The sequence below is a fragment of the Colletotrichum fructicola genome, assembly GCF_000319635.2.
Source record: "Colletotrichum fructicola Nara gc5 chromosome Unknown KSG_Nara_v1_contig06, whole genome shotgun sequence".
NCBI lineage: Eukaryota > Fungi > Ascomycota > Sordariomycetes > Glomerellales > Glomerellaceae > Colletotrichum > Colletotrichum fructicola.
In genome coordinates, this window is record NW_027094056.1 from 1851911 (window position 1) to 1964800 (window position 112890).

At 52.1% G+C, this 112890-nt stretch overlaps 30 protein-coding genes across 30 annotated transcripts; 19 read left to right on the forward strand and 11 right to left on the reverse strand.

Annotated features, from left to right (window-relative positions):
• Window positions 1-362: 362 nt before the first annotated feature.
• On the forward strand, window positions 363-611 carry CGGC5_v010810 (uncharacterized protein; the record flags this gene model as incomplete). Its single annotated transcript, XM_032021276.1, has 1 exon — window positions 363-611. The coding sequence occupies one exon, from the start codon at window positions 363-365 to the stop codon at window positions 609-611; it is 249 nt and encodes an 82-aa protein (XP_031892589.1).
• Window positions 612-24090: 23479 nt separating this feature from the next.
• Window positions 24091-24435, forward strand: CGGC5_v010811 (uncharacterized protein; the record flags this gene model as incomplete). Its single annotated transcript, XM_032021265.1, has 1 exon — window positions 24091-24435. The coding sequence occupies one exon, from the start codon at window positions 24091-24093 to the stop codon at window positions 24433-24435; it is 345 nt and encodes a 114-aa protein (XP_031892590.1).
• Window positions 24436-26949: 2514 nt separating this feature from the next.
• SOX-1 (Sulfite oxidase) lies at window positions 26950-28709 on the forward strand (the record flags this gene model as incomplete). The annotated part of the gene is made up of 2 exons (XM_032021254.1): window positions 26950-27152; window positions 27230-28709. 2 exons carry the CDS (start codon window positions 26950-26952, stop codon window positions 28707-28709), a joined length of 1683 nt encoding a protein of 560 aa, XP_031892587.1.
• Window positions 28710-29792: 1083 nt separating this feature from the next.
• Window positions 29793-30734, forward strand: yfeX (putative deferrochelatase/peroxidase YfeX; the record flags this gene model as incomplete). The annotated part of the gene is made up of 1 exon (XM_032021243.1): window positions 29793-30734. The coding sequence occupies one exon, from the start codon at window positions 29793-29795 to the stop codon at window positions 30732-30734; it is 942 nt and encodes a 313-aa protein (XP_031892588.1).
• Window positions 30735-31401: 667 nt separating this feature from the next.
• On the forward strand, window positions 31402-32197 carry plyE-0 (putative pectate lyase E; the record flags this gene model as incomplete). The annotated part of the gene is made up of 2 exons (XM_032021231.1): window positions 31402-31735; window positions 31803-32197. The coding sequence occupies 2 exons, from the start codon at window positions 31402-31404 to the stop codon at window positions 32195-32197; spliced, it is 729 nt and encodes a 242-aa protein (XP_031892884.1).
• A 534-nt stretch (window positions 32198-32731) lies between these two features.
• CGGC5_v010815 (Uncharacterized protein) lies at window positions 32732-33732 on the reverse strand (the record flags this gene model as incomplete). Its single annotated transcript, XM_066152420.1, has 2 exons — window positions 32732-33405; window positions 33501-33732. 2 exons carry the CDS (start codon window positions 33730-33732, stop codon window positions 32732-32734), a joined length of 906 nt encoding a protein of 301 aa, XP_066008165.1.
• An 807-nt stretch (window positions 33733-34539) lies between these two features.
• PbP450-1-0 (Cytochrome P450 monooxygenase 1) lies at window positions 34540-36489 on the reverse strand (the record flags this gene model as incomplete). The annotated part of the gene is made up of 4 exons (XM_032021209.1): window positions 34540-34697; window positions 34954-35080; window positions 35161-36366; window positions 36448-36489. The coding sequence occupies 4 exons, from the start codon at window positions 36487-36489 to the stop codon at window positions 34540-34542; spliced, it is 1533 nt and encodes a 510-aa protein (XP_031892876.1).
• A 622-nt stretch (window positions 36490-37111) lies between these two features.
• On the forward strand, window positions 37112-38835 carry lolP1-0 (Cytochrome P450 monooxygenase lolP1; the record flags this gene model as incomplete). Its single annotated transcript, XM_032021198.1, has 4 exons — window positions 37112-37902; window positions 37965-38031; window positions 38106-38333; window positions 38395-38835. 4 exons carry the CDS (start codon window positions 37112-37114, stop codon window positions 38833-38835), a joined length of 1527 nt encoding a protein of 508 aa, XP_031892875.1.
• A 1769-nt stretch (window positions 38836-40604) lies between these two features.
• Window positions 40605-42938, forward strand: mlcE-1 (Efflux pump mlcE; the record flags this gene model as incomplete). The annotated part of the gene is made up of 7 exons (XM_032021187.1): window positions 40605-40829; window positions 40936-41012; window positions 41083-41134; window positions 41293-41563; window positions 41644-42147; window positions 42224-42660; window positions 42744-42938. 7 exons carry the CDS (start codon window positions 40605-40607, stop codon window positions 42936-42938), a joined length of 1761 nt encoding a protein of 586 aa, XP_031892878.1.
• A 1333-nt stretch (window positions 42939-44271) lies between these two features.
• ER (Trans-enoyl reductase) lies at window positions 44272-46039 on the forward strand (the record flags this gene model as incomplete). Its single annotated transcript, XM_032021176.2, has 4 exons — window positions 44272-44287; window positions 44350-44395; window positions 44837-45436; window positions 45514-46039. 4 exons carry the CDS (start codon window positions 44272-44274, stop codon window positions 46037-46039), a joined length of 1188 nt encoding a protein of 395 aa, XP_031892877.2.
• A 1037-nt stretch (window positions 46040-47076) lies between these two features.
• ccsA-2 (Polyketide synthase-nonribosomal peptide synthetase) lies at window positions 47077-59959 on the forward strand (the record flags this gene model as incomplete). Its single annotated transcript, XM_032021165.1, has 2 exons — window positions 47077-55217; window positions 55414-59959. 2 exons carry the CDS (start codon window positions 47077-47079, stop codon window positions 59957-59959), a joined length of 12687 nt encoding a protein of 4228 aa, XP_031892880.1.
• Window positions 59960-60218: 259 nt separating this feature from the next.
• CGGC5_v010821 (uncharacterized protein) lies at window positions 60219-60833 on the reverse strand (the record flags this gene model as incomplete). Its single annotated transcript, XM_032021154.1, has 2 exons — window positions 60219-60748; window positions 60827-60833. The coding sequence occupies 2 exons, from the start codon at window positions 60831-60833 to the stop codon at window positions 60219-60221; spliced, it is 537 nt and encodes a 178-aa protein (XP_031892879.1).
• A 2824-nt stretch (window positions 60834-63657) lies between these two features.
• Window positions 63658-64452, reverse strand: CGGC5_v010822 (uncharacterized protein; the record flags this gene model as incomplete). Its single annotated transcript, XM_032021143.1, has 3 exons — window positions 63658-63862; window positions 63941-63953; window positions 64014-64452. 3 exons carry the CDS (start codon window positions 64450-64452, stop codon window positions 63658-63660), a joined length of 657 nt encoding a protein of 218 aa, XP_031892882.1.
• A 1334-nt stretch (window positions 64453-65786) lies between these two features.
• On the forward strand, window positions 65787-66888 carry gloF (2-oxoglutarate-dependent dioxygenase gloF; the record flags this gene model as incomplete). The annotated part of the gene is made up of 3 exons (XM_032021132.1): window positions 65787-65951; window positions 66008-66169; window positions 66223-66888. The coding sequence occupies 3 exons, from the start codon at window positions 65787-65789 to the stop codon at window positions 66886-66888; spliced, it is 993 nt and encodes a 330-aa protein (XP_031892881.1).
• Window positions 66889-68494: 1606 nt separating this feature from the next.
• On the forward strand, window positions 68495-69944 carry SAT4-4 (Satratoxin biosynthesis SC1 cluster protein 4; the record flags this gene model as incomplete). Its single annotated transcript, XM_032021120.1, has 5 exons — window positions 68495-68623; window positions 68687-68834; window positions 68887-69556; window positions 69619-69785; window positions 69850-69944. 5 exons carry the CDS (start codon window positions 68495-68497, stop codon window positions 69942-69944), a joined length of 1209 nt encoding a protein of 402 aa, XP_031892616.1.
• A 1240-nt stretch (window positions 69945-71184) lies between these two features.
• Window positions 71185-73028, forward strand: CGGC5_v010825 (Arginine metabolism regulation protein II; the record flags this gene model as incomplete). Its single annotated transcript, XM_032021109.2, has 2 exons — window positions 71185-71922; window positions 71988-73028. The coding sequence occupies 2 exons, from the start codon at window positions 71185-71187 to the stop codon at window positions 73026-73028; spliced, it is 1779 nt and encodes a 592-aa protein (XP_031892340.2).
• A 230-nt stretch (window positions 73029-73258) lies between these two features.
• On the reverse strand, window positions 73259-74776 carry pyr5 (FAD-dependent monooxygenase pyr5; the record flags this gene model as incomplete). The annotated part of the gene is made up of 1 exon (XM_032021098.1): window positions 73259-74776. One exon carries the CDS (start codon window positions 74774-74776, stop codon window positions 73259-73261), a length of 1518 nt encoding a protein of 505 aa, XP_031892612.1.
• Window positions 74777-75843: 1067 nt separating this feature from the next.
• Window positions 75844-77594, reverse strand: aflN-0 (Cytochrome P450 monooxygenase aflN; the record flags this gene model as incomplete). Its single annotated transcript, XM_032021086.1, has 3 exons — window positions 75844-76864; window positions 76916-77406; window positions 77460-77594. The coding sequence occupies 3 exons, from the start codon at window positions 77592-77594 to the stop codon at window positions 75844-75846; spliced, it is 1647 nt and encodes a 548-aa protein (XP_031892613.1).
• Window positions 77595-78658: 1064 nt separating this feature from the next.
• On the forward strand, window positions 78659-80468 carry atnC-0 (MFS efflux pump atnC; the record flags this gene model as incomplete). The annotated part of the gene is made up of 6 exons (XM_032021075.2): window positions 78659-79022; window positions 79097-79210; window positions 79266-79624; window positions 79689-80082; window positions 80147-80367; window positions 80427-80468. The coding sequence occupies 6 exons, from the start codon at window positions 78659-78661 to the stop codon at window positions 80466-80468; spliced, it is 1494 nt and encodes a 497-aa protein (XP_031892614.2).
• Window positions 80469-81058: 590 nt separating this feature from the next.
• On the forward strand, window positions 81059-83491 carry CGGC5_v010829 (putative secreted glycosidase; the record flags this gene model as incomplete). Its single annotated transcript, XM_032021064.1, has 1 exon — window positions 81059-83491. One exon carries the CDS (start codon window positions 81059-81061, stop codon window positions 83489-83491), a length of 2433 nt encoding a protein of 810 aa, XP_031892615.1.
• A 272-nt stretch (window positions 83492-83763) lies between these two features.
• On the reverse strand, window positions 83764-87012 carry CGGC5_v010830 (uncharacterized protein; the record flags this gene model as incomplete). Its single annotated transcript, XM_032021053.1, has 3 exons — window positions 83764-85474; window positions 85526-86604; window positions 86683-87012. The coding sequence occupies 3 exons, from the start codon at window positions 87010-87012 to the stop codon at window positions 83764-83766; spliced, it is 3120 nt and encodes a 1039-aa protein (XP_031892608.1).
• A 613-nt stretch (window positions 87013-87625) lies between these two features.
• CGGC5_v010831 (uncharacterized protein) lies at window positions 87626-88558 on the forward strand (the record flags this gene model as incomplete). Its single annotated transcript, XM_066152421.1, has 3 exons — window positions 87626-87935; window positions 88004-88446; window positions 88556-88558. 3 exons carry the CDS (start codon window positions 87626-87628, stop codon window positions 88556-88558), a joined length of 756 nt encoding a protein of 251 aa, XP_066008191.1.
• A 548-nt stretch (window positions 88559-89106) lies between these two features.
• gutR (Transcription activator GutR) lies at window positions 89107-91854 on the forward strand (the record flags this gene model as incomplete). The annotated part of the gene is made up of 4 exons (XM_066152422.1): window positions 89107-89833; window positions 89912-90347; window positions 90409-91461; window positions 91539-91854. 4 exons carry the CDS (start codon window positions 89107-89109, stop codon window positions 91852-91854), a joined length of 2532 nt encoding a protein of 843 aa, XP_066008190.1.
• A 1391-nt stretch (window positions 91855-93245) lies between these two features.
• On the forward strand, window positions 93246-94407 carry aclN-1 (Aspirochlorine biosynthesis protein N; the record flags this gene model as incomplete). Its single annotated transcript, XM_032021007.1, has 5 exons — window positions 93246-93596; window positions 93658-93754; window positions 93822-93912; window positions 93985-94220; window positions 94271-94407. 5 exons carry the CDS (start codon window positions 93246-93248, stop codon window positions 94405-94407), a joined length of 912 nt encoding a protein of 303 aa, XP_031892304.1.
• Window positions 94408-95246: 839 nt separating this feature from the next.
• On the reverse strand, window positions 95247-97007 carry prlL-2 (MFS transporter prlL; the record flags this gene model as incomplete). Its single annotated transcript, XM_032020996.1, has 3 exons — window positions 95247-96482; window positions 96534-96684; window positions 96748-97007. 3 exons carry the CDS (start codon window positions 97005-97007, stop codon window positions 95247-95249), a joined length of 1647 nt encoding a protein of 548 aa, XP_031892303.1.
• An 888-nt stretch (window positions 97008-97895) lies between these two features.
• yxeK (putative monooxygenase YxeK) lies at window positions 97896-99218 on the forward strand (the record flags this gene model as incomplete). Its single annotated transcript, XM_032020985.1, has 1 exon — window positions 97896-99218. One exon carries the CDS (start codon window positions 97896-97898, stop codon window positions 99216-99218), a length of 1323 nt encoding a protein of 440 aa, XP_031892308.1.
• A 240-nt stretch (window positions 99219-99458) lies between these two features.
• On the reverse strand, window positions 99459-101465 carry ausC-0 (FAD-binding monooxygenase ausC; the record flags this gene model as incomplete). Its single annotated transcript, XM_032020974.1, has 1 exon — window positions 99459-101465. The coding sequence occupies one exon, from the start codon at window positions 101463-101465 to the stop codon at window positions 99459-99461; it is 2007 nt and encodes a 668-aa protein (XP_031892307.1).
• A 435-nt stretch (window positions 101466-101900) lies between these two features.
• Window positions 101901-104028, reverse strand: xptC-0 (Dehydrogenase xptC; the record flags this gene model as incomplete). The annotated part of the gene is made up of 4 exons (XM_032020963.1): window positions 101901-102724; window positions 102786-103235; window positions 103303-103713; window positions 103839-104028. The coding sequence occupies 4 exons, from the start codon at window positions 104026-104028 to the stop codon at window positions 101901-101903; spliced, it is 1875 nt and encodes a 624-aa protein (XP_031892306.1).
• Window positions 104029-104365: 337 nt separating this feature from the next.
• On the reverse strand, window positions 104366-106243 carry yisK (Uncharacterized protein; the record flags this gene model as incomplete). The annotated part of the gene is made up of 3 exons (XM_032020952.1): window positions 104366-105358; window positions 105409-105588; window positions 105644-106243. The coding sequence occupies 3 exons, from the start codon at window positions 106241-106243 to the stop codon at window positions 104366-104368; spliced, it is 1773 nt and encodes a 590-aa protein (XP_031892305.1).
• A 1269-nt stretch (window positions 106244-107512) lies between these two features.
• Window positions 107513-108872, forward strand: CGGC5_v010839 (uncharacterized protein; the record flags this gene model as incomplete). The annotated part of the gene is made up of 2 exons (XM_032020941.1): window positions 107513-107824; window positions 107889-108872. The coding sequence occupies 2 exons, from the start codon at window positions 107513-107515 to the stop codon at window positions 108870-108872; spliced, it is 1296 nt and encodes a 431-aa protein (XP_031892311.1).
• Window positions 108873-112890: the final 4018 nt, after the last annotated feature.

The window sequence follows — 112890 nt, forward strand, 5'->3', positions numbered from 1 at the left end:
CTGGGCAACACTCCTAAGACAGGCTATGCATCCCCAGGCGTAAACGGCTTCAATGATGTCCTTCATGGCACAGTATCAGTACAGCATTCAACCGGCTCTTTCAATTTCCCCGAGACATACTCAACTTTCGACCCTGTCGACGGATGGCTTCCAGTAGCCCCCTATGTCTGTGATACTATTTCAGATGCTACAGCACCGGTTAGCGCAACAGTAGATGCGTTACAATACTTCAACGCAGATGCAGATACACAATTGTCAGTGCTATCCAGCGGGGGGCGTCAGTGTGCTGCTCAGACTCCTTGAGGAAAAGGCCTGGTATCCCAATTGGATGCTGCGGGAGCAATGAGGCGGCCGTGAAGAACATGAGCGAAGATACGGCTGAGAACAGCATCACGGGCGAGGACAACATTACTGCCGAGGACGAAACCGGTAGCCAGACTAAGCGCGTCGCTGAAAAGAGCTCGATCGTGCAGCTCGACCCTACTTACACCGTCCTGTTGCCGTTGATCACTTCAGCTGGAAGGAAGCCCAAGACACTGACAATACGGCAAGCAGAGAGGGGCATTGACGGTGGCCCGATGCATTTTGACCAATACCGGGGCTTATTCTGAAAGTTGCTGGCCCTAACGCCGTCGAGGCACGCAACTCAAAATTATCTCCCGTTATGAGGATATACCTACCTAATACTATAATACTGTCTTTTCATGACTCAATCATACACAATCTTTACTCCCAGGGGCTCTAGCCTTCTATCTTTCGCTAGTTTACTGCTTCCTTTTTCAGAAACCTATCGAGATTATAGTCGAGACATAACCGACCTAGCAAACGCTTACATCAACCACTTACACCCCGGGACCAAGATGCAAGGCCACGTCGGCGTCCTTCTCTGCTCGCCCAACGTATTGATATCTGGTCTAAGTCAATCACCAGTGTTATATCCTGGTATGGACATCTGCCTCGACCTCGAATTTTCGAGCGCCTGGGTAGAGGACTGTGCCACTCGCCGCACAGTCTCTCAAACCCAACGAATCAGGGAGGAAGGGGGGTCCCTAACCCGAAGGCTTCGAGAACGCAGAGCGAGGCTGAGGCTGGGAAGGGCTAATTCGCGCTTGAAAGCTGGGTATCACTATCCGCCATTATAAATGGCTAGTGGCAGTAGCAGAGCACGTCGACCTTCAGGTCGAGAGGCATGCTACTGGTTCGGCGCCGAGGCCTACATCATGCGGCATTGCGGGCATCACCACTAGGGCAACAAGCAGAAGAGGGCACGTGGAGCAGACGGCCAGAAACGACTCGAGCTCTTCGCGGCGGAGATCGATCCCGAGGCCATTCAGGTCGCCCGCTACGTATTATTCCCAGCCCTCCGCGGCTGAGGACACCGTTACCGGTACCTCACGGACACCATCTTCGACCAGCCTCGCGACACCGCATACTGGTACGACTCAGACCTTTGAGGAAATATCTACCTTCGCGTAGATATGCGTGTTTGGCTCTGTTACTATTGTGTGGGCCCTCGTGCTCATGAAGTCTTATGCGAAATCGCTGCTCGAGATGATGCAAAGATTAGCTCCGCCGAGACAGCAACATTCGACCCGTTGCTGGAGGCATAATTACTAGACAAGCAGGAAAGTGTGTGATCTACCAGATGGCCTGAAAGGCGGCCTTTGGAGCAGACTAAAACTGTGTCCGTGTGAGGAGGAAGCCGGGGTTGAGTACCAGCTCGGTCGCAGATGGCGTTATGGGGGACCACTCTGGATCCTTCTCCATCTGGAGTCGACTTGTTGACCTACGAAGCAGTGATGTCACAAGGCGCTGTGCGTGATGCAATCGACTACCCTGGGCCCATGACGACTTGTAGTATGGTTGTCTTCGCTGGCGTCTTTGGTCAGGAGACCTTGCGATGCCTCATGTAGTGGCCTCGATCACTCAGTATGGGCGAGGAGCAACGGGCGACCAAAAGACGCGGGCTCTGCGTAGGCTGGAACGTCAAGTGCGTCGACTACGACCTGCTCCAGAAGCTGCTTCTGCTGGCCTTGCCAACTAGTAGAAGCATCGGCCCCCTAGCTGAGCAACACCACAGGCCTACAACTCTACGGGATGATCATCCACTTCCATTTCGGAAGCTTCCCAGTGTATTAGCCGCCCAATGTGTAAGCTCGCTCTTGCAGATGACGAGGGCGGATTGCACGCTCGTTGACGCCGTCAACCTCCTCTGAGTCTATCATCGGCGCGTCCGTTGGTGGGCTTCTGTGAGTGAAGGAGGAATAGACGTTTGCGTGGGCTTTATCGTCCACGCCTCCTCTCACAAAGTTGACAACCGCAGCATGAGGATGACCTGTTCCCTCTCTTTGAGATACGCTTGGACATGGCCACAATATACTCCTCGGCCACGACGGCCGTTGCCGCATTTTTTGGTGGCTCAATAGAGCTGCCCGCTTTACTTCAATTGGCCCCCAAGCTTCTCGACGTTTCCTGCGGCCCTCTCATGGGATGAACAGTCTAGTCTGGCTCGACCTGGCGTACGCACGTGGCAACGACAGAGACTACAAGATTGTAGGCAGCCGGCAACCCCAGACATTCATGTGGTGCAGGCTTCTAAGCAGGATAGACAACGCTACCTCGGCGATCATCTATCTCGGCGGCTTGGGACGGAATATCCACAGCTAGCTACACCACTCGTTCGGACTTGGGACATTTATTGCAATATCTCGGTTGAACAAGCGTTTGCGCAGAAGTTCCCATGACACACTGTCGCTCGTGCCTGTCCAGACGAAACGGCGGGTGCTTCATTTCGCTCAACCTCGCCAGGAGAGCAAACGCAGGCTGGGACTCCCAATCTGCCACCCAACGTTGGGCTGAGCCTCACCGCAAATATGCAGAAGGCCGCGTCTGCCAGGGTGGGAAAGATGTAGAAATGTCCTTCGTCTTTGTCAAACGCTTCCATGTCTGGTTGAAGCTCGTCACTCCATGGAAACTAGCCGCTTGTATCGTTTGGGGACGATTTTCATGATGACGAGATACTGAACCATCACAAGGTATCCGATGGCGGCTTACGCGATCTGCCATTGCCACTAGCTGAGGTAGAGCCAGTCGCTGAGGCTAGGGTGCGCCGGAAGCTTCCCGTATTCGGCTTCTCCAGCGGAGGAACTCGACGAGTCTGTCACCTACTTCAAATGGGTACCTGGGCCTTTCCCTCATGGTGGTGGTTTCACTGGTCACGACAATCCTCCAAATTCTCGTCTCGAGGAAGGGCAACCGGTTTTACCTCTCCTAGCCCCAGGTCGTCAGGGCCGCCATTAGAGATGTGTTCCAGCTCCGACAAAGCACGACAGATGCATTTGCCGAACCTTCTACAAAGCCCGTTAGGTTGTCTTCCGAGCTCTCAACTAGATGATGCTCTAAAGTAGCCTTCTGGAGGACATCACCTCATACCGGGCAGGCACAACAGTTTATTCAAAGGCTCAGCCACCTACTCGACTCCCTCAATGGCCGGCCATATTTACACTTAAAAGGCACTACAACTTTAGTGTCCGGCTGCTATAATGCAGTAAAACCTTCCGATGCAGCAAAGAGAAAATACCCCGGGCCTTAGAATACTTGAGGGAGCATACGTGGCGATGCTGATGCGCGGGCCCGCTGCTCCAGCAAGACGGACCAAAGCACGCCGGCCATGGGCGCGGCCACAGCCATGGCACTCGCATCGGCAGGCACTTGATAGGCGTTTGATATAGCTCTTGCTAAGTCTATCCCCATCAATAAGACCAGAGGAGCTGCCTCCTCCGAAGCTGCCCTGGATACCCTCGAGGCAACAGATACCCGTCACCGGTCGATCACGCCCCGAGACCAATTGCAGCCTTCCTAGACCTGGGGCCTTGCGGTAACACTCCAATCGCCCAGTCTAAGTCGTCCACAACGCTTCGAAGCCAACCCCTACCTGCCTCGATAGTATCATTATTGTTAGGAGCCGAACTGGACACGCCCCATCGCGCCTGTTCCTCCAGTTGGTGACTACATCTGCGTACCTCAGTCTCGGTATCAGTACCAACGACGACATGATGGAATTACTTGTCCAGAGAAACCAAGCCGTGTCTGGCTATGGCGGGGAAACCTTCTTCACTCCGTGCGATACCACCGACAAGACCGATACGAGCCACGCCCAAACAAGACAAGCTGCGCGGAGGTCATCATGACGCAGTATTGCGAGAACTGAACGGCTGTAGTCATGGTCTCTCGGGGCCCTTGTGCAAACAATTTCATTACCAATACGATGATGCATTTCGTGAAGTGGGTATCCCGGTCAGTCGTATGTTCAGGGTCGCCTCAAAGAAAGCCTACAACAACAGTAGAGACGACAGTGAAGATAACAGCGGCCGCAAACGATGGCGGCCAGATACAATGGCGGCCGACGATCAAGCTTTTTCAGTCGTTCGGGTTTGATTTGCTTTTCACTTAGCTATGCCATGCTCTGGTCCGGCGGTGGGCCCTGCTTCAGTGCGTCGCGGACACAGAGTCAACCAACCTGACGAGGTTTGCTCTGCAGTGAGCTTCAGGTTGCCTTTACCAATTCTCTCGCGCGCTACATCTCCTCGCCGCGTCGCTGGTTGTTTGCCTTCCGTGGGCACCATCACCACTACCCTGTAGGCTTCCCCCGAGCCCGTGTGTCTCGACATGATGAAGCCAGTTGATCTTCTCGGCAACCAGACCGTACACAGACAATCATGTACCTTATCTGGTTTATTCGCATCTCCATCGCTGCATTTACAGGCGAAGAGGGGGAGCCGAATCTTTTGGGCCGTGGTTGGGGCCAATGCAGTCTCGGCCGAATGCAAGCGCCCTTACTACGTTGTCCTTATGGGTAAAGTCTATGAACCCGACAAGCAAAATGGCCACGAAAGGAGCATCGAGACATGTTGAAGTCCTCTTCGTCTCAACGAATACTCAACACCGCATCTATGACGGCCACCGTTTCACAATCAGATCAAAAGACACCAATCTGCTTCCACGCCTGGAACTCCTGAGACTATGCCTTGGCTAACACCAAGCAACGAACTTTATTTCCGCCCCTGGGCCCTGGAGAGTTGCAACCGTCAATGGAAGAAGAGAGATGCTAGCTCTGGGCCGCCAATTACAGCCGCAATACGACTCCGGATTCTCTGCAATGTATTTGCAAATCTATGACGAGGCGTACGCGAAAGTCAAGGATCTAGGTGTCTGGGCTGGAATCATCCGGATTTCATTGTCCCCGACAGATTCCAGCTCCCATCTGCGGATTACTACAAGATAGAATCTGGATATTCCGCATAAGGAAATTCCACAACTTGAGGACCTGACGTATGGCGTATGGCTAAGCCCTAAGAAGAAAGAGGATGGTACTCCCGAAGATTGAATTGCGATCATCTGGACTTTCGACAACTTCGTGTCTCCGACTCCCCAACGTCTCAGCAAATTGGAAGCACAGTCATCTATAACGGCTTCGCTCTTGTTGTTCTTGTCTAATGTTGGATGATGACACTGTTTCACCGAGACGATGATGCAGTTGAGAGCTTCATAGCCATCATTCCTAGGAGAGCTCTGCATCAACTTTAGACGGCCGATTGTGCTTTCTTAGCGCCAGACCTCGCATGTCTTTAACTCTCAATAGAGCTGCCCCCAATTCTCACAAAAGCATTGGCCAGTCAGGTACACCCCAGGTTCCCGTCATGCATCTTTGATGCCTGGCTGTCTTGAAGACACCGACAGCAACCCTATGGGCTACGCACAACGTGATTACCTAGCCCGGCTGGGACTCGTCGTTGTTTCCGGCTCAGGGCTTTCACACAGGTGAAGACATCATGCGTGCACTTCCGCCATTGTGATGTGAAGTTCGGATGTGGTTCGCAGAAGCGCTGCTCGGATTCACGCCGAAGGTCTGCTGTTCTATGGATATACACCGCCTGTACACCGAGTCACCGACATCGAGAAAATAAATGACGATGGTCAAATCCGGCAACAAGGTCTAGGCTTTCTAATATTCCGATATGTCCAATCCGAAGGCAGCCATACGTCCACGCAATTATATTTGGCCTCCCCGGGAACCTCAAGCGGATTTCTCAAGAGCTTCATAGCTGCTGATGTGGGGGCTTTCTAGCCCATGGCTCACAAGGTGAGAGCCTGGGAATATCTTCTAGCCTCTGTGAAGGCTATTTTGCTGCTATCCACGGCATCGCTCCCCATGGCATCGCTTCGTCATTGGTTTGGCGGCTGGCTACGAGATGAAGACATCTCGCAGGGAGGCTGGTGTACCCGCCGGACATATGTGGGTATTCCAAATAACCTCCAGCAAACAACCAAGCCAACCCTGGTGCCTTCTGCAATCCACGGTTCTCATCTTCACAATAGGAAAGAAAGGCGAAGAGAGAATCTGCACAGAAGCCAAGAGGGATGCAGCGCAGACTGATTCTGATCGAGGACCAGGATTTAGGACTGCAAATGGCTTGTAATGTGGCTAACGGCCTGGCGTGGAGGCGTCACTGCGAAGAGAATGGAAGACAAACAAACCAATGGGAATCGGCCAATGCCCTCTTCACGAGAAGAGAAGCTAATATCCCACCTGGCTCTGTCTCGGGCGACGTATCTTTAGTCCCCGGGCCACAATGACTACCATCTCGGGACTCCAATGTTGTGCGTTGCATTCCCTGAGATCATGTTCCTGTGTGGTCCGCGAACGCCCCTGTCAACATGGTCGACATGAACAACACGCAAAGGCTTCCAGAGCCGCGTCCAAGGGACACCGTATAGAAGTGTCTGAGCTAGACGAACGACGGTACTTTCCCATTGGAGCCCTCAGTAGACCCTTCCAGTGTCATGCCGCAGAAGGCCTCGTTTGCAAAACGGAAGTTGGCGGCTAGTAAGCAGGAAGCAGAAAATGCGTCATTTGAAACGCAATCTTCGGCGTATATCAAAGACTTCTCGAGCCTTGTCGGAGCACGAGACACTTGAGGCCTGGACATGTTCCAGTACCATAAGGTCTGCCGCTGGCTCGGTGTCGATGGCATCTATCTCGCTGGCTCTGCATTGGCTGCGATGCTGCCCAGTTTGCTATTTCTGGGGTGTCTGCCTGCGGTGACATGGAAATGATGTCCAAAGACCGTAGGATGGAAGAAGCAAATATGCGGCTCTTTCTACGCCATCCCATCCCCAATTCCCCGAGTCCCACCTTCTGCGACTGCACTATGGCGGTGGCCTTTAACTCTCAAGACATATCTTCTCTGTATCATCCCGGGGGACTTTAGGGTAGAATACTGCATTTACCTTTCCATGCGCGCTGCGGCGTGTCAAATTCATCACGCGCCTATATCTCTGGGAAAAGTTCCCCAAATTTCCTAGGCTCCCTTGGTTCGCTATTGTCGGCCATACCGGTCTTTGCCGGGTCCCTTCCGGATACCAGAAGAAAACTCAATGGTTACGTCAAAAAATCCAAAACCACATGTACTGAAGGCTACAATATTGCTTAGCTCACTGGCCCGGCGGGGACACCGGCACAAATCAGAAGAAAGAATCTTGTTGATCGCCTGTCTCGAATACGGCGTCTTCATAGTTGCCCCCCCCCCCCCCCCCCCCCCCCCCCACCCAACCTAAAGTCCGTTACCTGGGGCGGTCTGGAAGCTCGTCTGCAGATGGGCAATGAGGTAATGGGCACAAGCGCCACCCGTACGGCGCCAACGTCACGTCAACCGCCGGCAACCTCACATCGCCCGCGAAGGGGATGCGGATCGACGCGGGCCACAGTAACAGCAATCTTATGCAGCTAAATGCGGACGCCCTGTGTCTGATACCAGGACGAACTGGCGATTGAACAGCAACATCACCCAGGGGTACGAAGAGGCGCAGATAGTTGAACAGAGGAGTAAGCGTCGCAGCGTAAACGATCGAGCCCACTCCTGTCCGCATATTCTACTGCGATTGCTTTGGGCTGCCTGCGCCAACAGAAATGTAATTGCGAGACTTCTGTTCTGCTCAGGACACGGAGGATAGGCCGCCAGGTGACCCGAATCTCAAGATGGCCAACCACACCAGTATAGCAGCGCAAGCGAAGAAGATCACTGGCATTGCGACAACCAAATTGGTATTCAGATCCAATGAAGAAGACCTGTATCCCGGAACAGCGTCTCTTGCAGTGACCTTGGTGCCCCCCTCTGCCGGTCATCCTTAGCCCGAGCCAAACAGCGTTCGCTTGATGGTTCACAGGGGTCTCGTCGCCACAGGCATCGATAGGTCGAGGGGAGGGGAGAGATGATGACTGGGGAAAACACGCAGCTGGAGCCGGGCACGGTGTGGAAACAGCCATGGACCAGACATGAATTACATTTCGAGTGGATTCGCGCCAAGCGTGCCGAGCGCGAGCGTCATTTGCATCACAAGTGACTTCAGCCCGTTGTTTGAAGACATTTATTGTGCCTTCGTCGGATATCCTCACGTCGTGTACATCGTCCTTTGACCCGTCGCAACAGTTCTCAACCACCCAGCGTCCGGCCAGCGTTCGAATATGGCGGGTGCCGTGAGTATTGTACGGCAGTCCCTCCCTGCTTCGATATGAACAACGCCAACAATTGACGCAATAACGAGCGCAACAGCGAAAGGGTCTCTGACCTCAGCCAACGAATCATAGATACATCTGTGTGCCATCTTCATTCTAGCCCTCCATCATACGGTTCTTGGGCTGCTTCAACGAGTCATTCTGCCCGTCTCTGACGCCGCGAGTAACGATGTCTTCATGAGTACAAATACTAATAATCCACTGAGATGTATATCTCCAACAGAACTCCCTCGAAAGCCTCCCCCGGGCCCCGATCGTCCTCGGCTATTTCTCGCCACTTGGTAGACTGACCATGAGGACAATCAGGTTGTTCCAAACGTCACATCCATCACCATTCATCCCGAGGAAGTAGTGCCAGCACTCTTCTTAGGTGGAGACTTTGCCGTAATTACATTGCGACTGTTCCAATTGGAAGGCTGCGCGGCTTCTTCATTTGGCTCCGTCCTCCCGAGATTGGGATTATCTTTTCCTCGACGATCATGCCAGGACCGCGTTTTGGAGGTGCTATCCTGAGTCGTCAAACCCGATGAGATAATCGATGGGAAGCAGAAGGGCTTGGGGATTGGAGAAGGGCGGCAGCCCAAGATCGTGGCTAATCCATGTGCGCCGCTCCCGGGAAGACATCGGGTCAACCGACGGAGTTGCCACACACGATACTTGGCGGCGCGCGTTTGGCCAAGATCATGATGAGATATGAGATGCTCACACATGCCCATGGAAACTGATTTGGAGACGCTACCCGAGAACGAGGTTCTTCAGGATCAAGTCATGTGAAGTGGCCAGGAGATATTGCCCCTCTAGACTCCGAGATCTTTGATGACAGGAGACTTCCTTGGGCCTGTTGGTTCCATATTACCAGTCTCAGTTCCCTAAATGGTTCTCTCGTGGCTCAAGCCCAATAAGAGATCATGATATTCTGCAACACGTCGCGACTGTCTCAGCCATCCCCCCGTTACTGTTTGAGAGACCGCGTATTATCGCACATAATGCCGGGTTGAGCGTAGCCATGTCTTCAAACCTCGGTGGATCCAGGTTGTGCCCTTGGCTGGATGTCACCTGCAGCAGATTCAGCCTCACGAGGACGAGCTCCCAGCCTCGTCGCTACGACTGTGTTCCACAAGTATCAGCAGAAGCGGAAAGGTCCCACAGGCAATACCTACCGCTTTCAGCTTAAATTCCTAGATGGCTGGATGAGCTTGGTGTGAAAGCTGTTGACAACGCGTTCATGGTCATATCAAGACCAGGCGCTGCGTCAGGAGGTGCGTCAAGCGGAGATCGCGGAGGCCATAAGGGAACTCAAAGGCCTCAACGCCCATCCTCCACAAACACTGCGCGAGGAGGTGCAGGGCGACAGTCAACATAAGGCTCTCCCAGTATTCATTCGTCCTCGGTCGTGGAGGTAACAGACTTGTGGCATGTCTCCCAGCACTCACACGTCGATGGTCTAACGAACGTTCATGAAGAATAAGGGCCTCGAGTGGAACCGCGCTACCGACAGTACCAGGTCGACCGTAGCGCGGAAACCAGAGATCAGATGCTGATGGATTTTCCGTGTCGAGGACCCCGCTTGGCGACTACAATAAGCCCAAGCTAGTCGCACATGAGCCCAGCGCTACAGCGCGAGTCTCGAACCAGGGTCCGTTCATGTCAGGTCGCCTATTGACAGGAGCATCGAGCAACCCAGCCTAGAGCTTCGAAATCCGCGTTCAACGAGCAAGAATCCATCAAGGGCTTTCGACAGCAGAGATCGATCCGATACAGGCTCTGTTGTTGGGAGAATGCCCATGACCCATTAAGACCGTCGAATAAAAAGAGGAGTTTCTTCTTTCCGAGGCCGTTGTCGAGGAGGTTTTCAGCAGATTCTTCGCCAATTTTTCGTCCGGAAATTACCCTACGGGTTTATGGTTGACACGCAACAATGAAGATGACTGAAATACCCCAAAGATAGCCGCCCTGACACGCATCTGAAGGATCAAGTCTGTGAACGGAAGCTCAAGACAGAGTTCACAATCAGACAACTCCGTCGAAGCCTTCGAGAAGACTCAGTTCCTGCAACTTAGGGTTGATCAATCTGAGGCCAAGGACAAAATCAAAACTACATTTACATTCACTTGCAATTCGTGGCGAACGATGAATGCCGAAGACACCGTTCTGGGGCCCGGGTTGAGGTTTACGTCTCTGGTAACCTTATGCGAGGGTCTTGCCGCCGGGCCCAATATCTTGATCCCATTACAACTGGTGGAAGTATCGAGAGTCGACCTGGAGACCACATCTTCCAGTCCTACCATGCGCCTCTTCTGATATGAGAGTTGCTGGAAATGTGTAATATTCGAGCGACCGGAAACCATTCCTAAGCTAGGGCCTGATTGAGTGTATCAAAGGCTGGCCAGCAATACATCTGCATCCTTACGGCCCCGGTTTTGGAGACCGGCCTTCAAGCGCGGGGATATTGGTGCGACCGAGATCCGGACTATGCCATTTTCGACTTTTACAGTTCAGCGATGCTAGACAGCAACCAAATAAGTTCGTTGTTTGTCGCCATTCTGTCGGAGAGATTGTCCGTCAAGATGACAGCCATGCTATGTCTATGGTCTTGTGGCTTATTCATGGATCTCATGTAAGATCGACGTCAAGTTTAGTATCAGACCGCAGGCACATTGCCACAGGTTATGTGGATCAGTCACCCATGTACTCACACTTTTGGATCGTCGCAAACTTCTCATCAACAATTCTTTACGCTTCCCTTACTCAGTAACAATTTATACTTCCGTCGCAGGCTTATTGAATTAGGCAGGATCGCAGGCTATTATTAACAATCCTTTGCGTGCGACTCCCTTAGTCATTACGTCTTCCGATTCCGTCGCGACGTCACCTCTGCTGGAGCAAATACGAAGAATTTTCACCCCCCGCCATCTCTACTCCTTCCTCACAGACCGCCGCCCCAACTCATCATTGTTTCACCTCCGGGGCCACTTTGAGCAACCGCTGGTTCGACCACAGGCTCCGCACGCTCACTGGCCGGCGTGGCTTGTTAGAAGACCCAGCACCGGTCTGTAGAAGGCGGTGTTGGGTCCCTCCTTCATTGTACCCGACAAATAGCTTGATACCGCAATACCGGCTGCCTACAAGCTGGTGGAAACCCGTGTGAGCAAAGGCCAAGCTACTAGATCTTGTTCATACTCTGGAGGCTGCCCTGGCGCAACAAGCTGGAAGTACACCGCCTTATATTCATTGACGCCCCCTTCATACAGGCAAGACGCTCAAGGGCAGAACCGAGTAGTCAATACCGACTATTGCAGTCCTGACTCTCAGAAAGATGATGTATGTTACTGCGGGGTTGACCTCTGAAATCCTACGGCTAGAAGCGCTCGCTATCGTAGAGTAGATCTCACGATATGCGAGGGGTCCGGAGAAGCCGCATGGCTCTGGACCTGCTACCCTCCACTGCCAAAAATGTCTCCTATCTAGTCTCCGACGTCGCCCATATCATGTTATGGGTGTTGCTGCCCACGCGACAGCTGGTACATCGGGGTTCTCCAACGACGGGTTGCGTCTGTCGTTGCTCCGCTGCTTGGCTGCTTGTTACTGCTCTGTTAACTACAGCCGAAGTTTCAGGTCCTCTCGACGGAACGGCTTGATGATGCTGGCCGGTGTTACGTGCGTAGGCCAACTATTGAGTTTAGTGCGTCGGTGAGGTCGTTCTAAGACTCGAGGTTCTCCCGCATTATACTCGGGCCCGAATTCCCTTGCCCCGCCATTAGTCTGCTGTGAAGCACGACTACAAATCCTGGGGCCCAATGAGCTTGTTTGGGGGTGAGCGTACGGTGAATCCTCTAACTCGGACTATTATTGCTACCGCATACGTTTGCGGGCTGGTCTGGGGCTGTTTGGATGGTCCGTGGTAGGGGATGGTAACTTTATAAGCCACTCCCCATCAATTCGGCAAAAGAAGAACCTAGCATTTCAATTTCCGCCCAGGATTCACCCGACAAACATAGGGCTTATTTTACGCCGCACTGTATACGCGCGCCGATATAAGAGTTTTGTGTCAATCAGTCGACACCGCCAAAGTCGTCGCCTCCAGTCCATCCAGCCAGGCAGAGAACCCCGTCAATCGAACTTCTACTGAGAACGAAAGAAAAGCCGACGCGGACCACGGACACCAACACCAGAATGCCTCTCGCAGAATGCCTCGCGCAGAGCGCAGCTCACAGCGATCAGGTTAAACCGATGGGTGATACAGCGAATACATTGGCAGCTTATTGACCGCGACTACAGTATTAGCGGCGTCCATCTCGACTGGCTCGATCTCGTATATAGCCTGATGGCAACCGATTTCATCTGGGACAAGAAGAAGAGATTTGGGGTTTATCTCTACAACGAGCCTGACTTGCCATCAGCCCAGCAAGAACCTCACCAGGCAGTCCTGGTCGCCCTTTTGGTCAGTTGGTGCACGGAGATATCATCTGCGGTATCGTCAAAACGTCTATGAGGCAACTCGTCTTCTCAAGTTCTCGCCAGAATTAGGCAGCTGCTCAAGGAGGAATTTGGCTGCGAATCATGGAATCAACCGACAATATTGGTTCAGTCTTTCTTGAGGCCATGGGTCTCAACAAAGACGAGTTTACTTCTTCACCGGACCCAGCCCACCGTTAGCTACAGAGCAGACTCTGTTGCCCCTCGTCGTGTGTCCAGCATGATATGCCACCCTTTGACGACTCGAGCGTTGGCATACAAGAGCCACCAGGGCTCCTGCTGCGTCAATGATGCTCTTCGCAACGGGAAAGGGGGTTGTAAGCGGCGTATCAGTCTGTGAGGTACGCCTGGCATGTAATCCTGCTGTCGGCGGTTTTTACACATTAGAAGCAACCCGAAGCTCGACAACTAGTCGATCATCGAACTGATGACTCTTTTTTCATCAAAACTACTCGAAGGCCGATCTCGTGATATACGTAATCGAGAGCGAGAAGCTTCCCCGCAGCGCGCGGGCTCAACTGCTGAGCCCGGAATCTCGATTCCACGTTGCGGAGCTACCGCAAGCCATCTCGCAGCTTCTCCCTCGTCACCCCTCGCCATGGTCGAGATGAAACCATCGGTAGAACCTATCGGCGCCCAATCCCGTGCTCGAACCGACGAGAATTGGACCTCTGGATTCCAGGGGACCTGCGGGAGACCACGCTGTGTGGGAAGAAATATGGCGGTGACTGAGCGTGTGGGTGGGATGCCATTGGTCCAGCAATTCGACGCGGGCTTGCATCTTCGTTGCCGACTTGGTTCAATAAGGACTCCTGGGGATGACAGGCTTACCGGAGTGCATCGACAAACAATCTTGCCTGTCAGTTGAAAGGGAATCACGCGCGGTTGCTTTCTTGCTGAGCTTGCGGAATGGCGGCTGGGGTTGATGCTGCATTCGCCTTGAGAGCCCCCAGGAAGTTGTGGGAAACCACAACAATTGTAAGCCCCACAGAGTTCGCGATAGCGCCTTAAGGCCAGGTTGACGATGAGTATGGGAGCGATTTTAAGCCCCACGGGGCGGTGACAGAGTAGGGGATCAAAAGACGGTAGGGATCTGCACTTTTTAAACCGGCAGAGTTAATTTAATACTAATCAGATTCCTGTAAAATAGGCCTAGAAGAGGGGGCGTGGCCCCGCCAAACCCGCCTTTCCTCGACCTCGGCGATGCTGAGGAGTCGGCTGAGGAGGGAGGCGCTGAAGACGCCGAGCAAGGCGCCGGAACCGCTGAGCTTGAGCCCGGAAGGGTGGAGAGTGACGCACTTTGGCAACGGTAAGTGCTATGGCGGTACCCCAGCTCCTTCCTTTGAAGCAAGCACACTGCTAATCCTCTCCAGGGCTGTAAATATAGCACAACCCCAACTGAAGGGAGTTCGCAAGAACGCTCGTCAAGCAACTGCCCTCAACGCTGGCAATTTACACCTGCTAAAGCAGGGGTTCGGCTACATCCTCCAGCATCGTATCCGATGTGTTGAGCTGACAGACAGTATTGGCTCAGTCTTCCTCGGGGCGTTGTAGAGACGCCCTTGCTGGGCCACCTGGCTGGTAATTGCGGCCCGGTCCACGACCTACTGGCCAGCATATCGTGGGAGGACGGACTCTGCTTTTTCGACCAGGTAGCTGTGATCAGAAGCCAGCGCCAGGGTGATCTGCCCAACCTGGAGTCAGAACGGTTCCGCAAGAACCTGTCTGTCAGGTAGGCCACGAAAGCTCGCCGTAAACTCCTTAACGTCCCTCGGGGCAAGGATGTGGCGACCTTCGTGTATAAAGATCAAATCTAGAGAGAACATCGCATTGCTCGCAGATCGAACATCGAGCCATCTCCCACGCCCTTCCTGTCCACTCTTATGCGAGGCCCCGGTACCCAAGCTAGCGCTGCGGCAGCTGGAGGTATGCCCTCGAGTCCGCCGGTACCACCCCGACTGTACTTCATCTGCCAGAGGTGCGACATACCTCGCTCTATGGCTCATCGTATCCTTTAAGACTCAATGCAGCAACTGATTGTGACAACTAGTCGGTCTTCCTAGTACAGCAGCATAGCGCCGGCTAGCAACTTCTGCGACTCAGGATGTGGACGTCATCAACTGTCCTCTTTCGGTCTTCGAGTATCGTCAGCGTAAGCGAAATGTCTTCTTGAAGCACGAATCCATACCACTAATCATACCGAGGGCTCTCAGTTCCTATCTGAATGCCTCCTGTCCTGCCGCAACTTCAACATGTTATCTATGTGCCCAGAATGGCACATAAATCTGCAAAGGGAATTTATTAGGTTTACCAACAGAGACAGTCAGCCGGGTAACTACGTTGATGCAAGTTGGGAGATTGTTGCTGAAACTTTGACCGTCGACCATTTCAGTAACTCAACAAGCTCAAGTCCGCCAAACCCTCTCCTTACACCACCTCAGTGCCCAGTATCATATGTGCAGCATCATGAGGTATGGTCAAAGACAAAGAATGCCAGAGACCCCAAGGGTCTAATATAGTCACTTGAGTGCCTTTCTCATCCACCTGATCTCTACCGCCGTTCAATGATGAAGGACTCGACGACTTCATCAGCTCTTTACTTGAGTGTCCAGTTAAAAAGGACCTCACCAGAAAACTACCCATTTTTCCTCCGCCTCTTGGCGTTTCAACAATAGTGCAAAAGCCGTGACCTCGGCAACGCAGGTGGGATCAACGGCGACGATGGCCGAGCGTGGAGATACGCCTGCGACTAGGCCGGGCCCTCGAGCGTCTCCCGAATGCGTTACCGCTGGCGTTGCTTTCGGTAACAATTGCACTTCCGAATCGATCTCGGGTAGGCAACATCAAGCAACCGGAGCACATCATCTCCTTCAGCGCGAGACTCAGCTTTTCTATGACCAGCCTTGCTGCCAGTCCTCGCGCGTGGACTGGGTCGCTCGCAGTGTGGCCCCCGGCCAGGATTCACGCTCTCCATCCGAGGAGCGCTCCTCGACTCTAGGGTTGGACTCTCCCATGGGCGTTTCTAAGGCCTTCCTGAATGCTTTCATCAGAGAGTCACGTACGGAGACTGTCACAAAGCGGACCGTGTAGCTTTCTCCGGTTTATCCGCTGTCTCCTCCAAGGCATGTTTCTGCTGGCGCTACTCATGTTGGCCAACGTATTCTTGATCCCAAGTAAACCAGATCCAATACGTCCAAACAGAGGCCTCCAGGATACACTGTTTTCACATGGCAACCTTAACTACCGCCGCATGAGCGGATTTGATACAAGCTGCTCATGAGCACGCTGCGTGGCAGTCTTTTTTTCCAACATAGTACGATGATGCCTATTGCTCGACGCCGCCACCGCAACAGCAGCACTATCCAATCCTCTCTGCCCTATTAGTAACAGCAGGCTCGCTAAAGTCGCTGAAAAACTTCCATGCTGTAAAAGGGCAACAGCATGCCTTGCTTTCAGACGAAACAACAGGACCCCATCATTCGGGCCCTAGCGGACGCTGAAGAAGTCCTATTTCAATATAGACCAATGAGGGGCCAAAGAAGGGGATAGGCCTGCCGACTATGGGACAATGGAGTGTTACGGTCAGCTATCCGACAGTAGGGTCTGCTAACAGAAGCTGGGGATTGACACGTTATAACAGTTCACTGAGGTCGTGGTCTGAGTCGTAGGTCGTAGGCTGATAGTAGATCGGTCGTCAGAGGCTAAGGTGATCAGTCTTAGGCTCAACAAGTAATTCGCAGTGAAGGTAAGCTGAGAGTATCCGTGAGGATGAATACTAAGTTGATTGCTGAAGAGCTATGGAAGTCTGACCATGAGCCAGGCTCAGGGTCATACTATATATATAAGTCTTATATGAACAGTTCTGCTTGTTCATGAGCGCTGTGCCCCTTGTCACTATGAGCGCTCATTCTAGAGTGGGATGAGCGCTCATTCTAGTCTCCACTGAGCGCTCATTGTGGGTCCCTTATCTATGCTCATTCCTTATCATCACGTGACCTGTACCATAGTTCTTCCGTTCCTGAGTGAGTCCCTGTTGTTCCCGTGATCCTGCATAGTACAAATGTCCTGTCCTAGCCGCCCGACGCCCGAGTGGGTCGGTTAACTGTTATCCATGCATAACGGGTCGTAACATGGAGATGCAATGGTTCGTGGATCTTGAATGAGATCCAGAGATGGGGCACATTTTGCTACCTCCCAATCTGGCTCAGCAAGGGCATTGGGACTCGCCGTCTCCGTCCAACGGGTTTTGTGCTTCTTTGTTTCTCTACCACATCCATTAGCATAACGACAACTCATCCTCTGCGTCAATTAACCCCGGGCCCCGAAGCAACTCTCGACGCCCCAATTGCCTCCTTCGGCAAACGTGTCAACGCTGCATCTCTTCTTCATGGGCATCGTGAATGAGACGAGGCAAATGCAGGAGACCGGATTGGATCCTTGGCTGCGCTCAGCATACTGTATGTGCTCGCTCGGATGAACTGACTTCGCATGTGGTTACTTCGGGATTGTACTTGTCTCATTGTCACCGGGTCGCATTTTCGCCGTGCCTCTCGTCGTCCTATTATCTCCTCACTTTCGTCAGGCTTTGTCACATGTTTATTTGCGCTTCTTTGCCATCGTCCGGATTCTACCAACATGCCCTTACGAGAAGATACACTGGGCCCGAACAACAAACTCGTGTCGCTGGTGGCCAGGAAGCTCTATGTAGACTCGGGCCCTCTCTGGTTCCAACAAGCCGCCGCGGAGCGTGACGCCCCTTAAGCTCGCTTGCTCAAGGATGCGATGGCTTACATCTTGCATAGACTGTGGGAAACTCGACTTTGACGACACGTCTGGCGTCTCGCGCCGCGGAAAGCTTCTGTCGTGGGGATCCTAGGCGTCTCGTTCTTAGGTCTGGCATTTGCTTCGGAGTAGGCCGGCGCTCTTAAGACCTCCCATGTGTTCGACACGATAGTCACGCCACGAAAGGAAGCACGAAGGGATGCGTCAATAGCAGGCAACGAGATCTATTGCGCACTCATCTGCTATTGCTTTCCCGTCACCACAACCGCTACTTGCGGTGTACCTATGCCCGCCTGCAACCAGCCTGGATGCAGTGACAACACCCAGCAGCAGTTGAAAAGAGGGGGCGAAGCTCGTTCATGGCCGGGCGTATGCGCCTTACCACAGATGAAGCTCTTCTTAGATGCTTGTCAATTGGCACACAGGTGGTCTTGGGATTGGCGGTAACGGAGACTTTGACTGGTTTTTCTCCACCGGGGGAGTATTATGACAGTGGGAACTTTGCCGCCCCCTGGTCGCAGTCGCGCAGGCAAACAAGATGATCAGCGATGACGCTGACCATTCGCCTTCACGGAGTTCACATGAGGTCGTTAGAAACCTGTGGATATTACGCAAGAAATTGCACCTTCGGTCCGCCGCCCCTCGGGGAAGCTGCGGAAGCCATTAGGCGTTCAGTAAAGCTGTTTGAGAACCAAACAAGCCATATATTCTGAGAAGCTACAGTTCCAAGAATCCCCGCTTATGTCACCACCTTACAAGGCAATTCGTCTACAACAACACTATTTCTATCGCATCAACGATCCACATAACATCTACTTCTTCGTAGAAGAACTGTACTGCGCGTGACAGCATTCATGTGAATAAAGTGTTCCTCGACCCGGGCCCGTTGGAACATCCTGGCCGCCGTGGATCCGAAAGAAACAATCAAGGCTCAGGCGACACCGGCAACCTTAGTGACCATCTCACTAGCCTATGATCTCGATGACGGGACATGCTCCCGAGATCACATTTGCAATGCTTGGAATACAAGGACTAGGTGGCTGTCGTTCAGGAAGAGCGAGAGAGTTCTTGTTCCGCCACGCCTCTACTCCATACAGGCGCAGTTGAAAGAGCCTTAGCCAATGGTTCCGGTCGATTTTCTATTCACGTTAGGCGCTGAAGAATAATGACACCAGGGTGATGTGAGAGAGAAGGTTTCCTTCCAACAGCAAGTCGGGCCCGTTTCAATGTCAGCGATGGTAACCGCGTCTGTTGTCTCTGTTGTAAGGGTCGACCCCATACGAAATGGAGGGGATATTTAGGGGCAATTCAAGGAGTTCATGAAGTAAGCATTTTGTGAAGAATTCTTTTATGAATTTTTATATAACTACAGGGAATATAAAGACCTTTTTTTCCTCTACTTTAACCTAAGCTAGTCTTCTTAACTACTATATCCTTAGATAAAGGTAATAATAGTAATTAACTCTTAGAACTATTTACTATATTTCTTATTAAATATCCTATTAATCTCTTTTATATTATTCTTATTTTTTAAGTTTTTAGTGATCTTTTCAAATTTTTACTTAATTTAATAGAGAACTTAGTTTTAAAAGTTTTCTAAGAACTTAATATATATTATAAAGAAGTATAGAGATATTATATTATTATTCTTAGCTATAAAGATATAATTAAATTATTATTAAATATATAGTAAACTATTTTTTTTAAATATTTAATATTATTAATAGTAAAAGCTACATTAATTAAGTAAAAAGTATATATAAAATTTATTTTAGAAAATTTTAAATTTAAGCTATAGTATAATAAGGGTTACTTTTATTTAGCTAAATAGTTTAAAAATCCCCTTTATATACTTTATAGGTTAGCTATAGAGGTTACGCTATAACCCTCTATATATTTCCCTATTAGAGTTATATAGTAGTTAATAAGGTACGCCTCTAAGCAGTAAACTGCAAAGAAAAAAACTTAGAAGGGAAGAAAGATTCATGAAGCAAGCCCCCAGCCCTCGACTGCTTCTCATAGGTCATGAATCTTTTTCTGCCACTCTTCCAAACCTAGCCTCCCTGGCGGATACAGCCTGGTCACCTACTACAAGGTCCGGCCAGAAGGACTTCGCACCAAAATGGAGTACCATGTGGTCTAGGTATATCGTAGAACATGGATCACCATCTGCCATCCGAAACGGACCGCACTAGTGTCCATATCGAGCGACGGAACCAGATCGTGCGTCGGAACGAGATTGGAGTTTACGCTTCGATACGAAGTCTTCCGGCTGGCGCCTCCGACGATGCCACAGCCCGATATTTCACCATCTCAAAATAGTACACATCGAGATGAATCACCCCATCCAGGACTTCTGTCTGCGAGGATGATCTAGGTTCGTGGGGTCATGGCGAATTGCTATGTATGAAAGCTTGTAGGCTAAGCCACCCAAGGTCTGGCCGCCTCTTTTGCGCATCCGCCATAACACCAATTGGTATATCCCAGAGTCGCTGAACTACGAACAAAACAGTTTTATCACTCGTAAGCGAGCCTATATTTGATTGCGTGAAGCTGGGAATAAGCTCGAGAGAGTGTACCGCAGAAGCGCTATGAAGCCTTCATCGTGGACCTACCAGCGTAGGCGCGATTTCCCTTCTATTTTTCGAAGGCTGTGCCATATGTCTCAATGATCCTCTACGATTCCCGGGCCTAGAGAGATACGTCTTCCCATATGGCATCAATCAGGGAAGGTGCGGATGTCGAGCATGGCTAGTGCAGACCCCTCAAAAACCCCAACATTCTCATGCAGCACCTGCCGGCCGGTACAATCCTGCTGCTGAACTACTTTAAGGCGCGACCGCCCGATATTATATTTACCGATAGATTGAGAAGCCACCGAATTGTGGCTCAATGGACTGTGTCCTCTCCTTTTATCCAGCTTCATGCAAACCGTCATCTCCCCTCTGAGGATCGGGCGTAGTGAGGCTAGGATGCCGATAATTCTGCAGCACTCCTTTCATTCGCAGCATGTTCGGGTGCCCTGCCTACTCCTCGAAAAATCGAGGGCTTCTGTCAGGGGCCCATGAACATGTCTGTAGATGCAGATCTCTCAGCTTTCCGGTGGTTGGGGTAGCGCTGTGGTATGCCACGAGAAACGACGCCCCTCACCGCGTGTTGCGTCATGAGCACGATACAACACTTGTGACTAAATAAAAGGCCGAGGGAACTTTACTATGAATACAGGAAATCTCGGTTCCTTTGGTTATCGAACGCGGTGCTTGATCCTGTTCCGAAGCCTCTACCGCGAACCATTCGACACCCGCTCTCACATCATGATGAACGCCCCATACAGAGTACTGACGGGCGGGGAGTAGAGGTATTTGGAGAAAATAACCATCGTACTTTCCTTCCTACTTTCTATCTTCACGACCATACTGAATCAGCAGAAGTTTCTGGGTTGGCTACTTGGTGCCTCACGTACGCGATGACGGTGACGATGACAGTACCTCACCATTGCTTCACCAAGGCAGGGTCGCTGATTCCAGTGGCCTTCTAATCCCCCTTCTGTTTGTCAACTCCGTGCCGAATAGAGCGACTCGCGCACTATTCGATGCCCTTGACGTTGGCCTTGGATAACAAGTGAGCGTGGGTTGGCCAGGTCACATATCTCCCATACTACTAGGTAGTATTTCGATGGAAACTTTTAGCTGGAAGGCCTGGCCTGGCCTAATCATAGCCATCAAAAACGAATGGCTTGGCCTCTTCATTAACAAGCTGCTTCAATGGACAATTGAGTTTACATAGTCTTTGCACAAGGGGACGGACAGTATTTGGCTACACAAGATGCCAGGAGCCCTATGCACCTAAGACCCCAAAACGAACGTCAATCTCTGTGCGCCGATGAAGGCAGCCGAGAGTGGCTCCGGCAGGGAGCCCACCGATCCACCTAAGAGAGTACTGCGTCACCACAAGAGAACGCTATCCCGCCAGCGAACTCGATCTTGAGTCTAGACCAGGAGCATGTCAACCACCTCGATCTCAGAGGCGAAGGCATCAGAACAGGAAGGAACTGGTGATGCTACATTGAGCGGGCATCTCTTTCTCCTACTAAAATTGTTTTGATCTCTTCACAGACTGTAAGACGAGGAGATTGTGTTGTCATGCTGAGCAGGTAATGCTGGTAGCCTTTTCCCATGTCTGTCACCTTGATTGTCCAAGATTCTACCTCCCCGAAATCTGAGGCCAGAGTAGGACATAGATGTTCGTTCACCATTCCCGGGCCCCTCTCAGGACAGCGATTCCCCTATGAAGGGCTATTCAGTCTCATCAATGGCCAGCGGATCGACCAGAGCCATTCTCTCCAACGATGCCAAGCTTGGCAATCCTTCTGACAGCGTAGGCTAAAAGAGAAAGTCAGAGGAACAGCACGACATCGCATTTTCCATGCCAAAGCTGGGAATACCCAGCGAACCTCCAAAGAGGGGCATGCCCATCAAATCAGAAGATGGCGTAAGGGCTTGGGACAAGGAACCACATAACGCCCAGTTCGGGATACCTCCCATGGAGAGCGGCGGCGGTGTCTACACTAAGTACACAACACAAGGACGTCTCGTGGAGATTCCATGCACACTCCGGGAGGATGTGGGCAGTCATCTTGGCCCCGAGAGCCACTGAACCGGCAAGAGCATTCGCGCGCCCGCCGAACTTTGTATGGGTATGAACTTGCGGCTTGTCTCGCGCGAGTAGTCAAATTTGTTCTTGCCGATTGGACTTGAGAGGACGTTGCGTCTCTGGTAGTTAAACAACCGAGAAACGTTGAGAGCCGCAGCAAAGAAAGAAGAAGAAAGACCATTTTGATGTTCTTTTAGTAACATCTACCTCATCTAAATCACCATGTCATATTTCTGAGAGCTGGCTATCTCGTATATCACGGGGGATCTTGGGTAAGGGCTGAAGGTCAGTTGGAACCATCAACCCGCGCGACTTGACCTCCCTGATCGAACTGGCGCAAATGACCTCCAAACACTCATAGGATTCACTGCCTAAGGCTCGCTGACATGAAGAAGTTCAGCTTAATGGAGGACTTTTTCCCCCCTCATGCGAGAGTGGTTTCGCTTACTCTCCTTACCCTCCACCCTGGCCGCGACATGCGCCAATTACGAGTTCATCACGATCTCAGAACTAAAGGGCCTATTGTCATTTTGTTTTCTGAAAGAAAAAAAAAAGGGCAGAAGCTCAATCGTTTTTATTCGATGTCGGGTCTCAACCTCAAAATCAAACGCAAGCACAGAACGATCACCGGCTCAACCTGAGGCCGACTAATAGACGCGGGGTATCTTTAGTACCAAACACAATCTCAACACACACAGGTAATCACTCTCAGACGTATGCTCCAAAGGAGACCACCTTTTTGAGCCACCTTAGAGGACAATGTATGTTCTGTTGCTCTAATCTTCAGTATATCTTCATCAACTCTGGCGTCATCGGCAGATTTACCAATTGACGCCAACTGGTGTCACGACTACATATTTGATGATTGAAAAATGGTATAAGTCTTCCTTCAAAGAGGACAAATTACATTTCAATCATTGGAAATACCCTCAGGCACCATGTGACTGATGTTGACAGCATTGAAGACAAGTTCAAAATGCTCGTCTCTGCTGTTCCTGACATCACAAGGGACCTCTCGTCAAAGGCAACGTCATCATATCAGATCATCAGAACCCGCGGGGTATATTGCTGGCTTCCTGCTCTGTCAATGATTTGTTGGGCCTACCCTATGTCAGCTCTCCGCATCAGGCGTTCTCCATATGCCTTGAGAACCCTGGGCCCAACATCCTGCATGGGCGTGGAACCGAAGTGCAGTTCTATCTCCCCCCATGGAGAACAAGGTCATAGATGCATTTAGCATACTCAAACTTCTTCCCGGAAATCACTTCGCCTCGAAGAACGCATTCTTCCGAGTACTAGACAGAAACTACGGAAAACAAGGCCTGCCAAAATTGGAGTTCTTCTCTCCCACTTGAGTGGACACTTGAGATATCCAATACATGCAGGAATTTGATGCACTGCAAGCATCGCTGTGTCTTTAATCGGCGGTGTTCATATGAGCAGGTGATGTGCCCAGCTTGAATTAGCTGGGCAGCTCCTGAGGGAAGAAGTAGAGATACATCATTCATTCTATAGTTGCTCATTACCTATTATAATCAGCCCATCTTACCGGGGAGGAGGGGCGGAAGGAGGGATACCTATTCTCAGCCGTGGCGCAATGGCTCATGGAGCACCCCGAAGACGCGGAGGAGGTGGACACTATGAGTAGTATCGCCATTCGTTGGAACGCTACTATGACCATGACTCGGGACATTATCACGGGCCAAGCCGAGCCCCTCCCGGCCGAGGAGAGCACCCCGTTCGACTACTTCACAGCCGTGGACCCGCGCCTCTCGGACCCCGACGAGAGAGAGGAGCTTTTCAGGGTGATGGGTACTGAGGAGGTGGTCACCCCGAAGAAGAAAAAGGGCAAGGTCGACATGTCGAACCACTTCACCGAGCTTGAATTGTTTGATGCCAACCGGCCTAGGATCACAAAATCCTTTCTGAAGATCCGCAAAGATGAGTAGCTTTCAGCTCTCCGAGACGAAGAGAAGCAAGAAATGTTTGCCGTCTGTTCTTGGAGAAGAATTTGTACACACGGCTTGTTCGAATTAAAAGGATCCAGACATGCCGGACAATTCTACTTAAGAGAGCCCAGAAAGAGCAATGCTTCCAGGAGTGGATGGGAGCGACTCCAAGAACCCAACCTCGACCTCGTGCTGGGCCCTCAGCGAGTCGAGAATCACCCTGTCGTTGGTTGGTGGAGGCTGAGATTGCGCCCTTTGATGGGTCCGGGCGGTGCTAGTGACGGGCAACCCATACCTCGATGAGCTCTCTTACATTGGATTTAGGAGGATTTTGATATAGGTTACAAGGAAGATAAGGAGGACACTGCGGGGACGACTTTCAAGCTCTACGCGTCTGAACTGACATGAGTTGAGCTCCTCAATGATAAGTTGGGAGGACGATTCAGGCATCTTTGCCTGGAGAACCGGTGCTGTTTATAGCTACAGAGGCCTCTCACTCATACAGCTGGTTTTGCTGTGAATTTGCTGCGCCCGTATTTATCAACAGATATTATCTTATTGATTGCGAGAAGATACTTAAAACCATGAGTCTAATTCTACCTATGTAATGAGGAACTTAACTGTTAGCGTGAAGGGCCCGAATGATTTGATCCTCGATTGCTTGTTCGTTGATTCCTTGATTGTTTCCAGGAACGCATTGGCGATCTTGGTTCATTAGCGTCCAGTGGTGATGGCACAGTGAAATGCCCTTAGTTGACCATGATACTTATCATGACGCAGAAAGTTGAAACTTTCAATCCGAATCAGAGGGAGACTGACGTTCCGTGCGATTGTGTAGAATTCAGGCAGACTGGCATTCTCCTTATGTCAGCACTCTATCACGTGAGCGAGAAGCTCTTGAGTGCCTAACTTACGTAATACACAGTCCGCCTACCCTTACAACTAACAATACGGAGAACATGCCTAGTCTGCCTCAACGTTCATAAACAAACCATTTCACTACTAATCACTGTTCCGACCTTGTGACTACCATCCTGCATTACGGAGGCGTGCTCACAACTTGAACTCCAAGCCCGTCACTACTTCTTCACGCCGCCGACCGGCAACAACCCATCCATATGGGCGCCACACCGCAGCGGTTCGAATCATCCCCCGCTAGCCAGCATGCATGCATTCTCCCGGTACGCTCCATCAGCATTCATTTCCGCATAAACCTTTGGAGTCGAAGTCGATGTACAAGAGAACACTGTGAATTGCTGAGCATCCTATTCAGGTGACAAAGACTCCACATCGGGCCGGGTGTGGGTCACCTCAAGCGATGGCACCGGCATAAGTGTGGCGGCTCGGCCGGGTAGAGCTTCACTGGCACCGGCATACTGAGCCTGAAGCATATGCTATACCGTAGGTCCCGTCGGCAGGTCAAATCGCCCCTTGGCCACCACCAGCATATCTGGTCACAGTTCTAATTACCCTGCGATATCCCGCACTCGCCGTGTTGAGCCAGTGTCCGTTGCCGAGGGTATCGGAAGCGTTGGTCAACTGGCCTGCGGACCCGGATTTGAATCACTGCATTACCTTACATCAGGTGCTATCAGTGTATCAAACTCAGACACCACACTCTGTTCGCAACTTGATTAAATTGGTTCACATTGTCGGATGTTGAACGGTTGGATACCAGTCAAGGAAGCTCATGCCTCATACCTATCGTGGTACCCAGCGAAGGCAATTCCAAGCGTACCTACTGGTCACCCCGATCTTCTTGCTAAATCTTCAAGGCAAATTTCCAATAGGTAGTGCCTCCGAATTCGCGACTTTGGGGAACTTGACAAAACCCTCACCAGCCAACACAACCTCAACTGAAAGCCAAAAGCTGAACATCAGACAGATTCTCGCCTGCGGTAATCATCGCGTCACCCGTGCGCACAGTCCGTGCCACCCGTTTTCCCCGTCTCACCGTCTTGCCGAACCCCCGCTCGGATCACCGGTACTGACCCGGCAGCCCCTTGCTTAGCTTCTGGCTCCCAGTAAGGTTCAAGACATGTCACAATCTTTGGCATTGGCACATGTTAGGCACCTACTGCAACAGCTTTCAGGAGGCAGCGGGGTTAGCAACACCAAAGGCCACCAGCGATAAGAGGCTCCGTGCCGTAGCTGCAAACCTTCTCATCTGGTTGGGTTCACGCTTATTCATCTCAAGTCGGCCAAGCCGAACTTTGTCTAAGCTCCCACAACTATCATTGGGCTAGTGCAGCTACAACCGTTGATTCGCTGGGAGCTGCGGTAACCAGTTGGTATGCGAAGCGAGCGGCTCGGTCTCAGAACATCAATGGGGTCCCGTCGGTGAGCTCGGCCTGGTAGACGTCATAGAGGGCACGCAGGAAAGTGTTTTAGACCAGGCCCATAGCATTCCTCTACCCCTCTCATAATTAGAATAATAATAAAGCGAAGCTTTTCACCACTCGCCATCATCTTACGTTATTCTCAGGCTGATACGTGCAGGATCATTCATACATCATGAAGACCACTAACAGACCCGATGAATGGAAGATTGAGCAGGGCCTTGCTGGGGCTGAACTTCCCGTCCTTGACATGACGGGACCCCAGACCAAGGCCCTTCCTCCTCAGATCTTTGGTGACCTGACGAAAGATGAGGCCGCCATCAAGAGTGTCGGTGACCCTAACAAGCTCTTTAATGAAGAGCGTGAGGGGTGGACTGGGTGAGTAGCAATCGGTCTTGATCATGTTCTTCCATTAAACATTCTTTTGCGATCGCTGACGGAGCTCAACCGCACAGCTTCATCGAGTGGGAGAACTATCCCGAGAAAAAGGCTGCCGCCCACAAGATCTTGACCTCGCAGACGTTCCCTCCCAATCCCGAGTTCCAGCTTGGCCCGATCCCAGCGACAAATCCTGTGCTTCCTGGTACCCATTGGAAGATGTGGCATAAGGCGGTCGGCGGCGCTCTTTCTCGCATCCCCGACGACTCTTGGGACATCGTCCTCAAGGAGAAGCACGCCGACATGCTACATCTTCTCCAGTTTCCCTACAATGGCGAACCTCCAAAGCGCCTCGTGACCGACAAGGAGATCACCCCGAACCCCCTACACTTCGTGCGAAACCACGGCGGTATCCCAATTATCGATAAGGAACACTACAGCTTCCTCCTGGACGGTCTTGTCGCGAACCCCAAGTCTTTCACTCTCGACAACCTCATGGATGAGACCAAGTTCCCGCGCATGGAGAAGACTGTCACAATGCAGTGTTCTGGAACCCGACGCATTGAGCAGATCCTGAAGTACCCCGGCCAGGGCGACGAGGTACCCCAAGCTCCTTGGGCAGAGGGCGCGATCGGCACTGCCAAATACGTCGGAATCAGTCTCAAGAAGGTGATCAAGGCTTGTGGTGGACTCATTGAGGGAGCCAAGCACCTCGAATTCTATGGCGCGGACACCTACTTCAAGGACGACAAAACTATGAACTACCTCGTCAGTGTTCCTTGGTCCAAGGTCAAGGCCAATGAGGTCATGCTGGCCTGGGAGATGAATGGCGAAGTCCTCCCGCGCATTCACGGATACCCCTTGCGGATCGTCGTCTTCGGTTACATCGGAGCTCGAAGCGTGAAGTGGATTTACCGCATCAAGGCCATCAAGAACCCCACTCGCGCGCCGGTCCAGAGCCAGGAGTACCTCTACTTCCCCCAGCAGGTCGGCAAGCACAACTTCAAGCTCACCGATGGCATCCAGATTCAAGAAATGCCAGTCAGCTCGGCCATCATGTCGCCCTGGACCAAGCAGGTCGTCATCCACAACGGCAAGATCCGCTGCAAGGGATGGGCCTACTCTGGTGGTGGACGCTGGCCGGAGCGCGTTGAGCTCTCGTCTGACGGAGGCTTTAACTGGTACACAGTCCCAGTTGAGAATCTCTCAAAGAAGCGCAAGTGGACCTGGAGAACTTGGGAGATGGATCTGCCCTGCGATGTTGAGGGCTGGATTGAAATTGTCTGTCGCTGCTGGGACAATTCTCTTAACACCCAGCCGCCTGATGTCCGCACTGCATGGAACTGGGGCCTGCATGTCACCAGCTCCTGCCACAGAATCTCGGTTTACAGTGTGAACAACACCCGACCGAAGACCAAGGCCCGCCTTCAGGAGTTCGCAGACAAGGGTATTCCGTTTGCCCCAATCACTGTTCCGCTCGCTTTCCCATCTCAGAGTTGGGATGATTATGAAAAGTATTGGAAGAGTCACGATCCGAGAGACGCCGAGGATGAGTAAATCGGCTCCGATCTATGATGCCAGATTTTCTTCGCGGTGGCCTTCGTGAGGAGTTGCTTCCAGGTCATATGGGCGCTATAACATGAACACAAAAACAATAAAACAATGAACCAAAACTTGTGGCGAAATCTGGAATCCCCTCGCATCGAATGATGAGATTGTGACTTTGATCAAGCTCAAACATGATGTATGAAGAGTAGAACACGTCATCGACATACTGATAACTGCCAAACACTGGTCGCGCTGACAACCATCGCCCTCATTCCAGCAGGCGATTGGGTCAAAACTACGCTGCAACGCACTGAAGCCCCCCTAATGAATGACACCTTGCCCCAACAGCCGATCTCCGTGCTCATCTAGCTGCAAATGTTTTGGTCCATGCTGCGGCAAGGCCACCTCGAGTAAAGCCGAGAACAAGCTTCCATCCCCTTGGCCGGGGCAACATCGGAATCCTAGCGTCTGCCAGTGAACGGGCTTCCCGAAAACGCGCCTTCGGTGTCTGCCGTTGTGGGTCGCCGGATCGATCCCGAAACTCCGCGCCTCATCCCGCGCAGAAGCTTCGGCATCGCAAATCGCACAGCTCGCATCTGCAATACAGGCCTTGCCATTGGTTTGACTGCCCCTCGTAGTTAGCTGTCTGTATCCCTGCAAACACCGACTTGTCGCTGAAGTCTGCAGCAGTGGCCAATTGATTGATGCTGAGGTTGGTTCTGAAGGCTTACTCTTGATGCCTGTGACAGAGTCGCCGAGCGATACTTTTGCTGCCCATGAACTCTCACCCTTGCCAGATGTCCCCATCATCCCGATGTCTTCAATGCCGTGAACGCGCCCTATTCGCACTCCTGCTATCCATCTTGCTAATGGCCTTTAATGTCCATTACATATTGTGTGGTTGACCGCAATAAGTAAACTGTTTTGAAGCCCATCAACATGCTAGCGATTCGGGTCGCTAAGTCCTTAAATCGACCCCTGGCACCAGTACGCACTAAACTCAAGCATTCGCGCCCGGCGAGCACGACTCTGATACCGGTCAACTGTAAACTCCCATTCTCTTTGCACCACAGCATCAGCTCACCAGCCACGATGAATCCCCAAGCCGTCGAAGCCCCCTTGACACAATCGGCCACCTTTCTCGTCTTATCAGCCACAGATGTACCAGATGCCCTCAAGAACATTCGATCTGCCGTCTCAAGTATCTCGGACATCACCAAGAACATTTCGACCCGTCACCCGAGCGCCAATCTCTCTTGCACCGTCGGCATCGGCAGCAAAATCTGGGATGGGCTCACGCAACAGCCCCGGCCGACGGAGTTGAGACCATTTAAAGAGATCCAGGGTGCTAAACACACTGCAGTATCGACACCTGGTGACCTGTTATTTCACATCCGATCGGAGAGAAGAGACATGTCCTTCGAGTTTGAGAGACAACTCATGGATTTGCTAGGCGATGCGGTCAAGACGGAAGACGAGACGGTTGGGTTTCGGTACTTTGATGCACGCGATGTGCTAGGGTTCGTCGACGGCACTGCCAACCCCGTTGGCTCAGACGTCTCTGAAGCTGTTGTCATCACTGAACAAGATGACAAGACCAAGGCCGCACCGGGAGGAAGTTACGTCGTGGTGCAGAAGTATCTCCACGATCTCAAGGCATGGCGCAGCTTGTCTACCGAGAAGCAGGAGGCCATCATTGGGCGGACAAAATTGGACAACATAGAGCTAGACGACGCGGAGGATGGACGCCAGCAGTCTCACAAGAGCCTAGCAACCATCGAGAACGAGGACGGAAACGAGCATGACATCCTCAGGGATAACATGCCTTTCGGATCTCCAGCTTCTGGGGAGTTTGGCACCTACTTCATCGGCTACTCCAAGAAGCTCTGGGTCACGGAGAAGATGCTTCAGCGGATGTTCATTGGCAATCCGCCCGGGCTGCATGACAGAATATTGGACTTTTCGAAAGCAGTCACGGGGTCTACCTTTTTTGTGCCATCGGCCAAGGTATTGGAAGGTCTTGGTAATGAATAAGTCTCGTCTGAATCTGACATCAAGTTCCATTCGGTGGATCGCGCTGTTCTACTGGTGGGATGACAAAACAGGGGTCCTCTAGGATTAAGGGGTACGATCGCTAGTGGGACAGCATCTCCAAATGGTCCTTGCCAAGAAGTTTCAAATCATCGCATCGCTTTTGTTTTCACTAAATCGACGGGGGAGCCTGTTTCTTTCAAAGGTGATGAGTGGAATAATTATGGTCGGACAGTCCCCCAAGAGCGGACTTCTAGTCCGCAAGTTCGACATGCATGCATCCCGGTATTTAACCACGAATCAAGTGGTATCCCATTAGATGGAACATCTTATTCTCCTCGCCTTTCGCCCTACTTATATGGAATCCACGGAACGCGAGGAAACAAAGGGATGCAATAGCCCACACGGAAAATTGTTTTTTCTCTTCACACCGTCTTACACATATCGCCAAGCTTTTCAACAAACAAGCGTATACGAGCTACGAGGTGGAATTCAATGGGAATGCGTTGTGCCCTCCTTATTTTCACCTCATCTAATGGCAACCTGGCATCTTGTGATTTTAATTATTTAAGTGGGTGGCTGCTAAAGTCCAGCAACTCGAAAATGGCTCTACCTCAATATCATTGAGCATATCCGGAACTACTCTCTAGACTTGATCTACTCCCTCAACATGGTGACCATGGCCATTGCCAAGTTCCTCCCCGTTGCAGTTCTTGCCAGTCTCGTCGCTGGGCAGACTCTCAATATTCCAGCAAGGAGCGGTTCCATCATCTCCCTCCCTGCGCCGAGCGTGATTTCCGGTTCGAAGGACATGGGAAACAAAGAATACGACCGAGGACGCGCATGCGAGACAGACGTCGAGACACCGGGTGGCCATCCCGTCTTCATCCTGGACAACGGCGCGACACTCAGCAACGCCATCATTGGCATTGGCCAAGTAGAGGGTATCCACTGCAGAGGTGCTTGCACGCTGAAAAATGTCTGGTTTCGCAAGGTTTGCGACGGTAAGCTCCTTTTCAGTAACACTCAGGAACCATATCATTGGTCAGAGGGTTGACGTAAATGACACAGATGCCATCACGGTCGTCGGAAACGGCGACATCCTCATCCAGGGAGGAGGTGCACAGTCTGCAGTCGAAAATGTCATTCTGCATCAAGGCAAGGGGACCGTTACGATCAAGGACTTCACCGTGGTAGGATCGAACAGGCTTTACCGTGCTTGCGGTAATTGCGCAAATAATGGAGGGCCTCGCAATGTTGTTATTGAGAACGTTAAAGCGAACAACGTGAAGCTTCTCACCGGCATCAACTCCAACTTCGGCGACGTGTCCACCGTGTCCAACTCATGCGGCGCAGCGGTTACGAACGTGTGCCAGGAGTACAAGGGTGTCCAGAAGGGACAGGAGAGTTCGAAGGTGACTACTACGGCTAACTGCAAAGGACAAACGTCTCTCAGCGCATGTTAAATAGTCTAAAAGTATAGGAGTCGGAGTGACTATATGGCTTGGGCGAACATGAGTTGCGAACAATTATGACTCATCATCTGCGGAAGAAAGTTGTGTTTAAGGGCACAAGACTTCTTCAATTTACTACGTGTTTGTTCCTTTCTGCTGACTTAAGGGTCCTTGTATTTATCATAGCCATCATCCGTATCCCTCCTCGTGTTTCTTTTTGCGAAGGTGCTCAAGTCTAGGTCTCCGTACGATGTTATATCGAGCCAACATTGAAGACGCAATCAATGGTAAAACTCAGGATCCCAAAGGGAGGATCAAAGCGGCACCAGCCAGTGTGGAAACGCCTAACACCATGACAACCACGTACTTCAAATTCATGATCGCATAGGCTTGCTTTAACTACCATGGGAATTGTATACCAATTCCATTTCACAGATAGTTATGCAGGCCATTTTTGACCAGCACGACTGACTTTGGAAAGCCCCCCTCCCCTGCCTCCAGTCACACACTCTTAACTATATGCGAGCTGCCACTGCCGCAACTGTGCTATTCACCGGGCACCTCGCCATTGCTTACCGACCTCTTCTCTCGCATCTTCTTCGAAAAGCCAGGAAGTCCCTCACGGCCCAAAATGACTGCCGGATCCAAGGGTACAAAGATCGCTACCGCAATTACCATCACGACGGCGTCCAGCGCAATGAAGTAGACTTCGTGCGTGAGGAGATAGCCGTTCCAGCCCTGAGCAAGCTCGATAACCCGATAAACGCTTGGAATATATACCATCACGAAGCTAATAGTGAGTGACACAAACACTAGCTTCATCCCATAAATGACACTGCCACGCACATGGCTGAAGACTCTCCAAAAAAAGTCCCCCAGAAACCCACCGAATAGCGTCATGGTGAACAGTTGGACCGCAATGCCACCCAACATAATTTGCGAGCCCATAGACATATCCTCGTCCGTATCTGCTATACTGGCCATGGCTCCCCCGATGGCCTGGATAATAAGAGAAAGAACGTCGCAAGTACAAAATACAATAATGTACCATTTAGGAGAGATCAATGACGATGAAGGGCCAAGGTTGATAATCAGCTTGCCAAGGAGGACGTAAATGGCAGAGGCGAAGAAGACAGGGGCTATAATGAGGGTGACTATCTGCGACATAAAGGCGTCGGCGTTGTATGGGCATTTTCCGGCGTAGGCACGGGAGGCCCAGCCTATTAATTCGGCTATGAAACGGAATGATGTTCAGAGACTTAGGCGGAAAAGTTATGGTCGAGTGTCAAAGGATAAAAAGAGATGTGGCACATACTTAAGGCTCCTATGGCGAGCAGAATGGACACGGTCGCACGAAGGCGGATGGATTGGAAGGTATGATAGAAGAGGGGTATGGAAAAGAGAACGCTGAGGGCCACACCAGCGGCGAAGGAGGGAACATAGCCATAGTTTGTGCTGAAAGCGGGCGTCAAAGGATGGCAAGGTGCGGTGCGCATAACTTCCAACTCTCGCTGGTACGCCTCCGTCTGGATGTCCTCTGTACTCATTTCGATTGATGCAAGCGTCCAGTTCTCTGTATGAAAGAGGTGTTTGAATCGAGTCTGTGAGAGAATTCTAAAGCTTGGGGAAAATGCACGTGGATCTTGATACGATGGCACGAACAGAACAAGGCGTTGCAACGTGGACAGATAATCTGACTTATATTGTTTTCTCGCTCATTTCGTACAGCCACCCGCATATATGCAGTAAGCCGGTCTCAGCACCCTACATGACGACGTGGACGGCGGCGCTGAGCCACCGCCCAGATGACGCTTGCCACCCACCAAAGATCCAGTAGTTGCACATCCCCTTGACGTATCAGTACACTTTTCCAAGAGAAAAGTTCATTTTGTTTTCTATTATCAGAATAGGAAGTAGTGGGACTATGGGAACTCCAGCTACGCCAAAAGTGGTGCACCTTCTGACAGCAGTCATACAAGGCCTGGTAAGTCAGAGGTAGAGCGAGGAGGGTTCCCAGGGGGATTATTTGCTCCCTGCGCAGCGGAATCCTGCCAAAGGCATCCTCTTCTCATATCTCTACAGAGACTTTCTGATGACCAGCTGAGAGCCGCGGGTAGAGACCTCCCATTTACTGCTACGCACCTCGCGATCATGGACTACATAGTCACGCGACCACACATTTTTACCTAGCTAGACAGCCTTAAATCTCCTGTCCCTCTGTAGAATTGCCATAGAACAGACTCAGGAATATTATGTGCGCCTCAGACTTGCTACATGGGGTCTCACCATTGCTCAGGGAGATTGTGAGCATACAATTGAAATCATGATGCAATGACTCCACTTCAAAATGCTAGTTACTCGTTTCTACGTACAGCTGTCAAGTAAACCTTCAACGGCGTCTTGTGCCAGAACAAATAGGACTTCTGATTCAACCAGTCGTCCCCCGGGTCGACAAGCTCCATGTCGAAGTTGAAGATGAGCTTGGAGAGGATCAGGCGCATCTCCGCGTGGGCTAGACTGTGCCAGACTTCGTATTAGCGTACGGCAGTTTCCTCAGAATTGACAGAAGCCTCCACGAGTGGACTTAATAGGGGGGGGGAGCGGAAGGAGAATTCCATACTTGAGCCCAATGCAATTCCTCGGGCCAAAGGAAAATGGTTCTTTTTTCGGACCGAGGAATTATCTGAACCCGCAAAACGAGCCCAGACGATTCGCCGGTCCAACAAGTCAGCATGGCGTCTCATGGCGCTGGGAGGCGAACAACTCACGAAACATATCCAGTTTGTCGCTAGCGAACTCTGGGTCGTTTAAAAACCTCTGGGGACAGAAATCAAAAGGTCGAGTGAAATACTTTTCGTTATGGAACAGAGACCACTGCCATACCGCACAAGCGGTCTGCGTTTCCGCCGCACTCGAGTTAGACCCCAACATGTAGGTAGACATGGCAGCGGGAATATTGACAAGGGCAGACTTACACCTTCAGGAAGAATTTCACCAGCCACGGTCGTGCCACCAGTAGGGACCTCCCTAGGCATACCGGCTGCTGCAGGCGGATAACATCGAAGCGCCTCATCCAGACACGCCGACATGTAGGTAAGCTTGGTTACGGACGATATTGTGATGTCCTCCTCCCGGGCGAACGAGGACCGGACCTCCTCTCTCAGCCTCATCATGACCTCGCGATGCTTCAACACAAGAAACGTCACACCGCACAATAGCGTGGATGTCGTCTCCGACCCGGCAAGCACAAGCGTGCCCACGTTGACGCGGATCTGTAGGGGTTCCAGGGCCGAGCCCTCCCGCTTCTTGAGCAGCCCGGCGACCAGGTCCAGCCTCTCGGTCGGCATGGCCATGCGCCGCTGCAGCCGCTCAGTCGTGCGGCGCGCGAGCTCGACGCGGTTCAACACCAGCCACCGCATCAGGCGGACCAGCACGCGGTCCCAACCCAGATACTTGATGGTCCAGAGCCACGCCGAGATGGGTCCCGCCGAGTTGAGCTGGGCCACCCACGGATCATAGCGCCCGCGCTCGAGGCCGCCGAAGGGTTCACCAAAGCAGAGGTCGCCAATGACGTCGAATGTGGTCCAGATATACCAGTCTTTGAGATCCACGGGCTTGGGCGCACCGACCTGCTGGCCTTGGAGTTCCAGCGTGGACTCGCACCCCGTGCCCGAGAGGTCCAGGTCGTCGTCCCCTTGTACATCAGTCTCGCGGACCTTGCTGTGCCTGTGCAGCTGCCGCATGAGCAGGTCGACGTAGCCCCCGATGACGGGCTCCTGGTTCCTCAGTGCCCGCTCGCTGAAGCCAGGGGATAGCATGCGCCGCAGGAGTGCATGGTTCTCCCTGTCTTCGTTGACGATGCTATGTGGAAGCCCAGCATTGCGGTAGAATGTGCTGTACTTGGGCAGCTCCTCGGGGCCGGCGGCAGAGGTGCCCATGGGCCGACGTCCGTATATCTCCTTCCAGGCATCGGCGTGGGCGAAAGACAGCTCGTCCGGGGCGATGCGTACTACATGGCCGTACTGGCGGTGGAGGTCAAGGACGTCATAGGGAAGGCGACCTTGAATGAGGCGAGCACAGGAGGAAAGACGGGTTGCGCGATGGAGGAGAGGGCCAGGAAAGCGTGCTAGAGGGTGCAACGTGAGGTTATAGACGCACTTAATCACGCCGTAAAGCAAAGCCTGAATATGGTTTTGCTTGTGTTAGTACCGGTTTCCATCGTAGGGCTTAACGTGAGCCTTGAGAGGGGAGCACACACTTACCCCAATGATAGCAAGCCCAATGTAATGGGTGAATGAAGACATTGCGAACTCGTGTGTTCGCGTTTGGTCAGCGAATATGGGACAAAACACAGAAACGATATGCTCCGTCAGTTCTTCACAATCTCGATCGGAACCCTCAGCAGGGCAGAAAGTCCTACCAAGCATTTGGCCTACCTATCTCACCATGCTCTGATTTTCTTTTGGCTTTAAGAGGTTGGTTAGTCGCTTGAAGTGCATTTTCTATCGCCTTCTTTTACTCACAGTAAAATGAGCTTAACTTGTTCTAGCGTGTGACACGGCACGGCTGCATCTGACCTGCATAGTGGCGTCCCGAGATGGCCTGACATACTTTGAGCTAATGCATGTCATGGATCTTTGGTGTTGATCCGACTGCACTGTGCTAGTCCATTACTCGGGAAACTTCATTCACGGCCCCCGTCTCAATATCCACAAAGTAGGTCGGGCTCAGGAGTCTGACAGACTGCAGACTGCATACTGCAGACTGCGGGTGGTGCCTGGGTTCGACATGCACAGATCATATTCAATCACGCTGTTAAATACATATATTCCCGGCGGCCACAAAGTCGTGTATAAGTCTCACTCTTATCAAGCTATGTGTAGTCAAATGCGTCTCGGCCCAGCACAGACATTTTACTCGATGAAAATGGATCTCTCCTGGCTTCCAGGCCGTGCTGAATCCCTGAACTCTGGCCATGTCATTTCTTTGCTGGCTGGCGTAATTATCGTCTGGTATGTGACATCTGCCATCTATGTCTGGTATCCCCTCCGTCATATCCCAGGGCCTTTCCTCGCTTCCTTCTCCCACCTATGGCTGGCCACCCAGCATTTCCGGGGCGAGGCCTACCCAGCTCTCCGTGGACTGGCAAAGTACGGCTCTGTAGTGCGTATCGGGCCCAACAGAGTCCTGACGGACGACCCTGACGCCCTGCGACGTATCGCCGGACTAAATAGTGGGTACACGCGGCATCGGTCCTACAAGGACGGCACCCGATTTCACCGCGAGGTGGACTCCATGCTTGGCTTGCTCGACGAGAAGGCCCACAGTCGCATCAAAGCCAAGACAGCAGCGGGCTACAGCGGGCGGGACAACCCCGAGTTCGAGAAGACGGTTGATCGAGAGGTTGAGCGTCTCCTCCTTCTCATTCGACACAAGATGCTGTCGACCGAGCAAGAGACACGCCCAGTAGATTTTCAGGCCCTAGCTCGATTCTTTGCACTCGACGCGCTGTCCAGCTTGGCTTTTGGCCGTCCTTTTGGCCACTTGGACAACGGCGAGGATCTATATGGCTACGTCGGCGCCGTCGCCCGAGCTTTGCGAGTCCTTTGGCTTATTCGGTCGCTGCCTGTCCTGAGGGCTATGACATTTTCGGACCTCACCTTTCAATATTTTGGACCAAAACCCACAGACAAGAGTGGACCCGGTCGATTAATGGGGTAGGTAACGTTTGTCGTACACAATAGAGAGAAGGTGCTGATCTGTGCATTAAATTCAAAAGCGTCAATCACGACATCATCGAGGCGCGATGGAATGAGCCGGACGCCAAGGGGAGAAACGACATGCTCGTAAGGTCCCGTTCCTTCTTCCCCCTCCCAAACCAGAGTCGCTGGGTTCATGCTAAGTCTGATTGAATGGAAAGGGCCTTTTCATGCGCAACGGCCTGTCCAAAGAAGAGTGCGAGGCCGAAACCATGACACATATTGTCGCTGGTTCTGACACAACAGCCATGTACGGTGTCATGCTGTATATCGTGTCTTCGCCGCCTGTTTACCGGCGACTCAAGGGGGAAATTCAGAACGCTATCAACGACGGAGCAGTCTCACAGCCCATCACACTTCAGGAAGCAAAGCAGCTCCCATATTTACAGGTCAGTCAGACTCTCGATTCCCCATAACGATATTTTTACTAACATGAAACGATTTGAGCAGGCCGTAGTCCTGGAAGGGTTTCGTATGAAGAATCAGCAGACATATGGTCACTTCAAGACCGCCCCAGCATCTGGTGATAAACTTAATGGAGTCTTCATACCGCCGGGCACGCCCATCGGACACAACTCAGTCGCTCTGGCTCGTAAAGCTGCCATTTTCGGCAGCGACCCTGACACCTTCCGGCCGGAGCGCTTCCTCGACATCCCAGAAGAGAAGGGCGCCGAGATGAACAGAGCGTTGAGCATTCTGTTCGGCGGCGGCCGATGGCAATGCGCCGGCAAGCCGCTTGCGTTCCTGATGATCAACAAGGTCGTGTTCGAGCTGATGAGAAACTTTGATTTCCAGTTCGTGCATCCGGAAAGGACCTGGGGACAAAAGAGCAACATGGCACACCTGGGCGACAATGGATCTTTCAGGGTGACAGAAGCCCCGAATATCTGAGACCACAACTACACCCAAATTATGTTTGGTCGCTGCCAGCCGTCCCTGTGGGCAATTTGCATGTTGCATTGTTTCAATTTGCATAGAATATCATTTTCTTTGGGTAGATAATTAATGCTCATCGCAAAGATGCTGTCCTCCTGTATGCATTCTGGTAAAGATCAGCATTCTGCAAACCTGATATAATTCTCCATCTATACGATAGCCTGATGAATTGAAGACACGGAATTAGGTGGTAATTAGAAATGCCTCTCGGCACGGAACAACTTGAAAGATCACAGTTCAAAATTTGGCAACCACTCCCAGCCTGAAGCAAAAGATGGGTTCCGCGGGATACCGGCCCAAGAGCTATCCAGGCAATGGTAAGATCCCACAACGAATTTCAGTCGATCTTTTCCAACTCACTCAACATCGCCGAGCAATGTGTCTAGATGTGACAGCTTGGTTGCACCCAAAGCCACTGAACCAAGCAGGGGACAATAAAAGGAGCTTACTTCGCAGTTACAGTAAAGAAAAGCTCGGAAGACTGTGCCTGTTCGAGCACAATGGGATTTCTAATTATAAAACCTTGATATGTACAGTTAGACGTTCAATATAGATCCTTCAAGAGCACTCCGCATACGCAGCGTAGGTGTAGTGGACTGGTTTGGCGGAGTTGGCGGTACAGTGCCACCAGCAACTCGCAAGAAGGGCACCATGTATGCATAAGGGTGTGTTGGGCTGATAAAATTATCAAATGGAGTAATGGCGTGCGGCATCGCGTGATTCTGCTACTGTGGTCATTATGCCACCCTGGTCAGATTACTCTTCACGAGGCAAACAGCATCAATCTCAGGATGACTGCAGAGACAGAGGAGTCATGAGGATGACTCCTGTGCCAGAAGCGTCCTTTTCATCCATGATAGAGGATTGAGATCATGCGGAAAATCAATAGTGCATGCAACATATGTAAATTCGGCAGGGTTGGGTATGATATTGGCCTCAGATATCGGTTGCGTTCCAACGACCGGCACGCTTTAGGAAACGATGGATGTGGCTACGACTTCCTTTCCCCCTGGAGGCTTGCCTGGACGATGAACTATTATTGGCTACTGTTCCAACAAAGACGAAGCTTCTGCAATCAGCTCATAATACCATTCGCTATGGCACTCACCACATGCAGCCTGCCAGCCGCATGGCTTCGGCTTTCCCCCCCCAGGCATTGACCAGTTGGGCTGACGATCCCACGCACAGTTATAGTGTGCGGTCATACAAAACACCCATACGAGGATGCGTATGCTAACATGCTTAAATAAATATCCGGGGTTTTGTCTGCGAGGCTCAGTAAACATGGACCGGTGATCCTCCTGGATTTGATGATGACGTGTACGCAACATTAGAACGACACCTGCTTGCTTTCATCCACTTTCTGTTCGACTGTGTACCCAAGGAATACAAATGATGACCTCTCAATACATGGGTACTTCTGGCGGAAGTACCCGTTGGCGGTGTTTGCTACGTCAAATCATAATCTACCTCACTGCTTACCTGCAAGTTGAGTTGGGGTGACACAAGAGAACCCCTGTTTGTCCAAACCCCGTTTTCTAAGTAAGCTTCTTAAAATTCTTGTTAAAGGATTCAGCCGTTCTGTAACGTGGCCGGAACTTGAAATCGTTCACAAATATATCTCGTTGCCACGTTGTGCGGCTTTGCATCCAGTCACGCTGAGCGTCAAGACACGCCTATCTAAACAACAAGACTCGCTCATACCTTTCGAGGACCTATCGGCAATGGAGACGAACGACATTCAGGCGGCCTCTCGAGGCGCAAAGTCAGATCACTCGCACGAGGACGTCAGTGCTCATGACAATCAAGTTGAGCAAACAGGGCAGGAGAGCGCGCAGCTTGATCCAGACGACAAGCGCTATCTCCGCCCGCTTCCCCTGATGATGCTATTCCTAGCCACCTCGCTTACCGGCTCATTGGTCCTCATGTACGCTCTAATCATTGCTACGGTCAGTATAGATGCTTCTATCATGCACCAAACCAGCCCCCTCACCGGTGGAGACAACAAATCAGCACCAAATGAGGTAACATTGACTCAATTACTGACATGTCTAGGCAATCCCATCCATCACGGCTGCTTTCAACACAATTGAAGATCTGGACTGGTATAGCACTGCCTACCTTTTCGCGACGTACGTCTTTCCCATCCTCTCAACCGACGCGTATGCGCGGTGCTTCTTACCAATTTACTGACGCTTGCAGATGTTCCGTACAACCTCTTGTCGCCAAGCTTTACGACCTGTTCCGTCTTCGTGTCTGTCTCTCCTCGTCCTGAATCCTCCTCGTCCTGAATCCTCCTCTTCCTGAATCCTCCTCGTCTCATTTTTACCCCCCTCGCATCCATTTCCCTGATTTCGCATGCAGGTCACAGAATCCCATCACTCTCAGTCCAACGCTGACATGCTCCTGCAGGACGTCTATGTAGCCAGCATCGTCCTCTTCGAGGTTGGCAACGTGATTTGCGGCGCCGCCCAGACCAGCGCCGTCTTTATTGGGGGCCGCACGGTGGCAGGCCTCGGAGCTGCGGGCCTCTTTTCGGGAGGCCTGGTGATGCTGACCGTAGCGTCCCCCCCGAAATGGCGCGCGCCCTTGATCGGCGGGGGCATGGGGTTGATGATCGTTGGTGGCGCACTCGGGCCGCTCATCGGTGGCGCACTCACTCAGCATCTTGGTTGGAGATGGTGTAAGTCAGACTGCAACTTCTCCCTGCACACGCCCCGGTTCCTGCACGTCGCTAACATGGCTGACGCTTCTTTTCCAAAGGCATGTGGATCTTCTTGCCTCCCGGAGGTGTGTCCGCCGTCGCCTTCCTCTTCCTCCGCGTGCCCGAGCAGCGCAAAAAGGCGCCAGCCAAGGAAGTCCTGCCCATCCTGCCCAAGGCAATGGACCTCATAGGATTCGCCCTCTTCGCACCTGCGGTCATCATGCTCCTGCTGGCTTTCAGCTGGGGCGGCGGGCGATATGCGTGGTCATCAGCAACCATTATCGGGCTCATCTGCGGCGGCTTCGCCATGACTGGCGTCTTCTCCGTGTGGGCGTGGTATCACCAGGAAAAGGCGCTTATCCCACCCAGCGTATTCCGCAAGAAGGTTGTCTTTTGCGGATGTGCCGTGGCGTTCCTGCAGGTCGGTGCCTTTGCCACTCTGGGAGACTACCTCCCGTTGTGGTTCCAAAGTGTCAAGGGCGCGACGCCTACAACCAGCGGGCTGAACATCTTACCCACGATGATCACCCAGCTTCTTGCCACGGGGTTCTGTGCCCTCTGCTGTGAGTTTATGGTCTCCTGGCCCCTCTCCCCCTCGCCGCTTATTTCGACATCACACCTGACTCCCGCCTCACGTAGTCAACAAGCTTGGCTACGCCCCTCTCTGGGCGCAAACAGGCAACGTCCTTGCAGGCTTGGGTTCAGGTCTCATGACCACCTTCAACCCTTCGACTCCAACCGGCCAGTGGATTGGCTATCAGATCCTGGTGGGTATTGGGCGGGGCTTTGTGATCCAGATCCCTCCTATTGCCTTGCAGAACACACTCCAAAACGAAGAACTGGCCACCGGGACCGCGCTCCTCATCTTCTTCCAATATTTTGGCAGCTCCGTCTTCTTGTGTGTTTCAAAAACAGCCTTTCTCAACAGGTTGATTCCCGCACTACAAGAGCATGTTCCCGACGTCGACCCACAGGCCATCATCAACGCCGGCGCAACAGATCTTGAGAACATTGTGGATGGCTCCGAGTATAATGCATTGATTCAGGCGTACAGCGACGCCTTGGTCACCACATTTGTAAGTTCCAAGTTGTGTTATATTTACTGAGAGTATTAAGGAGCTTGAGCCGGTGACTGACTCATACTTGTACCTTCTTTTAGTGGCTTTCAGCTGCAGCAAGTATCATCGCATTCTTTTTCAGTTTTGGCTTGGGATGGCGAAAGGTGGAGCTCCAGACCAAGAAGATGATGGGCAATGAAAGTGAAGCCAAAGACGGCGAGCCCGTCACTGCACCACCCAAGCTTCAGTCACAAGGTCATGGTCACTCAGGGAATGAAAAGCCCGTTCAGTTGTAGATACTTGCATTGGGCCCAGGCCCATGTTCGCTGGACTGTTGAGAAGTTGCATTCGGTTTTATGGTCTGACGAGACTTGGGTTGTAGGTGGCTCACATCGGCACCCTTATGTTACCCATCGCGAGGGCGAAGAGTGGGATTGAACTTGTAGTATTGAACGCCACCAACGCACATGCAAACAAGGCTGGATGTTCTGGGGCTGTTTTGCTGGGTCTCGAAAGGGCCCAGGGGTCTTCTGGGAGAAGGATTGGGGTACTATCGCAGCTGAGACATAGTCAAAACATATCGTCCCCGTTATTGATAACTGGATTCGTTGTTGCCGTGCGGTGATTGAAGCAAATGGAATGCAAATTTAGTATTGATTCCAGCAACTAAATCGATAGCCCCTACGCAGTAATAAGGACCAATCACAGTAGTTACACAGCCCGTGTATTTCACGTCATTAACGCCCCGTTTTGACCTCCCCTACAAAGCATTTGATTGGCGCTAAGCCCCTTGTGCGCGGGGACGACTTGACTAGGGGCCCCTTAGCCTAAACTGTATAATGACCTTACCCATTACTAGCCTAATATGGGATACAGTCACGTGTAGATGCGTCTAAGGCTAGGTTGCTGATTGTTATCTGAAGATGCCGCATTTACTCCACAAATCCAGATTATCCAGATTAATCCACTGCCACAAAGCGCCAAAGATGACGATACTGCAGTCATCCGTGCAAGTGCAGCAGAATGCCAAGCTTTACCCACATATGTATTGCAGTTGCGAGCCGAGATCCCGGGTCGGGGCATAGTACGCCCGCTCCGCCCCCATATATCCTATCAAATGCCACATGACGCCAAAGACCCCTTGTGCGGAGTAGAGCCAATCAATGTACACTGAGCAACGCTAAGGAATTTTTCTGACCAACGAGAAAATTCGTAGACTCTATAATTGGGGTAAGATTGGGCCTTTTGTGGACAGGACTTTCTGGCGTCATGTGGCATTTGATGGGATAGCCGGGCTGGCCGGGGCCAGCCCATCCCGATAGATCTTCCCCTTATGGGCGTTCCGTCACGCAGCAGTTGATGCCAGAGTATGTTACGGCGCACTCTAAGTAGGCAATCGTACGTCAGTCACAACATACTACATTATACCTCAATGTGACAGAACAGGCAACATTGCCGGAATGTGGGGGCTGATGTGTGCAACTACCTGCATAGGACAAGTTGATGCTCAGCAATGGCCTGATAAGTGACTCTGCAACCAGATACTGCAGCCAGCCGAGGTGTGACAGACGTGCCATGACAAGATGGGACACAACACAGCATGGATTCAAGACATTTAATCCTTCACAGATGGGTATGAAATCAAGTGCGTACAGCTGAGCTGACTGCTGCGTTCTTTTTCGTGGGGGCCAACATTAATAGACATAGACGCCAACAATGCAAGGGAAGGGACGTCTGGTTCCGCTTTTGCCCGGTATGAACCGAACCCAGACGATAAATGGTCCGCACTGTGCAACACAATGCGCAGCCAGGGGGTTGATGAAGTTGGAAAACATGGCCGCACGCGGGTTTCAGGCGAGAGTTCCTCAGAATGAGATGGTGTTAACGCCAATCCTGTCTGCAAGACGTGACCTGGGGTGTATCTAAATCACGGTGCCAGGGGGCGTTGCCATCCGAGTTCTGCTTGCTGACAGGACTGTGTTCAAGCAGGATCTTGATGCATATGCAATATGCCGGATGATGGCCCACGGACGGGCGCTAGATGGGGTAGGCATCAAAAGCTGATATAGACCTTCAACAGAGGGAAAGACTGAGACAAGAACGCAAGATAAACAGTCCTTCCAAGAAGCAGTCACCTAGACCATTGCCAGTGACACAAGTCCCTACAGTCATACCCATTGTGTTCCTCTTGTAGAGCGAAGCTCACACATATTCACGACTCCAAGATGGGCTCTGCGTACACGGGCGAGGCCAATGGCTCACTTCCAACCACACAGGTTGCCGTCGTTGGCCTCGAAAACGGCACCAACGGTCTCAAGGCCGGCATCCATCTACCCGCGCTGGAGGAAGACATGATCATGGTCAAGAACGCGGCCGTGGGTCTCAATCACGTCGACAACAAGATGGGCGCCAGCCTCGACGCTATCGCCGGCATGGACTTTGCAGGCCGCGTCGTGGCCATGGGGCCCGCCGCGCGGGCGAGCATGCCGGCCATCCAGGAGGGCGACCGCGTCTGCGGCGTCGTTCTCGGTATGCACCCTACCAGCCCTCTGGTCGGCGCGTTCGCGCAGTACACGGGCGCCAGCGACACTGGGGTCCTCAAGCTCCCGGAACACATGTCCATGGAGCAGGGAGCGTCGCTTGCTAGTGGCCTAGGCACTGTGGGCCTGGCCCTTTTCCACTCATTGCAGATCAATGGTTATCCTCTCGAGGAGGTCCAAGGGAAGCCAAGGCATGTGTTGATATACGGTGGGAGCTCCGCGGTTGGGACATTGGCCATTCAGTTGGTGAAGTTGTAAGTCTGTCCGGCGTGAATCCCATGGAATGTTGGAATAATGTTGTCTAACCCATGCGAAATTCCCTCATCCACAGGGCCGGCCTGAGTCCCATTACGACGTGCTCCCCGAGGAACTTCGACCTCGTAACGTCCTACGGCGCAGAAAAGGCATTCGATTACCGCTCGCCCACCTGCGCCGCGGACATCAAACTCTATACCAAGAACTCACTCAAGTACGTGCTGGACTGCATATCTGAGCCAGAGACCATGGAGTTCTGCTACGGCGTGATCGGCCGCCTGGGAGGACGGTACACGGCGCTGGAACCGTGGCCTCGCGGGCTCGATAACCGCGGCAATGTCACCGCCGACTGGGTCTTGGGCCCCATGATGATTGGAAAGCCAATTGCGTGGAAACCACCGTTCGACAAGGCGGTGGATCCAGCGATCAAGGAATTCGGTGCGCGTTTCTTCCGCACTGCTCAGTTGTTGCTCGATAAGGGCCTTTTGAGGGCGCACCCGCTACATATTCTGGACGGTGGTCTGAGAAGCGTGTTGGAGGGGATGGACCTTCTCAAGTCAAAGACTATCTCGGGGAAGAAGATTGTGTGTCGATTGGATTGACAAGTAGAACAGCCATCAAAAGTAGACATACTACGAGCCTTCTGCAGGATTCGGATGTAAATTTTGGATAGCTGCTGAAACATTCCTCTTGACCACGTTATTTTTGATTGTCGTAATTCTCACCAGGAGCTTCAGGTCTCCGCTCGCTCGATAACCACCCATCGAGCCGAGTTTGTGGCTTGTTCAAACATGCTCCGGACTTGAGCTCGCGCTGGGAAGCCTGGGGCTGGTATCATGTGATTCGACAGGTACGAGATGCGCCTCTGACACAAGAGTACTTCTAGGTACAAGCAAGTTACAACATCTCAGGTACTGCTCCCAGAGACCACAAAAGCCCTTCCTCCCGAACTTCCAAGTTTGGTATCCCCATCTAATGGTGGTCAGATTTGGTTCGGGTTCCTTGTTGCCTAGCCGTGCCGACCGACTAATCACATTTGCAGATATCTTGTCATCCACTCCCTGTTCCGATCTCACCCCCGACTTAAGCAACTCCTCCCTATGAAAAAGGCCTTTTGAGTATCCTGGATAAATTCATATGTTGAATCTTCAACGTCCATGAGCGTGGTCCAGGTCAAAACAGTGTTCCCATCACTGGTACTGGACGAGGCTGAGGATGCGGACACACTCGGCAAAGATACTGTTTGAATATCTAGCACACCTTTAGTGTATCAAATGTAGGAACCAGGATGTGACCAGAAATAGCCCGTTTTTCTTCCTGAAGTGGGTTGGTATCAGAGAGTATCAGAGCGGATGGTAGTCATTCGTCCATGGATTTCGGTTGATTAGTTGAGTATATTAAGGCAAATGCCAGACCACTCTGTCATGCCCATCTGGCCTCGATCCATATGCACTATCTATCCATTTGTATTTGGCCCCTGACCATATTATTTCTCCATATCAACTATCTCTGACCATCTTATTTCTCCATATCAACTGTCTCTCTTACGGCTGTATTCCAAGGTTTCTCCATCACGGCTGGAAGCCCGACGTGTCTGAAAGCCTTTCTTATTACCTCACCCAGAACGGACCAACCCACCATGTCGCCACCTCCAGAGCCCATAGCCATCATCGGCGCAGGATGCCGTTTCCCAGGGGCATCTGATAGCCCATCTAAGCTCTGGGATCTTCTCAAGGAGCCCCGGCCCCTGGCCGAAGAAATCCCATCAGATCGCTTCAACGCCGCGGCCTTCTATCATCCGGTCGGCACCCGCGGTGGGAGCACCAACGTTAAAGAGGCTTACTTTATCACGGACCATAATGTGCGACACTTTGATGCACAGTTCTTCTCCTTCCCGCCAGCGGAAGCGGAGGCCATCGACCCGCAACATAGGCACCTCCTAGAGGTTGTCTACGAAGCCCTCGAGGAGTCGGGCCTCACCATTGACGGCCTACATGGCTCTAACACGGCCTGTTTTGTGGGTCAGATGTGCAACGACTACTCGGCCTTGTCTAGCCGCGACTTTGACCACATTCCAAAATACAGCGCGCCTGGCATCGCACCCAGTAATGCGTCAAGTCGCCTGTCGTACTTTTTTGACTGGCACGGTCCCACCATGACCATCGATACGGCCTGCTCTTCCAGCTTAATCGCTCTTGCGCAGGCTGTCCAGGTCCTCCGCGCGGGCACCAGCGATGTGGCCGTAGCAGCTGGGACAAACCTCATCCTTGACCCACTGGCCTTCATCTCAGAGAGCAACCTCGGCATGCTTTCGCCGACCGGGCGCTCACGGATGTGGGACTCGGCGGCGGACGGCTATGCCCGCGGTGACGGCATTGCGGCGGTGGTCCTCAAGACGTTGAGCGCAGCCATCCGTGACGGGGACACGATCGACTGCATCGTAAGAGAGGTCGGGTGTAACCATGACGGACGAACCAGGGGTATTACCATGCCCAGCGGCACCGCGCAGGCCGCGCTCATTCGCGATACCTACGCCCGGGCGGGCCTCGACCCGAGAACCCCTGCCGGGCGATGCCAGTATTTTGAAGCCCACGGCACCGGGACGCCGGCGGGGGATCCCCAGGAGGCGTCCGCGTTAGCAGCTGCGTTCTTTGGGGACAGCCAAGATGAGAGCATGGCTGATGGTCACGTCGACGACAACATGCTTTATGTTGGATCCATCAAGACGGTAGTTGGTCACACCGAAGGCACTGCCGGTCTGGCTGGTGTACTTAAAGCGGCCATGGCCCTGAAGCATGCCATGATCCCCCCGAACCTTTTACTTGAGGAGCTGAGCCCGTCTGTTCTGCCACACACGAAGCACTTGCGAATCGTCAAGGAGGCAACGGACTGGCCACGGGTCGAGCCTGGCGTCCCTCGACGGGCTTCCGTGAACAGCTTTGGCTTCGGCGGCAGCAATGCTCATGCAATTCTGGAGGCATACGAGCCGGAACAAGTAGAAGAAGAAGACTTGTCGCAGCAGCAGTTCCCTCTTGTACCGCTGGTCTTTTCAGCTTCCTCAGAGAAAAGTCTAAACAAATTGGTGTCCTCATATGTCCATCACCTGCGTACCAACGAGTCCACCATCAACCTCGACCACCTGCGCCATACACTGAGCTACAGGAGGTCCGCCTTGCCAGTCAAGACGGCCTTCTCGGGCACGACCGTAGAGCATCTCGTGAGCAACATGGAGCACCAACTGCAACAAGCGGATGCCACTTTCGGCGCCCGGTCACTGTCAAAACCTTCCGTCCTCGGCGTTTTCACCGGCCAGGGCGCCCAATGGGCTACCATGGGAGCACATCTCATCTCCACCCATGACCGAGCGCGGCGCCTGATACAGGAGTTGGACGTGTCTCTCCAAACCCTTCCAGAGCCTGACCGACCGGACTGGAACATACTAGAAGAGTTGTCCAAGGACAAGGAGTCGTCCCGCATAGGCGAAGCCTGCCTGTCCCAGCCGCTTTGCATCGCCGTGCAGCTTGTCCTCGTCGACCTTCTCTTCATAGCCGGTATTCGCTTCACCGCTGTTGTGGGCCATTCATCGGGCGAGATCGCCGCCGCTCATGCCGCCGGCTTTCTGACACCCACGGATGCCATTCGCATCGCTTATTATCGTGGCCTCCACGCAAAGAGTGCCGGCTCCACAAGCGAGACCAACAGCGATAATGGGGATGCTGACATGCAATCCACAAAGGGCGCGATGCTGGCGGTCGGGACGACGCTGGCCGACGCTCAGGAGCTCTGCGACCTGGGGGACGTGGAAGGAAAGCTCTGCGTGGCGGCGAGCAACTCGCCATCTTCAGTCACCCTGTCCGGTGACGCCGACGCCATCGTGCTCGCCAAGGCCGCCCTGGATGAGGAAGGCAAGTTCACGCGCCTGATGGCCGTGGACACGGCATACCACTCGCACCACATGCAGGCTCCGGCGCAGGCGTTTGAGCAGTCCCTCGCCATGTGCGGCATCACGGTGCAGAAGCCAGGCGCGGACGCGCCGCTGTGGTTGTCGAGCGTGCGAGAGCGGACGGTCATGACGCTGGACGACTTCAGCGAGGGCCTTCGAGGCTCTTACTGGGCTGAGAACATGGTGCAGATGGTCCGCTTCTCACAGGCGATGGACTTCGCAGTTCAGACATGCCTCCCTTCCGGAAGCTTCAACCTTGCCATCGAGGTCGGGCCGCATCCGGCGCTCAAAAAGCCTGCGCTTGAGACTCTCGAGGCAGCCGGGGTGAAGAATGTCGAGTATGTCGGTACGCTAGTCCGGGGCAAGGATGACGTGTCGGCGGTGGCCGACTGTTTGGGCACATCGTGGGTGCGTCTTGGTAGCGCTGCGGTGGACTGGGAAGATGTCTTCTTCCAGTACTACACGCACCATCGCCACGCGAAACATGCATTTCCGGTGCTCAGGGGTTTGCCCATGTACCCTTGGGATCACAGTATCCAATTCTGGACAGAGTCTCGCGTCGGAAAGATCTTCAGGACAGGGCACGGCGGGGATGACAAGGCTATCCACGAGCTACTTGGTAAGAAGTTGCCAGATGGGTCAACTGATGAGCTGCGCTGGAAGACGGTGCTGGATACCAGCGTCACACCCTGGTTATCCGGTCATGCTCTTCAAGGACAGACTGTCTACCCTGCGGCTGGATATGTTGCTCTGGCCATGGAGGCCGCCATGGAGATCGTGGCGGATAAGCCCCAAGCTGTCGAGTGTATTGAGCTGGCCGACCTGAACATCTACAAGGCGATCGCTGTGGATGAGCGAGCCGGCACCGACATGTACGTCTCAGTCACAGACATTGTCGAGGCCCAGGATGGCTCAATCACGGCGCGATTCTCCTGCCGGTCGCCGGCAGACAAAGAGTCAGGTCGGCTGGTCTGCAATGCCAGAGGAACACTTACACTTACCATGACACTTGACAACGAGAACATGAAGTCTCTTATGAAAGCCGGGCACGACATGACCGCCGAAAGCTTCCCACTAGTTCCCCGAGAGACAACAAAAGGGCGCTTGGCCGACGTCAACCTCACACAGTTCTACGAGGCCCTCTCTACCCTCGGCTACGACTATAGTGGTGTTTTCCAGGGCCTTGGACGTCTTCAACGACGCCTGGGATTTGCCACAGGAACCATCAACAACCCGCCTGCGGGAGAGTACAACAAAACGAGGCCCCTCCTATTCCATCCCGCCATGCTGGATACCGCTATACACTCGCTCTTCTCATCTTTTGGTGTTCCTGGAGACGGGACGTGGTCCTTGCAGGTACCATCTGGGATACGCCGTGTCACTGTTGTTCCCCGTCTCTGCGGCGCAGCCCTGCCGGAGCATATTGACTTTGACTGCACAATGTCTGGTGTTGACCGCAGCGGAAGCATCGATATCCTGGCTGTCGACGGCACGAACAAGGTTATCGAGCTTGACGGCCTGGATTTTGTACCCTTCTCCCCCTTCACCGAGAAGGACGACAAATGTCTGTTCAGCAAGGTCACCTGGCAACTATGCACGCCTGATGGTGACAAGGTCGGTAGCCACCTCCCGACGGAATGGGATAACCAGAAGGTCATCGACCGGGAACGTGTGGCCTTTTACTATCTGAGGACGCTTAAAGAGCGCACATTCGACAAGAAGGTTAAAGTGCAAGACACGATCGTGACCAATACGGTCGAGCAACTCCAAGGAGCTTCGACTGAAGATACCTCACTTCATGTTACCTTACAGCCTCATCACCAGCACCTGCTCGACTTTGCTGAAATGTGCGCTGGAAAGGTGGCTGCCAGGAAGGATCCCATTGCCGTCCCCGCCTGGATCGACGATACTCGAGACCAGATCACGTCCCTGATCGAATCTTATGGCAACGACCCGGATTTTAACATTATGCGCGCCGTGGGTGAGAATATGCCGTCAGTGATTCGAGGCGAGACCGCCAACATCCTCGAGGTCATGACTAAGGACAATATGCTTGCCGACTTTTACTCCCATGGTCTCGGCGGCGAGGCTGCCAACTCTGCGGTTGCGCTCATGCTCCAGCAAATCACCAATCGCTTTCCGCACATCGACATCCTCGAGGTCGGTGCCGGCACAGGCGGCGCAACGTGGGAGATCATGGGCCGCAACACGCCGTTTGCCACGTACACGTATACAGATGTATCGGCGGCCTTCTTTCAAAAGGCTGCGGAAAAGTTCACCCGTTACAAGGACAAGATGATCTTCAAGGTCTTTGATATGGAGCGGCAGCCAGGTGAGCAGGGCTTCATCGAGAACAAGTACGACGTTGTCGTCGCCTCGCACTGTCTGCACGCGACGCGCTCCCTTGAGAGAACCCTCTCCAACTTGCGGCGCCTTCTAAAGCCTGGAGGCTTTGTGGTGGTGCTTGAAGTTGTGCAGATGGATACGATGCCCCTGGGGCTGATCATGGGCGGGCTTCCGGGCTGGTGGGCGGGACACGACGACGGCCGGGTGTACGGGCCCAACGTCACGCTGACGCGGTGGAATAAGCTGTTGAAAAAGACGGGCTTCTCGGGTGTCGACACCTTCACGCCGATGCTGAACCCGCGGCTGCATACCGCCTCCATCTTTTGCGCGCAGGCCGTAGACGAGAGGATCAACCTGTTTCGGCGGCCGCTTGCGTCTGCCCCGGACGACATAACCTTCCCACATCTTGTCATTGTCGGCGGGGACACCCTCGTGACGTCCGACTTGGTCGAGGAGCTGGAGGAGATCCTGCGGCCACGGTGCCAGGTCCTCGTGGTGGTCTCTACCCTCGAGGAGCTGGAGGAGGTAACCCTCCCACCTCTGACGGCGGTGCTCAGCGTCGCCGATCTCGACAGTCCCATCTTCAAGGGCCTCACCGAGAAGCGATGGAAGTGCCTCCAGCGCCTGCTGGGATCTGCCAGCTGTATGCTGTGGCTCACCCACGGCGCGCGGTGCGAGGAGCCCGACTCTGGCACCATGCTGGGCCTGCTGCAGTCCATCTGGTACGAGCTGGAACACCTGCGGTCCCAGCTGCTCGAGGTGGTCGACCTCAGGGACCTAAAGGCCCGGTTTCTGGCCCATCTGATGCTGCAGATGCAGTTGGACCAGCAATGGAAGACCGACACCCGGTTCGACATGGACGCCGTCTTGTATTCCGTTGAGCCGGAGTTGATGCTGGATGAAGGCGGCGTGCTGAAGGTTCTGAGGCAGAAACCGGATCAGGAGGCCAATGATCGGTACAATTCTGCAAAGCGGTCCATTAAGAAGGAGGTCGACCTGGCGCGGAAAACAGTCGCGATGACATGGCAACAGAACTCGAGCCACTACATCATCAGAGAGCAGGAAGACCTTCCCGCTGATTATAACGGTACTCTATATTGCGTAAAGCTTTCGACTCTTTGCTCTATCAGGACACCTGCCGGGCCTCTATTCATTTCCATAAGTATCGACGACGCCAGGAGCGGAGACGACGCAGATGAAAAGAAAGTATTGGCAGTCTTGAGTCAAAACGCGTCGACTGTCTCAGTCCCAGCACAAGCAGTTGTCCAACCCATCAAGACAAGTGACTCTATGACAGATCAGGAGTACCTTAGTTTGGTTGTGGCTTATATTATGAGCCAGTACGCCGTGTCAGCGTCGGCCAGGTCAAGGTCCTCCGGAACACTGCTCATCCACGAGCCTCCTCCTGCCCTCGCAGCCATGGTTGAGCAACAAAAAGAGCTTTCTCATGCCAAACAGAGAGTTTTGTTCACTTCGTCTCACTCTTCCAAGGTGTCTGTCGGCCAAACAGACTGGGTACTTGTTCATCCCCGTGTCTCCAGGAAGGCATTACGAGCAGTCCTCCCCCAAGATGTCGACGCTGTCTTGGATTTCTCTTCTCATTCCTCAGTGAACGAGTCTCTTGCAGCATCTAAGCTCTTGGATCTGTTCCCTCGAGCCCACAGGCTACAAGCCGCCGGTACCGTCTTTGAATACGAAGCCGCAGACCTCGCGAACATGGACCCTGAGAATATTGTTGAGCTGAAGGAATTGCTCCAACAAGCGGACGAATTTATCTCAAATCATTTGACGGCTCTGCTTGCGACTGTACGACGGTACAGTCTGCACCAGACCTCAGCCCCGCTCACGGTCCCTGCCGCAGATGCCCCCGGAATCAACGTTTCCAATATCTCGCCATTCACTCTCGCAGACTGGCGTTCTCGCCGTAATGCCATTTTGGCCACAGTTGAACCTGTGGATACTCCAGCAAACCTCTTCCAGAGTAACAAGACATATTGGCTCGTCGGACTGTCAGGAGATCTCGGTCAATCTCTTGTGGACTGGATGGCTGCACATGGCGCCGCCAATATCGTCATCAGCAGCCGCAGCGTCAACAAGATGATTCCGGAGGGCTGGATAGAAGCCCACGCGGAGAGAGGCGTGACTATCAAGCTGATGGTGAACAATGTGACCGACATGGATTCCCTAGAGCGTGCCCGTACTGAAATCGAGAGCACTCTGCCCCCAATCCGCGGGGTTGCGAATGGCGCCCTCGTCCTCCGCGACAGGCTTTTCATCAACACCGACTTTGATGTCTTCAACGAAGTCCTGCGCCCCAAGACGGTCGGCACTTCCAACCTTGACGCTCTGTTTACGGAACGTGACTCGCTCGACTGGTTTGTAGGCTTCACCTCCATCGTTGCCGTGGTCGGCAACTACGGACAGAGCGCCTACAGCGCCGGCAACAACTTTGTCAAGGCTCTCATCAACCAGCGCCGCGCCCGCGGCCTCCCGGGCTCTACCATTGACATCTCCACCGTCCGTGGAGTTGGCTACGTCGAGCGAGAGCAGAAAGCAGGCGTCATGACCGCCAAGATGGTTGAGCGCATCGAGAACGGCGCAATGCCCATGAGCGAGAGCGACCTCCACCAGCTCTTTGCCGAGGGCATCATGGCCGGGCGGCCGGGGTCGGGCCGCCACGGCAACCTGACGTCGGGGATCCAGACGGTGCGCAGCGACAAGGTCAACCTGACCTTTTGGGCCAACAACCTCAAGTTTTCTCACTTTGTCAAGGAGGTGGGCTTGGGCACGGCGGCGGACGGCGGCGGCGGCGCAAACAGGGTCTCGGTGCGAGCGCTGCTGGCAGAGGTGACGACGATGCAGCAGGCCTTCAAGGTGATCCGGACGGCTTTCACGGCCAAGCTCAACGCGACGCTGCAGCATCCTGCCGAGCAGACGATGCCGGACTCGCAGGCCCTGATCGACCTCGGCATGGACTCGCTGGTCGCGGTCGAGGTCCGCACGTGGTTCCGTCAGGAGCTCGCGATGGATATGCCGATGCTCAAGATTCTGGGTGGCGCGACCATCGTGGAGCTGGTTGATGACGCCGTGGACAAGATTTCTCCGGATCTGTTGCCCAAGGTCCAGCGTACGGAAGCCCATGTTTTCGTGTTGGCTTCGGGAGACGAATCTATCCCGCAGAACGAGGCGTCGCCCGTACGAGAAGACGTCGGTCAAGATGTCATGAAAGAGAAGGAGACCGACCAAGTCAGAGCCGAAGATTCTGAAGAGGATAAGGACAATCTTGACCTCGAGACCAAACGAAGGTTCACCACAGGTTCCGACTCGACAGTTCCGCCATCTGAACCTTTCAGTCCATCTGCCGCGTCTTTCACGACAACCGCGACCCCTGCCGACACAGAGGCGGCAGATGGGAAGGGATTCGGCCGTGATGAGGTTGTAACTACAGAGGCAACAAGGATGGATGCAAAGGTCGGGGCGGAACTCGCCATGTAAGTTAATGCCTATCAGTGCCTCTTCTCAAGACCTGATTTTACTATCACCTGGAACGCTGCGTATCTCAGTGCTCTTTATATTTGATCTTTTACAATCAATGATATCTGCCACAAAGACGACGGGATACTTCACGTTACTCCAACGACATGTGCATTTGTGATTGATTGCTGACTCTACGATAACATTAACAAGAATTCCAACCAACTTTAAGCCCGAAATCGAGAGGACAGAACCGGTTTCCTATGGCCAGTCCCGCTTTTGGTTTCTGAGACAATATCTTGACGATCCTTCGACAACGAACGTCACATTCTACTTCCGCATCACCAGCCCCTTTAGTGCTTCTGGGCTACGCGAGGCGCTCGCGCGCTCTTGTCAGCGCCATGAAGCCCTGCGGACCTGCTTCTTCGTCAAGGATGACGCCCCGGTCCAAGGCATCATGGCTAAGCCCACCATCCAGATGGAACACTACCATGTATCCTCCCACGCAGAGGCCCACGCGTACTTTACCGCCTTGAAAAGCCACAACTATGCACTCGAGCAGGGCGATACTCTTCGCCTCGTCCTCTGCGAGGAGTCTCCGACGTCGTGGTATTTCCTCCTCGGCTATCACCATATCGTCATGGACGGCTTCAGCTGGGAGATTCTCTTTGCCGAACTACAGAGCTACTACCGCCGAGGTTACATCCCGCCCGTGACCCGCCAGTACGCCGACTGGGCGGTGCGCCAGCGCAGCAACGTGACGGGCAGCCTGGCCCTGGCCTCGGCGAGGAAACACTGGCGTGGCGTGTTTGCCGCCCTCCCGCCCGTGCTGCCACTATTCCCGATGGCAAAGGTCGCGGCGCGCTCGACACTCAAGACATACGAAGTCCACAGGGCCAGCGTGACCCTCGCGGGCCATGTCGCGCAGCATGTACGCCAGGCGGCCCGGGCAGGTAAAGCCACGCCCTTCCACGTCCACCTCGCCGTCTTCCGAACGCTCCTGTTCCGCCTGACCGGCGAGGCCGACCTGTGTATCGGCATGGCTGACGCCGGTCGCTCGGACCCGGCGGACGCAAACGTCATCGGGTTACTCCTCGACCTCCTGCCGCTGCGTTTCGGCGCAGGGGGCGGCGACGCGCGGGATCAGTCCTTTGCTGCTGTGCTGCTCGACGTCCGCGCAGCCGTCTACGCCGCGGCCGCGCACGCGGGTGTGCCGTTCAACGTGCTGCTGGACGATGTGGGCGCGCCGCGGTCGACGGCGTGGCACCCGCTCGTGCAGGCCTTGATCGAGTATCGCCCCGCGAGGCGGATCGAGTTCGCCGGGATCCGTGGCGAGGTACCACCGGGGGAGAATACTGCCTTTGCCAAGGGACCGTATGATATCGAGCTTAATATCCTCGAGGGCTATGATGGCGACGTGACGGTATCTGTCGGCCTTCAATCAGCACTCTACAGCGCAGAGGCGGTGGGATTGGTGCTCAGGTGTTATATGACGCTTCTCGAGTCCTTGGTTCGCCCCGGGAACGAGGACATGAGGGTGGCGGCGGCGGAGTTTTGGCCACGGGGAGATATCGATGCTGCCCTGGAGCTTGGGACAGGGAAGCTGGTGACTCTGAGCTCAAGCCAGGATCTTGACACCAGGACGATCCCGCACCTCCTTGACAAAATGGTGAGCAAATACCCAGACAGGGCGGCGATCAAGGATACCCTCGGTACGAGTCTCTCATACATGGCCATGTCGAAACGTGTCATGGCAATCCAGGGTGCTCTCGAAGATCGGGGGGTTCAGCCATTGACGAAGGTGGCTGTTCTTCTGTCCCCATCGGTGAACTGGGCTTGTGCTCTGCTGGCCGTCTTACGAAGCGGTGCGATATATGTCCCGCTGGACTGCACTCAGGGGCCCATGAGATTGCAGCAGATCATCCAAGGATGCTCTCCATCGACAATCATCATCGACTCCTCTTCCCTCCAGTATCTGGATGAGTTGCAGCTGAAGAACAACAATGCCACCATCGTCAACATGAGTGACCTAGATGGCGAGTCCCCCCACACGACTATGGCATCTACACCAGAGAATCTAGCCGATCCCGAACAGCAAGCCGTGATTCTTTTCACAAGCGGAACAACCGGATCGCCAAAGGGAACCCTTCTGCAACACGGCGCCTTGGTGAACGTCACTCAGGGCATGACACGGGAGTTTGGTGTTGATCCTGACCACTCACCTCAGATTGTCCTTCAGCAATCCGCACTAAGCTTTGACATGTCCCTGGAGCAGCTTTTCCTGGCTTGGGGTGTTGGGGGCACAGCTCTCATCGCCGATGCCTCGATACGCGGCGACTCGCGGGCCCTGATGAAAGCTGCCGTGGACGGAGGTGTTACCATGACCAAGGCCACGCCGCCCGAGTACGTGTCTTGGTTACGTTACGGCTGCGACTACGTCCGGCGGAACGAGACGTGGGAGTTCTTACTCGCCGGTGGGGATCGGTTGACGAGGGGTATCAAGGACGACATGCGCAGCCTCGGGATGGACCGCGTGCGCATATTCAACTCGTATGGTCCTGCCGAGGCCACAATTATCGCGACCAAGATGGAGCTGCTCGATGATCATTTCGGTCAGGGCGGCGCGGCAAACTCTATTCCCACCGGCTACCCGCTTCCCAACTACTCGCTCTATATCGTCGATGGTGACTTCAATCTCCTCCCTGCCGGGATCTCAGGAGAGATCCTGATTGGCGGCCATGGCGTCGCTTTGGGCTACGTCGGTCTCGATAGCGACGAAGACTCGAGGCTCACAAAGGCGGCCTTCCTTCTCAGCCCATGGGCGAGTCCAGAGTACGTAAAGAATGGCTGGACCAAACTCTACCGCACTGGCGACTGGGGCCATCTGACCCAACGTGGCGAGCTGGTGTTCGATGGCAGGATCGCAGGCGACACGCAAGTCAAGCTCCGTGGGATACGGTTGGACCTGCGGGACGTCGAGGCAAACATCGTGCGATTCTCAGAAGGCGCCGTATCCGAGGCTGTCTGCTCCCTTCGAGGCGAGACGGCTGCCACAAGTTTTATCGTGGCACACGTTGTGCTTGCTACCAGTGCTGTCTCTGGCAACGACTGCCACGAAAACATACAGGGTAACGAAAGTCCAGAGAGAGCGGAAGACATGGCAAAGGTTGATTTCCTGAGGCGTTTGCGGGACAAACTTCCCATCCCGCAATACATGAAGCCCGCAAGACTCATCCCGTTGCCGACCATACCCATGACGGTGCACGGAAAGATTGATTGCGTATACATCGCGGCCATGCCGTTGCCTGACGCAGCCACTGACTGGTCTGCCGTTGGCCATCGCGAGCTGACAGATGTCGAGAACAGGATCGGGGCCGTGTGGGAGCGCTTGCTGCCCCGAGAGACGTTGCCCTCGCCTCTGAGCCCGTCCTCGGACTTTTTCATGCTGGGCGGCAACTCACTCATGCTTGTGGAGGTGCAAGCGCATATCCGAGCCGATCTCAGCGTCGACATCTCTTTGCGTGATCTGTACCAGTGTGCTATTCTCTCAGAAATAGCCGCCAAGGTGGATGAGTTGATGGCTGTGCAGGCGTTGGACTGGGAAGCCGAGACGACTCCACCGCGTATGGGAGAACTTGTAAATGCCTCCTTCAGCGAAGAGGTCACTATTCAAACGGAAATGAAGTCAGGTCATGTGGAGATCATTCTGACGGGTGCAACCGGTCATCTGGGACCATACATCCTCACACGCTTGCTGTCGAATCCCGCCATCACAAAGATTCACTGCATTGCTGTTCGTGATCCTCAAAAGCTCCGGGCGCTCCTTGCAAACAGCAGCATCACCGCGGGAGCAGACGCAGCAGACAGGGTCATAATCCATCCTGGCGACCTGACCCAACCGGACCTGGGGCTCACTCCCGACACCCTCGCCCGTCTTGCCACCACTGCAGCAGCCATTGTTCACGCCGGCGCCGCCCGCCTATCCTGGGAGACCTACGCCGTGCTGCGCCCCATGAACCTGGATCCCACACACGCCCTGCTGCGCCTCGCGGGCCGGCGGCACATCCCCGTCCACTTCGTGTCCAGCGGCGGCGTCTTCCCGGCCACGCACGCGCCGCTCGAGATGACCGCCGCCGAGCACATACCCCCCGCGCTCGGCGCCGACGGCTACATCGCGACAAAATGGGCCGCCGAGCGCATGCTGGAGCGGGCCGCCGCCGGAGGCCCGGGGAAAACTGATTCTTCCGAGGCTGGTCTCGGAGTCCCCGTACGCATCTACCGCACTGTGCGGTGCGCCGGGGAAGACCCGGCGTCAAGGTTTGGTGATGAGTTGCCCGAGGACATTGCCGCTGCTATGGCGGCGGCGAGCGTCGAGAGCATGACTATGCTCGACCACGGCGGGTATGCGTGGTCGGGATGGTTTGATCTCGTGTCTGTCCACGAGGTCGCAGACCGGATCTGCGATGCCGTTGCGAGGGATTTGCCATTCCATGCCGACCCCGACGAAGAGACGGCAGAGGGTACGTGTGAGCCCGCCCTGCCACACGTCGCGTACACAAACATCGTGGGATCGTACCGCGTGTGGAAGGTGGACCAGTTGCATCAGCTCGTGCTGCGCCCCGAGATCCAGGCCAACATGGGCAGGTTCAAGATGGTGCCCCCGCAGATCTGGCTGGGGGTGCTGAAGCGCTCGGGTTTCCCGTGGATGATGGGTGCCAGTGAGGCGGCATATAAGGACTGGGTTCAAAATCGGCGTTAATGAAGGGTTCATCAGTTGAGTTTTAGATTTTCTGGATTCGGTCATTTTAGTTTCTCCTCTCTGTCTCTCCGCGGCGAATTGCATATCCATGCTTCTTTTTGGTTGGATTAGTATTGTATCCTTTATATTTCACACTCTGCAGGGCCGAGATCATGGACAAGCTGTCTCGTCACGCCTCTCTGTTGCTCTCAGTGTTGGGAACACAATTTCAAGCTACCTAGATTTCATGAATGACAAACGAATTCAACCTCAACCAGGCTCAGGCCTGCGTTCCAACTTCAGCACCCATCTTGTTCACGTATGCACGATGGATACCTTGCCATTGTTCATCCAGCCTTTTCTTCATCGGCCCCATCATGAGTTTGGAGCACTGGATTGTGCCCCTGTCCAAAAGGGTCCAATCTTCCATATCGCCCGCATCCCTTTTGGGCGTCAACACAAACTCCCTGTCGACGGATACATTCAGTGCACCTGTCATGTGCGTGACCAATCCATCCCGAGTATTCTCCATTCGCCACTGATTTGTGGTGTGACCCATTCCGGGCAGAAGACGTGCTATGATTCCGGGAACGGTAAAGGTCTGCTCATAGAACTTGGCTTGACCAGCGGGCTCAGCACGGCTGTCGGCATAATTGATGTTGTTAGGGGGGTCGACCTCCTTATGGGAGACAGCCAGACTGTCTTGGGAGAGTAAGAACGCGTGGTCTTGAAGGGCCTTGAGGGCCTGTTCTTTGCTGACGACGCCTTGGATGACGGTGCTGTGTGAAAAGCTCTCGCTTGCAGTGAGGACTATGTTGATAGCTTCAGGTTAGGAATTGATTCCCCTGCCTCGTCTGTCAAATCAATCAACATATTTTGGTCACTTACAGCCCATTGTCTGTAGATATTCCACCTTCTTTCAGCGGTGAACGGCCGGTAATTTCAACAAAATGTAGACCTATGGCGAGATTGCGGAGAACTGACTCAAAAATGAAAAAAGAAAAAGAGGATGGAAAGAGGACAGAGAGAGCCTGGGTCAGCGGAGAAGGCCCTTTATATACTTACTGTGCTGGCGGTCCTTCGGGTCTGTCAGCCCTTGGCCAATAGAGATACCGGAGAACACAGACGAAACCCTGAATTTGGGCCAACCGGAATCTTTAGCCGGCTCAATAGATTGCTTCAGGGTTGAGTACAAGGTGCAAAGTTTCTATTCCAGTCCCAGGAGGGGCATCGATTTGCAATTTCGTGGGAATGCCCAGCTGGTAAAAACAAGACCTATCAAAAAAAAAAAAAAAAAAAAAAAAAAAAAAAAAAAGGGACATCAGCGACCGCCTTTGCGGCTTGCAACTGCTTCCCAACGAGAGCAACCTTGCCAGGACGTCTCAAATGTATCTGTATAATACGTAACAAGAAGGGCAAGGAGCCACGATAGGAAGCTACGATAGGCTGTGGCTGACCGACGGCAGCCACTCCGTCACGGCCGATAAGGCCGATAAGGCTGATAAGTGTGGCACAAAGCAAAAGCTTCAGCAATAATACCCCTGGTATCATTATCCCCTGTTCTATACTATAAGAGTCACTACTTAAGTTTAGATACCTGCCTATATTATTATAGCCTTATTAACTAAGCTATTATTCCTAGTCTTAAGCTAATTGATTATATGTCTTAGCTACTTATAGCCCCACACTAAGGTAAGCTCGAGTTAAGACAGCAACAGCAGTAAGACCCCACCCCTTGCAACAGAATCCCCCCACAACGGAGACGCGTCAAAACGCGACTTTTCGATACGTGCGATATAGATACTCCTTGCTTCCTATAACTTTTTCCCGCTATAACAATTAAAATAAATTCTTTTGAAAATACTAAGGTACAATAAATACCTTTATATACCCCCTCTAACCTTACTTCTGTAGTTATAGTAGTGTAGGGTAGTGAGCCTATTTTATAAGCTTTATAATAATAGGGGGTACTATTGTTACGGTCAGCTATCCGACAGTAGGGTCTGCTAACAGAAGCTGGGGATTGACACGTTATAACAGTTCACTGAGGTCGTGGTCTGAGTCGTAGGTCGTAGGCTGATAGTAGATCGGTCGTCAGAGGCTAAGGTGATCAGTCTTAGGCTCAACAAGTAATTCGCAGTGAAGGTAAGCTGAGAGTATCCGTGAGGATGAATACTAAGTTGATTGCTGAAGAGCTATGGAAGTCTGACCATGAGCCAGGCTCAGGTCATACTATATACAAGTTCTGCACAGTATCTCTTGTAGTGGCTATGTAGGATATCCGTGCTATCCAACATATCCATGGATAGCTGGGATAGCGGACATATCCAACATATCCATCTTTGCCCTGTATCCGTGCTGTTCCCGAAGTCACGTGACCTGTACCATAGTTCTTCCTTTCCCGATGGTTCCTGGTTACACCTGTGTTACTGCTTACATATGTTCTGTGTTAGCCGCCGAGATGCCAGGCGGGGCTGTTCCAACGTGTCATGCCTGTCGGGTCGTAACAACTATCTATAACTATCTATTAACACCTCACTAGCGCTATATTAATATAAGAAGCAAAAGAAAGCTAATAACACCTTAGTATAAAGTAGGAGTTAGCCCTTATAATATAGATACTTATATAAAGCTCCCTCAGCTTTATGTTACGACCCGTTATGCATGGATAACAGTTAACCGACCCACTCGGGCGTCGGGCGGCTAGGACAGGACATTTGTACTATGCAGGATCACGGGAACAACAGGGACTCACTCAGGAACGGAAGAACTATGGTACAGGTCACGTGATGATAAGGAATGAGCATAGATAAGGGACCCACAATGAGCGCTCAGTGGAGACTAGAATGAGCGCTCATCCCACTCTAGAATGAGCGCTCATAGTGACAAGGGGCACAGCGCTCATGAACAAGCAGAACTGTTCATATAAGACTTATATATATAGTATGACCCTGAGCCTGGCTCATGGTCAGACTTCCATAGCTCTTCAGCAATCAACTTAGTATTCATCCTCACGGATACTCTCAGCTTACCTTCACTGCGAATTACTTGTTGAGCCTAAGACTGATCACCTTAGCCTCTGACGACCGATCTACTATCAGCCTACGACCTACGACTCAGACCACGACCTCAGTGAACTGTTATAACGTGTCAATCCCCAGCTTCTGTTAGCAGACCCTACTGTCGGATAGCTGACCGTAACACTTAAAGTGTAGGTTAAAAAATATAAGCTAAAACTATATATAAAAGTTAAGCTAAACCTAAACAAGACGTTTATAATAGCTAAATAGATTTATATAAAGAAATAGGAGGTATAAAATCATCTAATTAAGTTAGAAATAATATCAATTAATAGTAAATCGTTAGATAATAATAAGAGTTTAAAATCATATATTAAAGTTACAGATTTATAGAGAAATCGCTGTTTATAACAATATATAATCATAGCTTAGGGCTAGAAAAAGCATGCGAAAGTGCATCTCCGTTGTGGGGGGACTCCGTTATAAGGGGTGGGGTCTTAGCCAGATTAGGGAAAAACCTAAGCCTCTCGTTTTTGTCAATGTTGCGGCATTCGGTGTTCCTGTAGAACCAGCTTGGCCTGTGGCTGTGCCTGCATTCCCCCCGGTTCCGGATCCCGTATTCTGTGCCCTGTTCACCAACGTCACCCCTGCTGTCACAGCGATACCAATGAAACTCGAGCTTTCATCAGGCTCGATGGTTTAAACTTCGATGTGCCGGGTCATGGTAGACGCAGTCGCAGATGGGAATTGGCCACTGACCGTGCGGCCGTGATATGTGTATGTGTTGTCAATGAGGGTGTATACGTCGTTGTCGAGAATCCAATGACAGCCGGTGGTTGCAGTGTACAGTTCTCGTGGGATGTAAGAGAAGCACCCCAACCCGAGAGCCTTTGCCGTGAATCCGCTGAGGATCTTGCGTTAGTACACAATGCTTGTCCACCATTGTCATCCTACGTATCTATCGGCAACGGGTGCAACGTACCTTGGGCAGCAGGCTACAGCGGTTTAGTGAGGCTCAATCGCGGACATGAACATGTTGGCTGCTGGCGGTATACCAGGTCTCGCTCCTGACTGAGTTACGATGTGTGTTGTCGTGCTATCAGACTGGATGAGAGTGAACGTCGGATCAGCATATATGCCGCTTAGGCTGTAAGATGTCCCATCGCCTCTGGCAGCAACTCCCACAGTCGTCCAATTTGAAGGACAGATATTGCCGGGTGAGTGGTAATAGACCACGTCGTCTATCATAGGGTTATCCTTTCGCGAGGCCCACTCCTCGTTCATCTTCGTCGCCGATGGTACGCATTCGTTGAAAGGGTCATCCGTCAGGGAGGCACAATCCTCTGCCCAAAAGGGTATGCCAGCCGCGGCCGCGTAGGATTGAGCCAAATATGGAGGATGTGTTATCGTCGCGCATGCTGAGGGCGCGGTCCATGTTGTCGTCAAGGGCCCAATGTTGACGAGAGCAACTTGCGAAATCATTGACGTTGGCATGATGGCGTGAGAGTCGTTGGTAAATTGGGAATATCTTCATAACATAGGCTTTGGGGGACTCATATCCACTTTAAAGCTTTTGTGCTAGATGTGGTTGCCTAGATGTAGGATTTGACGCTGTCATGCGGCGCAGTCCAGTGATAATGAAGGATAATAGTCGAGTTGACGTCTATGTCTTAGAAGCACCGGGGGTCAATTGTCCCCCTATTGCTGGAACTGCTAGCGTGTTCATCTACACCGGGCGAATAGCAGACCTACCAACAGCGACCCGTGATAATAAACAGCGCCATCCTCCTCACGTCATTATGACGGTAGGACCATCGACCGCCACCTCCCTTTCTGGGGAATATCCTTTTTATTTCAAGCGGACTGAGCCTGATATTTCCGAACACTTTGTTCGCGTTAAGAACCAGTGAAAACATCCCGCGAGGAATATTGCTCCGGACTTGGGGTTGCCTGCAATCAGAGTTGAACACGGTCGTGATGAGCCGCTCCCGTCATAAGATGTCTGCCTTTACGGCCAAGTCAACGCAATCGACATTTGGTCTGAACATATAAAAATTCGCCAGATATCTCTGTAAAATTCCCTGAAATAGGATTTTGAATACCTTGTTGCAACAATGAGTCAATTATCAGGTGGTACTCTCATTACGTCTTCGCAGTGTGCGTTGGATATGAGCCATGTCTATCTCCAAAGCATCTGAGTTGCACGAATGCCATTAATTCTAGAGCAGTCTCAAATTATCTAAAGAGGTAATCAAAAGAAAGCGGATTATTTATTAACAACATCACGCTTATCACTCGGCATTCGTAGCCGGGACCCATGGAAACGCGGGGTCGGGTTCTCATGCCTGCTTCGGCGACAGCTGCCTGCCCCACATACCTGCCTACCTATTTGGGAAGCGCATACTTACACCGCTGAATCGGCTTCTCTTTCTCTTCTGGGGTCCACCTAGGCAAGGCGATGCTCATTCAGACGACGAAGTGAAACTCTACGGTATGGTTGCAGTGACCAGTTTCCAATTCCGTAATGTATCTATTGTATGCTTGCCTTTTTTGGACTGTTTCTATCAGACACCATGACTTGTCTGAAACGTCAAGATAGGACCAGACGAAGAGGATATTGGGCGGAAGAGGCCGTTGGCAGTAAGCTGGATGTGATATTTAAGACGTCTGACATCCGTCCATAAAGACTGTCAAGAACTCAGATCAATCAGACAAAACCTCAAGCCATCACCATTCAATATCAACCTTTCTTTCTCTAGATACCAATTCTGCAGCTTAAACACCCCGATCTCCAACGCATATCTACTCTTCTATCAACAACAGCAAATATGTCAGACAAGGGTGCCACTCTCGATATGTCCTTGTTCTTCGGAACTCCTGAAGAGAAGGGATACTTTTGCACCGAGCTGCTCCGCCTACTGAAGTTGAGAGGTGGCGTCAAAATTCAGAACCACAGCATTCCGGATGAAGATATTCACAAGCTCTTCGACATGGTAGGTTTATACCATTCTCGTGGAATTCTATGGGACTGACTTGGGAATACTCCTAGAGCCGCAAATTCTTTGCTCTGCCTCTCGAGACCAAGATGGAGGCCAAGCATCCTCCTCAAGCCAACCCCAACCGTGGCTACAGCTTCATCGGCCAGGAGAATGTCGCCAACATTAGCGGCTATGAGAAGGGTCTTGGCCCCGGAAAGACTCGCGATATCAAGGTCGGTCTACGAGTATCTCTCTTTGCACACCCACGATGACTGACACGCACCAGGAAACCCTCGACATGGGCAGTGCCCAAGATGACCTCGTCGACAACCTTTGGATCCCGGAAGAGAGCCTCCCAGGTTTCCGCGGCTTCATGGAGTCCTTCTACGAGAAGGCCTTCAAGACGGAAATGCAGCTCCTCTCCGCTCTGGCCATCGCTCTCGGCGTTTCCGAGGACCACATGAAGACGCTCCACAACCGCGCCGAGAATGAGTTCCGTCTGCTCCACTACCCGGCTATCCCGGCCACAGAACTTGCGGACGGCACCGCCACCCGCATCGCCGAGCACACCGACTTCGGCACCATCACCATGCTCTTCCAAGACTCTGTAGGCGGTCTTCAAGTCGAGGACCAGACCCAGCCCGGTGTCTTCCGCAGTGTGGAGTCGGAGAAGCCTACCGACATCATCCTCAACATCGGCGACTCGCTTCAGCGACTTACCAACGACACCTTCCGCGCGGCTTGTCACAGAGTCACTTACCCGCCTGCCATCAAGGCCAGAGATAACGTTCAGATTCCGGAGCGATACTCAATCGCTTACTTTGTCAAGCCTAACCGTCACGCGTCGCTGCTACCGTTGAAGGAGTTCATCACTGATGCGACACCTTGTCGATACGAAGATGTCACTGCTTGGGAGTGGAACAATCGCAGAATCACGAAGCTGTTCGGTTAAGTCGGAATGTTGTCAGCGTACTTTGGGCATGGGGCTTTCCTCTTTCTCTTTTTCTATTTTCTGCCTGGGGAGTTTGAATGCATTTGAAATCCATGATCAGATTGTAGCAAGCCAATCAAAGATTGTATACATTATCAGCGCGGAGAATCGACCCAAACATGGGATGACATGCATGCACCGGTGTCTTGGTCAAGTCTTTGGGTTGTGGGGCTTGTCCTGTGCTCCTCGGGATCGCCTGCCTCCCTTGAATTACTGCAAGGGGTCAAGCACGGTTCTGATAGAGGACCGAGGTCGCGACAAGTTCGAGATGACATCGCGGGGTCGCGGGCAGAATTTCGGAGTGACCACTAAAGGTTATCGGTAATTTGGAGTCTTCAGAAATCTTTGAAGGCCGTCCTGGGTGTCTCGGGCTCCGCGGGATCTCAAAGGGTCGCCGAGCAGCCGGACTACTCCGTCTACTATTAAGAAGGCCGATGTGACAAGACGCACATCCATATATACCTCGAAATTGCACCTCTGTCCATCTGTCTTGCCGTGTAGGATTCCGAGCCGCTCGCATTTCATTCCGGACTGTTGGGAACAACGCGTCAAAGTCGTCACAGAGGCGGGAGTTGATTGTCCCGCCTCGGCGCCCTGAGCCCCTGAGCTTCGACAGTGTCGTGCGCACTGACAGCCCTACTTCAACCCTTTTCCCTTTCTAGACAACCTCAGTGAGTTCGCGCTTTTTGGCGAAATACGTTCATGAGTCGACATGTAGAGCTATGACCAATAAGGACATCCGAGATCCCCTCGCTTGGCATGCTAGACATCTTAGCATGTCGCCATCCGTCAGCAGTGACGCGCTAAAATCAACGGCGTTGATGCTAAGCCAGACTATTGTCAGCCTCGTCGCAGAGCCTATGCAGAAACAGGCCCTCAGGAATCGTTGACCACGTGTGATTGTATCGCCCCAATTGAGTCGGCATTTGTGATCATGAAACCAAACATGGCTACAATCAGCACCTCGAAATATGGACGATGTCACGAAAGGGAAAAAGGAAAACCCTGGAGATAGAGTTCAACGGCCCGATTGATACGGATATCTCATGTCTAAATGAAGGCCACTTTGACTACGAAACTGGTCCTCATATCCAGAGCGTCTATGATGTTCAGTACCCCGCGGCAGTTCGAAGGCAGGATCGCCCCTATCTCTCCGAGACAACCTGCCCACCGCTGAACGCGCCAGCAAGAGGACTGTGACAGGTGGACTCCTTTCCGCTTTACTGGCTCCCAGTCCGTGACACAATCTCCTTTCGCATTCAACCGCCTCTTCTGGACACAGCTCGGGTGTTCAACCGCCCCCAGTGTCGAACTGGGCCGGTGGCACCGCGCAGATCTCCATGTAAACGCGCCGCGCGTTTTGGACATACGCCAACAACCATGTGGACGTCCGTTCCCATCTCGCTTTCGTAATGTTGTTTTCTTAAATGGGATGGCAGTGCCACCAAACAGATGATCCCTCGTTCTGCTCTGGAAGCTTGCTGCTGCTCATTTGACTTCTTCCTTCTGCTTCTCCCGATGCCCTCGCCGTCTGGTGGTCAGCGGCTTTTCTTGTGCGTTTCAAGAAATGTTCACCAACGCCAGAAACCGTCAGTATGACCTCTTGGTGCTTCTGCTTTTGTCTTTGGTACATTTGACCTCTTCGTCTGAGACGACAAGCATCACCAGTTTGATTTCCCAAGTACCAAACTGCGCGGTAAGTCTGACTCGTTCCTTTCAATGACGATATAAGCTTGCTGACCGCGGTTCGTGGGAATAGCTGACTTGTGTTACGGATGGACTTATCAAGGGGGGCTGCAAATTGACCTCAGTCCCCGTTCTCACCGATTGTCTTTGCCCGAACATCGATCTTCAGGCGTCTCTTTCTACCTGTGTGCAACAGAGCTGCTTCTTCACCGACCAGACTCGTGGGTATTCAATGAGCACCCGAGGGATGTCATGAAGATTGACCATGAGCAGGTGCCGCCCAGCTGCAGACCGACCTATGCGTCGCGTATCCGAAACCGTCGAGAAGCAAAGAAGCGAAGGACGTCGCCATTGCCCTTTCGGTCATCACCTTTCCGATCGTCGCGTTGCGATGCTTCGCCAGATGGCTCGTCACACGAAAGATGTGGTGGGATGACTACATGGTCATTATTGCCACGCTCCTGCTGGCCGTGATGGCTGGTGTACAGATCGCGGGCACTGAGCTGGGTTTCGGACTACACTACTGGAACGTTCAGCCTTCAAACAGCGTCACGCTCATTCAGCTCTTTTACGCCGGGCAGCAACTTTACATTCTCGTCCAGCTTTTCGCCAAGATATCCATCCTGCTTCTATTCGATCGACTCTTCTCATCCTCACGCTGGTTCCACAACACAATCCGATGGTTCATTCTGTTTTTGGTTCTACATGGAGTCATCTATATGTTTCTCATCATCTTCGAGTGCACGCCGATCTCGTCGATCTGGGACCTCAGCAACCCCGACCGCACTTGCAAGGATATCACGGCGATTGTGTACAGTGGAGCAGCCTTCAGCATCATCGAAGACTTTGGGATCCTCTTGCTCCCGGTGCCTGAATTGCTGAAGCTGCAACTCAGCACGAAGAAGAAGGTTGGGCTCGGTCTCATCTTCAGCTTAGGGTCTTTGTGAGTCTCCATTTTGTCATCCCCTCAACATGGCTAGTTTCAATCACTAACATGGTCTTCAGCGCTTGCATCACAAGCATGGTGAGACTCAAGTTTCTCATCAAATTTTCGGCAACCTACGACGTCACTTGGGATAATGTTGACGTGGTCATCTGGTCTCTGATTGAGGTGTTTTGTGCTATCCTGTGCGCGAGCCTCCCTGCTCTGCGACCACTGCTGAAAACCATAAGTACGAAGATCTCCAGGAAGGGAACTAGTGAGGCGGCTCCGCTGAGACGATCGATTTACTACAGGAAACAACACTTCGAAGAGATCACTGGAACTACTCGATCAACCGGAACCGAGCTTTCACTGTCGCCAGTCGATACAAGTATTGGCGATGAAATAGCGAGAGAACTCGACTGGTGGGACAGGCTTAGTCTCAAGGGCAGTCTTGGCCCTTCAAATAAAGTATGAGGGTTTGAGTTTTGTTTTTTTGCTGGTTCTAGAAATATCCCTGGCTTTGGTCGGTGAACGTGACTGGATGGGATTTCAATGTGGCATGCAAATTGCGAGTCGGGTTGGTTCCCTCTTCGCCTGGTGGCTGGACCATTGCATCCGCAGTTGAATTGATCATGTTCACGTATTCTCTTCCGTGACATTCACATGACCATGAGTGTGGGTGTCTTCGCCATTGAGTCCCAGATCGAGTGACATATGAGCAACATCTAATTCGACGTCTCAAAAAGAAAGTGGATCCATCGTCATGCTCGTCGCGGAGGCTTTCCCAGCTTGACTCACAACGGGGCAATAACTGCCAGATAACCATATCATGCATTTCTCCATGCGATGCGGGGTAAATAATCGGGTTCTCAATTGGCTTGCCTTATCAGCTTCAACCTTGTCAGGAACCAAGCCGTCGTGGCCGAAGATACGCGACTTGTCTAAAACAGACCTCTGCCCGCTTAGGATAGAGATCCCGAACCCTTCCTGTTTTGCTCATTCTCCATATTCTACAATATCACATCCGACGCAAACATGAAAAGTCCCAAAATCAAGAACTCGCACACTTTCGAGGGTTGCAAGACGTGCAGGAGGCGTCACTTGAAGTGCGATCAGACATTGCCGAGATGTAAAAGATGTAAGCTGGCCGGACTTTCCTGTGACTTTAGGCCAGCCCTGCGGTGGTTTGTCAGTACGGGACCAGACGCAGGCAGTGCATCTGTTAAGAACGCAGATGAGAACACTGGACAGTTCTCAAGACGACACCTGTTCAGTGGTGAGTCATGACTCACCTTGATGGATTGAGGGGACTTCAGAATGACAAATTCTTAGAATCATCGAGGAAATCAATGAGCTCTGCCATGGTGGCCGATATGCCGTCGACGATAACGTCGGCACTCAATCAAATCGATGAGAAGGCAAGAAATGCTGAATCACATGCCGAGGAAGTAGCTGTGGGACCTTTTGGGGTGTTCTCAGGATTCCCATCAGTTCAAGAGGGCGCTCCCAGTGTCGAAAATACAGCAATCACATCCCCTACGGCAACCACATGCAGATCGGCATCAATCGCAGAAGCTTCATTTGTGTCCCCCATTACTACAATGTCTTCCTCTATGCCCACTTACTGTGATGAGACGGAACCCCAAATGGATACAGGTGACGTCGCTTCGATCAACAATGCAGACTCGGTGGACGATAGCGCTGGCATGTCTAATGCGTTGGACGATCTCTTCTCGACATCACTGGACTTCCTGCAATGGGGAGACCTGTTTACGTGGGACACCGAAGTGCCAGGACTTGAGTCAGGCCCTTTGCCCATGGGCAGTATTGAAAGCCATGATCTGACCAACCACCCATCGGGGCCATGGAGTACTGGAAACACCGGAGACATTCATGGTCACGGTGGGGATGCATTTCCTGATGGAACTGACGCGGATCTGGAAGGCATGGCTTGGCCTGAGGTAGACTGGATCGTCGACGCTCCAGCGCTTCTCAAACACTTCAATGAAGAGGTCATCAATCAGATGGGTTCCTTACCGATCAACGAAAAGTCCGGTTGGAGAATTCTCAACGTACCCTCCGCCATTCTCACTCTGAGCCATATTACCATGTTTGGCGTGGATAAGAAAGATATTAGACACGCGAGTCTTGCAAATTTGTATGGCTTACTCGCCGCGTCAGCGTTCCATCTGTCTCTAAACCCCGGTGCCTTCCCGGCGTTGAGCAGACCTGGTGACTACTGGCACTTCCTTTCGGATCGGACATACGAAGCCGCTAAGATACATTTGAAAATAAGCCTTGAGAGCGAAACCAGTCGGAATTCTACCAGCAAGGCGAAGTACAAGGAGCAGCTCATGGCTGTTGGAGCAGTATTAGCAAGCGCCGTAAGTATTCATCAAGCAGGGCACTTATTGATGGCTTCTTAGTTGACCATTGAATGTTTCTCCAGTTATTATCCGGTAATGAGGCCGAGTCGCACAAATATCTCGTGGAGATGGAAAGGCTCATCCGAGTTCGAGGTTTAACCAAGCCAAAGCTCTCGCGTCGGGCCCGCCTATTCCATAACATTTATGCGTGGATGAGGATTGTATCTGAGAGTACGAAGGTACTCCATGACGAAAACCAAATCACACTCAAGCCACTGAAGCTAGCCAGCACGGGGCTGAACACACCCGACGATAATGATTCGGGAACATCACGGTCTCGACAAGCCGGGTCTTTGCACAACATCAATCCTGACAGCACTCTGGACAGTTTCTTGCACTTGGAGCAGTTCCAACTACAGTCCGACTCCGAAAGCCGTGGCCGCCGACATGACGATACCCGAGACATCCACCTCGTCAGTTCACTCAACTGTCGTGAGGACATGCACATGCGGATATACGGTGTTCCCGAGACCTGGCTGCGGCTCGTGTCCCAGGTTACCCGGCTTGCCAATGTCATGGATAGGCTGTCACCGTCGCAGGGCAAATCAGATGCGGAGACCTTGGCATCACTTCAGCCCAAGGCAGCGTACCTAGAAGAAGCCGTGTGCTGGTTCAAGACGCGGTATCAGTCCGCAGCCCAAACAGAATCCAATCAAAGCCGGCCTCATATCCACATGGCACGCGCTCTCAGCGCCGCTCTGGTGATTTTCTTCTATCGACGGATCCGGAACATTCATCCAATGATGCTCCAAGACAGCGTGAATCAGGTGATGGACTCTCTGCACATGTTTGATGAGGCTTTGCAAAAGCATGGACTGGTCGGACCCGGAACCGCTTGGCCGGCGTTCATTGCCGGGGCAGAGGCGACAGGAGCGGAGCAACGCAAAAGCTTTGAAGCTTGGCTAAGCAGAGCGAGTGCGAAGTCTGGATGGAAAGGCTATGGTGTTTCTAAGGATGTATTGAAAGAAGTCTGGAGGCAGCGGGATGCGGCTGGAGGCGTGAGAGGATCGCCGACATGGGTGGATGTTTGCAGGCAGATGCGCCGATGGCCACTTCTATGCTAATAAATGATCAATACAACGAGGGCTTTGCCTTAACCTAATTTAGGTTTGCTTAGTTGAAAGATGTCTATGTTAAGTCTCTATTGTTTCTAGGAATGAAGTTGAAATTGCTTCTCTATGTTCTGAAGGAAAGCCTTAAAGGAAATCGGAAACAACACAATCTGATCAGGATATGAAAACTTGCTTGACCATTCTAGCCGTCTGCAAAACGCTCAACGTGTGTTATCAAAAGCTTACTGTCTGAAGCTAGCCACCTTCTCGAAAACCCGAGACATCAACATCGATCCACCGAGCCCATTCTCGCTGCGCAGCACCTTAACCAAGATGAACGCAGTGAGAGCCGCCACAGGAATCGTAGCCACAACACCGGTCTTGCTGATAGCCAGCGACTTCTCTTCGGGTGTCTTCTCGTCAGAATACGGCCAGTTGTGAGCGGCCTTGGGCGGGTCGATGCTCAGCAGACGCAGGCCGCCAGAAATCTGCTGGCTGTAGTAGTCGACGTACTTGTCCAGCGGCATCAAAGGCAGCATGTACTTGTGCAGCATTCTGAGCTTCCACGACTCCCACGCGGAGCTGCGCATAGCGTCTTGGCAGCTCTCAACCATATCGACCAGGCGGTCGACGCGCTGCTTCTCGAGGGCGACAAACGCCTTGCTCAGGCTTGCCACAGGCCAGGAGGCCGGGTTGCTGCTCTGGGGGCCCAGCAGGTTCTGTGCCTGAAGCTGGTTGACGAGTGCGGCGCAGGACTCGATGCAGCTGTTGCCACCTTGGCCGACGAGGGGGTTGAACTTGTGCGCGGCATCGCCGAGGATGACGATGCGGCCGTAATGCCATCTTCGCATCACGAAGTGCGGCAAAGCTGTGACGCCGCTGTAGAGCAAGTTCTTCTCGACCTGGCCGAACTTCAGACCGTTGTCGGCAACCGTTTTGTCTGCGCCCCGCGCAAACTCGCGGACCTTGTCCGCGTCGTCGAATCGAGGAATATCGTTGATGGGACACGTACGTTGCCCATCAGGCAGCTTCCAGAACCAGAAGACGAAGACCTCGGCCCCGGGGCCTCCCATACAGCCCGCGACTGTGCCGTGGCCGCTCGCACCGGTGACCTCTCCAGCCGCGATGCCGTCGGTAGGCTTGGCGGTGCCGAAGATGCAGGCGTGCTCACACGGGATGTCCTGCCTGTCGCGCGCCGGGATAGCGGCGGAATCGTTCGCGGCATCGGCGTTTCTCCACATTTCCCGGCGGATGGTGCTGCGCACGCCGTCTGCGCCGACGACGATCTGGCCCTGGAACACGGAGCCGTCTTCCGTGTACACCGTGGCCCCGTTTTCTCGGGTCTCAACACGCTTGACCTTCTTGTTGACAAAGAAGCGGTTCTTCTCCTTGATGTGCTTGTACATGACGCACAGCAGCTCGTAGCGCTCCATGAACATGCTCGGGTAGCCGTGGCGCTCGGTGATGAGCTGTCGCGTCTTCCTCGTCATGATGCGCTTGCCTGTGGTCATGTCTCTGACGATCATGGAGTTCACCGGCTGAGCTTTGGCGAGGATGTCCTCAAAGAGGCCGAGCTGGTCGAGAATGCGCAGGCCATTGGGAAACAGGCCGATGCTGGCGCCGACGTTGGGGGTGACGGAGTCGTATGCCTCGAGCAGAATGTAGTCAACTCCGCTATGTTGGAGCATCAGGGAAAGTGCGAGGCCAGTGATGCCACCACCGACAATGATGACTTGGCGCTTCTTGTCTTGGGTCGCCATGTTGTTGATGTTGTTTTGTGATCGCTAGTTGATTTGGTGTGATGTTGAAGGATTCTGACGTTGACCGCTACGGCAAGGAAAGACGCCAATGATGGTGATGATGAGAAGGAGCAACTCAAAAAGGGTAAGAACGCCTGAAAAAACCAAAGTTCTTATATGAAGTCGACACGCCTGCCTTCTAACCGTCAACAGGGATGTTCACTCAATCAAGGTGGTAAACGAGCGGACACGATGCCGTCCGCATTGCGAAGATCGCAAGAATTAGGAAACAAGATCGTCTTCTGCGGAAAATTCAAGGGCCCCGAATGCAACTGCAGCCCTGAACACGCAAGACACAGAGGCTTCTCCACTGCGCATTTAATCAGGCCGTGCAACGCCTGTTCCATCATGCTCGGCTCGGCCCCGTTGTGGCCACTGAAAGACCCCAGATGTTGCGACTGATGGAGCTTGACCGCTTGGCTGGTGGATAAGAACGTCGCGGTGCGACCCCTGTCTCAGGCAAACTCGCTATCAACACAAACGGCACGCGCCATTCGTGTGTTCGCAGTCAACTGCTGCCAGTGGCTTATTTTGCCCTGTCAGCTTACGGCCGATCCCGAACATAAGTCCGATTTGATGTTATCGGATCGAGTCGATACGGCTCCCGCATGCTGAGATTGAAAGTGTCGTTGATTGAAGAACACGTACGTGTTTGTGTCTGGGCTGGAGATGGCTTATATCCGAAAGGTGGGTTTCTTCCGCACCAGACGTTGAGTTCTCCTGATGCTCGTGGGTTTCTTCCATTGAGTTTGAATTTCGGTTTCACGACTCGGACGCACAGATAAACCCAAAAGTCCGTCAATCAATCTAAATTTGTCCGAGTACTGGCACATTCCCACACATCAACTACAAGATCTCTCTGATGTAGATCAGAGAGAACTGTATATCTTGCCTTCATCCCAACATGGATCCAGGTTATCTCGTGCCAGCGACACAAACGCCTTCATAAGACAGAGCCTTTGGCCCAAACTTCCAATCTTTACAGGTGATGAAGACTTGAATTCGATTTTCTGAATGGCTGTATCTGTCTATCGCTTTCGCAGCTCGACTCTCACAGGAAACTCATCAGCGGGATGCCCACCGCCTCCACCCTTGACGGCTTGATACATCCTGTCGCCATTGATAGTCCTCACTCCACGCTTAGGGTACATCTGATCCCACTCACCATACGCAGGCGTGATGCTGAACTCCCGCACAGTCATTACCAACGCAACCCGCAACTCGAGTAACGCCAATGTCTGCCCGATGCAGTTTCGCGGCCCCCACTCAAACGGTCGCCAGGCTGCTTTGGGGGGATGCAAAGGATCTTCAGGCCCAACGAGCCAACGTTCGGGCATACAGAGTTCGGGGTCCTTCCAGTACTTTGGGTTGTGATGGATGGCGAGCGGAAGAGTCCAGACGTTGCAGCCTTCGGTCGGATGCAGTTTGCCGTCTTCGTCGACGATGTTCAGGTCGGGGCGTCCCTGTCGCAGGGCACCTGCTGGCGGTAGTATCCGCAGTACCTCTTTGATGAAGGCCATGGTGTATGGAAGTTGGTTAAGGAGTTGAGGATCTGCCTGGATCTTGTCCTTGGACTGTGATGGCCTTGAACCAAAAATCTCGTTGTGCTCGGCTATTACTCGAGACAGGACTTCTGGATTTTTGGCGAGGAGGTAATAGGAGTACAGAAGGGTGCTGCTGGTGGTGTCGTGTCCAGCGAGAAGGAAGAGACGCACTTGCGGAGTGATGATCTTTTTGAGAGTCTCGTTTGTGCTGTTGGTATTCTTCTCGCCGACATCTTTGAGATACTCATCTATAAACAGCGACGCTATAGACTTTGACCTCGTCGAACCAGTCTGAGACTGGGCCGAGCGCTTCGAAAGATGGTCATCCAACTCGGCATGGATGTATCGATCAACCTGCTTGCCGTTGTACCACAACACAAACGGTCGTGTTGTGAACAGCTTTGTCAACGGATGCAAAGGTTCTGTGAAGGAAGTCCACATAATTTGCTTGCGCAGAGATATGGCTAGTGGGTGGTCTATCAGTTGATGGCGTAGGCGGGAGTCCCTGGACCGATAGGTGAGCGAGGTGAGTCTCAATCATGATGAGTATACTCACAATACTACAGAGCCAATGACATCAAATGTCATCCTCAGAGTCAAGTCCTCTAGCTGGAAAACCTCGCTCAAGCCTTCGGAGCACCGATCAAACAATTTCTGCCGAAAGACGGCAACCTCGTCTGCGATGGCGGGAGCCAAGCCCATCATGTACCCTGGGCCGAAGCCTGGATTAAACAACCGCCGCCATCGCTTCCACTCATCCCCATCCATCGTCAACAAACTTCGGCCGCCGGTAATTTGCTCGAGGGGATTGATGATGTCAGCGCCCTTGGCGAGGGGCAGGCTTTCGAGCTGAGCCGCGGCATCTGCATCGGATATGACCATGACAGTTCCGCTGAATGGCCAGAGACTGATGTAAAAGATGCCCTTCGGATAGTCTTTTGAGATGTACCACATGATGTTGTGGATGATGGAGTCAGACGGCAGCAGTCGCATGACTTTGCCGAGCACTAGAAAGTGGCCCGCGAGGAACGAAAATTTAGGCATTGGCTGTTTCGTAATTTAGACATTGTTCGGAAAAAAAGAATTGGATGATATCGTACCAGGTCCGCTCTCTGCATCTTCCATATCTTCTCCCGTGCTGCATACAGCTTCGTGAGAAAGTAGAGGAATCCCGTGATGACGACCGCAAAGACCGCTGCCCAGACGTGGCTGCCATCCGCAATGATGCGCGGCATCGTGAAAACACAAAAACGAATGAGCACAAACAGCAATTCTGGACCTCTATGCTGTGGACGGACGGTGGATGCGAACGCAGGTGCTTATCATGAACGTCGTCTCCCCCACGATCGGGAAGTACGGGGAAGACGCGGCGGGCCGAGCGGGTTGATGTCTACTGAAAGTTAGACACACCAGGCGGCTGACATCGATTGAAAAGGCTCTGATTGGTTGGTGAAGACGCGAAAGTGGCATGTCTTACCAAAGTACCAGCGAAGGAGGGGTTGGTGATTTGAGTTCGTGGGCTTGCTGTCAGCGGCGATCCGTTTTAGGAAAGCGCTTCATGTGTGGCTTATCAAGGTGTCATCTCCTTCAACGGCACTCAAGACCGCGCTGGAATTTAGTTGCATAGCCATCTTCAGGCTTCACTTCGTCTAGACTCATCCACGGGTTGTCTCTTTCAACGCTGGCGAAGAGAGATCATTTCGCTTAGCAAGGCCAGTGAAAGTGGCTTTTGCGCCACCAACACCGATAATCATCCCTGGATTGCAGGCGTTTCTTTTTCCTGCCAACACACACACCCTCTTTCGTTTTCCCTTATCACGGCGACGAGTCATCGTTCCATCACTCTTTAACCAGCCACGAGCATTAAAAACACAGCAACTCCACCACAGGCTTCGCAGTCGTGACATCGGAGAATATTTCGTTATCATCAATGACAGGGGCTGTGCGCCAAAGGGATAGCGACTGACCCTGTTGACGGAACTTCATCCCGTACATGTACGTATGTCGATCAGTTCCATTCCAACGCTGCGGCTGCGGCACAGCGCGAAATCCACCTTCCTTCTTGGCTAAAGTGACGTGGGCAGGCAACGTATGCGGTCATTGCTTTGCTGCCCACCAAAAACACTTTCGCGACTCCGACGACTCGAAATCGCAAACATAAAACGACCTCAATCTCAAAGTCTTGTGAACTGCATGCGAATTTCCAATGATTTTGTGAAGCATTTTTGAGTCTTTTTAAGCTTTCTTTCCTTCCACAGTTGAACACAGAGCCCTTTCCTGCTCTCGACAAGATCGCGAGATGGCGCGGGAGACATCCCCTCTGCTCGAAAATGCGGACTCGATTGAAGCGGAGACTACACCGGAGACTCCTCTGATTACGGCAAGTGGGGAGGGTGCAGCGAAATATCCACAATACCCGAGTGCAATACTCACCGTTTTCGCCGTATGCTTTCTTGCGGATGCTGGCTCGGCGCTGCTGGGCGTTCCCGAAGTCCGAGCTTTCGAAATGGCAGTCTGTAGAGACTACTACATGGAGCACGACCCATCGGTCATCGGGGAGCCTCCCTTGTCTTACGTGGATGAGAGCCTTTGCAAGTTGAAAGAGATCCAGACGAGAATGGCGTATCTTCGGGCCACGAAAGGACTGATCATGACCATCCCAGGTGAAGCCAACTGCTTGATGCGCATGAGCCCCTTGACTTTCCGAACAGACTTTAATAATCGAGGGTGATTTCAGGCATTCTTCTAACCTTTCCGTACGGATATCTCTCGGACAGAGTTGGCCGCAAGCTTGTAGTCTTCCTTTCATTGTTCGGTCAGATCCTGGAGATGTTCGCTACTATCGGGATTCGTGAGCACAGTTGCATCCTCATGGATGCCAGACCCAGTTGACTAAGTAGCTACAGTGTACTTCCATCGTGTGTTCTCGACAAACATGGTTCTTCTGACACCAATCTTCCGCATCATCGGTGGCGGCAACCGCGTCTTGGTCGCCAGTCTCAACTCAATCGTTGTGGATACTGTCCCTCCTAGTATGCGTCCAACGGTTTTCTACGTTACTGGGGCGAATTTGCTCATTACCGAAACTGTGATGATCCCCGTTGGTTCTCAGTTGTTACTGAAAGACTTGTGGCTAGCCTTCAAAGTCGCTATGCCTATACTTCTCGCGTCGTTGGTGTTAGTTGGCGTTCTGCCTGAGACTCATGATCCTAAACATAGTTCTGGTGATGGGGCCGACGATATGTCTGTGGACAGCTCAGATACGGTACGCGACTGATGTTTGCCCCACGAATCCTGGTTTACTAAATGCTGACCTGATCTGATGATAGAACAAACCATTCCTACACATCCTCCTGAGAAGAGGGGCCAACAATGTCAAGAAAGCTGGGCGGGGTCTCATGGGCCTTCCCAAGGGAGCAAAGGTCACACTGTCGATCATCTTCATATCTAAGTTTGCGAGAGAATGCTCGAGCCTGTTCGTTCAATACGCATCCAAGGTATTACACTGGCCCATCGCCAACGCGGGATATGTCATTTCAGTCAAGAGCTTCATCTCTCTCGTGCTACTGATTTTACTCGCCGGCATGTCGACAGCTGCCAGCCGCCGGGGCGAAGCTGCAACGTTGCTTCTGAACAGGCGAGTGGTCATCTTAAGCCTGGCGATGCTAGCGTTGGGAGCGTTACTGGTCGGTCTCAGCAGAGATGCGGCGACTCTCGTCGTGGGTTAGTCCTAATTCCTCCCATCATCGTAATGTGGTACGGATTTCTAAAATTCATCTTCGCTCAGGTTCGGTATTCGAATCTACAGGGTACGGAATCGGCCAGGCTCTCCAAGGCACATTGGCTTCCTTCGCAAACCCTCCATCCACGGGTGAGCTCTTCGCCGGGGCTGCACTGATCGAGCTACTCGCCGGGCTATCGGGTACTTTTGCATTCGCTGGCCTATTTGACCTGGGTCTCCAGTCCAGGTTTCCCAGAGGAGTTGGATTACCCTACTTCGTGGCAGCAGTAAGTATCGAATGACAAATCAGGCCTTCTTCCACCGATTTCTTACAAGCTATCTCTAGATACTTTACGCTATAGCTGTCATTGAGTCACTGTCCCTGTAATCGATTCATTGGCGTGAGACCGACATCAAGGACTCAACATGTATCGATGGTTTTGTTGTGCGCATCTTATGGGGTTTTCTAGAGAGGCCGAGCTTGCTAGGAAAAGGAAAACCAGGCATGGTTGGACAGAGTCAGTAAGGAATACAAGGATCTAGATCATTGAGACATTAAGTGGATGGCAGTGAAGACAACATAAACATTGCGACATCTCGTAACCTTATCCCGCGGAAAGGGCCCTTCAGTTACAGTTACTATCCCAGCTCGGCAAAGAAAATAATGGTTCATCTCAATGTCGATGAATTACGTGATCGAGGAGGGGAAGAGGGGTCGTGCATCAAAGTTCGACTAGAGCGCGGTTTCGCTAAGCTAAAATCAAGGTTGGAATTCAAGCCATCCTTTCCACGTTGATCATGTCGGCAATTGCGCGTCTTCGTAATCGCCCGAAATGTCCGTGTCACCTGTCTACTAGGTAGTTGGCAACCTATAGTTCTTTCCATCCCACTTCTAGATGGAAGGAGGTGAGCAGTCGTGACCCATCCGAACACTCGGCAGCCCGCCCACATTGTTTAGTCCTCAACTCACACACAACCATGTTTTGGTCCTCTCTACTCATCGCAGCAGTGGCACTCTCTGCGGTTTTGGCCGCAGACCTTGCCCCAGGCCCCTTAACGCAACATGTCAATATTTTCACGGGAACAGCACAGAATGACGACCCTGGCAACGTGTTTGCCGGCGCAGCCACGCCTTTCGGTATGGCAAAGGTTACCGTCCAAGTAGCGGGCTATGCTCCAGCGGGATATGTCTCTGTCTCAACTGAACTGACCCGAGGCGTATCGCCGTTGCACGATTCCGGCACTGGTAGCTCTGCGGGCAGCTATGGCAACTTTTGCATCATGCCTGTCGTTTGCAAGGAATTTCTGGATTGTCCAAGACTCGAGCAGCCACGGTCTCAGAGGAGAGTGGGCGACGGTAACAACGATACGGGGTTTCCTGGATATTTCAGCACCCCGCTTGCCAATGGTGTGCGGATCGAGCTCGCATCAACTCAGGCGGCATCTCTGGAGCGGTACACCTTTCCAGAGGGGTCAACACCGACTATGGTTCTGGATTGGACCGACGACTCGCAACACTCATTCTTGTATGGAGAGATGCATGCTGATTGGAAATCACAGCGTTTGACAATGAACGGGACGTATCGGAGCAGCTTCGGGCCCAGCCAATTCACATATACTGCCTTCCAATGTGTTGATCTGTCCGTTGCTGGTACTATTACGGACCATGCATTCTTCGGAGGCAATGCGAATGGAATGGATGCCGTACGTGCCGACTTGGACCAGTGGGTTCTACCTCCCATAGCACAGCGTCTCGGCAGACCGGACTTCGAACAGCCAACACAGGCTGGGGCTATCGTCCGCTTCAAGCCTCCGTCGAACCAGAAAGGTCCCATCATTGTTCGTCGCGGTGTTTCGTACACTTCAACAGAGGTTGCATGCAAGAATATGAAGCGAGAGCTACCAGATACCGACTTCAACAAGGTTGTAGCAGCGAGTAACGCAATGTGGGAGGACAAGCTGGGCCGCATAGTCTTGTCCGACGACACAACCGATCCCATCAGAAAGTTGTTCTACACCTCCTTTTACCGGACGTTCCTCTCGCCTAATAATGCCACCGGCAACGCGCCTCCGCCATATACTGACACTTCGCATCCTTATTTCGATGGGCTGTACTGCTCTTGGGACACGTACAGAACTTTGTTTCCCCTAATGGCACTGACATCTCCAAGAGAGATGGCCCAGATCGTCGATACCTACATCGACGGATATCGCAGGGAAGGATGGTTGCCCGAATGCAGAGCCAATAACGTCAAGGGGTATGTTCAGGGAGGCAACAATGGCGTTCCCATTGTAGCGGACTTCACCGTCAAATACGCGGATCAAGAGGACAAATTAGGACTTAAGATGGACGACTTCTGGAAAGCGCTGAAGCATGATGTTGATGAAGCGCCACCAAACTGGGACTATGAGGGCCGTCGCATAGAGACCTACAACAAGATGGGCTACATTGCTTACGACTACTTGGACACGACCTCCGTGGGTCAAAGATCACGAGAAGCAAGTCGTGGGCTCGAGTATGCGTTTGGGGACTTTGCCGTTGGTATGGCAGCACGCGCGCTAAAGCAGCCTGCCTCAGTTTCAGATCCGTACTTCAAGCGTAGTCTGTCGTATCGCAACAACTTCAACCCCAATCTCCAGTCGGACGGCTTTTCCAACTTCGTGGCCCGAAGGTTTGAGAACGGCACCTTTGCTCCGTCGAATCCGACCGACTGTTCCCCGCGCGATAGCAACTCAACGCGACCCTGCAGCACGCAGGCTACCAATACGTTCGGCATCTACGAAAGTTCCAGTTGGGAATACAGTCTTTACGCACCTCACGACGTGAAGGGGCTTGTCGAACTCTTGGGGGGCAACAAAACTTTCGAAGACCGCTTACACCACTTCTTCGATGCGGGTTATTATCTTCCCGGCAACGAACCAAGCTTCCAGACACCGTCGCTCTTCCACCATATCGGGAAACCTGCAGAATCAGTCCAGCAGGTTCGACGTATTGTCTACGACAATTTCAACCTGACCCGCGGGGGCTTACCTGGGAACGATGACAACGCGGCTATGGCCAGTCTTTTAACATGGTATCTGCTGGGATTCTATCCCGTTCCTGCATCCGGGGAGATGTTGGTACTTTCGCCCTTCATGCCTGGTTATGTCGTGAAGAACGAACTTATGGGAACTGTCAACGTGAAGGTCACAGGGTTCGACCCGGCTAGTCTAGCACGCAACATACCTTCAGGCGCCCGAGCCTATGTCGATACTGTCAAGCTTGATGGTGTGGCTAAGGGTAGATGCCGCATCGACTTCAAGCAGTTTTTCGCTGCCAAGGATGTTGAGTTTGTGATGGTGGATACGAAGAAGGATGGATGCGATGGCCAAGAGCCTAGCAGCCTCAGTACTGGTGGCTTTCCACTTTGAGGTCCTAGTGAGGAAATTGAGAAAATAGATTGACAGATGGTTGTTGTCATGACAACCGCCGAACACGAAAATGGTACATGTAGGTGTACCGACTAACAAATACAACACAAATGAGCCAATATTTGCGTGTGCCAAGTAAAACCATGAACCCATGAACAGAACTCGACAAAGAAGCGCGCGAAACATACTTCTTAACCCTCTTACTTAAACTGCGAGTAATTTCCCTGTATAACTTAACCAAGAAAAATCTATTCTGCACCAATTTCTCCAGCTTATCGTTCCATGGGCCGGTTATGTGTGTAATACTGCCAAGGCGCCGCACCATTCGCATCCGGAATCGAAGATTGCTGGAGAGCCCTCTGCACATCATCAAGATCATCTTCGGTCAACAAACCGATTGAACCCAGATCAGGGATCTGATTAAATAGTAGATCATGATGTTCTGACCAAGAGAACACGTTGGGATGACTGCGGGCATAGTCCGAGTAGTCTGGCATTGACGCAGACGAAAGACTGCCGCTGGGGAAGACAGAAGATGCGCTGGCATTTATCATCTCTAGTGACTCGCCTTCGCTCGGCGTCACTACCCCGGTGTTTGCCATTTCTCCAGCAACGGGCGCTTTCTCCTCGGCCCAGGCCTTTGCAATAGACTCTAAGCCTTCTCCCAGAATATGGCGAAGGAAGTTATCGACATCATCGACGTTGGTTTCATTCAACGTGACAACAGCACCGCTTTCTGCCAGAGTCCGTCGCAAGATCTCGGGTCCGCGGACTGTCACATACTCTTGATATGCCAAGGCACTGTCGGAGAGGCTTGGGTCGATGTATGCTGAAGATGGCCGGGGGGCGTCTGGGAAAAGTATTCTAAAGATTGCATGCCACTGTTCATCTTCTGGAAGCTGTCTGTTTGCTCGTCTGTTCAGTTCTTGTTGTTGCATGAGACTGACTCCCTCGGGCTCTGGCCATGTTCCCCTCTCGCAGTTCCTCCGGATGACATGCTGATCTCTAATCTTCTCGTCTGTGAATACTTCGTTGCAGAATGAGCAGTATATCGGTAGGTAGTGCCGTCTTTTTAGGTGTTGTTTGACGTCACGGATCCTGCTTAGCTTTCTGCCACAACAACTTCCGTACGCCCGACGGTCCTTCTTGAAGTACGGACAGGCCAGGGTCTTATTTTCCGCATCATCTTCGTTGCTTTTCTTTCGCTTGCGGTCTCCGTTCCGCTCAGCCTCGTCATCGTCGTCATCACCGTTGTCATCGGGAGGGCCCCCTCGACCAGGCTGTTTTCGAGGTCGTTTGTTTGGCCGTCCACCACTCAGCGGGCCGGATGATGCTGCGGTCCCATTGCCTGAACCAGGAGTTCTCTCCGTCCAAGCACGAAAGTGTCGTAGGATGATGCGCAAAACCACAGGCGCAATGCTGGAGAGAACTGAATTGCGTGTTCCCCCTGGTGGCTCGTCTAGGACCTCGGCCGCCCACGCACGTGCAGACTCTGTCGTTTCTGTCACTGAGTCATAAGTCCATTCTGACTCTTCCATGGATTGGCCACTCGGTGATGGAAGGCGCAAATGAGTTCGCTCGCCGGCGGATCCGATGGGGAGGTTCTGTCCCCGGCCCCGAGATTGCGGCGGCATGGGGGTTGATACATCCCTCGTCCCGGTATGCGTTTTTGTAGTGACTAAGTGTGAGACGTCAGTCTTCTTAGGACGGGCTGCTAAATCCGTGGTCTCAAGTCCAAGACGCGTCCCAGCCTCTGCTTTGCGGTCGCGGCTAAGGTCAATCCTCGAAAGGGACCCTTGTGTGTCGCTGGATCCCGGTTCTACCGCGAGAGATTCATTTTTGTCATACAGTAAAGTATTCGCCTTCAATGGCTCGACAACATCTCGCTGAACCGGCTCTATAGTGTTTTGGGGAGTTGGTGAGGGATCAGTCAGAATCTTGTTCAGCGCGGTCGTAACAGGGACAGTGTGACGCAGCTCAGCTCTAGAAACATGTTAGTAAGTCCGCACCCCAGCTATCGAAATCCATACGCACCGGAGATAGGTTTCTGCCTGTAACTGGAGAGGCGAAATAATGGAATCCACGGCATTCTGCAAAAATGATGGGTCTCGGGAGTCAAGTTCAATGATGTCGCCGTTCTTTTCCGCTCTGAATTGCTGGTGGATACAAGCTTTGACAGCGTTCTCAAAAGGCTCTCCAAACTGATCGCGGATCCTCCGAGAGTCGAAAAGCTCCTTAGCTGTGATCAAATCGAGAGACTCAGAGTCGACTTCATGGTTGTCCACTATTTCATCTTCATCGTCGTCTGCACCTTCACGGCGTATTTCGGAAACAGTCTTCCCAAACGCAATTTCAATCAAGCAAACGCCGAGTTTTGCCAGGATGGGTTCAGGGGAAAGGATGGACCAGACCGAAGATGCCGATGATTGTGTTCCATGGATTGAGATGGAGGATCCAAAATGTCGGCAGAAAAGTAAGGGTCGCCCTGACCGATGCGAAATCGTGTCAGTCGCGATTGCCCAATTGTCCCAAGTCCACGAGTCATCAATCCAAGGGGTGAGCGATAGCTGAATGACAGCACAGCTGAGCTGTAACGCCAGCTCTATGCGCCGTTTCCAGTCGAGATCAGCCCGCTGTAAACGCATCCACCCTTTTAATGGTAGAACCGGCCTTGTTTCCTGCTCTACGAGTAAGGCTTTGAATGAGCAGGCCTTGTCTTCTATGGCGCCACCTTCCTTGGGTTGCATGGTGACCTTGAGCGGCTTTGCGTTTTCTGATGTATTCAATTGCTCGCCAGCAGAGTTTGTCGTGAAGGCAGCACACCGAACGTAGATCATATGGGGATCATGGCAGCGGCATTTGTATTTGTCATTGAGCATGTTGAAGGTGGCTGTTGCCCTCCGTGAGGCGTTGATGAGGGACTGGCAGAAATGAGTCGCATATGGCGCGTGAAATGCGTGGGACAGTAAGGTCTGCCCGTACAATGTTCGGGAGGCCAGAATCCGATTTTTGTCGGAAATATCTTCCAGTTGCATCTGGAGCCGTGTTCTGGCATTCTCATTTTGCCCTGTCCCGAAATCCAAGAACTTTCCACGGATCTTGTCTAGTACCTCCTAAACTTCGGTTAGCAGATGAAACAAAGCTTTATTTCTGCTGCATTCAACGAGGTAGTTCAAAGAAGAAATCCGTACTTTTCCTCTGCCTGCATTGACAAGATCAACTTTTAGCATGCGAAGCTGCCGAGTAAGAGTGTCAAGATCGTCTACTATTTGTGATGTAGTTTTCGCATCGAGTCCTGCCTCTGATTGTTGTATCTTGATATTATCGTTGGGGGATTTAGACGAGGACAGAAGATGCTGTAGTCTTTGTGAGGTCTGATCAAACACAGTTTTCTCGGTTGCGACACCTCGCTTCAGTCCGCCTGATTCACGATCAGGCTCTGCAATCTTGTAGCTCGCGACAGCTTCGGTGACACCGGGGAATGCTTCCCATACCCCGCTGATGGCGTCCTGGCATGACATTTCGACGGGCCAACAGACAATCAAACAGAGAAACGAAGTCGCAGGATCGCATCCGTCATTAGACGTGGGACATGTGAGAGTAAAAGACAGAAGCAGATGGGCTCAAAGACTTGTCTTTTTTCAGGCCATCACTTTTTCTCCTTGAGAAAGCTTCTGGGTGAGTGGGATGGGCCACAACTACAGGAGACACGAGGCAAAAAAAGTACCATGCCTAGAGCTTGTCATCCAGTCAATGTGCGGGGCAAAAGTGCATATTCGCCCTGTCAATGGTTCTGCTTACTGCCCGCATCCTGCTTATCAAGTTCTCAAAATAATTTCATTGGTCGTCAACGCCAAGATTGGTCAGACGACTTGTGCCACACCCTCCCATTCATTCGCCCTGCTCTCCGAACACTCACATGAGGTTTGGGGGGCGACGCGGGGGTCCTGGCCGGCTCGCCAACAGACGAGGGTTTTCTCAGTTATCATTCCAAGTACATCTCTTGTGACCATCTGACAGCCGCGAAGATTTCTTCCTGTTGAGAATTAGGAAACTGCGATATTCTTTGTCCATCCAATTTCTCGTAGTCCCCATTGCCCTTCTCATTGTTTACCGTCCAGGCATGTGCTGAACATGCCTACAACAACGGTTACCGAGTTCAAGGCCCAAAGGAAACATGTGGCCCGCACTTTCAGATCAAGGGGCCCGATAGCCGCCAAATTTGAAGACTGTCAGCAATTATTTGCGCAGGTATCGGATGCTCTTCAAAATACTCGAATCCATCATCTCGTCGATAGATGTTGGCGCAGATTAAACATCTGGGATGATGACAGCGGCGCGTCTTCCCGGAATCTTGATTATGCCTTGAAAAGCTCGTCATCGCTCCGCAAGCAAGTAATCAATCTTCTGCGTGAGCTACGTCAAACGCTTGAAATCATTCGGGGTATGTCAAAGCATTGGAATTTTCAAATACCTCTATTTCTTCCAACAAACCTTCTAATAGTAAGAAAGTGATTGTGGCCGAGCCCCTAGAGGTACCGAAAACCGAACAGATATCCGAACTTGTCTCGTCTAGGCCACCAGACGGCTTCAACACAGCAGTCTTGCCTGTTGAGGCCTTTCAAGATGAATCCGAAACTGATTCGAACTTTGGACTTGGCACAAGGCTTCAAGAGGCCCTTGACATCATCGAAAGTCTGGTGCATCTCCTGCCTACTCTTCGAAACCCTTTCGAGGAATCGGTGCCCTCAGACGCAACACTGTACAGTTTTGAATACTGTTCACTTGATTCCTACAGGGATGAAGCTCAAGAGCTATTCCCGCGTGCCGATCCTAGTCTCCTGGAGCGTTTGGTTCAAGCCCAGTGGCTTACTAGACGTACTCTTCCGAGCGCACGCGATATCCCAGAGATCACGATAGACCCCAGCAATGTGGCTTCCACTTCAAGAGCTCTGGTGCGTCGCGATGTTTGGCCTTCACGTCGGAGGACAACAACAGTTCATGATGTCAATGACACCGAGTCCGATAAAGCAACGTCCACGATTCGCTCACATGTCGACACAGTGATGTCGCGAACCGCAAGAGTAGCGGGCAACTCTGTCACGTCATTCGAATGGTCATCGCAGTCTCAACCAATGCGTCGTTCTACCGTACCAAGCCCTCCAGTTGAACTTGAGAAGCTCGGAGCTGATCATTTTGACTGCCCCTACTGCCATTGCGCACTACCACTCGCAGTGGGAGTTGGTATGAGTCACGGTGATTGGGAAACACACTTCTACCAGGACGTGAAGCCCTATATTTGCACATTCGGCCTGTGTCATTCCTCAGACGTCTCATTCGCGTCACGACAGGAATGGTTTCGTCACGAATTGGACTTTCATCGCACTGTCTCGCTTTGGAAGTGTGGGTTTTGCAAAACGGAGTTTGGCGACGCAAATTCGTTCCAGAATCACTTGCAGTCAACCCACGTCAACTTGCCTCTACCACAAAAGCTTGACACACTAATACGTGCCTGTCAACGTCTTTCAAACGACATCTATACTTCTTTGGAATGTGCTTTTTGCCGCGGAATCTGCAGAAATCTAGACGAGCTTGAAACCCATCTCGGGAATCACATGGAGGCTTTCGCAATTGCGATTGCCCATGAGTACAAGCCTTCGGTTGATAATTATGCAGAAGACAAGGAGAATCGTGAAATGATGATCATGGAATTTGTCTCAGATCAGGCTTTGGAAGGCAAGGACTACAACTTCGAGATTCAACCACTTTCAGTTACCGAAGGTGTGGATTCTATCGACGACCAGCACTTGATTCAGGTCGCCGACTCCATAACCGATGATGAAGGCCGGGGGCAAGGGCCCAGAACCACTGGTGGTAATTGGAAAATCAACAAATTTCTGGATCGTCAACGGGAAACCGCCAAGACCAATACTGTCAAGCACAATCTTCCTGCACAGTATGAGAACTTCGCAGGCAGAGACGAGGATCTCAGTCGCATCCATGATTCGTTATCCTCACAGAGCCGGGTATGCGTTCTGACCGGTGTCTCAGGTATTGGAAAAACTGCTACGGCGGTAGAGTATGCCTATCGTCTGGGTGTTGAGTACTCATATGTCTTCTGGGTGGAGGCCGAGTCCCCGGGACTGCTTGCGGACAAGTATGCTTCGATAGCCGATGCTCTCAACCCCGGCCGCGACAGCTCTCAAGACGATGATAATCTCATTTTCCGCGTGAGGGAGACCCTGTCGATTCTTGACAAAGACTGGTTGTTGATCTTTGACAACGTCGTCGCTTGGACCGACATCAGTCCTTACGTCGCGAAAGCTTTGACCTCTAGTCGAGGTTCTGTGCTTATTACTACCCGAGAAAATCCTCTTCAATCCGCTCCAGCATGGCTCCATCAACGCCGGTTTCAATTAGGACCCTTATCGACCGAACACGGACGCGAGTTCCTTCTCACGTCAATTCATCCGCGCATGCGCAAAGAGGATCTCGAAGACGACGAAGATTATGCACTCGCAGCAAAGACTGTCAATATACTGGGAGGTCTCCCCTTAGCGATCAGCATGGTTGTTGGATATGTCAAAGAGTCTCGTTGCACTCTGAGCGATTTTCTTGAGATGTGGGAGGAGAAAGAGCTGAGAAGCAGGAAGCCAAACACCACTAGCATGGCCAGCGTGTACATCGACACTGTTGACTCGCTTTGGGATATCGGCATTCGTGAGGTTCCAAGTAACAGTCGAAAGTTACTCAATATTCTCGCTTTTTTGAACCCTGACCGGATACCCAAGAGCCTGCTTGTTGACAATCACGAGGAAGACTACCTGGATTTGTTGCATGCTTCCGAATCACTGAGGTTAGTTCGTCACTGAAAAACTTTGATGATGAAACTAATATGCTGATCGTCATACTTTCAGCTACAATCGAATGATCACCAAGCTGAAGAGTCGAAGGCTTATCACTATCAAAGAGGCACCTGGTGCAGAGACTGAATACACGATTCATCGATTACTGAAGCAGAAGATCATGGGCGATATGGATGACTACAGCATCGCTGACGCCTTCCGTATGACATTCCGTCTCATACGTAAACGGTTTCCCCGGGCAAACCCCCAGCAGGTTCCGAATCCGACGAACTGGACAACTTGTCAGGAGTACATGCCCCACATTGACAGCTGCCATCAGGTCTTTGCGAAGGAGCGGAAGCGAATACAGCGTCTCTCGGCCGTGAATTCCCTCGAGGTAGCTGAGCTCTTCTACGACGCTGGTTTTCACATCTGGTCAAGACGCGGCACGCTCTATGACGGACTGGAACTTCTGGAGACAGCAATCAGTCTGCTCGACGAGATCAACTACGACCGCGACTCGAAACTACGTGCAGATATCAACTGCATCCTCGGCCTTTTGTTGCTCGAGTTGAGTTGCGAAGATCGCCTCAAAGGAACCGACCGTCTGTTGGAAGCCCGCCGCATCCGCAAGGTCATCTATGAGCAGAACCCTGAGGATCACGACACCGATGTGCTGCGCATGAATGCCAACTCAGACTACGCTCTCTGCCTCTTGAACTATCATAAGTTTGACGAGGCTGGTGATGAAATGTTGAAATGTTTCGAACGCTACCAAGTCTGGGGAGTAGAAGACGAGAATCCGTTCGAAAATTCGAAGTATTATGGCAACTACAGCATTGTACTTATGTTCCAGGGAAAGATGGAAGAGGCTATTGGATCAGTGCACAAGTGTCTCGATCTTACTGAGCGATTCTCCGGGAAAAAGGCTCAATGGTACCGCCGATTGTTCCTATTGGCAAGTATCTATCTCCAGAAGGGCGAGCTTCAAACGGCGCTCGAATATCACCTTGAGATTCTCAAGGCTAGGTTGGAGATCGATGGCAAACACGACGCCAACTTCATCCTCAGTCTTTATGCGGTTGCGTCAATGTATCATCACCTGGACAAAGTGGATGAGGCCATGTAAGTGCCATATCCCATACGTAATCTGTCAATTGGAAGTTGCCAGAAAGCTAACTTCGTCCTCCAAAATCTTTTAGTACTTACATGGAACAATGCGTCGAATGTGCGAGAGATTCGAAATGGTCGATCGTAGGTCTCGCCAGAGCAGAATATCATCTCGCAACGCTTTACGAGATACAAGGAGTCGAGGAAAAAGAGGCAAAGGCTTTGAAGGCTAAGTCAACAGAGGTACTGGAACAAAACAGACGTTTTGCGGAACAGTGTGTGCAGGACTCGGGCGACGAGCTTATGATATTTGATGATCTTCAACCCACGTTGCTCGGGCGCTACACGGGGACAGCGCTTCTCAAGAAGTTACAGACCCATCTTCATCGCAACCAACAGGCATCATAGCACGCAGCGTGTTGAGTGAAACGGGTGGGATGAATGCAGCCGTAACTTTCGAATCTAGAATGATTATGTCGATTGAGACTCCTGGAGAATTTCGCTTCTTGTGTTTGTCTCTCTTTCCTTTATATTCAGCGTCAGATTGTTCCTCCCACCTTCTATTGCTTTTTGCACTGCTTCAGAACGTCTCTTCCTATTTAAACTTGTCAAATAAGAACTCTATCGTGTCTAGTACGTTGAAATCAATGTCCGACTTTTATCTACACCGTTCGACTTGCATTCAGACCGACCAACATATCAAAAGAAGTCCCGATAATTCTATGTTCTTGCTGCTCACACCGACAGAATCCGTTGACAGATATCAGGTCGTACCCAGTTGATACGATCTTTGGGGATGGGTTCATCGGGGCCAACATCACTCTTCCACCCATTGGGATCCCCGAAAGAGAAACCTGAAAGAAAACCCTCTGCTGTTTGGCTCAAACTGGGATTGCGGAGCTTGTCTTGTGGCAAGTAAAACCAACCAACAACTGGCAATGGCGCCAAGGTCGGATATAAACGTGGTTGAGCACTCTTTCGTGCTGCAGTAAAGGTGGCGGGAAAACGCTTGCAGGGCGCAAGTTGACCGTTCACCGGTAACATATCTGGAAGTCTAGAACTCTACGCGTGCGGCCTGAAGGAGCGGTGCGTTGTGAGCTACCGTTGTCATTCAAGGCGCAGATCCAAAGACCCGGCATCAAGGATTGGGCATGTCTTACAAAAATGGCGGGTGTCATGCAGCCATTGAGCCCTCGCTAAAGCAGACTTTCGTCCTCTTGTCATAAAGGGCAACTAAGTCTTTCTCGGCGGCAAAATTTGCGTCGTCGGGCTCCGCCCCGTAGTGAGTCTTCCACGGCTGAGACAGGTGCTTCGATCTCTCTGTGGCAGCGGTAGCCCAAGCTGGCAGAGACATAGGCTTTTTACTAGATGCCGCCGAGGACTGCGACAAGCTGCCGCTGATCTGTTCCGGGAGTTGGTGCATCGTGTTGATCACGAGAAGCGTAAGAAGCGTGAAGAAGCCGAGTCGAACGAATGATAATGTTCGTCGAGGTCAGCAGGCATTATCTTCCGTGACTGTGCAAAAGCAGAAATATAAGGATGAGAGCCCGAAGTATTGGGCTTCAAGGGTTCCGGGTCTAGGCTGGGCCGATCGGTATGCTCCTGCAAGCCACGTAGTACAGAAGTACCGATAGGTACCGTCTTCCCCCCTGCAAAGGAGACATGCACATAACGCCCTGCCTTCTGAGAAACGGGTTCGTCCGATAGGATAAATTGTCCTGAAATTCTCTTGTTCATTTTGACGCATTTGGCTTCCATTACCCAGTTTTCATTCCATCGTTGAATCACGCTACTGCAAGATGGCTTGCGGAACTGTCGATGCGGAGCTTGACTATCTCCAACGGCTACCACTGTACCAAGAAGAGAAACCATTCCAACTTTTCGTTCCAATCCACGAACGTGACCAGGATGCGCGCTCCACAAATCTTGAATTCGAGAAGAGAACGCAAACATTCGTTGATATCCGAGACCAGGTCAACGACTTCTCACTGGACTCGCATGGATTCCAAGTAGAGACCTCTCCAAGCAGGCTCAATGCACAGTCCTTCGGAGACCAGAGCTTGATCAAGAACGAATATTTGCCGGAAGTTGAGAATCTCCTGAAATTGGTAGGAAATTCTAAAGATAGGGTTTTCATCTTTGATTGGAGGGTGAGCTTCTAGTCTCGCGCTGTTGGCCTCGATTTTCACTGACGCGATAAACCCGCCCAAGTTGCGCGATGCCGGGGCACCACGAGAGAGGGAGGACAATGAGTTGGACATGAACGACTTGGCTACGTGGCTACGACCCTCGCCAACGGTCCATGTAGGTGAGTGCCACGATGCATTCATGATCGCGATCATTCGGTCTCCAGCAAGCTAACATCTTTCTTCCAGACCAGAGCGCATCAGGGGTTCTTCACCGGGTGCTACTTCACTTGCCAGATGATGCACCATTTCTATTGCAAGGCAGAGTGAGGCTAATCAAGTAAGCCCTCGTTATCGTCCTTGACGCCACCAACGTCCTGCGATGCTGATGGGATGGGATGGATCAATATAGTGTGTGGCGGCCGATTGGAAACTCCGTCCAAGATTATCCGCTGGCATGCTGTGACTCCACGTCAGTTCTCGACGAGGATCTGATTGAGTGCGATCACGTCCGGAGAAAGTTCAAAGGCTCTAATCTCTATGCGCACCATCGCGATGGGCAGAGATGGTACTACCTCAGCGAACAACGACCGGATGAGGTGTTGTTGATCAAGATGTTCGATTCCGACCCAAGCATTAGTGCCCAACGTAAGTCTTAATCTCTCAATCAAAGGCTAGCATACTAAATCAGGCTCTAGGGTGCCCACATGCCTCGTTTCGTCACCCTCTGGCATCGTCAGAAGCAAAGCCTCGACGGAGCATCGAAGTCCGAGCCTTGGTATTCAGTCAGATCCACGATTCAGACCAGCCGGCAACCACTGTTACGGGAGATTGACGGAGAATTCCGTGCCGGGCTTTGCCGTGCACACGGTGATTCCTACTCCATCACCACGTTGTAGACCTCTCACGCATCTGGTCCTAATACTACATGGGGGATTGAGAATGCTAAAGCACTTCTGATTTCACATGACGGTGGTCTGGCGACACAGCAGCCTTGGAACAACAGGATTATTGGCACAATTAAAGAACCTAAGAGCCTGTCCGCAATACCAGCATCTGGTTATGGTTTTGTTCCGTCGATCACAGGTGCGATTTCCTGATACTCCCAGTCTTCTCAGGCACAATGGCTTCCAGAAGCATAATCATTGACCGGATGGCCTTCATCTTCGACCTTGTATGGATCATGCACCAAGGACAGAGCAAATTACCGATATCGGCGGCTACTGCATATGCGTTGTCTGACACCTGCATCAATTGCCAGAAATCGTGCTTGCGGAAAGCGCACAACTGTGCTCTGGACAGGAACACGGTCAGTCTCAACGGAATGGATCTACATTCTCATTGGGCAACCTCGCCTTAGCTTGATCGATTGAAATGTATCCTCAGGTACCTCCTCTGAATTTAGCCGGGGCCTGGAAGCCGCCATTTCAACTCGTTATGCTTGGTTCAGCCCAATTAATAGTATTGCTCACGTGAGGTGATTGTCGCACCGATGGTCAAGAATTGATACGTTCAGTTGCTATCTCCCAGAATGCCTCGACCAGGTTGGTTCTTGGCTCATCATTTCAACACATCGCCAAGCTAACTGAGCTCTATTGGCATTTTCCAGGTACATTTCCCCTCATTTCTACTTCGCCTGTCGATGTGTCCCACTTCAATAACAGGATATTCGGCCTAAATCCATTCATGGTTCTTGATCTTCTTACTATCCATGATATCGATGTCGATTCGTCCGTCATAAGCTCTTCCTTCCCGCCTTGCCCTCAGAGTATCCTTCCGAACTTCGACCACCCTCTGCTCTATTCTCCTCGTCAGCCACCACGTCCAAAGGTTGGTAGCCAACGCAGCCAACGTGATCGCAAAACCGATGAAGAAGGTGTTCCTGTAGCGATTGTACGCCCACTTCGACTGGAAGAATTGCGGCCCTATCGCCGCACCAAGCTGCGCAACACTGCTTTGCAGACCGATCGCAAAGCTTGCACCTGTCGAGCCGGCCATGATTGACGTTCGCCACGACCAATACGGCACATAATAAGAGCTTGAGAAGAATTGTGACAGTATACACGCAGCATAGAGTCCTGCTTTACTGGAGACAGAAAAGAAGAGAATAAAGCAGAGAATTGTTCCAAGGACGGTGCAAATACACATCAGCGGTCGTGGCGCCCATGCACGAGAGGTGATCAGGACGCAGATCAACATGGCCAAAATGCCAGCAGCCGCGGGTGGAATATTGAGAAGCAAACTGTTTGGCAGCTTGGCGAACCCCAGGCTGGCTATGATCGTTGGTAGATACCAGCTCAATGCATATGTAGCGAGGTTCATGAGCGTCTGGTCCAGCAGGAACGCCCAAGTTGTCGGTGCTTTGAAGGCTATCCATGCCTCCCTCGTATCCCAGCTCTTGTCTGCTGTTGCAGGGGCACTAGAAGGGAGTCTAGCCTCGAGAAACTGTTGTTCGCGTGGAGTGAGCCACGAATTGCTTCTCGGGCTTTTCGGGAAATCTGGAAGCACCCAGAAAATGACGCCTGCAAACAAGACGGTGGCGACGCCCTCCAGAATGAAGGCCCATCTCCAGCCACTCAGGTTTTGCATCCCATTCATGAAGCTTGCCCCATAGCAAACAAGACTTCCCACAATGTTTGAGAGGTTGGAGATGGCGAAGTACCACAGCAGGGGCCGACCAACTTCATCCGTACGGTACCAATAGCTGAGAGTCGTGATAACTCCCGGGAACATGCCAGCTTCGAACATGCCTACGAGAAACCGCAGAGCTAGTATCTGTGACTTGGTGTTCACTGCGCCGCAGCACGCCGTGACTATGCCCCACGTGAGAAATATGCGGGATTCCCAGGCATGAGGCGTCATGTACTTGAGGAGGAGGTTGCTCGGCAATTCGAAGATGATGTAGGGAATCTGTTAGATCCATATTAGCCGAGGATTCATGCCCGAGGTTTGGGAACTGACTCCTTGAATGGTAGCAACCCAATTGTAGTCATCAGGTGTCATGTTCAGCTCCGAAATTATGTTGGAATCCAAACCAGCCTGCATGGTTTTGATGATGCTGATGTTTCCGAAGTCGATATTCTTGACCATGAACATGATGCCCATGAGGACGCTATGGACAGTGAGCTACCTGCCCATCCTGGCAGTTACATGCCACCCAATACCAAAGGCTTACAAGAATCTTCTGTCAACTTTGTTCATAATATCCTTTTCTTCGTCGGCAGTGAATGTCGCAAGAAACGCTGCTCGAGCTTCCGGGTCTTTTCGGAGATCCCAAGAGACATCTTCGAGACTGGCGAGATCTGCATGTGTTATGGGCACCGTCTTTCCAATTTCCAAGATTGATTCGTCAGCGTAAGGGTCCATGTCGAAGTTGGAACTGGAGCGATCATTCTCTGCACTGGTGTTGCCTTTGGCGACTGCCGTGTTGGCCATTTTGAACGTCGTAGTCACCAGAATTTGGCCAAAGGAGAGACCGTCTCGGCCCTACATCAGTCTTATAGCAGGTCATACGTTGAAATAAAGGCCATCCTGGTAGCATACAATTTGACTGGGAGCTAATTTCGTGCTGCAGGCCTATGATCGCGCTTTCGGGACATCTTTTCTACGCCAAGCTTGAAGCGAGCACGTTTGGCTTATCTTCCTACTACTAACAATATTTTGGGCTCGTATGAAGCACACATCAAAATTCATAAGCTAGAAGCCTGAATACCTAGCTGCGGTCTCAAGAGCTATTGTCCGAGTGCTATCTCCGCGACAACATGAGGCGCCCACCCAGAAATCTTGCGAATTCGCAGTAACAATGACGTGATGAGGAGACATGCATGAAGGATATCAACACCATCGCATACGTCGGGGAGATCCCGCGGCAATAACAGAACTTTTCGAGGACAACATAGTCCGAGATCGGTCGCAGGCCGATATGCGCGAAAAGCATGGTGTTTTGCGCCAGTTCGGCGTATTCTTCAACGTTGATCATATCAGATTTGTCGGACAGTCCCCGTAGCCAATGAGAACGGCATTCATGCGTGTCCAGGTGATGGAAACCCATGCTTATCAGTACCGTGTCATATGGGATTCTATGGCGTGCCAGTAACGTCAGCGATGCTTCTCAAGACGTGCTTCTACTCATGGACGAACGACGCCAGGGCCGACAGTTGCATCTGGCTTGTCTGAGACCATATCTTGGACTTCATACAAGATGTACAAGCTCCACTAACCTAATTCATAAGAAGCATTGCCAAAAAGAAGCGTCAACTCATCCATTGCTTGACCATTTTCTACAGATTTCTATCGACTCTTCAAGGCCGACAGTAAACGGCCATGTCCATTGCTGAAAAGAAGAGACTTCGGCTAGCCGCCTTCATCTACTCCGGAGCTCAAACACAAATATGGCGGCACCCGGACATACATGCGCATGAGAGCCTCGATGTCGAATATTACATATCTTACGCACAGCTTGCAGAAAGCGCCAAGTTTGATACTTTATTCCTTGCCGATGGTGCATCTTTCCCGACCGGAGATCTCGCGAAGCATCTATGGAGTGTAAGCGGCTTTGAGCCTGCCACTTTGTTCTCCGCAATTGCAGCAAGGACGAAGCACATTGGTCTTGTCTATACAGCGAGCGTCAGCGACAATGAGCCGACCCACGTCGCAAGACAGCTTGCTAGCCTTGACCATATAAGTCATGGAAGAGCAGGATGGAACGTCGTCACAACTCCAGGACCGGGTTCTGCGAATCTAGGCGTTCCCGCCGAAGAAACGAAAGACAGTGCTGCGAAGTACAACCGCGCAAGATCATTCTTGACTGCCGTCCAAACGCTCTGGGACAGCTTCGAAGATGACGCCCTCCTGAGAAATAAAGAGACGGGCATCTACGTCGATCTGAACAAGGTTCATTGGCCTAGTATTGACGATGGACTGTATAGACTCAACCAGCCCTTGAAGGTTGAGCGTCCGATTCAGGGTCACCCGGTTATCGCGCAAGCTGGAACATCTGCTGAAGGAATAGCTTTCGGTGGCTCCACAGCGGACTTGATTTACTGCGCCAACTATTCCATCTCTGATGGACAGAAGACATATCGCGCTCTCAAGGACGCAGCCAAAGCTGCTGGCCGAAATCCAGATCACCTTGTCATTCTCACTGGCGTGGCCGTCATTTGGGGAGCAACACAAGAAGAGGCGGAGAAGAAGTTGCAAGAAGTGACTTCGCTATGGCCTATCGAAGTCGCCGTCAAAAATCTCGGAATCGACTTTGGAGATATCGATATTGACTCGCCTTTCCCAGAGTCGTGGTCGGCGACATTTTCACAGGGTCGTTCAGCGGCGATCGCATCATTCGCGAAGGCCAACAATCTCACGATACGACAGACGGCGGAGCGATGTTCCATTGGACTAGGACATCGGCCGTTGGTTGGAACGACGCAATCTATCGCTGATGACCTTCAGGCATGGCTAGACCAAGATGCGACTGATGGTTTTGCAGTCATTCAGCCACGTCTGATTGACGGGTTGAGGGAGTTTTCCGAACATGTCATCCCTGAATTGGTGAAGCGCGGTCTTTTCAGGGGAGAATATGAGGGTAGAACATTGCGAGAGAACTTGGGTGCACCACGACCGGTGAACAGACATATTGAGAATAGGTAATTGATATTTCGAGTCGAATTCGATACTGGAGATCAGTTGAATAAGCGTTGACATCACTGTTTTGGTCACCTCAAGTTAAGTGCACACCTGGGTTGCACAACTCATCGACGAGAATCTCAGTTCAAGTGAGGATGAATTATGTCACCAAGTTGGATGTATGCATGTTTATTGGAGGCATCTCATTCACGTACAATTATGGATCATATTTCTGATCATCACATTTCGCATTCAACATCTCCATCAGAGCTTGGACAACCTGCCACCTTCGTTCGAAGTGATGCTGGGTCTTGCTGTCACGGAGAGACCTCTCAGCTTGCCCTCATCCCTCCACTTTCCAATATAGTCCAAGAAAGAGACAGTGCCTTCAGCCCACACAACACCTCGTGCTTGCTTCTTCTTCTCCTCAGGATCCTCTGAAGCTGCCTGTCCGTGTCCGTTGAAGTATCCTGGCGTGCATCCAGAAAGGGAGGAAAAGAACGGTGCTCGCTTGGAAATCTCTTGACTGTGCTGCTCCTCTGCCTCTTTAGTCACTTCCACGATAGCCCTCTTGCCGGGACCCACACGACGCTCGACTTCGGATATCATATATGTGACATGCTGAGCAATGAGTCCCAGCATGAACACATTGTTTCCTGTAATAGTGCCTTGTGCTGTGCCAGAGAAGAAGAGATTGGGAAATTCGTTGGTAGCGTATCCGTGGAGGGTGGCAGGCCCATTGCGTCGCCATTTATCATCCATAGAGATCCCGTTACGTCCCAGAACTTGGACGCCTACTCTTCCAGCCGGGCTACCTCCCGTGCGGCCACCAGCGACGGAATAGCCGGTGCTGAAAATAATAACGTCAACTGGGTACTCCTTATCTCCAACCACGATGCTCGTCTCGGTGGCATGAGAAGGTCCCTTCCCATCCGTATCGACGAGATGAACATTCAGTTTGTTGAAGGATTGCAAATATTCGTCGCTGAATGTCGGACGCTTGCACCATGAGGGGTACCAGGGCTTCAAATTCTCAGCAGCCGCCTTGTTCTTCACAATGCTGCTAACGCGAGAGCGTACTGCCTCCATGTGTGGCAGATCTAGGGCATGAAACCAAGTGACTCGCCGCTCTTCATCTTCCGGTGTTGGGTTGACAATCCCATGGGCCGGGGACCCCATCACCGCAGAATAAGCAGGCATATCAGTCCAGCCATCGTTGACGAGATTCGGCTGACCGGGCAGCACAGCATTGGTCATGTGCCGGTTCAAGTTGATCTGTCGCTCGAACTGCCAGCCCTTCTTGTTTGCGATGGTAGCTTTGAAAGTGTCGGGGTCCGTCGTTTGCTGGCCTCGTTGCTTGACGTAGGCCGGCGTTCGTTGAATGACATAAAGCTCCTTGGCGTACTTCGCCAGCGCGGGAACTGCTCCTATGGCCGTTGCCGCGGTACCGACAATTGCGACCTTCTTGTCTTGCAGGTTGATAAGTGACTGGTCTTCCTGAGATCCACCCGTGACAGCGTAATTCCATCTGGATGTGTGGAATACGTCGCCCTTGAATGACAAAAGGCCAGGAATCCTGGGTACTTGTGGCTTGGTGAGAACACCGGCAGCCAGGTAGACATATTGCGCTTGAACTTTGTGCTGAATGGTGTCTGAACCTGGACCTCTTCTCTCGGAAAGATTGATGTTCCAAAGCTCCTTGTCGTCATCCCAATCCAGGCTCTGCACGTCGGACCGGAAAAGAGTCTTGTCGTCTAGCTTCCATCGAGAAGCAATGCGCTCCGCATGCTGACGAATTTCGGCAGCTGGCGCATATTTCTTCGATGGGATGTAGCCCGTCTCCTCCAGCAAAGGTAGATAACAGTAGCTCTCGAGGTCGCAGTGAAGTCCAGGATAACGATGCCAATACCAAGTACCACCGAAGCCACCAGCGGCATCGACCAGTCGGATCTCGTCTGCAGTTGCAACGCCGGATTCGATAAGGCGCACAGCATAGACCAATCCTCCAAAGCCTGCACCAAGGACGAAGAACCGAATGACTTTCTCCTTGGAAATAGGCGATAGTTTTACGTTTAGAGCTGCGTGGTCTGCCCAAGGATCATCGAGGAGTGAATGAAGTCGGTCTTCCGGAGCTTCATTGAGGGGAAGAAACTGAGCAGCGCCTTCAGGCCTCAAACGTTTCTTGGCCTCCTCAGCGTACTTTTTGCGAACGTCTTCGAGCCTCCGAGGGTCAACAGAAGAGATGGGATCTTGTGATAGAGTGGACGTCATTTTCGACACCTGTAGCAATGGTGCGTCGTTCAACTAAATGTAGTTAAGTGAAGAACTCGGTTGATGACGAGGACGTTTGCTTCTATCGACGATGAGGATAATCGTGATCATCTAGGTCGTTTTTGACAGTTGCGCTGCTGAAGATTCCGACATATTATCAACCGTTGATGCTGACACAGCATCGTTGTTGGTGTTGATAAGGCATGCCGCACGCAATCACAAGGCACCTAATACGCCATCGTTACTCGAGCACACAAACTGCAAGCGGTCGCACGAATACCGTCGGAGCAACTCCGATGTCGCTATATCTTCACGGATCGCTCTTGTTACAATGCATTGCCGCTGTACTTTCAACTAATATGAATTCCAATCATGCTCCTGTTCCGCCAAGTGGAGCTTCAGCCATTGGTGCATCAATCCCGACTTTTCTGGTCCTCAAACCGCCGTCATATTACCGTTGGCTTTGATGATGTCGGCAGCATACTCGGCTACTGCGTACACGGTAGCCTGCGTGTGGGCTGCGGGCAAGATAGGCATGACACTCGTGTCTACAACCCAAAGCCCCTTCACACCATACACCCGTAGCTTGCTATCAACAACGCCACCCCACTCCTTAGGCATCATGGCCGCTGTCCCAGCAGGATGATCGAAACTCGAGGACACCCAGGACTGGCGCATAATTGCCTCAATCTGAGCATCGCTCGCGGTGCCTGGACCAGGCATCATCTCAACCGCAGCAAGAGACTTTACACTGGGACTGGACATGAACGCGCGGGCCTTCGCTACGGCTCGGATGAGAATCAGACTATCGATCGGATTAGAGATAGTGTTGAAGTCGACCAAGGGGGCGATTGACGGGTCCGGGTTCGTGGTATTGACAGCGATTGTACCTCTTGACAACGGCTTTTGAAGAGCCACTGGGACGGACTCGGCGCCGCCAAACGTGATCTCTACCACCCCCGCTTTGGGGTTCAAGAACTGCTTTTTTAGAGCATCTCTTTGTTGTTCGAATCCTTTCACTAATGCCGGGTTCTCGGCGTACACTTGTGGCAAGTGTTGTAAGGGTTCTTGCTGGCTGAGAGCGTCGGCAATATTCTGATAGTTGCTCGAGTCAAGATCTCGCAACGATGTGAAGACCACCTTGTTCCCCCAAGCATGCGAGTGAGGTCCCGTCTTATTGGCAAGATATTCAGCCCACGACTGATTGTAGAATGTTGCGTTGTTCATCAATGTTGGGTTTACAGACGTGTCATTGGCAACTTCACCCACATTGTCAGTAATCAGGATGCAAAGCTGGTCAGAAGGGGGAGAATGGCTTACAGTCATAAACCATGAAGACGGAAGGATGGTCTTGAAAGTTGGCGCCAACGCCAGGAGAATCAACAGTAATATTAATGCCGAGGCCTTTCAAAAGCTTCGAGGGGCCGATTCCGGAAAGTTGGAGAATCCGCGGTGTGTTGACGGCCCCAGCTGCTAGGATCACGTTTCGCGATCTCACAAATCGCGTTCTTGTTCCGTCGCGGCTCGCAACATCAACTCCGGCCGTCGCATTGCCTTCAAACTTGATCGCACCGCCGTAGTGTCGTACAAGAAGATGAAGGTTGCTACGGTCGCTGACTGGGTTAAAGTATGCGGTTTCAGATGTCGAGCGCGTGGCGTTCTTTCCGCCGGAATTTTGAGGTAGCCAAGCAATCCCGACGTTGTCGCCATCGGATCCATCCTTTAACCTTGGGACTTTGATGTCTTCGGCCCAGGCTCGAGCTTGCAGGTCTTTCAGGTTGGTCAGTTTCTGCTTATATAGTCCCATGCTTGATATTCAATTGGACTAGAAACGTACCAGCCGCAGGCCACTGCCATGAAGGGAATCCAACTTGGATGGGGCCATTTCCATACGCATCTCGGTTCCAGTCGTAACCATACTTGTCAACATATTCCTGGGAGGGAGGAGCAAATGTTGAAGACTTTCGAAAGTACTTCAGCATGTTGTTCCAGCCCCATCCAGGATTTCCCAGTGCTTCCCACGCATCATAGTCGGCGACTGAGCCTCGATCCCAGGCCATGCCATTAACGCTTGATCCTCCGCCAACAGTAGCGCCGATACGGAGTCGCGAGGTTCGGTTTCCGAGATGGACTTGAGGAACCGAAGTCACATTATAGAGGCGAGCCGACTGGTCGTAGGTGGTGAAGTATGGTACAGTAACGTTGATGGTGTTTGGAAAGTCACCGTACTCGACGACCAGGACAGTTTCTTTGCTGATGTTAGTGACATCCGAAGCTTAATTAAATCATCAAATCTAGTCGGCCAGAAGGTTCACCCTAGCGAAGCAACCAACAAAACAATACTAGGTAGGAGTTAGTTGAAATTGTACTCACTGGCTGGGTTCTCGCTCAGTCTGTTAGCCACGACGAGCCCACTTGTTCCTCCGCCGATTACGATGTAGTCGTGTTCCTCTGCGACAGCGTTCAGGTCAGTCTTGGCCTGACTGGCGCAGGAAGCCAGAGCCGCACTGGCGACAAGAAGTAGTGACACCTTCGCTACCATTGTACCACCAACAAGACGCATTTTTGCGAGGTACGGCTTCAGACAGTGAAGTAAAATAAGAATCCATCTTGTGTTGTGCTACCTAGATATATGCATCTTACAGTGTTGACAACCCCGCACCGCCCACCAAATATGGCAGGCGATAAGATTTGCGATGCCACATCATGCAACCCACTATTCGCCCGGTGTAGCATGACATGTCCTGAAAGTTATGACCGGTCTAACTCTGCTGCCTAAGGTCTCATTGACGAGCGCGTTAGTCCCAGTAGGTTTCATCCTTCGGTAAAAAGCTGCATAGGGGTGGGCTATCAGCCAATCTTCAGAAATTTGACGACGTCATCATCGTCCCTTGCATTTCTCACTCCAAGAAGTCTTGGAGACTATGCACGACACCTTGCACATCCTCAAATACATGCCAGTGGCCCACATCAGGCAGTACAATTTGCTTAGCTTTGCTGATCTTCTCAACGTACGCCTTTTGTCGGATCTCGGGCGAGACTGCTTCATATTGTCCAGACATAACCAGCGTCTCGACTGCCAGTTTCTCAAGGGCCAAACCCTCCGTGGCATTGGCCAGGGCAGAGGTCGCCTTTGCATACCCTTCGGGATCTTGACCAAGGAAACCCAATCGTACCGCCGCAGCAGCGAGAGGATTGGTTTTGATCGTGTGATCCGAAAGCCCCGACGGAGATTTAAGGATGATGTCCATCCCCTCGCTCCTAACCTTGGCAATCGTCGTGGAAAGAGTTTTGACTATCATCCCCGGAAGAGGGAAAGGCGGTGGCCCCATGAGCACAAGCTTCTTAACAAGAGACTGATGCTCGATGGCAAATTTGGCGGAAATGATGGATCCCATCGAGTGGCCGACCAAAACGGCAGGAGATTGCGCAGAGACCCCCGCAACTTCGAAGATGCCAAGCAAATCAGCAACCAACGACTCAAAGGTGATGGTGCTGAGCGGATGGGTCGGGCTGAGGCCGTGGCCTTCGAAGTCGAAGATGTGCACCATGAATGCATCCTTCAGGTCAAGTGTCATGGTCAAGGGTGTCCAATACTCTTTCGAGGAGCCAAGACCGTGAACAAAGATAATGTTTTGTTTTCCGGTTCCCGTTCTCTGATAGTTTAACGGCTTTTCGTTGATCGTTGTCAGTCCCGATCTGCCTTGAATCGATCTTGCGGCGTTGTTGGGCTTGAGAGCTGATTGTGCAGAAAGTCGCTCGATGGTCGTGTTGGCTGCGGAATGGGCTGCCACTCTGTTCTTCAAAGTCCCAATGCCATCAATGGAGATTGCGATTTCATCTCCAGGCGACAAAAAGACTGGAGGATTACGTCCAATGCCAACTCCTGCAGGCTGGCCTGGTGTTAGTACAGGTATGACAACACGCAGAGACGTACACCCACCGTTCCCGTGGCGAGGACATCACCAGGCTGTAGAGTCGTTCCAGCAGACAATGTGCTGATTAGATGGGGAATTGAAAAGATGAGGTCCTCTGTAGTGGCATCCTGGCGCAGCTCTCCATTGACATGAGTTCGGATGCGAAGAGTCTTCGGTAAGTCTTCCTTGGGCACTGCTACAGGGCCCTACACAGCTGTCAATTATATATCTCAAGACGTACTCCAATCAGGGTTTGCTTACCATGGGACAAAACGTGTCGGGCGACTTGCCGATATAGAACTGCTTGTGGTCTCTCTGTCTCTCTCGCGCCGTCAAGTCATTGATGATGGTGTAGCCCCAGACATGGTCCCACGCATCCGCCTCACTAACGCGAAACCCAGCCTTTCCGACAATGACACCAATCTCACCCTCATAGTCAGCGCTCTCGGTGAAACCCTTGTGCAGCAGGATCTCTTCGCCATCGGCAATGATAGACGTTGCGCGCTTGGTGAAGATCACAGGGTGGCTGGGCTTATCGACCTTATCAGAGCTATCGTATCCTGAGCTGTTGAACTCTTTGGCGTGCTCCATGTAATTCTTGCCTACTGCCAGGACGTCGCGGCCTGAAATCGGAGGTAGAACCTTCACATCTTTCAACGGAATAGGAGGGTCAATTGATGCCGTGATGTTTTGGGAGCCCACTTCGATGACTTGGTACAGATTTTCCACGGGAGTGCCCGAGAGAAAGGCCAGGGGCTGGATGGTTTGCTGAGCATGGTCTAGATGGCCAATCTGCGGGGTTGAGCCATCTTGCCTAGAGAAGGCGACGTAGTTAGTCGGGCGAGACGATTGAGGTGACATGATTAGCGGCTGTGAAGCTTAATCAGAATGAGCTAGAATGATGGCTGGTGAAGATTTCCGTCGAAATGCGCCCTTTCTTGGCGGATCCAGATCGGAAGACTGGCCGATGATACCATTTCCTGCGAATCTCATGTTCAGAAACGACCCCACAGCAGGTAACGAGCGATTGCAACGACCCCCACCACCTCAGTGAGAGGTTTCGGCCGGCAAGCGAAGCATGACCCCAATTCGTCTGTACACTAATATGTAAGCACCATGTTTTGCCTTGAATATGAAGCCGTGAAGCTTGAGGAGTTGCGTCTCACGCCGTGGGAAAAAATGCCGTCCTCAAATCATAAGTTTGCTTTCTCTTGAATGTAAGCAGGATGACAGGTAGGTCCCAACCACTCACACCGCTCTCACGAGGATAATACCAGAACAAGAGAGACGGCCATCAATCGCCTTGTCTTAATGAATGCGAGCGACTCTTTGCAGCAAGGAGCCAGGCGGCCGCCATTCCAATTCAAGCCTTACACGCAGTACTAGTGTCCGCCGGTACGATGCCTGCCGACAGACCTATGAGCATCACCCAAGAGACCACGGAGCAACCCTTGTCCCATTGTCGCATCGAATTCTACCGCAGAACAGCGCTAAAACAGAAGGCCGATCGCAAAGCCCGGAAATCCCAGTGCAAAAGTCGGCCTTGAATCGCCGGTCATTCCACACCACATGGCCTCTGGCGGTCCAGACCACCTCCGAGCCTGTAAAACCCACCCACTTCGCCTTCACTTCGCCTTCAACTGACGTCGGCGCTATCATCTCCCAGACAAGATCGGCTTGCACGCCTGCGTTATCCGCGTGCTCGCTTGGGCCGACACCACGCACCGGTTGCTATCTTGTCCCCGTTTCGCTGTGGCTAAGACGTCATCAACGCAGAGCAGTGGCCAAAAACGACTGAAAGCTTAAGTTTCAGACGGAGGCCGGAGCTGACAAAGGGCGGCACTAGCACGCGGAACCGACGACTTGTCCGTTGTTGCTCATCTGCCGGACTGCCTGTGAGTCGATCAATTGAGGTTAGCTTCCGTGCGACTAGGCGGTGGCTCTGTCCGATGTGGCGTGCGAGGGTGAATTAAAGCCGTGACGTACGCGCAATTGGTAAGAGAAAAAGGAGGAGTTTGGCTGTTCCCAAATTTCGTGAGATCTCGAGGCGTGTCGGCTCCGCCAGGATTGCCTCTTTCAACCATACATGCATGACCATCATCCCTCTTCTTCCCAATTCTCAAATCAGCCATGGGGGTCGTCAACTCCATGCTTGTCAAAGATGTCAAAATATTCGACGGCACTAAAATAATTGAGCATGGCTACGTTTACGTCCTGGATGGAAAGATCGCAGCCGTTGGCGAGGGCAATTTTAATGGTGAGCTTACCACGGGGTTCACAGTCATATCAAAACCGGGACACACCATCATACCCGGACTAATCGATGCGCACATACATGCCCTGTCTGGAAATGTCAACAGCATCGAGCAATCACTCCGCTTCGGAGTCACCACCGTCTGCGACATGCACAATGATCCAAAAGACAATGCCGAGTTGAAGAAGGTCCGTCAACACCTCTAGCCGATGCGATTCTCCGGCTAGTATAGACTGACATGTTGAAATCCAGCTCGCGAGTGAACCGTCAAACAAGGGGAAATATGCAGACTTCAAGTGTGCTGGACTTGGTGCAGTCGTTGAAGGTGGCTGGCCGATCCCCGTGATGAGGAAAGAATTCTCCAACACGCCATGCGGTGACCACATCGTTGACAAGATCATTTCAACCTGGCCCATGCTCCGCAAGCCAGAAGATGCGGAGCCGTTCGTCAAGCAGCAAATTGAAGAGAACGGCGCAGCGTACATAAAAATGTTCCACGAGCTGGGCGACACTCTGGGCATGGATCTCCCCCGGCCTCCTATGGATATTCAAGAAGCTGTCGTAGCCGCTGCCCATAAACATGGTGTCATCACCACTGGACACGCCTTTAGCTATGCCGGCGCGATGGATCTGCTCCGTGCCGGAACGGACGGCTTGAGCCACATGTTCCTCGACAAGCCGCCAACGGATGATTACATTCAAATCATGCTGGAGAAGAAGGCGCATTGCAACCCCACACTCGGTCTATGTGCCTCTCAGACGGGCGAGGGACAAGACATGCTGATGTCATATATGAAGGACCCATACGCAAAACGGTTCCTCATCCAAAAGGAACCAACAAAACCTCTCGGGTTAGCTGCGGGACAGAAGCCCAAGGCGAGCATCGCGAACGCATATGCATCAACAAAGGCTTTGTACAAAGCAGGTGTGCCTCTGATCGTCGGTACCGATGCTGCTGGCAAGGGTCTTGGCTTGCCGTATGGATTGGGAATGCACCTGGAGATGCGTGTGCTGGTGGAAGAGGTCGGCATGTCTCCCATCGATGTCCTGAAGTCAGCAACTTCTATCACGGCAGATCGATTAAAGTTCCACGATCGCGGAAGGATTGAGCCTGGGATGAATGCTGACTTGGTCTTGATAAAAGGTGATGTCTTGAAAGTTCTCGGCGACCACAAAGGGCGATGTCTACCAATCGAGGCAGTGTGGAGAGACGGAGTCTTTGCATCTGCAGTCTGAGATCATGTCATTTCATCTAGCATACGATACCATGAATTAGCATCACGTTCAAACGAAGATAATTTGTCAAAATTGCTAATAAACGTTTAATAAGATCTCTGCTGGTCCCGAAATTTTCAAAAAAAGCATTTCAAAGCTGATATATCCAACATGTGCCAAAATGAGGACACAATCATTGTCCATGCACTTGACTTCTTCGCTTCATTCCCGATCTACAACTGGAGAGACTGCCCCTAGGAGCATTTTGTAGATGTCGCCGTTGTAGTTTGTGGTATCCACAATGTCGCTACTTAGCAGTTAGCTCCTGCCTGTCTCCCGGACGTGCTCAGTTCAATGATGAAGTAAACTTACTTATTAATGTTGACTTTCAGTTCGTCGTCCAATGCTTCCAGGCGTAGTCTACCCAACTCGTCACTCTCCGTTTCCGGGTGTTCGAAGAAGCGGATAAATTGAACGCCAACCCAATTTCGTTGCTTCCCGCGTTTCTTTATGTGGTCCACCAAGCGGCCGATTGCAGAGTCCACGAAGCAAAACTTTTCATCTTCTTGGGTACTCCAGTGGCCATTCGTGAAGACGTAAATGCTTGCAGGTTTCAATTTGTCAATGACGTTGGAAGCGATTTGGTCGAGGCCTAAGGCCATGTCGCATGCCTTGTCCGTAAATGACATGCCTTCAATCTCCTTTTGCAAAGGGGTACTCGTTGATTCTATAACTGGTTCTTTGCCAGATGTGAAGTGAAGCTCAAAGGAGTCCGGGTCAACGTTGCCGATTTTCAGAATGTAACACAGAACTCGGCATGCTCTTGCTATAGCGCGCTGATGCTTGATCATGGAGACAGAATCATCAACAAGAAATATCTGCATGGTGAATAATTAACGCCTTGATATGTAAGATTAAGCGTATGACACTTTCTTACCTGATCTCTTCCTGACGTTCCTCTGAGTTTGTTCACAGCCACCTTTAACTGTGGAAAAGATCGGAACAGACGCCAAGTTGAAGCCGTTCTACCAAGATTCGGATATGATCGTTCTTTCTTCTTTTCGGCCAGACATTCGTCCCATACTTGATCAATTGTAGCCGTTTTGTGGCGTGGTTGACTAGTTGGGCACAAGGGGAGGACAACCGTCTCTTTGAGTTCTGACACGGAGTATGGCGCTACCCCGTATTTTGACGAGGCCGTTCCGTGGTTCTGCGTTACGGTGTATGCAACTTTTGGTTGCTTGATGCTCTCAGCCCGATGTTGTGTAAACGAGCCTGAGTGGGTCTGCGCTTCTGGCTGAAACCCCTGTGGTTGCTGTATGAAGCCACCAGGCGTTGATTGATGAATTTCTGGCTCTCCCACAATTGTGGTTTCTGAATTGACGCTTTCATTATCCCTTGCTACTTTCCTTGTGGGAGGAACAAGTCCTTTGGCGCGGCCTTCTGAAAAAGCCCTCTTCCTCCCAGGCGTGTCGCCGGAAGTTCGGTCAGAACCTGAATGAAACTCATCTCCTAGCCCTGAATGCTCAATGGGGTCGCAATGTAGACAACGTGACTGCGATTTCCCCCGTCGATGACGAATTTTCTGTACGAAACCCGCAGTGCTCGTTTGATATCGTGGGTCATCCTCTGGTGGCAATAAGATCGTTGGCGTAAGACGCGATGGAGAGAGTTGTTGGAGGTCCACTTTCCGCTCCTCCGCATCTTCGGTACGAATTTCAAGACGGTTAAACCCCTTGTGAATGTTCGGGTCAGTTGCTGGAGCTTTCCACAATGGCCTAGAATTGTCAGTGTTTCCCAGTCTCTTTCCATACTGTGTGGGGAGCCGAATAGGCTCCGTTTTGTGTGGGATTAGCCTTGGCGGCCCGAACCACTCTCGGCAGAGCTCAGTCGCCGTAGCTCTTTGTCTAGGTTCGGGAACAAGCATCCTCCTCAGGATCAGGTCACTAAGTCGTGACCACCAATCTGGGGACTCTTCACTTGCCGCGACCGCCCTCTGATGACGCTCTGTCACAACATCCAATAGACAGTCTCCATCGTGAAAAGCTCCCTCGTGGAAGCCTCCTTTCAGAGAGGTCAGTCGAGTCGCTTCGGATCTTTCCGTCTGATAGTCCGCACGTCCCTGTTCTCCCCAAATGCACCATATAAGTGCCTCGCTTGCAATGCCGCCAAATGACCAAACATCACTGTTTCCGCGTATGCCCTTGGCTTCCCCGTCATCTCGGCATGCCTCCGGGCCACCTGAGAACGTAAGTTCAAGGCACTCAGGGTTGAAATTTAGACGATTAAACTCACTGTACATCCCATTCCCTGCTTGGTCCATGGCATCTCGGTCGAGCCCTTGGTTCTTCATCTTTCTGATGTTGCCTGTTCCCATGTCGACGAACTTGAATGTGACGTTATAGGTGTCCTCATTTGAATTTGTGCATACAAGTATGTTTTGGGGTTTGATGTCTTGATGCGTTCTTGAATCGCCCAGTCAGTTTTGGAAACTCGTTCATTCAGAGTTCAACATACCCTCTGAGAATCCAGGCTCCTTTGGAGTACTCTTGCGTTTCATTCATTTCATGTATGTTTTCCAACCCCCTCAATAGGCCCATCAAGCTGTTCCAAAATCTTTCGCAACTGCCTTGGCTGCGCGGAGGAGGATGAGTTCTGAAGAACGATTTCAGAGATCCTCCGTTGGCATGCTCGAGAACGATGGTGCGTAAGCCTGCGGTCTCAAATGAGCCATAATATCGTATGACATGGTCGAAAGCCCTCTCTCGGACAAGCTGTGAATACATGTCCACCTCGTTCTCGTACATTATCTCTATATCGGGATCGTTTCCACGAAAAACTTTGAAAACAACGACCTTGAGCTGTTAGTACCGATTGCGTAGTATCAATAAGTGACTCACGAACCGTTGGGTGAAAGCATTTTGGATGAATTGTCACCTCGTACACGTTAACATCCTCCTCCTCCTCTGTTCCGTCCGAACTGATCCTCGACTTGTCTACAATAGGGACGATATGGTATGGTAGAATCCGTCGCCTATTTTGTATGTATTCGGTGTCGAACTCGAGTGGGCAGAACTTCCACTGGTGCTTATGGAAATCATCGAAAATCCTGCTTTCGGAGGTCTCGGAGAAGACATATGGTGTTGTAGCCAGCGGCAGCTGAGTGTCCTCAATAGCTGCCTGCAGGAAAGCCAGTATGTGCTGGGGTTGGGATGTGAATACAAGTATAGAGAAGACAACGATGTAGCGTGACTTTATCGTGTTGCTGCTTGCTTTTATTCGCTCTGGTGGGCTGCGGAGCACATTTTCTATCCTCTCCGTACTCCAGAATTCGTTGAGTGCGACTCTCGGGATGAACGGCGCGCGCTCGTTATACCCATTGCGTCCGTAGCAGCCGTTCCTCTCGATATAGTCAGATACGTATTGCCGGAACTCGGTTATGCCTGAGCAGCATTGCATGTTGGCGAACCGTTGATCGATGCGGGAATCCGGGGAGAGGTGGTGTTGGCTGCAAAGAAAGCCGTTCGTGACGACTTGACTGCTGTCGTCGCACGGCCAGTCGGGTTCTGGTCGCGGCGGAGAATTTCGTTCCAAGCTGATCCGAGACGATTGGTAACGCACAAAGTTAGCCGGCGTTCTGGTTTCCCGCTACGCGTATGCGGTGCGTGTGGCATTTATTATCGGCCTACCTTTGGCGGACCATGAAGGCAACCAGTGGCTTGAAGCGAATTGTGGCTGTCCGCCCACTAATCCCGGCTGCCTCGCAGCTGGTTGGGATGGAATGGGTCAATACGAATGGATTAGAAGGGATAATGTGACGGCAGCTTGCATTTGAGTGGGTGCATCCCAGCCACCACTCTTTTCAAATGGTCAATGGCATGTAAGCACAACAGCCTGCAGCAGGAATGGGATCATCGTGCATGTCTATGGCTTGGCGCCATACTCAATTTGTCGGCCTTCCTAGGGCCGGCTGCTTTGGATAAATCGAAGCTGGTGAGCTCGCCAGGTGAGATACCATGGGTTACGACGAAGGCCGTTT